At 39.9% G+C, this 144,179-nt stretch overlaps 2 long non-coding RNA genes and 1 pseudogene across 2 annotated transcripts; all 3 read left to right on the forward strand.

Moving 5' to 3' along the window:
- Positions 1 to 13,538: 13,538 nt before the first annotated feature.
- LOC148778747 (uncharacterized) lies at positions 13,539 to 56,247 on the forward strand. Its single transcript, XR_016037518.1, has 3 exons — positions 13,539 to 13,619; positions 24,141 to 24,238; positions 55,915 to 56,247. It is a non-coding gene; the product is annotated as an uncharacterized LOC148778747 (long non-coding RNA).
- A 19,907-nt stretch (positions 56,248 to 76,154) lies between these two features.
- Positions 76,155 to 76,892, forward strand: LOC129551415 (phosphatidylinositol N-acetylglucosaminyltransferase subunit P pseudogene; annotated as a pseudogene).
- A 6,181-nt stretch (positions 76,893 to 83,073) lies between these two features.
- LOC148778748 (uncharacterized) lies at positions 83,074 to 88,412 on the forward strand. Its single transcript, XR_016037519.1, has 2 exons — positions 83,074 to 83,492; positions 87,418 to 88,412. It is a non-coding gene; the product is annotated as an uncharacterized LOC148778748 (long non-coding RNA).
- Positions 88,413 to 144,179: the final 55,767 nt, after the last annotated feature.

Genomic DNA, 144,179 nt, shown 5'->3' on the forward strand with positions numbered 1-144,179 from the left:
GTCCATCACCAACTCTCGGAGTTCACTCAAACTCATGTCCATTGAGTCGGTGATGCCATCCAGCCATCTCATTCTCTGTCATCCCCTTCTCCTCCCGCCCCCAATCCTTCCTAGCATCAGACTCTTTTCCAGTGAGTCAACTCGTCGCATGAGGTGGCCAAAGTATTGGAGTTTCAGCTTTAGCATCAGACCTTCCAATGAACACCCAGGACTGATCTCCTCCAGAATGGACTGGTTGGAAGATGGTATAGCAGGCTTTTAAAGGGAAGCGCTCTCGGGCGGGGTTCCCGGACCCAAGTTAAGTGAGGTCGAGGAAATCCGAGCCAACAAAGGCAAGAGGCAACTTATATAGCTTTAGGCAAGATCTGGAGTGGTGGTCTCTCATAGGTCAGTTAGCCGGGGGGGGGGAAGACTGGGTTGGTTGCCCGATCTGCTCAAGGTTGTGCTGACGCAGCTGAATAGTTCTTGCTGTTTCTAGGCAGAATGCTGTTTCTGGACAGCAGGTTAGAAGGGGGAGGTTAGGAGAGAGTTGATTTCTACCAGGAACCGATATGTCAAGGACACTCCAGCAGTGGGGGAGGGAATGAAAGAATAGAGCACAATAGTCAGAGTCTGGCAGGGCTTTTTCCCATCGGCGGGAAAGGGAAGAGGAGAAGGAGAAGACAAGATGGCCATCGGGGTCTTTCCTTACACAGAGTTCTATTGAAAACAATGGGAGACAAAAAACTCTTTAAAATTAAAAAGAAGACAGCTAAAATTTAGAACAAATTAATAAAAAGAAAAGAGAAAGATTATCTTCTGTGTTTCAAATACTATGCCTTTTGTTGGTTTTGTTCAGCAACTAACAAATCGAGTATCTGTAACAGAAAATATATATATCGGGCTCTGCCCCCAGATCCTGCATGGAACTCCTAAAACACCTTTGTAACTTCCTAACTAATAAGAGCACTATCTTGCTTTAAGTTTTGGTTCTGTGACTCTATTTCCTGATATGGGCACCTGAAGCTTATAATTTCCTAGCTGAAAGGAGTGTCTTTTGTTCTAATGAGGAGACTCTGGATGGGCTCCTGAATGGCTCCTGTATGTGGACCAGGGTAGACCAAGAAAGTTTAGCAACTTGGAATATTCACTTCCCACCCCTCTTACTCTGTAAGAGGGGAGAAGGACTGGAAATGAAATTAATAGTTGATCATGCTTACATGAGGAAGACTCCATAAAATCCAGTAGTATAGGGTTCAGAGGGCTTCCAGACTAGTGAAAACAGACCTGGAGGGTGATGCACCCCAGCTCCATGGGAAAAGAAGCTTCTGTGCTTAGGATCCTCCCAGATCTTTGCACTCTTCATCTGGCTGTTCATCTGGCTGTATCTTTGATCATATTCTTTAATAAACTGGTAGCAGCTCAGATGGTAAAGATTCTCTCTACAACGCAGGAGATCCAGGTTCAATCCCTGGGTCGGGAGGAGAAAATGGCAACCCACTCCAGTATTCTCGCCTGGAGCCTTCCATGGATAGAGGAGCCTGGTGGGCTACAGACCATGGGGGTCACAAAGAGTTGGTCACTACTGAGCAACTAACAAGCATAAGAAACTGTTTTCCTAAGTTCTGAGAACTGCTCAGTTAAAATTAATCAAATGCAAAAAGAAAGTCGTGAGAGCCTTCAATTTATAGCCTATGGGTCAGAAGCATAGGTGACAACACGGACTTGGGATTGTACCTGAAGTAAGGTGGGAATGGTCTTATGGGCTAAGAATTCTTAACATGTGGGATCTGATGTTATCTTCATATGGACAGTGCCAGAAATAGTGAAATGTAGGCCACCTAGGTTGTGTCACATTAAACTACCTGGTGAGGGAAAGACCCACACATTTTGTGACCAGTGTGTCATGAGAGTCACAATAGGGTGGGAATACAGGAGAAATTCAGAAGATAGACAGGGTGTTTTTTTCCTAAGCAATATCTTCTCCCTAACTATCTCTACCAATTGTACACTTTATACGTTATAGGAAGAGATCTTCAGTTATACATAATAGGAAGAGATCGTCAGGTCATTAGACTCCAGTTCAGTTCAGTTCATTCGCTCAGTCGTGTCTGACTCTTAGCGACCCCATGAACCACAGCATGCCAGGCCTCCCTGTCCATCACCAACTCCCGGAGTTCACTCAAACTCATGTCCATTGAGTCGGTGATGCCATCCAGCCACCTCATTCTCTGTCGTCCCCGTCTCCTCCCGCCCCCAATCGCTCCCAGCATCAGAGTCTTTTCCAGTGTGTCAACTCGTCTCATGACGTGGCCAAAGTATTGCAGTTTCAGCTTTAGCATCAGACCTTCCAATGAACACCCAGGATTGATCTCCTCTAGAATGGACTGGTTGGATCTCCTTGCAGTCCAAGGGACTCTCAAGAGTCTTCTCCAGCACCACAGTTCAAAAGCATCAATTCTTCAGCGATCAGCTTTCTTCACAGTCCAACTCTCACATCCATACATGACCACGGGAAAAACCATAGCCTTGACTAGACGGACCTTAGTTGGCAAAGTAATGTCTCTGCTTTTTAATATGCTATCTAGGCTGGTCATAACTTTCCTTCCAAGGAGTAAGCGTCTTTTAATTTCATGGCTGCAATCAGCATCTGCAGTGATTTTGGAGCCCCCCAAAATAAAGTCTGACACTGTTTCCACTGTTTCCCCATCTATTTCCCATGAAGTGATGGGACCAGATGCCATGATCTTCGTTTTCTGAATGTTGAGCTTCAAGCCAACCTTTTCACTCTCCTCTTTCACTTTCATCAATAGGCCTTTGAGTTCCTCTTCACTTTCTGCCATAAGGGTGGTGTCATCTGCATATCTGAGGTTTTATTGATACTTCTCCCAGCAATCTTGATTCCAGCTTGTGCTTCTTCGAGCCCAGCGTTCCTCATGATGTACTCTGCATATAAGTTAAATAAGCAGGGTGACAATATACAACCTTGACATACTCCTTTTCCTATTTGGAACCAGTCTGTTGTTCCATGTCCAGTTCTAACTGTTGCTTCCTGACCTGCATACAGGTTTCTCAAGAGGCAAGTCAGGTGGTCTGGGATTCCCATCTCTTTCAGAATTTTCCACAGTTTATTGTGATCCACAAAGTCAAAGGCCTTGGCATAGTCAATGAAGCAGAAATAGATGTTTTTCTGGAACTCTCTTGCTTTCTCCATGATCCAGCAGATGTTGGCAATTTGATCTCTAGTGCCTCTGCCTTTTCTAAAACCTGCTTGAACATCTGGAAGTTCACGATTCACATATTGCTGAAGCCTAGCTTGGAGAATTTTGAGCATGACTTTACTAGCGTGTGAGATGAGTGCAATTGTGCGGTAGTTTGAGCATTCTTTGGCATTGCCTTTCTTTGGGATTGGAATGAAGACTGATCTTTTCCAGTCCTGTGGCCATTGCTGAGTTTTCCAAATTTGCTGGCATATTGAGTGCAGCACTTTCACAGCATCATCTTTCAGGATTTGAAAGAGCTCAATTGGAATTCCATCACCTCCACTAGCTTTGTTTGTAGTGATGCTCTCTAAGGCCCACTTGACTTCACATTCCAAGATGTCTGGTTCCAGGTGAGTGATCACGCCATCGTTATTATCTTCATCGTGAAGATCTTTTTTGTACAGTTCTTCTGTGTATTCTTGCCACCTCTTTTTAATATCTTCTGCTTCTGTTAGGTCCATACCATTTCTGTCCTTTATCGAGCCCATCTTTGCATGAAATGTTCCCTTGATATCTCTAATTTTCTTGAAAAGATCTCTTGTTTTTCCTATTCTGTTGTTTTCCCCTATTTCTTTGCATTGATCACTGAGGAAGGCTTTCTTATCTCTCCTTGCTATTCTTTGAAACTCTGCATTCAGATGCTTATATCTTTCCTTTCCTCCTTTACTTTTCACTTCTCTTCTTTTCACAGCTATTTGTAAGGCCTCCTCAGACAGCCATTTTGCTTTTTTGCATTTCTTTTCCATGGGGATGGTCTTGGTCCCTGTCTCCTGTACAATGTCACGAACCTCCGTCCAGAGTTCATCAGGCACTCTATCTATCAGATCTAGACCCTTAAATCTATTTCTTACTTCCACTGTATAATCATAAGGGATTTGATTTAGGTCATATCTGAATGGTCTAGTGGTTTTCCCTACTTTCTTCAATTTAAGTCTGAATTTGGCAATAAGGCATTCATGATCTGAGCCACAGTCAGCTCCGGTCTTGTTTTTGCTAACTGTATAGAGCTTCTCCATCTTTGGCTGCAAAGAATATAATCAATCTGATTTCGGTATTGACCATCTGGTGATGTCCATGTCACTAGACTACATATCTGTAATTTGGAACTCTAGTTCTCAAACCCATGTGACAAGTGAAATATTCAAGAAAATATTCTGTACTCAATTCTACATGCTTGCTTCACCACCTGGATTGTAAACTTCTAGAAAGCAAAAGTCAAGCTTCCATGGTTTATACCTAACATTTCACAGCACTTGGCAAATGTTTGGACATAGCTGCGTGATGAAAGAAATTCTTTTTGAAAATAATCTTTAAGTATTCCAAACATTTGTAAATCTTCTAGGACAGAAGAAACAGTTGGGAGATACTCAAATATGAGTTAAACATGTGGCAAGGGATTTACTATAAGAATAAGAAAATAATCACTACTTTTGAGTTAAATAATGATGGTAAATTCCGTTCCGTTCCGTCGCTCAGTCATGTCCGACTCTTTGCGACCCCGTGGACGGTAGCCTACCAGGCTTCTCCGTCCATGGGATTCTCCAGGCAAGAATACTGGAGTGGGTTACCGTTTCCTTCTCCAGGGGATCTTCCCGACCCAGGGATCGAACCTGGGTCTTCCGCTTTGGAGGCAGACGCCTTAACCTCTGAGCCACCAGATGGTAAATTAGATAAGTAAAAATAAAGCATTTTATTTCAAGATAAAAACAATGGAGACAGTTGGAAATACTAGACTAATTTAAACAGCAAAGTATTTATGATACTTGTTGAACAGCGTTAAGATAGAAGAGGGTCAGGGGATGAGATGGCTGGATGGCATCACTGATGCAATGGACATGAACTTGGACAAGCTTCAGGAGATGGTGAGGGACAGATAGGACTGGTGTGCTGCAGTCCATGGAGTTGCAAAATCAGCTATGACAGGGCAACTGAACAACAAGATAGAAGCCCTGGGTTTTCCTAATAATGTACAACTAAGAGAAATCTGTATGTAGGTCAGGAAGCAACAGTTAAAACTGGACATGGAACAACAGACTGGTTCCAAATAGGGAAAGGAGTACATCAAGGCTGTTTATTGTCACCCTGCTTATTTAACTTATATGCAGAGTACATCATGAGAAACACTGGGCTAGATGAAGCACAAGCTGGAATCAAGAAATAGCAATAACCTCAGATATGCAGATGATACCACCCTTATGGCAGAAAGTGAAGCAGAACTAAAGAGCCTCTTGATCAAAATGAAAGAGGAAAGTGAAAAAGTTGGCTTGAAGCTCAACATTCAAAAAACTAAGATCATGGCATCTGGTCCCATCACTTCATGGCAAATAGATGGGGAAACAGTGGCAGACTTTATTATTTTGGGCTCCAAAATCACTGTAGATGGTGACTGCAGCCATGAAATTAAAAGACACTTACTCCTTGGAAGAAAAGTTTTGACCAACCTAGATAGCATATTAAAAAGCAGAGACATTACTTTGCCAACAAAGGTCTGTCTAGTCAAGGCTGTGGTTTTCCCAGTAGTCATGAGAGAGTTGGACTATAAAGAAAGCTGATCGCCGAAGAATTGATGCTTTTGAACTGTGGTGTTGGAGAAGACTCTTGAGAGTCCCTTGGACTGCAAGGAGATCCAACCAGTCCATCCTAAAGGAAATCAGTCCTGAATGTTCATTGGAAGGACTGATGTTGAAGCTGAAACTCCAATACTTTGGCCACCTGATGCAAAGAACTGATTTATTAGAAAAGACATTCATGCTGGGAAAGACTGAAGGTGGGAGGAGAAGGGGATGACAGAGAATGAGATGGTTGGATGGCATCACCAACTCGATGGACATGAGTTTGACTCTGGGAGTCAATGGTTGACAGGGAGGGCTGGTGTGCCGCAGTCCATGGGGTCACAGAGTTGGACACAAATGAGCGACTGAACTGAACTGAACTCAATACTTGTCAGCAGCCTTCCATGTGTTGAACACATGAATGTGTATGACATGAAGAAATGTATCAATGAACAAAATAGAGTGTCTCTCTAGTCATTCAGTCATGTCTGACTCTTTGTGACTCCATGGGCTGTAAGCCACAAGGCTCCTCTGTCTGTGGAGTTCTCCAGGCAAGAATACTGGAGTGGGTAGCCATTCCTTTCTCCAGGAGATCTTTCTGATCCAGGGATGGAATGCGGGTCTCCTGCAGTGCAGGCAGATTCTTTACCATCTGAGTCACCAGGGAAGCCCAAAGTGTAGCAGGACCAGATTAAAGTAGACTATGGTAATTCCTTTCCTTTTGGCATAAGCAGATATATTTCAGCCTGGAGGGAAAAAATGGGATTAGAATAGGATTTAAGCAGACTCTTGAATAACAAGGCAGGAAAACTAAAGGGAAAAAGACAATTCTTAGCTAGAGTGATAAACCAACCCTGTTCACCTGGGAATGAGGAATTGCATGGAATGGGGAGACTTTCAGGGCTAAAACCAGGTAAATTTCAGGCACATTAGACAACTGGTCATTTTATCAGTATTTATCAATACTTTAAACAGAAGGAACAAACCTATTGAAAAGTAAAAGAAGATATAGATATTTGGAGACTTAAAAATTCCAGAGTTCTGGAGCACATATAAAGAAGACAAGCAATAAATAAAAATTCAAGAAGATAATCATTTTAAGGGTCACTGTGTGCTGTACAAAAGAGCTTAGAGTATAATTTTAAATCAATGGAGAGCCACTAATGGGTTTTGCTCAAAAGGAATGAAATGATCTGATTTGTCTTCAGAAAGATTATTCTGACATCTCTCTGGAAGATAAATTAGAAAGCTTAGACAAGAGGAAAGTGAACTGATTAAGAAGCTTCTATATTAATTCATAAAAAAAGACAAAGAGAAATATGACAGTTTTAACAATATACAGAAAAAGATGAATTCAAGAAATACGTAGGCTAGTTGAAACAATGGGATTTAAACATATATATGAAGGATCCATAATGACTTCCATGTTCCTGATTTAATAGCTCAACTGATGGAAGTTTCATTCATCAAGAATGAAAACACAGGGACTTTCCTGGCAGTCTAATAATTAAGACTTCACCTTCCAATACTGGGAGTCCTGGTTCTGTCCTTGATTGGGGAACTAAGATCTCACATGCCATGTGCCCCAAAACCCAAAACATAAAATACAAACAATATTGTAACAAATTCAATAAAGACTTTTTTAAAAAAGAATGAAAACACAAAAGAAAGAACAGACTTTGAGCTGGAAAGGGAAAGACCATGAATTCTGTTTGATTTGCTAAAGGTAGGAGCTAGCTACGTGGAGGATCTTAATCAAAGCAGCAGCAGGTGAATATTTTCAATATAGTTCTTGTGCCCAAAATGGAATTTTAAGATGGAGACAAACAGAACCTCCAAGCTAGAGTGGAGTCAAGGAAGGAAGGGAAGGAAGAGTTTCAAGAAGAGACTGGTCAGTTTAGAAGACTGTATAGAGATCAAAACAGTAAGTCTGCAATGTGTACAAAGATCTTGATGATTTGAACAAATCTTTTCAAGAGCAGGCTTACTGTGGACATGGTGACTAAAACTTTATGACAGTGAGTAACAATGTCAGAAAACAGGGGAAGAAACTATAGGTTAATCTTTCAAGAAGCTTGGCTAAAACAATACAGCATTTGGCTCCTGCCTCAAAAAAAGTAACATTCTGTTGGAAATTAAGATTCACCTAGATTCTGCCTACAAACACAGCATTTTTAGACATCTCCCAACACTCTCTATAATACTTTTGGCTATAAAACTCTGCAATCAATAAAATGTGCTTAATGAAAGATTCCCCCACCCAATCCCCGCCCCATCAAAACTATCAGTTATTGCATTGTATTAATGCATATTATAAATCAAGATTATGGTTACTTGAAGCTCCATCTTTGCGAAGAAAAACTAGCAATGCTTCTGGGACAGTGGAAACTGGTCTCTACTATTGAAAGCAGTCGATGAACAGCTCTAGAGGCAAAAATGGATTTTTCCAAGTGATTTATTTAGCTTTAAATATCTAAAAAAATTGTAGAGACTAACAAACTATTTGGCATGCGTGCGTGCTTAGTCAGTCATGTCCAACTCTTTGCAACCCCATGGACTGTAGCTCGCCAGGCTCCTCTGTCCATGGGATTTCCCAGGCAAGAATACTGGAGCAGGTTGCCATTTCCTAATAAAAGGGATCTTCCCTACCCAGGGACTGAACTGGCGTCTCTTGGGTCTCCTGCATTGGCAGGCAGATTCTTTTACTAGTACTACCTGGGAAGCCCAAACAAACTCTTTGGAGTCCTAGTCAAAAAACAAACTGGATCTGTAAAAACTGATGTAACTGCCCTATGTTTCTAGAGATGGAAGCTCCAGGTATCAAATGAGACTTGTTTTCTCCAACTTGAGTCACCAAAACAATACTTTGGGTAAACTGTCCCCAAGTGTGCCCTACTGTCAGCCTACAGAAGTCTGAATAGTAAAGTGTATGCTGTAATATTAGATAATCCCAAGTTCTGATGAGGTAAACAGGAAAGTTTTCTTTCTTACTCATGTAATATGTCCATAATAGAACAACCAAGGGTGCTGCTAATTTTCAGTTCAGTTCAGTCACTCAGTCATGTCCAACTCTATGCGACCCCATAGAATGCACACTCCAGGCCTCCCTGTCCATCACTAAATCCCAGAGTTTGCTCAAACTCATATCCACCGAGTCAGTGATGCCATCCAACCATCTCATCCTCTGACATCCCCTTCTCCTCCTGCCTTCAAACTTTCCCAGCATCAGGGTCTTTTCAAATGAGTCAGTTCTTCGCATCAGGTGGCCAAAGTATTGGAGTTTCATCTTCAACATCAGTCCTTCCAATAAATATTCAGGACTGATTTCTTGTAGGATTGACTCATTTGATCTCCATGCAGTCCAAGGGATTCTCAAAAGTCTTCTCCAATACCACAGTTCAAAGCATCAATTCTTTAGCACTCAGCTTTCTTTATAGTCCAACTCTCACATCCATACATGACTACTGGAAAAACCACAGCTTTGACTCAATGGACCTTTGTTGGCAAAGTAATCTTTCTGCTTTTTAACATGCTATCTAGGTTGGTCATAGCTTTTCTTCCAAGGAGCAAGCGTCTTTTAATTTCATGACTGCAATCACCATCTGCGGTGATTTGGAAGCCCCCAAAATAAAGTCTGACAGTTTCCACTATTTCCCCATCTATTTGCCATGAAGTGATAGGACCAGATGCCATGATCTTTGTTTTCTGAATGTTGAGTTTTAACTCAACTTTTTCACTCTCCTCTTTCACATTCATCAAGAGGCTTTTTAGTTCCTCTTCACTTTCTGCCATAAGGGTGGTGTCACCTGTGTATCTGAGGTTATTGATATTTCTCCGGGCAATCTTGATTCCAGCTTGTGCTTCATCCAGCCCAGTGTTTCTCATGATGTACTCTGTATATAAGTTGAATAAGCAGGGTGACAATATACAGCCTTGACGTACTCTTTTCCCTATTTGCAACCAGTCTATTGTTCCATGTCCAGTTCTAACTGTTGCTTCCTGACCTGCATACAGGTTTCTCAAGAGGCAGGTCAGGTGGTCTGGTATTCCCATCTCTTGAAGAATTTTCCACAGTTTGTTGTCATCCACACAGTCAAAGGCTTTGGCATAGTCAATAAAGCAGATGTTTTTCTGGAACTCTCTTGCTATTTTGATGATCCAACAGATGTTGGATATTGGATCTCCGGTTCCTCTGCCTTTTCTAAATCCAACTTGAACATCTGGAAATTCACGGTTCACGTACTCTTGAAGTCTGGCTTGGAGAATTTTGAGCATTACTTTGCTAGCATGTGAGATGAGTACAATTGTGTGGTAGTGTGAACATTCTTTGGCATTACCTTTCTTTGGGATTGGCATGAAAACTGATCTTTTCCAGTCCTGTGGCCACTGCTGAGTTTTCCAAATTTGCTGGCATATTGAGTGCAGCACTTTCACAGCATCATCTTTTAGGATTTGAAATAGCTCAACTAGAATTCCATCACCTCCACTAGCTTTGTTCACAGTCACGCTTCCTAAGGCCCATGCGACTTTGCATTCCAGGATGTCTGGCTCTAGGTGAGTGATCAAACCATCGTGATTATCTGGCTCGTGAAGATCTTTTTTGTATAGTTCTTCTGTGTATTCTTGCCACCTCTTTTTAATATCTTCTGCTTCTGTTAGGTCCATACCATTTCTGTCCTTTTCTGTGCCCATCTTTGCATGAAAATTTCCCTTGGTATCTCTGATTTTCTTGAGGAGACCTCTTGTCTTTCCATTCTATTGTTTTCCTCTATTTCTTTGCACTGATCACTGAGGATGGCTTTATCTCTCCTTGCTATTCTTTGGAACTCTGCATTCAAATGGGTATATCTTTCCTTTTCTCCTTTGCCTTTAGTTGCTGATCTTAGTCATTCAAAAACCCAGACTCTTAGAACAGCCATTATTTCAAACATCACAGTGCAAAACAGAGATCCAGTAAGACTTGCAATCAGCCGGAGTAACAAATGTAACCTTTGCACATACATATTTGGCTAGAACTGGTCACATAATCCAAACCCAGGGGTAAGAGAATCATGGAATCATGGAGTTCAATCCTACTGTGAGCCCAGGACATGTAGAGACAGATACTGAGAGATTTTTGTTAAAGACTGTGACAGAAATTATACTTATTAAGCCTTATTATGCCTACATCTTCCCATAAGACATATAAACATACACACATGTATGCTTGCATTCATAGCAATGAAAATGTATAATACATTTTAAGTTTTATAATGACTCCTGGGCGAGGACCACCTTTGAGAATTATTCTATTAACATCCTACTTTAATTATTTACTCAAGGTCCTAATCAAAGCATAAGGCCTCAAGAAATCCATGGTAGAGTTTTAAATATTATTCTAAATAGGGCTATTTGCACACACAAAAATAATAATCACACCGAAGGAAGACATTATATCTTTTTAAAGTATGTAACAGAAAAAATTATTTTCTATAAGGATAATTGGATACTATGCTGTTTGAGAGATGCAATTTCCACGTTTCACTGGCAATTGAATACGCTTCTTTGATAAAGGGATAATCAAAGTTTATTTTTCACTTGGGAAGAGAGAAAGAGAAAGTAAATGTTTCCATGGACTGCTACTGACATAAGCTTTCTCCCTGAACAGTTCCCTCTAGCTGTATTTTTAATTGATTGGCTGCTTTCCAGCCATCTTTAGATTATGCAGTGCAACTATAGAGGAAATGTAATGTTTTCACCTTGACCTTATAGTAAGAATTCCTGTACATTTTTTTCTCCTAAGCTTGTTGCTTCTCAAAGCCAGGCAAGTTTTATTTTTTCTTCTGCAATCAGATATTTCTTCAATAAATTCAGAATCTTTAGCAGCCTACAATTTAATGATAAAATGAAATATTAATGGCACATTTGAAAATTTTGTTTGCATGCCCACATCAACATTTGCTTTTATAAAATTTTATTTTTATGGAGCCCATTCCAATCTCTCTCATTCACACATTTTCTTTCTCATCCCATTCACAATTATTTCTGAAACAAATAAATCCCACTGATAGTTTCATGACAGCATTGTTTTTCTCCTTACTAATTTACTCAAAGCCAAGGAGTGTGAAGCAACTAACCTCCTAAAGATAGAGTTGACTTTTAGAACAAAGCTTCCTTTCTGTATTTTTTTTTTTCTAAACCAGGACACTTCTCTGAGGATTTCAAAGAAACAAGTTGTTTTGAACTCGTAAATTGAACCAACTCTCCGGTGAACTGCCCATTTACTACAGTGTTTATGGTTCTTGAATTCTTGTGGATTTCAGGCATAGCCTAAATTTGTATAAATTCCTCAAGTTAACATTAAATAAATGATTTGGTCAGTTAGCTCTTCTTAAGGGTGGAGTTAAAATTAAACAAATTGGTCAAAGTTAACCCTTGACCCTAACATTAAAAAGTTAAACAGGTTTGTTTCTAACGGGCATGCATTCGCATAAGGTGATGCTAACGGTACCCTGTTAGTCGCTCAGTTGCATTCGGCCCTTTGCAACTGCATGGACTATAACCCGCCAGGCTCCTCTGTCCATGGGTCAGGCAAGAATAGTGGAGTGACTAGCCATTCCCTTCTCCAGGGGATCTTCCTGACCCAGGGATTGAACCCAGGTCTCCTGCATTGCATGCATATTCTTTACCATCTGAGCCACCATGGAACCCCCAATGGCCCTAGGTGACATCCAACATTCATGACTCCTCACCTGCCCAAGGCCCAGAGAAAGTCCCTAGCATTGATGCATGCATAATAGGTATTCTTTTCCTTAAAGAAGGGCCCAGAACTGTATAAACTTGAAGTCCCACAAATCTGGATCTATTCTACATATACACAAAAATAGATGCAACTCCCTCTTGGTAATTGCAGCACAGGGAAAAAAAAAAAAGTTCACGAGAAAGAGAGGCTTTCCTCAATTTTGGAAGAATATTATCTAAAATGAGCAAAATTATCAGTATGCCATTTCTTGGTATAAGGTATTGAATGAACAAACCTAAATTCCAAAGGATTAGAATAAAGAACTAGTTGCCATGGAAACTGATGCAATAAAAAATTATTATATATACAGATAAACTGAATTTATTTATACTACGTTTAATGTCAATAGATAGCAAATTCCCTCTCCTTTTCTTTCCCTTTGATGCTGATTCTAAGGATTGCAAAGTTTCTATAACAGCAACCCAGTGAAGGTAAAGCCCAGGGAGAACCAGCACTAGCCAAAGCAGCAGGAGCAGCTTCAGTGAAGCCACTAATACAGAAGTCCCACAAGGAACTCAGCATCTGTAGGGGAGGTAGTCTCTAAAACAGTGGTTCATAACCTTGGGAGGTCAGGGTCTCCATTCAAGACTTCAATGCACACTGTGGATGCTCCATCCAGAAAAATGCATTTTCATATTTCTGAATATGACTTCAAGGGATTCTTGGATCTTAGTTCATGGCACTTAGCTAATAAACTTTTAACTTACCATCTAGAGATGATTATATATGTTGCAGAAGCCAATACTCAAGAAACCAAGTACCACACTTAGAGAGTTGGAGAACTCAGGTTTATTATGCCAGCAGACCCAGAGGAGTTAACACTCCAAGCTCTGAGCCCCAAACAAAGGGGTTACAGAGTTTTTTATACACAGACAGGCATGATTAAGCAGGTTTGTGGGTTTTCAGGGGCTAGGGAGATTGCAAAGAGCAGGAAAAGGATGAGTGAGATAAGCTCCAGTTCCTAGTATTGTGAGTCCCCACTTTCTGAGACCTACGTGATCTAGACTTTGCAAGGAGCAAGCTGAGTTACAAAGGCAGAACGAGGTAAAATTTTAACTTTTCCTCTTCATATATTATATTCTTTCGCTCCAATGGAAACATTATCTAACAACCATATCAATATTTTGGTTATTTATTGAATAGGAAAGACACATCCTTCTTCTAAATAACCTTTTCATAACTTACTGCAAGCAATCCTGACATGTAGGTATAATTCAGACTTTCAATTTAATCTCTTTATTTATTTATCTAAGGGCAATAATCACTCTTTCAGTTTCAATTGGAAGAAATTAGTTCTGTAACATAAGTGAGCATAAAAGAAAGTGAACGGGGCTGGGGTGGCATAGAACATAACAGGATGTACCTGCTCAGAGATGGAAAAAAGACAAGACTGCCAAGACTAGCCTGCCTCTTTAAACCTCTTTGATGTGTGTGTTGGGATCTCTGTGATGAATACAATTTTTCAAATATGGGTGGATACTGGAGTTGAGAAGAGATAAAACTAAAATCTCAATTAATTAAATGTAATTATTTTGTCACAGCTTTATATCGTCCCTTACTGGGCCTTAAGTCATCTACCTGGTCCCCACAATGAGCTCTGAGAAGTCTACACCCTAGAATGGTCACATGGACCAATCTGATCACATGGATCAGAGCCTTGTCTAACTCAATGAAACTATAAGCCATGCCTTGTAGGGCCACCCAAGATGGACTGCTCGTGGTGGAGAGTTCTGACAAAACGTGGTCCACTGGAGAAGGGAATGGCAAACCACTTCAGTATTCTTGCCTTCAGAACCCCATGAACAGTATGAAAGGGCAAAAAGATAGGAAATTGAAAGATGAACTTCCCAGGTCATTAGGTGCCCAATATGCTACTGGAGATCAGTGGAGAAATAACTCCAAAAAGAATAAAGAGATGGAGCCAAAGCAAAAACAACACCCAGCTGTGTATGTGATTGGTAATGTAATTAAGTCCAATGCTGTAAAGAGCAATATTGCATAGGAATCTGGAATGTTAGGTCCATGGATCAAGGAAAATTGGAAGTGGTCAAACAGGAGATGGCAAGAGTGAACGTCAACGTTTTAGAAATCAGTGAACTAAAATGGACTGGAATGGGTGAATTTTATTCGGATGACCATTATATCTACGACTGTGGACAAGAATCCCTTGGAAGAAATGGAGTAGCCACCACAGTCAAAAAAAGAGTACGAAACGCAGTACTTGGATGCAATCTCAAAAACGACAGAATGATCTCTGTTCATTTCCAAGACAAACCATTCAGTATCACAGTAATCCAAGTCTATGCCCTAACCAATAATGTTGAAGAAGATGAAGTTGAACGGTTCTATGAAGACCCAAAAAAGATGTTCTTTTCATACAGGGGACTGGAATGCAAAAGTAGGAAGTCAGGTAAACACCCTTTTCCAACATCACAAGACAAGGTTCTACATATGGACATCACCAGACGGTCAATACTAAAAATCAGATTGATTATATTCTTTGCAACCAAAGATGGAGAAGCTCTATAGAGTCAGCAAAAACAAGACCAAGAACGGTAGCTGACTGTGGCTCAGATCATAAACTCCTTATTGCCAAAATCAGACTTAAATTGAAGAAAGTAGGGGAAATCAGTAGACCATTTAAGTATGACCTAAATCAAATCCCTTACAACTATACAGTGGAAATGACAAATAGATTCAAGGGATTAGATCTGATAGAGTGCCTAAAGAACTATGGACAGAGGTTCATGACATTGTACAGAAGGCAGTGATCAAGACTGTCTTCAAGGAAAAGAAATGCAAAAAGGCAAAATGGTTGTCTAAGGAGGCTTACAAACAGCTATGAAAAGAAGAGAAAGCAAAAGGCAAAGGAGAAAAGCAAGATATACCCATTTGAATACAGAGTTCCAAGAATAGCAGGGAGAGACAAGAAAGCCTCCCTCAATGATCAATGCAAAGGAATAGAGGAAAACAATAGAATGGAAAAACTAGAGATCTCCTCAAGAAAATTAGAGATACCAAGGGAAATTTTCATGCAAAGATGGGCACAGAAAAGGACAGAAATGGTATGGACCTAACAGAAGCAGAAGATATTAAAAAGAGGTGGCAAGAATACACAGAAGAACTATACAAAAAAGAACTTCATGAGCCAGATAATCACGATGGTTTGATCACTCACCTAGAGCCAGACATCCTGGAATGCAAAGTCATGTGGGCCTTAGGAAGCATGACTATGAACAAAGCTAGTGGAGGTGATGGAATTCTAGTTGAGCTATTTCAAATCCTAAAAGATGATGCTGTGAAAGTGCTGCACTCAATATGCCAGCAAATTTGGAAAACTCAGCAGAGGCCACAGGACTGGAAAAGATCAGTTTTCATGCCAATCCCAAAGACAGGTAATGCCAAAGAATGTTCAAACTACCACACAATTGTACTCATCTCACATGCTAGCAACGTAATGCTCAAAATTCTCCAAGCCAGACTTCAAGAGTACGTGAACCATGAATTTCCAGATGTTCAAGTTGGATTTAGAAAAGGCAGAGGAACCGGAGATCCAATATCCAACGTCTGTTGGATCATCAAAAAAGCAAGAGAGTTCCAGAAAAACATCTGCTTTATTGACTATGCCAAAGCCTTTGACTGTGTGGATGACAACAAACTGTGGAAAATTCTTCAAGAGATGGGAATACCAGACCACCTGACCTGCCTCTTGAGAAACCTGTATGCAGATCAGGAAACAATGGTTAGAACTGGACATGAAACAATAGACTGGTTCCAAAGGGAAAGGAGTACATCAAGGCTGTATATTGTCACCCTATTTATTCAACTTATATGCAGAGTACATCATGAGAAATGCTGGATTGGATGAAGCACAAGCTGGAATCAAGATTGCCCGGAGATATATCAATAACCTCAGATACACAGGTGACACCACCCTTATGGCAGAGAGTGAAGCAGAACTAAAGAGCCTCTTGATGAAAGTGAAAAAAGAGAGTGAAAAAGTTGACTTAAAACTCAATATTCAGAAAACTAAGATCATGACATCTGGTCCCATCACTTCATGGCAAATAGATGGGGAAACAGTGGAAACAGTGACAGACTTAATTTTGGGGGGCTTCAAAATCACTCCAGACAGTGATTGCAGCCATGAAATTAAAAGACGCTTGCTACGTGGAAAAAATGCTATGACCAACCTAGACAGCTTACTAAAAAGCAGAAAGATATTTTGCCAACAAAGGTCCATCTAGTCAAGGCTATGGTTTTTCCAGTGGTCATGTATGGATGTGAGAGTTGGACTATAAAGAAAGCTGAGCACTGAAGAATTGATGCTTTTGAACTGTGGTGTTGGAGAAGACTCTTGAGAGTCCCTTGGACAGCAAGGCGATCCATCCAGTCCATCCTAAAGGAGATCAGTCCTAAATATTCATTGGAAGGACTGATGCTGAAGCTGGAACTCCAATACTTTGGCCACCTGATGAGAGGAACTGACTTATTTGAAAAGACCCTGATGCTGGGAAAGATTGAAGGCGGGAGAAGAAGGGAATGACAGAGGATGAGATGGTTGAATGGCATCACTGGTTGAGTAAACTCCGGGCATTGGTGATGGACAGGGAGGACTGGCGTGCTGCAGTCTATGGGGTCACAAAGAGCGGACACAACTGAGCGACTGACCTGAACTGAACTGAACACCCTGGAATTAGCCCATGCTCTATCAGAAGTATCTAAGAAGGTCTCTCCCTATATACTGCAGGTCATATCTGCCCCCCAGGAATCTGGTTTCTAGGCTGATGGAGCCCACATGCTTATGCTGCGGAGTACAGGCTGACTGATCCTCATTCTCTCACCCTGTCCTCCTGTTCTCATTATTCTCTTATAATTCCTCTCCTCGAGTTACTCTACAATAAGTATATTGTCACACAGCACTCATACAGACCTTCCCCATTTGTATGTAAGATGTCTTATTCTGTTCAGACTCCTATGCAAAAATACCATAAACTAGGTGACAATAACTACAAACATTTCTGTCTTGCAGTTCTGCAGGCTCAAAGTCCAAGATCAAGAGGCCAGCAGATCTGGTGAGGGCCTCTTTCTGGTTCATAGACGGTGTATTTTTGCTATGTCCTCACATGGTGAAACGACAAGGGAGCTCTCTGTGGTCTCTTTTATAAGGGCTCTAATCTCATTCATGAGATTATAAGGTCACTAATGTTATTTATCAGGACACTAATCTCATTCATCTCATGGAAGATAAGCACATCCCAAAGGTCCTACTTTCTAATACTGTCATACTAGGGGTTAGGTTTCAACACATGAATTTTGGGAGGACAAAAACACAAGTATACTTACACTCAATCCCATGCTCTCCTTAACAGAAATATCCAACTTTGGTCACATGCACTCACCCACACTTACAGTCCTATGCACGCGGGCATACACGCCCAGTCACATACGCACACGCACGCACACACACTGCCAAGTCCTACCTCCACACACTCACACACTGAGTCCTACTCACATGCAGACACCCAGTCCTGCTCCTTCACACAGATCCCATCTACTCAGTTCTACCCGCTGCCTCTCTCATACTCAGTCCCAGCTTCACTCACCTAACTTCCCTCTCCCCACTCCAGCTGACATCCACACCCAAAGTCAAGGCCTCCTCTAGTGGTCTGTTCAACCATAGAAGTGCTTCACCTAACAGCTGTTTTCTCATCCACAACTGTCACTTCTTTTTTAATTTTATTGCAATATGGTTGATTACAGTGCTGTACTAGTTTCAGGTGTAAGCAAAGTGAATCAGTCACATGTATATACATACGCACTCTTTTTCAGATTCTTTTCCAGTATAGGCTGTTACAGAGTATCGAGTAGTGTTCCCTGTGCTACACAGTACATCCTTGTTAGTTATTTTATTTATGGTGGTGTGTATATGTCAAACACGATCTCTCCATTTATCCGTTCTTCACTTCCTGCCCGCCCCCCACGCCTGCCTGGTAACCATATGTTTGTTATCTACATCTGTGACTCTATTTCTGTTTTGTAAAGAAGTTCATTTGTAACATTTTTTGACTTCCACATATCAGCAATATCAAATGGTGTTTGTCTTTCTCTGACTTACTTCACTCAAAATGACAATCTCCAGGTCCATCTATGTTACTGCAAATGGCATTATTTCATTCTCTTGCAATTGTTAATTCTAAACTAGACAGGAAGAGAGAACAGCACAGTAATATAGGCTCTCCTTTTTTAAAAAGTTTCTTTGAGTGCTACCCCTTTATATTTAAATGGTAAGGGACCAGGCCTCCTATCTGTCCTAAGAGAAGAGCAGATTAGATTTTGAATGACTTAAAAATCTTCCTTGGGATAAAGCTGGATTCAGTTAGGAAGACAATACCCATATTATAGTTCAATAGCAAGAACTGAATGCAGAGAATTGGTTCACAAAGGAGTTGGAAGTAATTCCAGAGATAAACAATTACACGAAGTCACTGTTCCCCTCAAGGCTGGAAAGACAATGGAAAGAAGGGGCATATGAGGGTTCTCTGGAGAACCAATGGGGGCAGGAAAGCAAGGGGAAGGAAAGCGAGAGAGGAGTGAGAGAGAAGAAAGAAAGAGAGCGGAATAGGATAGGTTCATGTGATTGCAGGGGCTGGCAAGTTAGAAATCTGTGAAGCTGGCTGGAAGCTAGAAATTCAGGTAAAATGTGATGTTGCAACCTTGAACCAGCACTGCTTCTTCTTTGGGAAACTTCAGTCCTTGCTCTTAAGACCCTGAACTGAGTGGATGAGGCCCACTCACATTTTGGAGGGTAATCTGCTTTACTTAAAGTCAACTGATGGTAAATGTTAATCACAACCACAAAAACCTTCACTGCAACATTTAGCATTCGAAACTACAGCTTAGGTAAGTGGACATAAAGCTGACCGTTGCTGATGGTGCTATTGAGCTCAGGGTGGAGGTCATCGGTAAGAGCCAGAACTGCCGAGGCGACACAGACAGGGATGGGCACCGAGGCAGGAAGGAGGGGAAACACTCCAGCTGCTCCCCTTTCTCGCCCTCCAGTTCTGCTCCAGTGCCTCTCACTCCTAACCGAACTGAAGCTAGATGGCAAGAGAGCTGGGAAATGTCATTTGCAAGAAGTCAACCCTTTGGTACAAAAAAGGATAAGGAAGGGTGGGGTGGATCTAAAAGTATCTGGATGGATTAGCATAGTATGGATATAAGTTTTAGGACCGTGAAGTGTTAGATCTCTAAAACAAGGTCCAATTTGACCCAGAAAGGGGATATGAACTGAAAACAGTGAACAAATGTAAAGCAACCTCAGCCATGATCTTCTCAGAAGCCCCTCAAAGAACTCCTGGGGTCTGGGGGGCCACTTTATCCAACTGTCATTGAAATCAAATATGACCCCAGAGGAGGCTTATTTGGTTCAAAACATTTTAGTCCTCCTATAAACTAAGTGTAGAGGGCTGTGTGATACGTGGAAACAAGGGTATTAGTGAACCAACCAGACTCCAGTTCCTTCTACACTTAATTTAAAAGAGGACTAAAATGTTTTGAACCAAATAAGCCTCCTCTGGGGCCATTCTTGATTTCAGTGACAGCTGGATGAAGTGACTCCTCAAATTATCATCCCCCTTGTGGCTCAGATGGTAAAGCGTCTGCCCGCAACGCAGGAGACCTGGGTTCGATCCCTGGGTCAGGAAGATCCCCTGGAGAAGGAAATGGCAATCCACTTCAGTACTCTTGCCTAGAAAATTCCATGGATGGAGGAGCCTGGTGGGCTACAGTCCATGGGGTCACAAAGAGTCGGACACTTAGCGACTTCACTTCACTTCTCTTCACTAGTGTGCATCAGATCACCAGGAATCCAAGGGATAATGCAACAAAAATGGATGACTGGCTTCTTAACTTTTTTAAATTTATTTATTTTAATTGGAGGCTAGTTACTTTACATTACTGTATTGGTTTTGCCATACATTGACATGAATCTGCCCTGGGTGTACATGTGTTCCCCATCTTGAACCCCCCTCCCACCTCCCTCCCCATCCCATCCCTCTGGTTCATCCCAGTGCATCAGCCCCGAGCATCCTGTATCATGCATTGAACCTGGACTGACAATTTGTTTCACATATGATAATATACATGTTTCAATGCTATTCTCCAAATCATCCCACCCTCGCCCTCTCCCACAGAGTCCAAAAGACTGTTCTATACCTCTGTGTCTCTTTTGCTGTCTTGTACACAGGGTTATCATTATCATCTTTCTAAATTCCATATATGTGCATTAGTATACTGTATTGGTGTTTTTCTTTCTGGCTTACTTCACTCTGTATAATAGGTTCCAGTTTCATCCACCTCATTAGAACTGATTCAAATGTATTCTTTTTAATTGCTGAGTAATACTTCATTGTGTATATGTACCACAGCTTTCTTATCCATTCATCTGCAGATGGACATCTAGGTTGCTTTTATATCAAGAAGCTTGCTCAAGGCTCTCCACTAATTCCATGATCTTCCCAGTCATCCTGGTGAGACTAGGTTATGTTCAATATTGTGAGGTCATATTTGTAAATCTATGTCCTGCAGCTTTGTCTTAATGAGGTGAAGACCTAGTTTATCATTAAAATGTATTTTCTAAGAGGGGAGTTTAATTATGCTGTTAACTGTAGAGTCAAATTTATCTTTAGGTAAATAATGCAAACAGGACATTAGAAGCTCACCAAGAAGAATTTCTCCTGCTTCGAATACTCCAGAAGCTATAGAAAAGAATGCAATAGAATCTTACTGTTGATAAAAACCCAACTTCCTATGCAATGTAGAAATCTCTTATACCGGATATTGGAAAGCAATCATCTTCCCCTTTATTAATAACACTCAAAATTAATTTTTAATTCATAAAATTAAAAAACACTTGAGGAATTTATTATGGACCAGGCACTCTCCTGCGAATCAATGTGCATGGTGAAAGTGAAGTACAAGATCCCCTTCTCAGAAAGGTTTCACACCAAGGAGAGCAAGAGGAAAGAGAAAGAAAAGAAAGTAATATCACTGTAAATGCTCAGAATGGGGGTTAGGAAATGCTCTTGGAGAAAGTGAGATGGAGACTGAAAAATGAAAAGTAATATGAAACATCATGGGAGGAAGATCCAAGGCAAACATGACAGTCCTGAGACGGGAACAAGCTTGGCATATTAAAGTAAGGACATGCCAGAAAACCACAGAGCCAGTCTTCACTGGAGGGTCAGAAATGTGTGGGAGCACTTCTGATTGTCATATGATAGCCTGGAGGTGTTGCTGCTATTTCATGAACAGAGGCCAAGGACATTAAATATTAAATATCTAGAACTATGGGCAAAATCTGCTCCAGAAAGAAAATTTCCACCCAAAATATCAGCATTTCCCTTGAGCAATCCTGACAGAGAACAGTGAGTGAAAGAAACTGTTAAGGAGGAGGTCGGAGAACCAGACAGGGACACATTACAGAGGTCCTTGGGGCCACAGTTAAGGGTGAATAAGTGCCACCGGAAACCACTGAATGCCCCACAAGTAGGGGGATGCTTGCAAAAGTCCTAGCAATAGAAAGCATAACACCTTCCACAGTATTCTGTTTCAACATAGAATCCTTGAGTTTCTATGATTTCCACTGAAATTTCTACTACTTCAAAGGGAAGCCCCAGAAAATGTTCCCTCTTTGCCTGAATCCCCACCTTCAGATTCCACTGCATCCTGGTCTAGAACCAGTTCTGTACTCATTAGAGGGAATCCCACAATTCACAGGTCTAAATTTCCACTGAAAATGAAACACAATTTTCTCATTTCCTTGTTGTTCCCACTTTATCCTTGTTCCTAGTTCTTTTCAGTAACTGGCTGTGAGGACTCAGCCCCCATATTCTGTTCCAGATAATTACTTCTGTTGCAGAAACCAGCATTCGCGAAACTAAGCACCACACTCAGAGAGTTGGAGAACTCAGATTTATTACACCGGTGGGCCCAGAGGAGTTAACACTCCAAACTCTGAGCACTGAACAGAGGGATTACAGAGTTTTTACAAACAGACTGTAGTGGGCAACACTAGCTGTTAATGTGCCTACGGGAACAGCAGTCAAGATGGGGAGGGGATGCCTGGCCTGGACAGGCGTGAGTAAGCAGGTTTGCAGGGGCTGGGCGATTGCAAAGAGCAGGTCAAGGGTAAGTGAGATAAACTCCAGTTCCTAGTATTGCAAGTCCCCACTTTCTGAGACTACGTGACCTACGTGATCTAGACTTTGCAAGGTGCAAGCTGTTACAGAAGCAGAATGAGAAGGAGGTTATGTAAAATTTTAACTTTTCCTCTTCACTTCTGCTCAGATAGAGAGCCTACAATTGATAATTGCCAAGAACCTTCATTCTCCTAAGACTAGACCCTACTTGGCTTTTAACCACACTTTTAGTATTCAAATTCTGCCCATGAACCCTAGGCCCACAGCAGATGTTCTATTACTTCCAACCAGACTTTCCTAATGCCCACCATATGGCTACCTGGCTGCATATCCATGTATCGTCTTGTTGCCAGACATGTCTGTGTTCATGCTATGCCCATCTGCTAAGACACCCATAAGGGAAGCAGGCCATTGTAGCAAGAGCAGTGACTTGGGAATCAAAGCTGGGTATGAATCCTGATACCACAGTTTACTAACTGTTGATTTCTTTTTCATTTCTTAGAGCCTTAGTTCCCTAAAGCAGTGATGATAGTGATAATAATAATGATATCTGCCTCAAAACTCTGTAACAAGTAAACAAACATGACATGGGTGTTCAAAGGCAGCCATTGTTATCATCTTTATTTATAATCATCACTGAACCTTCCTAATAAAAGCCAATAGCTTACACCCATCACCAGGCACACTGGATTCTGTGTGCCCTCACTGCCCTCTTTCTTCCTTAAACTCTGCTTGATGCCACTGGATGTGCCTGTTTATGGGTTCTAGTGCCCTATCATCAAAGAAGGGAGATATAGGCATGACTCTACATCAGTCTATCTGCTGAGTTACCCAAGCCACAAAAGACTATTGAGCAGGAAGGGGTGGGTGTACACAGGAAGAGGTAGATGCTTAGAGGTATTCTTGGAATGCTAAAAAGGTAGGGCAATTGTTGAGGATAAAGTTAAATGGAGGAATGAGCCAGGAGAAAATAGCAGGGAGTGGGAAGGGAGAACAAAGGAACTCTTATCCTCAATTATCCTGACACTTCTGGGTTTGGCCTGTATTAACAGTATCTTTGTTTAGATCTTCATTTTTCTTTGGCTGTAGAGGCCTTTCCGGGAGGGATTGGGGGAGCGGGGGAATTTTGTGACCCATCCTCCCACTCCTCTCTCTCCTGTGGTTTTAGGATGGGGAGGAAGGGAACTACTCAGGAAAATTAGGTCCCTTCCATATAACACAGCTGCTTTTCTTCATAGAGATTTACTTTTGACAAGTAATTTATGTTGCTTTCGATTACTGTGGGCTCTTATTGGGGAATGGAGGAGGAAAGAACTACACACAGGATTTCCTGGGAGTGTTCTAATGTCGATTGTTGTAACAGGTGGCTTGAAGAACTGCTGACAAAGCTGGGCCACAACTGCTCTCAGCTGGCTTGACTGATGCAGAAACCTAACAGAGCCCGGAACAGGCATAACCCAGGTACGCCAAGTGAACAGCTGCCTCTATTTCAATTGTTGGAAAACAGGGGGCACGGATTTGAAAAAAAAGTAATACTCTGTGATCCAGAGTGCAAAGGGGATGGTTTGATTCCACTTTATTATTTGCTGTAAATGGTTTATAAAAACACTGAGTGAATTATAATGTCTCTTTAGAGGGTTTTCACCAGAGTCGCTAACCAGGGCGTCTCAGATGGTAATGTGCATACAAGACCACTGGGAACTTTGCTGAACTTCAGATTCAGTAGGTCTGGGGTGTGCCCGCACTCTGCATTTCTAACAAACTCCAGGTGATGCTGGGTCTGCTGGTCCACGGATGACACCGGGTACCAAAACTGTCAACTACACAACACTTCAGAATATGAGATTAGTAAAAACACTGCTAAGCTGTCAAATGTTAGAAATGGTCTGTCAGTAGGGAATGAAAGTAAACTACATACTGATGAGATTTTTAAAGGAAATGGAATGACTAAAGAAGTCTTTAATATTAATGATTTAAAATTGCTCTTTTGACCTCTTAGACTTCTGATCATATTCTGTAGGCTTAAAAGTACCCATTACAATTACATAACAAATGGCTTAGTGTATGAATATTTCAATTTCTGAGAAATTTAGCTACAGTTTTTTTTTTTTTTGACCGTACGATCAAGCAACCAGGGGATCCTTTAAATTATTGAATTCAGTAATTAACTGTATAAAAAGTTTTAGAAAGTCTTTTTCCTCCACTTTGGCAAAATGTTTAATTCTGAGGCACTCTAAGTCTGCAGAAATTAAGGCAGATATCAGTGGGGATGTATTGCATAGACAATCGGGTGCTAAAAAAGAGTGCAAAGACGATTCACTGCATGTGGCATAACTCATAGAAAGACTATTTGGTAATATTAAACCCTTTCAGTCAATGCAGGAGGCATGGGAAAGAGACTGAGGGTCAAGCCAAAAGTCAGCATGCTTCAACCCCATTTCTGTCTGTGATGGTGAGGTAGTGATTTAACCAGCCATCCTCAGATAAGCAACAGGATGGCCATTCTAATGTAAAGAGGTCAGGTGTCACCTCTTCCTGTTGGTCAGAGATAGAAGGCCTGCACCTAGCTGTCTAAAGATTTCCTAATCCTGAGGGCATGATCAGTAAGTAGAGGTTCCCACATGCATCATGGAGGGATGCTGAAGGTACTATATGCTGGCTGGCAAGAAAGATCTGATGACCCAGAGGCTGGGAGCGGCAGGAAGAACCAGAGTTGGGAATCAAATCAGTTGCAAGCAGATTTCAGGCAGGCCCACAGGGCTGTCAGAGGCAAGGGAAGGCTGAGTCTTCAGTGAAGTCCTTAGGGATGTGACTGAGCCAGAGGGAAGAGACCTCAGCTTGACCTGAGCTGACCTCAATGGCAGGTAAGGGGAACTGTGGCCAGGAGAGGAAGCAGCACCAGTACCTGTTCATGGCCCCTGGCTCCCACCGTTTCTCCCTGGCACCATCAGGCCAAGTCATGTCCACCTCCATACACATCTATATTGTTCTGGAAAGAAAGCATGGGAAGGGGGGAATCTGAAAGATTAGGACCTGATATAAAAGACTCTGAATCATCTTAAAAGCCTATATAAATTATTGGACTAGAATGAGTAGATTTGGATCTTTTACTTTCATCCCCCTCACTAACTAGATAAAAGGAGATTCTTAGAGAAGATCAGATCTAAAGAAAATAGAGCTATATTTTTAATAGTCTACAAATCAGTGTAGTGTGAGCTTAATTTGAAAGCCTGTTTCACCTGTTAATAAACCACCACATTTCAGTCAGCAAACTCCTTCATTTTGAGGTGGAAACATTGAGTTTTGGGTCTCTGATCTGTCATCACTCTCCCCTAGCTCTGTTCATTGTGAGCTAAGCTCCAACCAAGGCCTCTGTCACTAATTGTTAGGAACCTTCCTGCCCTAAGCCTGGCACTCGGGAGTGATGCCCTAGCCTGTATTGATCCAGTCTGAGGTCAGTCCAGAAAATCTGTGTGACAAGTTCCTGAGTGTGTTCAAGAAACAGAATCAAAAGAGCAGTAGCTTTGGAAAGAAGCTGTGCTGGGTTCTGCTTTAGGTACTTATCATCCATCTGGCTGTGGGCAGACTACCTCTTCCTATGCATGTCCTTCTGTAAAGTGGAGTTTTAATAACTACTTTTAGGCTATTATAAGATTTAACAATAAATCAAAAAATCAGTATCGTATTATAGTATTCCAGTTCCTCTCACTGTGCCCAGAGTCCTATAATAGCCTATTCAACTGGGACCACGGACCTCTGCCCAGACCCCCCTTCAGGACCAAAGGAAGCATTTCCCCTGATGATGACACTGTCAGCCCTCTCTGGGAATTTCCCGAGCCAAAGTCACACCCTCTTTTTGGAGAAGCAGCTTGTATCCAAAGACTGGTGGATGCAAGAGGACAGAGTCTGTCCCATTGACCCAAGCCAGGGAAATTCTGAAAGGTCATGCTACCCACAGAGCAGGGTTGGCCAAGGGAGGCTGTGTGGTGACTGCACCAGAGCCCCACTTTCCCCTTAGTCCAGCCCTGCTTCCCTACATTTCTCCTATAAGAAATGTGATAAAGATAAAATCTGATCTTAAGAGCCACCCTCTTAAACATCCTGAATGGCTGATCTCCGGGTCAGAACTGGCCTCTTAGAGAACCATAATCCCTTGTTCAAGACCACTCACAAGCTACTGTTGACATCATGCAATCATCTTAATGCAAAATCTGGTAAAATAAACATGAAACACTATCTTGGCCACTATTTTTGGACATATGCTATGTGTCAAAGCCAATGTAAGTGTTCAGTCCTGGTTCTTCATTTCTCATGGTCCTCCTCAGCCTGACCACCAGCCAAACATGTGCAGAATGGCCACGAGTGACACAATACTTTAGGATACTTGCCACACTGGAGAGCTGGCTAACACAGATATGGTCTTTAGCTTATCTCTGATCCAGAACAAAAATTTGCAACTACCACAATAAGGTTTTTATATCATTGTCTCCACTCTATGTGAAAAAACAGTGTCTAGCTATAGGAGATTGTCAGTTTCTCTATACAGACTAAGCACCTGTTCATATTATTGCCCTGTTATATACAAATTAACCATTTGGGGAAATGAGTAGAACAAATATGCTCCACAAACTGCAATGCAAGCAGTGCCCAGTTTGAAGATAAGTTGTATTCTGTAAGTTGATTCTCAAACTGGCTATTTGGAACTCAGAATCAGTGTTATAAATGATGGCCAGCTTCACAGTATTGTCCACAAACCCTGGTAAACTCACAACATAATTAAAAGGCCACTGTCTTTAATAATGAGCTGTTCTTTATGGGGAAAATATTCTTCACAGGTTATGAGATAAAGCCATGTGGCACCAGGAACACACACCTCTCTCACTCATAGCTGTACTCTTCTGTATGCCACATATTTGGTGTAGTCACCCATTTTCAAGATGCCCACAATGTTGGGCAATGAACCTGGCCCTTCTCTCTCCTCTAGAATTTAAACACAAATACAATGAAGACTTGGTGACCTCTGGCTTCTAGCAGATGATAAGAAAAATACAGAGGCTCCAAGAATGTTTCTTGATCCCTGGGCCACAAGGATCTATAGTTTGAGAGTTCTGATTTATTTGCAAGAAAGTAAATCCCCAAAGAACATTGTTATTTCCTATGCAAACGCCCCACAAGGAAAGGGTGAGATTAGAAAGCCTAATCTCTAACTTTAATGCACTCACAATAATTCTGTCTTGCTGCACATATGCAGAAAAAGTCCTTCTAAAAGGATATATGTTGGAGAAGGAAATGGCAAGCTGGAGAAGGAAATGGCAACCCATTTCAGTTTTCTTGCCTGGAGACTCCCATGGACAGAAGAGCCTGGCAGGCTACAGTCCATGGGGTCACAAGAGTTGGACATGACTTAGCAACTAAACCATCACCACCACCAAAATGATATATTTTTATAAGAACTCCTGAAGCAGAAAAAAAGTGTATCTGTAGCCTAAAGCACATTTTTTCAAAAGGTAATCTCTTGATCAACAGATCACAAGCAGATTTGTTAGAAGTGGTAATTTTGAATACTACCCCATACCTATTAAGTCAAAAGTTCTGGGATTGGAGCCTAGCAATCTGTGTTTCAACAAGCCTTTGAGGTTATTCTATGTACACTAAAGCTAGATAACCACTGACCTAATGATTTTGAAAAAAAGAAAAAATTATGTAAGAAAATCGAGATTAATTTCTTTTTAAAGAGAAATGACTATAAACACTGTCAAATGTAATTGTTCTAACGATAACATAAAATACCCTCTTATTAGAGATCCAACAATTAAGATCAAAAGAATATTTTGTTTCATGTCTTACCTGTGTAGGCTACACATTGTATGCTAAATAAGATTGAAAAGATGGTGTATTAAACAGTGAGTGGAGTGCAAGTCAAAGAGTTTTCAACCTTATGAGATTGAAGAAAGGAAAAGTATCAAGAATTAACTAGTACCAGATAGATTATTTGTGGTTTTACAGAAAATGGAAAATAAAATGTCATGGGGAAAACTAACAAAAAATAGTTTTAGAAGAAATAAAAAATAAAAAGTTTTGAGGCAACATCAGAATGAGGTCTTGAAAGACAGGTATACATTCTGACAACAGAAACTATGTTGGGAGGAGGGGATGCAGAACCAGGGAGTTAGTAAAGGACAAAGTTTCCCAGGAAAGGAGATGATATGAGCAAAAGTTAAAGTGTACAGAAGCATGGTACAAAGCTTGCTCCAAGGTCTGTCTTAAATGGTCTATGTGCTATGTGCTAAGTCAGTTTAATTGTGTCTGACTCTTTGTGACCCTATGGACCATATCCCACCATGCTCCACTCTCCATGGGATTCTCCAGGCAAGAATACTGGAGTGGGTTGCCGTGTCCTCCTCCAGGGGATCTTCCCAACCCAAGGACTGAACCTGCATCTCTTATGTCTCCTGCAATGTCAGGCAGGTTCTTTATCCCTAGTGCCACCTGAGAAGCCCTAAATGAGTCTGCTGCTGCTGCTGCTAAGTCACTTCAGTCGTGTCCGACTCTGTGTGACCCCATAGACGGCAGCCCACCAGGCTCCCCCATCCCTGGGATTCTCCAGGCAAGAACACTGGAGTGGGTTGCCATTTCCTTCTCCACTAAATGAGTCTAGCAGTGATTAAATAAATTATCCTCAACTCTCAAGACAGCTGAGGGAAACACTGGGGTAGCCAGAGACCACAAGCCAATTACCACTGTCAGAAGGAGTTGTGTGCAGCTATCCCAGTGTGACTTACTAATGTTATTCCTATGTATACCATGATACCAAAGATGTTGTTTAAGGAATCAAAATAAATGCATAGTTTAGGCAGTGAGAAGCCAAGGAGACGAAGCAGGAGGTGCCATATTCAGTAGACTGGATCTTATTTAGAAGGCCATAGTGTGTTTGGAGAAAAAATTTGCCCTGGCTTGAAAAATTATCATCACACAATATATTAGATTGATTTAGACTGAAAACAGATGGAGTCAGACAAATCGGTTAGGATTTTATCAAATTAGGACAGACAGGAAATATTAAGGGCCCAAACTACTGTGAAACAGAAAAGAAAAGAGGGTTGCAAAATAATCAGTCCAATTTACTAATATCTGATTTTCTATAATACATAAAATATCTATTGTACTTTAGAGAAAACCAAAATCTTAAAGACCACCCTTTGTTTTAATTAAATTAAAATCTGTTATGCAGAGGTATAATACAACTATTGAATTAAGATAAATAGTAAAATAATTATAATAAAGGAAACTTAAAGTGCTATGTGGTTTAAACAATCACAAGGTCACTTTTATATGGAGTAACTATTTCATGAATAAAGTATTGGTTTAACCATGAGTATTCGATGATAAGTATTAGTGTTGACAAAAGAAGTAGAGAAAAGGGCATTCTAGGTACAGGAAATAAAAGAGATTTTAAGACAAAGATAATAGTGTACTGTATTAGACAATGATGTGAGATAAGCTTGAAGTCATTAGAGAAATGCAAATCAAAATGACAATAAGATACCTATCAGAATGGCTAACATTTAAAATAGTGAATAGTGAAGTCACTCAGTCGTGTCCGACTCTTTGTGACCCCATAGACTGTAGCCTACCAGGCTTCACCGTCCATGGGATTTTCCAGGCAAGAGTACTAGAGTTGGTTGCCATTTCCTTCTTCAACATTTAAAAACTAGGACTCAAATACAGGCAAGGATATAGAGAAACTAGATCACTCATACACTGCCGGTATGAAACTCTAAAAAATAGTTTGGCAATTTCTTCAAAAACTACTTATGCAATTACCACATGATAGCAATTTCACTAGTGGAGAAGACAATGGCAACCCACTCCTGTACTCTTGCCTGGAAAATCCCATGGACGGAGGAGCCTGGTAGGCTGCAGTCCATGGGGTCGCGAACAGCCGGACACGACTGAAGTGACTTAGCAGCAGCAGCAGCAATTTCACTATTGGGCATTCATCTCAGAGAAAATGCATGCTCACACACACACATGCCACACAAAAACTATACACAATTGTTCATGTTCTAACAGCCTAAAACAAAATAATCCAAATGTCTTTTAACAGGTTAATGGCTAAACGAATACATCCATACCATATAGTACTCCTCAGCAGTAAAAAAGATCAATTCCTTGACATATAAAATAATTTGAATGCTTATCCAGATAATTTTACAAGGTTTGAAAAAAAAAAAGCCAGTCCCCAAAAGTTTGCATACTATAATGATTACATCTATGCAACATTCATTAAATGACAAAATTATAGAAATGGAAGACAGATTAGTGGTTGCCAGGAGTTAAGGATGGGATTGGGGAGGGGAAGCAGGAAGGAAAGGGGATGTGTTTCCATGAGGGCAACACAAGAGATATTTCAGGTGATGGATGTTCCATCTCTGGACTGTGGTGCACTTATGCCACTGATATAATTGTGCAGAACTCAATATATAAACTCAAAGGATAAATAAAACAGGGGAAATCTGATAAGGTAGATTAATCTCATCAATGTCAGCTCTCTGGTTATGATAACATACTATAATGTTGGAAGATATTACCATTGGGAAAAACTGAGTAAAGGATACATGACATCTCTGTGCATCATTTTTTACAACTGTTTGTGATAAACTCTGTAATTACCTTAAAATAAAATGTTTAACTTTTAAAATACATAATGCATATAAACTACTTAGTACAATGTCTACTTTAGGGAAAAAACAGGGTTAGCTATTACAGTTTTTCACCAGCATGTGCAATTCTTACAATACAAACTTATGACAACTGAGGATATCAGGAGAAAATATTGATGAGCGTGAACTATAAAACCTCTGAAAACCATGTCACTGTTTTGGAATTGAAGAAATTAGAAATATTTACCCAGAATATGGAAGACTAAAGAACATATCAGTCATTAAATGTGTCAAGACAGTAGAAGCAGCATATTCTGTTAGTTCCTGGGGCCAGGTTAAGGTCATTGCAGTTTTACCTCGACATAAAAATAAAACTGTAATCACTTCAGTTGTCTCTTAACTGAAAAGTTGACCTTGAAAAATTTGCAATAACTCCACCAAGTCCATTAGGTAAAAACTCAAATCAGGGTTTTCTTGTTATAAACTTCAGGGAATACACTTATGATCCTGGTCTAACACCCACTTTCAGGGTTGCCAAGACAGGCTTCAGGCTTAGAGTCAGAACTTTAAAGGTCAGTTCCAATCACAATTCTGTGATTCTTCATTGTGGAATCCAGAAAGCCTTGACAAAGCTACAGAGTTAAATGTAATTGCAGCACTATTTATAATAGTCAGGACATGGAAGCAACCAAGATTTCTGTCAACAGATGAGTGGATAAAGAAGTTGTGGCACATATATACAATGGAATATTACTTGGCCATTAAGAGGAATGAATATGAGGCAGTTCTAGTGAGGTGGATGAACTTAGTACCTGTTATACAGAGTGAAGTCAGAAAGAGAAAAATAAATATCATATATTAATGTATATGTAAGACTTCCCTGGTGGCTCAGATGGTAAAGTGTCTGCCTACAATGAGGGAGACCTGGGTTCGATCCCTGGGTGGAGAAGATTCTCTGGAGAAGGAAATGGCACCCCACTCCAGTACTCCTGGCAACCCACTCCAGTATTCTTGCCTGGAGAATCCCAGGGACGGGGGAGCCTAGTGGGTTGCCCATCTATGGGGTCGCACAGAGTCGGACACGACTGAGCGACTTCACTTTCACTTTCCTGCATTGGAGAAGGAAATGGAAACCCACTCCAGTGTTCTTGCCTGGAGAATCCCAGGGACAGGGGAGCCTGGTGGGCTGCCCGTCTATGGTGTCACACAGAGTCAGACACGACTGAAGTGACTTAGCAACAGCAGCAGCAGCAGCAGCCAGTACTCTTGCCTGGAAAATCCCATGGATGGAGGAGCCTGGTAGGCTACAGTCCACGGAGTCACAAAGAGTTGGACATGACTGAGCGACTTCACTTAAATGTATATATATAGAATCTAGTATTGTTTCCTGGAGAATCCCCATGGATAGAGGTGCCTGGCAGGCTACAGTCCATTGGATCGCAAAGAGTTGGACATGACTGAGAGACTAAGCACAGCACAGCACACATGGAATCTAGAAAGATGGTATTGATGAACCTATCCATAGGGCTGGAATAGAGACAAAGAGGTAGAGAACAGATGTAGACACAGTGAGGGGAAGGAGAGGGTGGGACGAAATAAGAAAGCAGAATTGAAGCATATACCTTCAGTTCAGTTCAGTTCAGTCGCTCAGTCATGTCCAACTCTCCGAGACCCCATGAATCACAGCACGCCAGGCCTCCTGTCCATCACCAACTCCCATAGGTAAAACAGATAGTTAATGGGAAGCTGCTGTATAACACAGGGAGCCCAATCCGGTACTCTGTGACAGCCTAGAGGGGTTTTGGGAGTAGGTTCAAGAGAGAGGGAATGTGTGTATGCTTATGTGTATCACACTGTTGTATGGCAGAGGCCAGCACAGCATTATGAAGCAATTATCCTACAATTTAAAATATATTTTATTTTTTTTATTTAATAAATAGTACAAAGCACAGTGCCAAAAACAATTTAAAATATATTTAAAAAAATAAAATTTTGATAAAATGAGCCATCTTTTAAAGTGAAACATAAATGAGTTTCTAAATATTATAATTCAGTTCAGTATCATATATTCGAATTATGAAGTTACTAGAACCAAAAGAGATTGATTAAAATGTTAGCCTCTTCAAAAGTGACCAAATACTGAAGGAACAATAAATAAATACCAGTCATTGCACTCATAAAGGGATTGTGGTGATCAGTTAGTGAATGACCACATAGCCTTTCATGATCTTGTAATAAAAGGCATAAATCAACATTATGATCAGGTCTTAAAGCCACAATATCTCATAAGACTATCTAATGGGCATATTTATTAGCTGCCTAAAGGAGTTGATAGCATTTGTGAATGTTTTAGTCATGTTTCAGCATGCAGGCCTACATAATCATATCCCAACAACTCACCACAATTAAGCAAATGGATAGTCTCTCACTTTAAAAACTGGTCTATCAATAGCTCCTAATATTTATTACACAAGTATATGCATTATCAGATCCTACACCTAATAAATATGGTTTTAATGTTTTAATGTTTCCAACTACATTTTCAATATTCACCAAGGTAATCAATTTGTCCAATTTTAAGCAGCACAGCTCTATAAATGAGATACTTGGCATACAACCTGATTTAAAATGCATTCTTTTCTCAAGTGATTGAACAGTTGTAATGAAAATTTATAATTTGTAGTATATTATAGAAGGAAGTGAATTGAATTTCTCTATCAAAATTACTCACAGATCAAAATCTTTTGTGCTCTAACACATATAAACTGGCAGACAAATGCAATTACATTAGATATGCTGTCATCCAGAACGCCTGAAGAATGCTATTTATCCAATTTTATCAATTTAAACTTAGTCTACTGCCATAGCTGAGTACAAATATCAGGCCATGACCATCACATTAATTCCAGGAGGCTATCCCAAATGCCATTTCTGGAAATCAATGAAGAGATTTTTATTGGGTCCAGGCTATTTCACTTGAAGGTAATTGTCAGAATCAATCTGTGTCTAACTTAGATTTCTAACTTAATTTGTAACCTGATTTATACCTACAAGGCTTGCAGATTAGACAACTGATTAAGAAGCATTGATTTATCCTTAGTAAAACAGACTTTCCAAATAAATCACATTATTACTTTTCATAAAAATTAATACAAACTATTTCCAAAACATAAAAATTATTCAGTAGAACTAATAAAGGAGAGCTTTTGTGAAAAGCAATTTTGACGATGATATTCTTATGACAATTTTGTGACATTTACAAAATCTTCACCTTATCAGAATACACAGGTTGTAAATTTAAATTAAAAGACTTCGCTATTATATGTAGGGTTCAGATTATACAAAGAAAGACATTACTCATGGAATTACATGCTAGTTTATCTTTGAAATTCTCTCTAATGTAAATAAAGTTAATTGTCTTCTAAAAGACAAATTTATGGCTCATTTCACCTACCAAGACTGTGTATAGTCGTTATAAACTTGATTATAAGCAGATCTTTCTTGAACTAAAGACTCTCATGTGTTCTACCCCAGAATATGGGAACCAATTTCTGTACTCAAAAACTAGGAGCCTGGACTTGGAAACTATGGAATAAAAAAATCTTGAAGACCTCAGATCATAGGTTTCTTATTAACTTTGATTTAGCACTGTACATATGAAATTGAATATAATTTTGTAATTAGCCACAAGTTGATTTTATTTGCTTTTATCATGCAAAGGTATCACTAAAATTAATACAATTTTTAAAAAAATTATAGTAAAAGTGGCATTAGTATGAAATTATAAACAAGGAATAGCTACAACTCTTTAAAAATACTATTTGAAGTCTCTCAGTTCAGTGAGGTGACCTCTGTCCCTTCCCCACCTCTAATACTCACAGCCGCAGATTAGCGGCAGGCAGCCCTCCAGCCCTCTGCCCGCTAACTGTGTGCTTTAAGACTCACATTATTCATCATTTGTGGTGTTTATCCCACCCCTTGCTTAACGACACCTCTCCTATGGTTTCTGTTTCTTCCCTAGAACCAGAATACAGAGTGCTTCATCTCACCCTTCTCCCCCGTTATTCTCACTGCCATGGTTCCTTTTCCCATACTTATATTCTACATATGTATCAACCCAACCATCCAGCAGTCCTAGAATAAATCAAACACACTGTCTCTGAATGATGGGCTTAGACCCACTGCTGTCATGTGACAGTGGTTAAGTCACCGCGGCAGACATTTCAAACATCTCTTGAAGACCCCATCTCACTGTAACCCACCCTGCTCTCAAGATAAAACTTTGGCTGCCATTGCACAGAGACACTGAGGCTAGCAAACATGAGATCCCTCAGGTGCTGGCCCACCTTATCTGCTTTCTACAAATATCTGAGAGAAAGCTGGCCTTGGAACTGTTTAAGGTTATTGCACTGTACACACTCTTGAGCTGATCCCTTCCTCTACTGTATAGGTTATTCTACCCCTTATGTACCCTCCCTGATTCTTGCTCTGTCTCCACAAACACAATCAAGTAGAAACATCCCGTTTAAACCCTTTCCCACCTACCATGAACCACCCACATCTCTTGACAACTATATTCTTTGAAAGGACACAGTTACGTACAGCCACCATTTGCTATACATCCACATTTTCATCTACAATTGTTTTCAATTCATTTAAGCCATTTTTTTGCTTTGGCAAGGGTGAAAAATGACTATAATCTCTTCATCAAATACATGGAATCTTTCATTGTGCATCCTACTTGTCCTTTTTATGAATATTAACATTGTAGAAGACTCCTTTCCACTTGGGAGTATTTCTTGCACCTTGAAACATCACTGTCTCCTGGCTCTTCATTTCCCTTTTTGATAATTCTCTTCTCTAGGCTGCTGTTATTTTCCTCAGCCCTAAGTGCTAGTGGGGCATCAGAGGTTTATCCCTGGTTCTCTTTTTGTCCTTTTTGGGTAATATCATTAATTTCTATGCCTTCATTTACCATATACATGGCTCCTAGATTTACTCTCTCATTTATTCACCAAATATTTACTGAGAATCTTCTATGCCTCAGGCTTTCTGTTGGAGGTTATATGTTAGGTTATACTGCTGTCATCTGGTTCTTTCAAAGCATCTCAAACCCAACATCTCAAAAATAATATTTTGTACTAACCAACACTTACCTCAATATTTCTTTTCTTGGGTATTGATACTACCCAGTCATCCTGGCCAAAAACAGAATTATCCTAGTTCTTTATTTCTCATGTCTGACAATCAATAACTAGTTGATTTAGCCCCCTTTATGTCTGTAATCTGTCATTTCTTCTTCATTCCTGCAGCCCCTTGTTATTTTTTATATTGTTCCTGAAACTTGCTGTGTCTACTTTCACAAGCTTCTAATGCATCCTCCACAATACTATTTTTTTTAAGTCAACCTAATATGTTGCTTACTGATCATATTACTTAATGAAGGCCTCAGAGAAACATTAACACCCTTGGCATAATATAGAACACATTTCATCGCTAAACCTAGGAAATGACAGCTATGCTTCATCACTGCTTACTGTGTGCCTGACAGTGTACTAAGCACTAAAAGAATCTTATATTATTTATTGCCAAAAATCTTCAGGGAAGAAGATAGAACTGCTGTGATGGTAAATTCTATGTGTCAACTTGACTGGGCCACAGGATGCCCACATACCTGGTTAGACATTTTTTCTGGATTCTGTCTGCAGAGGTGTTCTAGAAGAGAATAGCATCTGAATCTATAGCCTGAGTAAAGCAGATTTCCTTCCCCACTGTGGGTAAGAATTACCCAATCCAATATGGACCTGAATAGTACAAAAAGACTGAGTAGAAAAAATTCTTCCTCTCTCACTGATGGCTGAGACGCTGGTCTTCTCTGGCCCTCAGACCAGGACTCACATCATCACACTCAGTGCAGATAAGCACTCCTGGTTTTCAGGCCTTTGGACTGGGAGTGCCCATATACCACTGGCTTCCCTAGGTCTCCAGCTTTCAGATGGCAGAGGATGGGTCTTCTCAGCTTCCAAAACTGCATGAGCCAATTCTTCATAATCAGTCAATCCCCTATTGGTTCATTATCTCAAGAGCCCTGGTCAATACAACTGTCATCCCCATCTTAAAGATAATGAAACTTGAAACAACCAGAGGAATCAAATAACTGCCTCAAGTTACAGCTACTAAGCGACAGGGATGGAGTCACTCAAATCTACTGTCTCCCAGGCCCATGTTCTTCACTACAGTGCTCGACTACATCCCTCCTTGTTCCAGGGTCCATCCCTTTCTAGTAGTCTCCACTCTAGCAGTGCCAACCCTTTTACAAGAACCCAACATGCTTGTCCAGGGCTGCACACGAAACATCTTTTCTTACTTTGACACTAAGTCAGCTTGAACATTTGGCACAAATATCATGGCCTTTGTGGTTTTAAAATGTTCTCTGAAAGCAAGTCCCAAAGAGAGATTGCTAAAATGCCACTAACCAGGACAAGCATTGGTATAATTTTATAACCTCCTGAGATATGTGATATTTGGGGACCACTCTTGTTTGGTACAAATAGAGAAAGGACTATTTGAATGAGCCTCAGTAATTTGTATTTACATCTCATAAAGTAGGTAATAATTGTGGCAGGCAGTCTTAGAGTTGGTAAGATGACAGGTAAACAGCCTTCCAAATCAACACATATACATTTATACACTCACCAAGCTAAGAGAGAAGTAACCTTGGGTTCAGGGTATTCAAGTAAAAGAACAATGACTTTGGCATTAGACCGATCAGGATTTGAAACTATTTCTACCACTTCCTAGATGTGTATATACCCTAGAATATGATATGTAACCCTCTGAGTCTTTCTACCACTTACCAGATATGTATGTGCCCTAGAATATATTTAACCCTCTGAGCCTTAGCTTCCCTATTTTTAAAATAGAAGTGAAATAACTAGATGAAAGGGCTTTTGTCAGGATTAAATGAGAAAATGCTTCCGTTTCCGTTCCGTCGCTCAGTCGTGTCCGACTCTTTGCGACCCCGTGGACTGTAGCCTACCAGGCTTCTCCGTCCATGGGATTCTCCAGGCAAGAATACTGGAGTGGGTTACCGTTTCCTTCTCCAGGGGATCTTCCCGACCCAGGGATCGAACCCGGGTCTCCCGCATTGGAGGCAGACGCTTTAACCTCTGAGCCACCAAAATGCTTATAAACATCTAAACATGGCTTCTCCGGGAGATAAACGTTAGCCGCCTTCGGGTCCACATTTCTTCCCTTTCCTTCAGTGCTGCCACTCAAAAACGTCAGACTCAGCTACATCATACACTCTAATAAGGTTTCACTTGGACCAACTGAAATATGTGACACACTCATTACTTACAAAAGTAAATAGCAGCTGACCAATCTAGACCACTACTTTAAGGTACCAGAGACAGCAGGAAATTGAGGGGATCATTTGAATAAACAGGGTAGATCTTCTATGAAAAGTTGCCAGAATTAAATATCACAACTGGTCTACTCATGATCAATCAATAACTCCATTGATACAGAGGAAAGACCTCCTGCTTAACAGAAACATTTACATTAACCCAGATACACTTTTAGCAAGAAACAACAGAGGGGACTAGAAAGACATAGGTGAGTGATATTTAAGCCATTCATAAAGTATTCTGCACAGAGCCCTGTGGAGGCTGCCTCCAAGCAAAGGTAACAGAGCTGTCCTCCATGAAGGTACAGCATGTGAGTAAATAAGAAAAACCCAGAGAAGTCCTTGGTGGTCCAGTAGTTAGGACTCCACACTTTCACTGCTGAGGGCCTGGATTCAAACCCTGATCGGGCAACTAAGATCCCACAAGCCAGGTGGCTCAACTAAATAAATAAATAAGAAAAAAGCCAGTGCCTGACCTAGAGCACAAGACAGAGTCAGAGAAGGACAGAGAGGGAGACAGGAAGAGACTGACTTCACAGCGCCGCCTCCGAACTGGATGGCAATCAGTGTGCTAACAACTGGCAGGACTTCTGGCAGAAGCGGTGGAATCTTCAGGAGCTGGGAAACACTAAGTTGAGGCTAGTATGACTGTGGCAGCTGCAAGCCCCACACAATTAGAATGTTGGCAAGTCGAACGCAAAACAGAGCCAGGAATAATACCAAGTGGCAGCGGGGCCTCCAAATCTGACCGTTCCTCCACATGCTTTAAACATGTGTTTAGTCCAGCAGGGGTCATGGTGACAGCTGAAAAGCCCCTTCAGAAACTATCAGAGACAGCGTCTGTGAAAACCTTTTGGCACCTTCATGTGCCAATAAGGGTGTTTTCCTCTCGTATGAGCATGAAATGTGCCCGAGAACACAGCATATAAAACCAGAGGGTGAGAGTCGTGACCAAGAGTACAGAGTATCTCCCTTGGGCCAGGCCACCGTTCTGATCCCGTGGTCTCTGGAAACCATCACCTTATCACTGCACTATCCCACTTCAACACAAGCCACCTAGGAATGCCCTAACTGCACTGGAACATCTCAGCTTTCAGGTCTCCAAACGAAACACCACACCATTTGTCTCACACAGAGAATGGACAATAAATAATTTTTTCCTTCTGAATCATGTGATCAAAAAACCCTCAATTCTTAAAAACACCATTTGCATTAACATGGATGGACCTAGAAATAGTCATGCTGAGTGAAGTAAGTCAGACAGAGAAGGAGAAATATCGTATGACATCCCTTATATTCAGAATCTAAAAAGAAATGATACAAATGATCATATCTACAAAAGGGACTCACAGACTTTGAGAACAAACTTATGGTTGCCAGGGGGGAGGATAGGGACAAGCCATAAATGGGGAGTTTGAGATCAACATGCACACACTGCTATATTTCAAATGGATAGCCAACAAAATCCTACTGTATGGCACAGGAACTCTGCTCAAAGTTATGTGGCAACCTGGATGGGAAGGGAGTTTGGGAGAGAATCGATACATGTAAATGTATGACTGAGTTTTGCTGTCCACCCGAAACTATCACAACATGGTTAATCAGCTATACCCCAATACAAAAAGTTTTTAAAAATCGGGTAGTAATAACAAGCTCAATGTATTGCTGCAAGGATTTTAAACAGTTAAAAGATGCATTCACAACATATTAGCCATTATTATTTATGAATGTTAACCTCTTTTAGTTGGTCTTAAATGGGTGGCATTTTCTGAGGAATCAGTCCCTTATACTTACTCAGTTTTACTTGTTATTACTATAGTTTAAACTGGATAGATCTTAAAAGCTTTAGATCCAACCAAATGAAAGACAGAGCTAAGTCCAATGAGTAGAACTTGCTCCATCCAGACTACAGACAGGCAGCGGGAGGAAGAACATGAACAGAAACAGCTGATTGGTTAAAGGAAGTGCCACACAAGTCTGAAGATAAATATCAGAGGGCAAGAAATCCTCACTTCCTGAGAGTTTTCCAAATAAACAATGGAAGCTTTTATTTTCCTTTTAAGGATCTAAGAATGACTTAGAGAAATGTCACATTTCATCGTATTACAGAATTGGTTACTAAGCAAAACATTTTCTGATGATTGACAATATAACTCTAGAAGTTACCAAGCAAGGTCTCTCCTACATTTTTGAACATTTACATGCTACAACATTTTTCAGTCTTCTCCTTATCTTATGATTCACGAATGTTTCAATTATATTGAAGAGAAGCTGTTTTTTTTTTTAATTCTTGGGTTTAATCTCCCATGGAAAGCATTTTCTCCATCTCTTTTAAGGATAGTGGGGACAGCAGTCACTGGAAATTCTGCCCACAAAAATTCCTAAACATAGCACCTTTCAGATACACACCACTCATAGTTGTCAAAGCACTTTTACTTATATTATCTCACTATCTTCACAACAACCAAACAGAAAGAAGGGAAGTCTATATTCCCAGTGAATGAAGAAACTGAAACCCAGACAGATGGTTTTTCTGATTTCTGATGCAAGTGTGTCTTCTGGGTCTTACTTGTAGGCTTCATCCATGACCACTCCACACATGGCAGAGCTATTAATGTTGTCCACGCGTGTTCTATCTCCATATCTCATCTAGATGACAAAATTGTCTGGCCTAGGGTTCATTAAATCGTAGCCCAATGCCAGAGTTCCCAAATAAGACTGTCAGGGGTTATTTTACCTCAGTCTTTCTATCAGCTCATGGCTATGTTCATGAGCTTTCTCAACCAATTAGATTAGAAACCAACATAACAATAATAATAATGGCAACTGCAAAGCGACACTATGATAGAACTTTTATTTACTATTTACTTTATCCTCACAACACTGCTATAAGTTATCAATATTTTTACTTTACAGAAGAGTTAACACTCTCAGGTAAGCTAAGAACTCCACAGGGCCACAGAGATGATGATGGCAATGATGTTCTATTTGAAAGCCAACTGTGGCTAGCTTCAAAATCCATCCTCTTCATGATGACACACTGTTTTAAATCTCCGAATTCCCAGCATCCAGCATGATGTCTACCACATTGTTGTAAGCCATTGCATGTGTCTAAGTCACTTCAGTCCTGTCCATCTCTTTGCAACCCTTTGGACTGTAACCCACCAGGCTCCAATGTCCATGGGATTCTCCAGGCAAGAATACTGGAGTGGGTTACCATGTCTTCCTCCAAGGGATCTTCCAAACCCAGGGATCAAACCCATGGCTCTTATGTCTCCTGCATTGACTGGCAGGTTCTCTACCACCAGCACCACCTGGGAAGCCCTATAACTCATTAGGAGTTGCTAATAATTAAAGCCAAAGCCAAAAAGAAATGCACTTTCTCCTAATCTGATTGGAAATCTCTGTTCCTGTCTGATGCTCTCAAACAGATGCTGCTCTCTTCTGCTCCTCTGAATTCAGTGGGCTGGAGGAGCTGTCATCCCATAATCTCCACTGCAGCTTCCCAATAACTGCCCATCACCAGCTCTCAGTGCACTTTTGGAGGTACACTTGAGCATTTGTATACTTTCCTACATCTTTATCACTATCATCTGGTGACTAGTGTGACTCTCAAGTTATTTAAAAACAGAAGCATCCAAGAGAACATCTTCTACAGCCCACCATCTGCCATCTCATCTTTCATGACCTCCTCAATATCAAACAACTACAGCTGTGATCCACCTCAGCCACTCTGCAGCCTGTCATCCCTCAGAACCACCCTCTTCAAGGTTATGATCTTTGTGTTTCCTTTCCTGGGCTGCTGCTGCTGCTAAGTCGCTTCAGTCGTGTCCAGTGCTGTGCGGCCCCATAGACGTCAGCCCACCAGGCTCCGCCATCCCTGGGATTCTCTAGGAAAGAACACGGGAGTGGGTTGCCATTTCCTTCTCCAATGCATGAAAGTGAAAAGTGAAAGTGAAGTCGCTCAGTCGTGTCTGACTCTTTGCAACCCCATGGACCGCAGCCTACCAGGCTCCTCCGTCCATGGGATTTTCCAGGCAAGGGTACTGGAGTGGGGTGCCATTGTCTTCTCCGTTTCCTGGGCTATGTTACCCTTATTTCCACTGCCAGTCTCTCCATTACTGAACCTGCTCTTTCTCCTTCCACTCTTTTGTTACCAGTCACCATGAACAATCTCCTGTCTCTCTCACACCTTCACTCCTTCCTGCCCTCTCCTCTCTCTTCCCTCTAATACATATACACTCAGCTTCCACAACCTGCAAACTCTTTCCCACAAGCCTACTTAAATCCAAATTATCCCTCTATGTCTGCATGTATTATTTGTCCATTTATTTGAAGTTTGTAACTTGAGTAAATCCACAGCTAGTAGTTAGCCTTTAGGAGTAACAGAGTGATCTATACAAGAAGACTTATGCATAAGAATGCAATTACAAGTATGAGTTCCACAGTTTTCTGTGATGATGATTCAAGCACCAGGAATAAAATGATGATATAACAGAAAATATCCTTGCTTTAGCAACTGGTTATCGAAATACAAAGAAATCACATTTAAATTCACTCTATTCTGCCTTCTTACTATCATGACAAAAATTTGCTTTTGATGTTTCCCAAGGAGCAATCCCATGTTTTCATCATTTTTGATAAAAGAAGGTAGATCCTCTCCCTTAGACACAACTTAATCATAAAAACAAAATATATACATTTATGCCAATAAAAATTTCTACTGCTATTTTCCTACTAATAATTAGGGAAGAATTCTTTTCAAAAGCAGAAAACTGTGATTTTAGTTCATTTTCTAAAGCTTGTACTTCTAAAGATGAGAAAAAATATTCAAAATTTTAAAATTTTATGGTAAAATATGGCTTTGGTTAACTACATAAAGAAAACAAAGCTTTTGATATGACATACAAAATTTTTAAATTCTGACTTGACTAATCTACATTTATGTGGGTTTATTTATACTTATTTTATTTGCTTATATTATGAGGTAAACACAGAGCTAAGAATGCCATAAATAGGGAACAATTCATTAGTCAAGTTATCATGAAATACAAGTTTATTTAGGATAATGCCAAACTCAAAAAAAAGATCTCATTTATATCAGTAAACATACAACTCTCTTGCCTGGCTTGTCTACCTTCAAATAAATGCATCCATCCTAGGTGAACATCTGAGAACAGAAAATATTTGGATCCATTTCCTCTTCTCTCTGATTTACCTCCAGGGGGCAGTACAGTTCTGACAAAGTTGGATTGCCCTGAATCTGAAATCCCTGCTGTCAGTTTCAGTTACATAAACTAGGTCAAGTTAGTTAACCTGACCCTTGGTCTCTCATACGTAAAATAAATAAAAGAATAGAACCTATTTTATAGGACTGTCATAAGGATGAAATGAGAAAATGGTAAGTATATTACAAGTGCTCTTTCAATACGTCTGCTGTTATTATTTCATGTTTTCATTGTATTAGCTTTCCCTGTGATATAACTAAACATAATTTAATTAATATGCTTTAAGTACCCAATATTTATTAGGTCCTATAGGTGATGAGGCTAAAAACCTAACTCCAATCTTTCTCCATAAATTCAGTCTAGTAGGGGAAAACAGATGTGTTGATTATAAACAAAACAATGCAGTAAAGACGATATACAAAGTACCTAGATAGCATATTAAAAAACAGAGACATTACTTTGCCAAACAAGGTCCATCTAGTCAAGGCTATGGTTTTTCCAGTGGTCACGTATGGATGTGAGAGTTGGACTGTGAAGAAAGCTGAGTGCCAAAGAATTGATGCTTTTGAACTGTGGTGTTGGAGAAGACTCTTGAGAGTCCCTTGGACTGCAAGGAGATCCAACCAGTCCATTCTAAAGGAAATCAGTTGTGGGTGATCATTGGAAGGACTGATTCTAAAGCTAAAACTCCAATACTTTGGCCACCTCAAGCGAAGAGTTGACTCACTGGAAAAGACTCTGATGCTGGGAAGGATTGTGGGCGGGAGGAGAAGGGGACGACAGAGAATGAGATGGCTGGATGGCATCACCAACTCAATGGACATGAGTTTGAGTGAACTCTGGGAGTTGGTGATGGACAGGGAGGCCTGGCGTGCTGTGCTTCATGGGGTCACAAAGAGTCAGACATGACTGAGCGACTGAACTGAACTGACAAGAATACAAGGTGGATATCTTCACCTCCAACCAGGCAAGTAAGGGAAGGAAGCTTCCTTCTTGTCACTGCTGGGAGATGAATAGATAGATAAAATTGAGTTGAAAATGAAAAATCCCCCTCCTAATCTCATGCTCACCCCACCCCCATGCCACACCCCCTCATCAGGCACAAACCCCAGATGTTTGGACAAACACACATGACCTAGACTCAGCCAATGAGGTGCTCTTGACTGGCCCTTTGATTCTCGAGAAAGAGATATCAAGTTGCTCAAGTAGCCAGAAAATATTCTGACCCCCATAGCAGAGGTGGTAAATGCTCAGGGGCATCGTTGTCAATGGCAACAAGAATAGTGACCAGTTCTGAGTAGTGGAGGGAGCTCTACTATATTCTCAGCTGTTCATCCTCCCTTGGTCCCCAGGCTCTTTCTGAGTTCGATCTCTAGCTCTCCAGATAATTTGTAAGGAACCCAACGTCCTTCCAACAAATTATTTCTCTGCCTGTGGTAGCCAGAGGTTCTCTATTCTTTGAAACCAAGAACGCCAACTGGTACCTTTCATCACCAAGTAAACTTTCCAGCCTCACTGAGACTGTGGCTCTGGCTTCCCAACTGGCCTCTCATTATTACTTTCTTCTGTGTTAACTAAGATACTATTCTGTTGCCCTTTTCAGTATAAACAGAGCTTATCGTGAAACTTTATCTTGGCAAAATGCATATTAAGAAAAGTATTATATGAGTTTTCATTTAGCAAAAGAACCAATTGTTTCTACTTGCCACGAAGAAAAAATCTTCCATGATTCATCTCTTCCAAACAGGATTCTCTTATTCTTTTCATTTTATGATAAACAAGAAGAAAGCAAAAGGGAAGGACAATGTAAGGCAACAAAGACATAAGAAATCATTTAACTGGTTTCCTGTAGGAGTCAACAACCCACTCCTATCTTTATTTTCTTCTTAACATTGCTACTGCTGCTGCTTAGGTTGATCAAACTGGCAGGGTTTTTTAAATCAAATATCAGCAATTATTGAAGTAGAATCTTCAATCACAGGAACATCTTAGCCTGTGGACCACTGTCATTGTCCAAGGATAAAAGGTGAAAAAGATTGAGTTGAAAATGCCCACCCCGCCAGAAGGCCCTTGAGGATGACCAGATCAGAAACTACACTTTGAGAATCACTTCTGTGAACATAGTAAAAAGAAATATCTTGGTAACCTGAACTACTGAAAAAAAAAAGAAAGATTAGCTTTGATTCACCATTTGGAGTGGAAGGTATACAGGCAACCAAACCTAATGAGAATATTTAATAGGACCTTTTCACTTTCATAATCCCAAATTTCTTCTCCCCCGCTCCCAACACCCCACCCCTTATCACTTCCCAGCTGTCTCCAGATTTTAGCTATAAGGTCAGAGTTAAGCCTTCAGGAATGTGTCTCTCTATAGGCAGAAACCTGATTCCATCTGAAAAAAAACTCTTGGTAGACCTTGGGAAAACTGCAGTTGCTATCCCATGTACAGAGAGAGCTTTTGCAGTCATTGGACTTTAAATGCCTGTTTGTTGGACTGCCAAAAGGTTACAGCTCCCTGGAGAACTGAGCCAGTTCCTCTAAACCCCTCCCACTGACTCATATGTTTGTCTGGCTGCAGCTGCTAAAAAAGATGGGAATTTAAAAGCTGCTACACAAGTGCAAAAGCAATAACCAGAACAGTGGCAATATCCTCAGGTCTCGAAAAGAAAATATTTACTGAGAAAGGCAAAAGGTGAGGGAAGGGACATTAGTAAGAAAACAGTGGAAAACAGAACAGATAAAGATGAGAAGAACAGGAAGGAAATCACGGGTTCTCAGGGCTGGAATTTATTCTGCTCTGTGACCTTGCTAAAGGCAGTCTCATGGATTTATTTTCTTTCCCCTGTGGTTAAATTTTCTTTGACCCAGATTTACATGGAAATTGATAACTTGTCCACTATCACAACATTATAATCATTTTCTTCAGCAATGCTCAGAGAACTTTAAAAGTTGTTTATTATTATTATTTCTATCCTAGCAATATTGCAGTGAGATAGGACAGAAGGTCATTTCCTACATAAAGTAAAGATTCCTTAACTCTCAAGTCATTGTAACAAATCCATGTTTTATTCAGTAGAGCCCAGGGAAATATTGGTAAACCAGCACCTCTGTCTTCTAGGACTCTGACTCCATTCGGCAGTCCCTGCTCTCCCCACCCACTTCCATATTCACCTCCTTTCATTCTCAAGTTTTCCCATCTCTCTCATCAAACAGGAAAGTGATCTAACAAGCATTGATCTAAAGTGTGGAGGAAAGAAAGTGCTGCCATTCTCAGCAATTCTTCCACCTTCAAAAAGAGACAAAAGAAAAGGATGATGTTCATCACAGAGAAACTGATAATAACGGAACTTTTTAGTCCTAAGTGTGAGAGTTAATTGGAGATAGGAAGAATTTCCTGAAAGCCCTTAAATCACACTGTGGAGACATGTTAAAGATACGGTCCTTTTAAAAAAATCTAAACCTTTTTCCTGATGCCTATTATGTCACAAACCCTGCGCAACACATTTGATCCAATAGTAGTAACACTGCAAATAAACCCCATGCCCACAGATTAGAAATGTCATCTTTACTGTGTTTGGTACAGAAATCTCTGCCTTACCAGAATGTGTCTCCTCCATAGCCTTTCTTCATCTATTATCACAAGTGGGGTTTTTCTTTCTCAAGGCAGAATCAGCCTAAGAGAGTACTTGAGAATTTCACTAACTGTATCTCACTTTCTAGATGTGGTTGTAATCCTGTCACCACCTAACCTAAAGTTTTGCATAAATGTCTCCGATAATAGGTACATAATCCATGAACAACTTCTTTGATTTTATTTTAGATCTTACGGAGGGTCCTGATGAGGCGTCAAATCTCCATGGATTCATTTTCTATCAGTTTTTCAGTATATTTCCACAAAGATCTGAAGCTATTTATAAACTGCTTCACTTCCTGGAAAGTTTTTGCTACTCCAAAGAAACTTTTAAAGTTTAAGAACAGCACTTTGGAACTGACCACTCTGGCACTGATCCTATTTTTTTTTTTTTTCCTATTTTGGGGGAAAACATTTCAAAAATTCATATTTAAATAATCCTAACTAAATTGTTTATTTTGTGAAATTGTGCCTCCCCAGCAAAACTGTTAACTCATAGAGGGCAAGAAATGCACCTACCACTTTGTTTCCTAGTTAGTGAGTCAACTTACTGTCACACTCCTCCCAGAGCCTAACACAGCTCCCATGCACACAGGTGGGTATACAACCGCATTTTGGTAAATGAACTGAAGCTAGGTAATTCAATATTTAAGGCTGTGTTTTTAGCAGCCAACTTTTTAAAATTTTTATTTATTTATTTTAATTGGAGGATAATTACTTTACAACATTGTGATGGTTTTTTGCCATGTATCAGTATGAATTGGCCCTAGGCATATATGTGCCCCCTCCGTCCTAAACCTCCTTCCCACGTTCATCTCCACCCTATCCCTCCAAGTTGTCACAAAGCAATGGCTTTGGGTCCCCTGCATCATACATCAAACTCCCACTGGCAATCAGTTTTACATATGGTAATGTACATATTTCAAAGCTATTCTCATAAATCATTCCACCCTCTCCTTCTTCCACTGAGTCCAAAAGTCTGTTCTTTATGTCTGTGTCTCCTTTGCTTTGGCAGCCAACATTTTTGTCTATACAGAAAAATGAATATGGGGACAGTTTAAATAGCTTTGGCTATGACATACACATTGACACTTGTCTCTTAGCTAAGAAATGCATAAATGTAGAGCTGAGGGGAGGAATTATATTAATTAATGTCCTGAACACAGGATAATAACACTGATTTATTGAATAGTTACGCATCTCAAGGAGCTGGGCCCCCTTGCCCTTAAAATTATCAGTGAACATGTATAACGTGCTTGAGTTTTCAGGGTTTTGTTTTTTTTTTTCCAGATTCATTATGATATCAGGCTATTTTACATGCACTGATTTTTTCTTTAGGCCATTACTTCCCACAGTAGTTTTTTTAAATATAGGCATACCACATAAATTTTCCCTGGTAGCTCAGATGGTAAAGAGTCTCACCCTCAAAGAGGGAGACCTGGGTTCAATCCTTGGGTGGCGAAGATCCCCTGGACAAGGAAATGGCAACCCATTCCAGTATTCTTGCCTGGAGAATTCCATGGACAGAGGAGCCTGGCAGGCTACAGTCCATGGGGTCACAAAGAGTTGGACACGACGGAGCGACTAACGAATAGCAGGTATAGATGTATCACTTATTAGTCATCATTTATGGTATACATTTAGGAATTTTGACTTTAAATACTTTTTATAAATTTAAAATTATCCTTGTGAGAGTAACCTATGCACTGGCATTCAATAAAGTATTGACCGTAAAAGTGTAGCTTTTTTTAACTATTAAAATACAAATAATTAAACTTAGTGGATACTGAACAAGTCAAATCACTGCATTACAATAATTTCAACAGTTAAATAAGACTCTGTGGCCTAAGTTGGATCCTAATTTTCAGTAGTAACATTAAGGAAATGCTTTGATTTTTTGGGCAACATTAATGGAAAATATATATTTAAATATGCATACATATGTATTTATATTTATTGGGTTGGTCAAAAATTCTAATGGGTTTTTCCACAAGATGTTACTGAAAAATCTGAACAAGCTTTTTAGCCAACCCAATATAAACACATCTATATATATAAGTATAAATACATACATATTCATATGTATACACATATGTATATATATATATTCAAGTTTTTTTAGGATAAGCTCCTTAAAAAGCATCTTTCTCAGATGCTTATTTTTGTCCTAATTTAGATCCAGTTCCCATTCATTCAAAAACACTAAAAAGCAAAAACTGTTTAGGATAACAAAGCAAACATCTGTTGAGCATTTACTACTTACTAAAAAACTCTGTGAAGCTCCTAACAATCTTGCTAGGTAGCTATTATTATTCATATATAAAAAATGAAGAAACTACATCACAAAGGAGTTTTAGTAAAACTTGCCTGGCTACAAACCTAGTGCTGTTTGCATTCACAGGCCGTTAGAGTAACCAGCTGAGAATTACAACCAAGGCAGCTGCTTGCAAGAAACTTTGACTCTACAGAGTGTTTGCAGACCCTTATTTGTGAGGTATTTTCTTCGAAGAATAAAACCCATTTTATAAATATAATAAAACCCATTTTGCCATAAAGTGAAAGTGAAGTCGCTCAGTCATGTCCGACTCTTTGTGATCCCATGGACTGTAGCCTACCAGGCCCCTCCGTCCATGGGATTTTCCAGGCTAGAGTACTGGAGTGGGTTGCCACTTCCTTCTCTAGGAGATCTTCCCGACCCAGGGATTGAACCTGGGTCTCCCACATTGTAGGCAGACACTTTACCATCTGAGCCACCAGGGAAGTCCCATTTTTCCCCCCATAAACAACAGCATTATTAATGTATATACAGTACTTTAATCTAACCATCTTATCACATAGTCATATCATAAACCTTGCCAAATATTCTTTCTCAATATACAATCTGTTAAAATCAAGACAGTAGTCCAATATGGAGTCGCCTATGTTAAACCCCAAGTCATAAAACCAGGACTTAACTACAGCTTTGGCTCTTCCAGAAATGGGGTGCTAAACCAATCAATCAGGAATCACATGATCAGCACTATTAGGACATCTGCCTGAGAGACCCCTGGCATCACCAAAAGCAAAGAATCCTTGTGATAACCAATCTGCTTTATCGCCTAATAAAACTTCCTTGTTCCTGCTCTCCTCTGTCTATAAAAGTCTGTCATTTTGTACAGCTCCTTAGAGCTCCTTACTATGTACTAGATGGGATACTGCCCAATTCATGAATCACTGAATAAAACCAATGAGATCTTTACAATTTACTCAATTGAATTTCATTAACAAATCAATGATTATGAAAATTAGAAGGAACCCTATACTGACAGACTCTCTGTTTCCCCAGGACTATGAGTAAATCTCAGTTTTAAAACTGGGACTAAGGAGTTCCTGAGACCTGGGACTTGCAGTGCTGAAATTTGTACTTTTATTTATACAGAGTCATTGAGTCTCAGCTATATTATAATTTCTCAGGCTTAATCAATTCATTTATTTGTTCATCATTTGTGCTCCTTATTAGGATCTGTGTGTCAGGAACCAAATCTCTGTTCCCTTTGTATTTTCAGCACTGTATTTCCTGACTTGGTCTACACAATTTGATATATATTTGTTGACTGTTATTGATGAGCAAGATTATGTTGCATGGGGGAACTGAGGTCTTTATGTTGCATGGGGGAACTGAGGTCTTTATTCAAGTTGTGTTGGACCAGAAGAACAATGATATATTAAAGATGGAAAGCTGACAGCTTCATGAGAACATCTTCACCAATTTTTCCTTTACTTCCTATATTTTATGTACTGAGTGTATACAACTTCATAATGAAAAATAAAAAGCATTTTTAAAAGAAGAATTATCAGTGCCTTGTGTTCCCCTGATTAACCAAAGGGCTGCTGATTCAGGAGGTGAAGATCAGGTCATAGGATAAATTACTATCTCAGCTGTCCTGATTGCCAGGCTTCCTGCCAGTCGAGCAACAACAAGCATCTTATCACCCCCCTTCACTGCCCCTCACCTAGTGCCCTCACAAATTATTTGCAGAGACAGAGGAGGGCAACAGGTGAATAGACTCTGATGCTTCCTTGACTATATCAATAAACATCCCCCAGTTCCTGTTCACATTAAAATCCAAACTGGCAGTGGAACGAGTTTAAAAACTGATGTAGCACTTGAGATATGCGATTTCAAAGAAGGGGATTTTTCTCCAGCTGTGCTGCATCTCCACATCTGCCAAACCACTCATGGCTTGACTGTGCATTCCGAGTTCCATTCCTCCCTCTTAAAACGATGAGAACCATGAGCCAGAACTCATTAAGAAATTACCCAGTAAACACTCTGACTCCCAAGTTGCTTTCTGACACCAAGCAACTTCCTTTGATCAGTAGAAATAGTACATTATATTCACTATAAACCTTTAAGTGGGAGTCACTGCCAAGAAATTCCAACAGAGATGAAAATACCAGAATTTTGAAGTTGAAAAACAACCGCTCCTTGATACCACAGTACACTATGTTTAAAGAGTTTAATTCATTACTATTTAATTTTGCAAATATTTCTACATCCACTTAAAAATATCCTTTTTCATTTGGTTCCCCTCCTTGAAACTCAGAGTATTATTGCCCTATAACTTGAAACTATACCCTGGGATTGTTTCATTATAGTGCAGAAGTAGATTTCCAGAGATCCATAGACTGCCGCTTGTTGTGTAATGGCGCACAACACACAAACCTTGCGGCGTGTATGGCTTGCCCTCTCCCATCCTGCTCTCATTCCTATAGGTTAAAATAAGTAGTAAGCATAGACTGGAAGAGAAAAATGTCCATCAGTAAAGGACAATCTGGACTGAATATCTGATGGGAACAAGGCTAAATCTTTTGAAGACAGGCTACAAGGAGTTAATGCAATTTCTCTACGTAGACCAGAGATATTTTCAGCATCAGTGTGTAGGGTCACTTTCTTCTGCTCAAACCCCAAAACCATGATAATGGTTAGGACAGTCCTGTTGGCTCAGGACCGAAAACAACTTGCACAGCAGCATTCAAACTTTGGGTAGAAAACACAGAAACAAACTCTAGTACTGTGATGCCCACATCAGAATAACATGGAGAGTTTGATTAGATCACTCAAGCTCAAACCCACCTCTGGGATACTTTGAAATGCCCTCCTCCTCACCTATCTGCATCCCCATTAAGACCACTGTGCACAGCTACTGCGTACCCATGATACCATGAATAGGATGTGGTCAGCAAGTCACTAGTCACCCTGCCATTTGAAATGTGCATAGCTCATAAGTCAGTGAGTCCACTCATAGAACTTTATTCAACTGATACCTAAAAAGAAATATGCAAATCACGTGACATTTATCAATGCTTATAATAATAAAATGAACTGATTGAATTAAGCATGATATCAAAGCACTAAAATTTTGTTAAAAAGGTAAATCTGTATCTGACGTGATAAAGAAAAATAACTCAATTTCTCACTGATTTTGACTGTCTATTAATTGGCTATGAATCATCATTATTACATAGGAATAGGGCAAAGGAATGAGGCTGAGAAAGAATATCTTGAGGCTGGGTCCACATAGCACATCCATAGGAATACTTGGAAGTTTTTGTTACATCAAATCTGTAAGACCTGCAGGAGAACTTCCTGACCCACCTGACCCACACTGGGATGGTCTACATTTGATACAACTATGACAAGATTTTCTTCCCCTCAAAGTGGCCAGGCAAGGACCTGCTGCCACCAGCAGAGAGCAGCTTCTTCCATTCACTCCAGTTCACTTCAGTTCAGTTCAGTCGCTCAGTCATGTCCGACTCTCTGCGACCCCATGAATCACAGCACGCCAGGCCTCCCTGTCCATCACGAACTCCCGGAGTTCACTCAAACTCATGTCCACAGAGTCGGTGATGCCATCCAGCCATCTCATTCTCTGTCGTCCCCTTCTCCTCCCGCCCCCAACCTTTCCCAGCATCAGAGTCTTTTCCAGTGAGTCAACTCGTCGCATGAGGTGGCCAAAGTATTGCAGTTTCAGCTTTAGCATCAGTCCTTCCAATGAACACCCAGGATTGATCTCCTTTAGAATGGACTGGTTGGATCTCCTTGCAGTCCAAGGGACTCTCAAGAGTCTTCTCCAACACCACAGTTCAAAAGCATCAATTCTTCAGCTCTCAGCTTTCTTCACAGTCCAAATCTCACATCCATACATGACCACGGGAAAAACCATAGCCTTGACTAGACGGACCTTGGTTGGCAAAGTAATGTCTCTGCTTTTTAATACACTATCTAGGTTGGTCATAACTTTCCTTCCAAGGAGTAAGCGTCTTTTAATTTCATGGCTGCAATCAGCATCTGCAGTGATTTTGGAGCCCAAAAAAATAAAGTCTGACACTGTTTCCACTGTTTTTCCATCTATTTCCCATGAAGTGATGGGACCAGATGCCGTGATCTTTGATTTCTGAATGTTGAGCTTCAAGCCAACACTTGATATCATCAAGAGGCTTTTGAGTTCCTCTTCACTTTCTGCCATAAGGGTGGTGTCATCTGCATATCTGAGGTTATTGATATTTCTCCCAGCAATCTTGATTCCAGCTTGTGCTTCGTTCAGCCCAGCGTTCCTCATGACGTACTCTGCATAGAAGTTAAATAAGCAAGGTGACAATATACAGCCTTGACGTACTCCTTTTCCTATTTGGAACCAGTCTGTTGTTCCATGTACAGTTCTGACTGTTGCTTCCTGACCTGCATACAGGTTTCTCAAGAGGTAGGTCAGGTAGTCTGGTATTCCCATCTCTTTCAGAATGTTCCACAGTTTATTGTGATCCACACAGTCAAAGGCTTTGGCATAGTCAATGAAGCAGAAATAGATGTTTTTCTGGAACTCTCTTGCTTTCTCCATGATCCAGCGGATGTTGACAATTTGATCTCTGGTGCCTCTGCCTTTTCTAAAACCTGCTTGAACATCTGGGAGTTCACGGTTCACATATTGCTGAAGCCTGGCTTGGAGAATTTTGAGAATGACTTTACTAGCGTTCACTCCAGACTGCTGTACAAACAGCCACTCTTCCATGTGTGCACAGAAGTTTGGGAAATTGTGAATTTTGGGAACTGCAGAAGTTACCTGGTACTTGTATCACGGCATGTCTCAAAGCCTAATTTCCAAAGAAAAGGAAAGAAAATGTTGACTGCAACTAGAGCATCCTACGTAAAAGAATGAAGATTCCTGGGGCTATTTGAACCCTTCCTTCATCTTTTACCTTAAAGTCACTTTGAAATGCTAAGTGAAAGAAGTCAGACACAAAAGATCATATAATATATGATTCCATTTATGTGAAATGTCCAGAAAAGACAAATCTATACAAACAGAAAGTAGATTAGTGGTTGCCTAGGGCTGGGGGTAGGAACAGACTGACTGCAAATGGGCATCAGGAATCTTTGGGGGATGATGAAATGTTCTAAAATTGGACTGTGCTGATGGCTGAGGGCTGAACATTTCTGCAAATTTACTAAAAATCATTGAATGGTACACTTAAAATGAGTGAATTTCAAAATATTTAAACTATATTTCAATAAAGCTCTTAAACACTCTGAAGTAATATTAAACAATTTATAATTTTATCCATATTACTTAGATTTCTCAACAGAAATATATATGTTATAAAAAGAGGTTGCAACATTGATATCTTTTTTCATTAAAAAAAGAAGTTATATTTTAAAGGAGATAAAAAGTATTTAATCTTGAATATGCACAGAAAATGACTCAGAGGAAATACAAGGAATGTGGTTTTTAGTGGATGAGATTAAAGTTTCCTCGCAGGGAAATTTTTACTTCTAACTTTATGTATTTTTGTATCATTGTATATTTTTATAAGAAAATATTCCCTTTATTTAAAAATATACAAATTACCCTCAACGTCTATGTCTTTCTTTGAGTCAAACAGATTTGTCACCAAAGTTCTTGGAACATGAGTTATTTATAATTAAATACATCAGTTCCAGAATAAAATGGTAAAGTATTTGCTGGTTCTGGAAAAAATGTGATTAAAGATTTAATGTATACTTTTTATTCAAAACCACCCTGTAATGTTTACAGAGTGTGCTATGTGTTGTATTGATGATATGGAGACAATTTTAGGTCAGAGTTTGGCAAGTTTTTCTAAAAGAGTCAAATAATAAATATGCTAGTCATTGTGGGCCAATCTTTGTCTCAACTGCTCTGCTGTTACAGGTAAAAGCAGTCATGCTGCTGCTGCTGCTGCTACTAAGTCGCTTCAGTTGTGTCCAACTCTGTGCAACCCCATAGACAGCAGCCCACCAGGCTCCCCCATCCCTGGGATCTCCAGGCAAGAACACTAGACTGAGTTGCCATTTCCTTCTCCAATGCATGGAAGTGAAAAGTGAAAGTGAAGTCTCCCAGTTGTGTCCGACTCTTAGTGACGCCATGGACTGCAGCCCACCAGGCTCCTCCGTTCATGGGATTTTCCAGGCAAGAGTACTGGAGTTGGGTGCCATTGCCTTTTCCAAAAGCAGCCACAGACAATTAATAAATGAATACACTTGACTGTGTCTGTTGATTCCTGTATTAGCTGGCAGCTTGGATCATTTTTAATTTTAACACTTCTCTGAATATGTATTAGCAACTTATAACTAGCTTCAAGTCCATGAATTCATAAATATTATTGCTTAGAATGAGGCTAAATTCATGTAGGTTTTTTTAAAGGTTGGAAATTTTTTAAAAATATTGAATAAATAACAGCACAGAAGATATCTGAGTATGACAAAAATCCATGAAAGATGTTTGCAAATGACAAACATTTGGGAAAACTACATTTGAGTATAAACATCAATTTCTTATTAATAATAAATGGTAAAATGAATAAAATCTCTCCAGATGAAATAACTCTTGTCAGAACCCAACCCAATAATTGAGGCAAAGCTCCCTGAAAGAAATATCAAATGTAAACCAAAAATCCTCAAAAGCAGTGATCCTTACCCAGAAAAAAAAAACGAAAAAAAAACTCATAGGTAAAGGAAGTTCCCTGTAATACGTCCAAATTCAGAGACTTCAAAATGGTGAAAGAAATGAGAATATACACAGCAGTGTCGTTCCCATGTTTTTTCCAAGTGCCCCAGTGCACATGACCTGTGCTCAGTGATGAACTCAGCAAATCAAACAAACAGACCAAGAATACAGTGCTCTTTGGGAACTAGTGCCCTCCTCGCATACCAATTGTGATGACACAGGAAACTGCAGTGTCAGAATAAAGTATTGTTGCTGCCAGCGACTGTCCCCATTCAATTCGACAGGCTGCAATCCAGGTCAGAAAAAGAACAGAGTTCTAAACCCCTTGACTCTTCCACCACTTTCCTAAACATAGCCATAATTTCCAAACTGATAACCATCCTTAGGGCTTTTTTTCCACTTAGGAAAATCAGAAGTGTGAAAAGGCAGGGGCGGCCTGTGGTGGAGGAAGAAAGGAGAGAAGTTTTTAACATCAACATGCTGCGTTCTCTACATATCCTATTTTACTGAGTACTTACAACAAATCCACATGATAGATATAATTATTTTCATTTTGGAGAAAAGGAAATGGAAACATTAGTCTAGATTTATCTTCTTTTTCTCCTCAAAATGACACTTTCATATCAATAATACTGAACAGTAAATACTGATCTGTTCAGTTCAGTTCAGTCGCTCAGTCGTGTCCGACTCTCCGCGACCCCATGAATATATACCTTATTATTGTAGTTCATGTTTTCCTGTTAGCTTTGCTCAGGTCACTGGAATGTTCTTTCTATATCTATATTCAACTAAATTGCACATGGCTTTAAGACTCAGTTTAAGCAAGACTTTCCCTAAGAAACCTTCCTGAACACCCTCCTCCACTCCCAGTTCACACCTGCCTTGGGTTTAATTCCACACGGCAGTACCATTCTACATAGCTCCATGGTATACTCATGAAATCTCAGATTTACCTGCCAACCTCTCCCAGTAGCTAAAATCTCTGAAAACACAGAGATTATTTCTATGTGACTTCTCAAGTTTTTCTCTGAGCTTTAACACTGTGTCTGGTACAAAGCAAGAACTCCAGAATTTGCTGAAGGAAGGAATTGCATTGCCCAATGTCCTACAGTATGTACATTGTAGAACCAGAATTTGAAACTAATCTCTCTTTCCATTATACCACAATGTGACTACAAAAAAAAAAATCAATTAATTATTTATTACTTTAGCCTTAGGATATTAAAGAAGAATTCATCAGTGACTCAATTGCTCTAAATTACCTTGGGAAATCTTCAGGAAGTACTGTAAACTTCTAAGAGGAAAAAAGCTTATAAGGGGGGAAAATTTTAATACCTGAAATCCAGTGAAAATTAAAATTCTGTTATGTAGAAAAGCTGAGATTTTCTCAGAATTAAAGTGCCAAAAGTGGGAAATGGCAGTGTGGTGCTCAAATATCCATCAAAGTCGGATGACTCTATCTTTGCTGTGAGGTCCCTCTAAATTCACAACAGGACAAAGTATTTCTGTCATCCTATTAAAAAAAAAAAAAAACCCTCAGTAAGGTCCCAAGGTGGAAGCTGTTTCATATCAAACTGCTTCTTTGAGATGTCCCGAGAGTAGTTCACAATACCTGAGCACCCAGGAATCTATATATACACACTATCTGACTAGGAAACAAGCTGAGCTCACACTGAATACCAAGTTGTTATTTCTACTTGTCTTCAGTACTTTTCAGACAGTCCTGTGGTATGGAATGTGGTTGGGGGCTAGAGGCCTTTACCAAAGTGAATCTGCGTCCTTTAGGGGCACAAGAACGCAGATTCTGCTGACACTGCCACCATGCTGAGCCTCGAGTCCCAACAAGTTGAGGGACTGACACTAGGCAACAAGAAGCTATTGCAGGGTTATAAACGAAGCAGTGATCAGACTGACGTTTGAAGTATTCTAGTTGCATCACCATCGTTACTGTTACTGTTACTATAACCTCTACATGACTGCATTCTCATACACACTCCATAATTCAGGAGAAAGGGCAGCTGCAGCTAGTACACATGAAACTACTTTCAATAGACACGGAGAGATGCATTAGAAGGTAGAAGCAACATCAATCATGTACGTCATGAAGGGAAAATGATAGACAAATGTTTCTCGAGACTAATGTATTCTACTGAACTGACAAAATTAAAAAGTATTTGTTGCAGGTGTACTGTGTGCAAAGCATTGTACCAGGTGCTGCTGTGTGATCTGTGGAGTGAGATGAAGAGCTTTGATGGCTTCTCAGGCAAGATCTCTGGGGAAATTTTTTTTTAGTAACAGCACCATTGTCTAAGTCAGGTTCTATGCTTTTCCACTTCAATTTTTTAAAGACACAGCTGACTCATAAATAATTAAATATAAAGAATCATTTGCTATTTTGTGGGCAAAATATTTTTTCCAGTGACCAAAATATTAATGTCTACTCTCTATGGCATTGGTTTTTGAGTATCACCGTATTTGAGAAATTCCATTATTAATCAGAAAGTTGTGTGTACAGCACACATCCAGAAATAAAATAGAACTTGCTAATTTTAAAGAACATTTTATGAAACACTGAATCATGTCTGCTCCCAAATTACCTAGGGACCAAAATACACCCATGCCTTTAAAACTCAGGATCATTCTTCTGTGAATAAAGATGTTAACTCCTTACCATCAAAGAGCCTTTGTTAAAAGTAACCATAAATACCATTATACCATGTAATGAAAGTTACAGTACAATTAAGTAAATAACAGTTTTAATTTATATTACCATTATGCTTCCTTGAGGATATACCCTTTTCAACTGTATTGGACTTAGGTATTACTCAACTCTGTAACAGCAACACATTTAGAAACCAACTCTTCAGAAGATTACTAGCCACATATGCAGTTAATTCATTTAATAAGCATTTACTGTGCATATGTGCTGGATATTGTTCTAGATACTAGGAATTCAAGCAAAGATGTTGTGGAGGAAATAAGCAGGTAACAGTTAAATACAGTCAGTGTGGCATGTGCTCCGTTGGAATTTCCTCAGGAGGGTACCTGATCAGATGTGAGCAGTCAGGAAGCCTTCCTGGTCTTGAAGAAACAGCAGAAACTAAACGGTTTGAAAAATCATGCTAAGCTAATCCACAGTGAGCTAATTATAAAGAAAAAAATTCCATTCAACAAGCAGTCTTTTTTTCACTTTGACCCCCACAGGCAGTCCCTATGGAAGATACCATTAACAGCATATACCCTATTCATCTACAGGCCTATAATCTAATTAAGATAGTAAACACACATTTTGGATAATGCTTTATCAGCAGAAAACTTGTGATCAAGCCCTCGATTGCCATTTGCTAACTGCATGATTTGGGACATTAGTGTCTCATCATCTGTATAATGTACATTAATAGCGTATATGTCACATGTTACTGCAAAGATGAAATAATGCTACTAAAGCACTTAGGCCAATCCAGAGAACTCAGAAAAAATGAGCTATCACAAACGCCTCATTAGCATGATTAATCTTACAGTTGAGTGTGCAAATATTCAAAAGAGCAAGCAACCATTTTCAAAATTGGTTATTTTTTCAAAAGATTTAGCAGAGACAGTGAGGTTTGAGTTCACACTTGAAGGCAAAATGAAAAAGGTTTTACATGGTAGAATGAAGAGCAAAAGTCAAAATAACAGTGATTTGTACAGAGGATAATGAAAAGACTCAATTTTGACTCTGAGTAAAGTTTGTTTAAGGAAATAGAAGCAGAACTTGAAAGGTAAGCTGGTGCCAGGTTACAAAACTCCTTCAAACAAGCTTGAGCTTTGTCCTATACATGATGGGGACTGAAAGTTTTTGTTCAGTAAAGTCTCCTGCATTGGCAGGTGGTTCTTTACCACTAGGGCTACCTGGAAAGCCCAGAAACCTGGCACTCCTCTTTAAACCTCAGTGCCCCTCAATGCCCAAGATACATGGATTCCACTGTGGAAATACCTTTCAGGGGTTCATTACCCTACTCACACTAGTCTGATTTGGCTGCTAGTATCTCCCTCCCCTGTAACAGTCTTCTTCTTTTTAGTATTCTTATTTATTTACTTATTTGGCTGCACCAGGCCCTAGTTGTGGCACACGAGATCTTTTAGTGGCGGGATGTGGGATCCTTAGCCTGGTAAGAGAACTCCTAGTTGTAACAGACTTCTAATTAATTTCTCTTCATCTACCCTGGACTCCTCAGAGCCATTCTTTAAAAAAAACATCCTCTTAATGGCTTACAGCCTTTTAATGGCTTCCCGCTGGCCTTAGGATAAATCAAAATAAATAGTAAAAATTATTGAGCAACCATATTGCTCCCTCACTATCTGTGGGGATTTGTTTCCACGATGCTCAAGTCTCTTGAAGCTCAACATTCAGAAAACAAAGATCATGGCATCTGGTCCCATCACTTCATGGGAAATAGATGGAAAAACAGTGGAAACAGTGTCAGACTTTGTTTTTTTGGGCTCCAAAATCACTGCAGATGCTGATTGCAGCCATGAAATTAAAAGACGCTTGCTCCTTGGAAGGAAAGTTATGACCAACCTTGATAGTATATTAAAAAGCAGAGACATTACTTTGCCGACCAAGGTCCGTCTAGTCAAGGCAATGGTTTTTCCCGTGGTCATGTATGGATGTGAGAGTTGGACTGTGAAGAAAGCTGATCGCCGAAGAATCGATGCTTTTGAACTGTGGTGTTGGAGAAGACTCTTGAGAGTCCCTTATACTGCAAGGAGATCCAACCAGTCCATTCTAAAGGAGATCAATCCTGGATGTTCATTGGAGGGACTGATGCTAAAGCTGAAACTCCAATACTTTGGCCACCTCATGAGACGAGTTGACTCACTGGAAAGGACTCTGATGCTGGGAAAGGTTGGGGGCGGGAGGAGAAGGGGACGACGGAGAATGAGATGGCTGGATGGCATCACCGACTCTGTGGACATGAGTTTGAGTGTACTCCGGGAGTTGGTGATGGACAGGGAGGCCTGGCGTGCTGTGATTCATGGGGTCGCGGAGAGTCGGACACGACTGAGCGACTGAACTGAACTGAACTGAACTGAAAGTCTGATGACCAAAAGCAGTAATTTATTAGAAAACCTGGAAAGGGGGAAGCAAGTTAGACAAACTAGTTAGAACGTGACTACAGTCCTGCTGCATGGCAATGAGTCGATTAAAACACACATTGGAACAGTGACAAGCAGAAAGATGGAGACAAGAAGCATTCTGAGGAATAAATAAACAAGGCATAGTCACTGAATGCAAATACGGGTCATAGTCTTAATCTAAAAAAATGTTGTCAGGCCACATTTTCCTAAGAGTACTTAAGTCTCTGAATTCAACCTGTCAAATTCCAGAGACATGTTGATTCTTCCAGATAGTTTAACAGCAGATAAGGGTATTTTGCTCACCATAAGCATCAAATCAGTGTTGGTGATCATAACACTGTGATCTGTACTTGTACACTCATGCTCATGCCAGCATTATTCACACTAGCCAAAAGGTGGAAGCTACCCAGATGTTTACCAATGGATTAATGGATAAACAAATGTGATATATACATAAATTATAATACTGCTGCTGCTGCTAAGTCGCTACAGTCGTATCCGACTCTGTGCAACCCCATAGACAGCAGCCCACTAGGCTCCCCCGCCCCTGGGATTCTCCAGGCAAGAATACTGGAGTAGGTTGCCATTTCCTTCTCCAAAATTATAATACTATTCATTCCTAAAAGAAATAGAATTCTGATTCATGCTACAATATGGATGAAACTTAAAGATATCATGGTAAGTGAAGTAAGCTAAGCACAAATGAACAAATAACACTGTGATTCCACTTATAAGAGGTCCTTGCGTGTGTGCATGGTAAGCTGCTTTAGTCGTGTTTGACTTTTTGCAATGCTATTGACCGTAGCCCACCAGCATCCTCTGTCCATGGGATTCTCCAGGAAAGAATACTGGGTTGCTGTGCCCTCCTCCATGGGATCTTCCCGATCCAGGGATCAAACCCACATCTCCTGTGGCTCCTGCACTGCGGGCAGATTCTTTACTGCTGAGCCAAGAGGTCCCTAGAGTTATCAAATTGATAGAGACAGAAATTATAATAGTTGGTACTAGGGGCTTAGGGAAAGGGAAATGGGGTATTATTGTTCAATGGGTACAGAGTTTCAATTTTACATGATGAAAAAGACCTAGAGATAGATATTGGTGATAGTTGTACAACAATGTGAATACACTTAATACCACTTAACTGTATATTCAAGAATGTTTAAAATGAGTATTACTCAGTCATGAAAAACAATGAAACAATGCCATCTGCAGCAATGTTGATGGACCTAGAAAAATAATCATATTAAGTGAAGTAAGCTAAAATGAGAAAACACATATCATATGATATTGAAATCTAAAACATGATATAAATGAATTTATTTACAAAATAGAAGTCGACACACAGACTTAGAAAACAAATTTATGGTTACCAAAGGGGAAGAGGGGAGGGATAAAAAAGGAATTTGGATTAAAATATACACAGTACTACACATAAAATAGATAACCAACCATGACTTATCTTATAGCACAGGAAACTATAGTCAGTATCCTGCAATAACCTATAATGGAAAAGAATATCTCTCTTGCTCTTTGTCTCTCTCTCTATATATATATATATATACACACACACATACATATATAGAAAGTGATTCGTGATTCATACATATATGAAAGAGAAAGTAAAAGCATTAGTCACCCAGTCGTGTATGACTCTTTGTGACCCCATAGACTGTAGCCTGCCAGACTCCTCTGTCCATGGATTTCTCCAGGCAAGAATACTGGAGTGGGTTGCCATTCCCTTCTCCAGGGGATCTTCCTGGCCCAGGGATCAAACTCAAGTCTCCTGCATTGCAGGCAGATTCTTTACTATCTGAGTCACCAGGGAAGCCTACATAAATAATAAACATATATGGCAGAAAGTGAAGAAGAACCACAGAGCCTCTTGATGAAAGTGAAAGAAGAGGGTGAAAAAGTTGGCTGAAACTTCAGAAAACTAAGATCATGGCATCCAGTCTCATCACTTCACGGCAAATAGATGGGGAAACAGTGGAAACAGTGGCTGACTTGATTTTGGGGGACTCCAAAATCACTGCAGATGCTGATTGCAGCCATGAAATTAAAGGACGCTTACTCCTTGGAAAGAAAGGTATGACCAACCTAGACAGCTTATTGAAAAGCAGAGACATTACTTTGCCAACAAAGTTCGTCTAGTCAAGGTTATGGTTTTTCCAGTGGTCATGTATGGAGTTGATCTGTAAAGAAGAAAACTGAGCACCAAAGAATTGATGCTTTTGAACTGTGGTGTTGGAGAAGACTCTTGAGAATCCCTTGGACTGCAAGGAGATCCAACCAGTCCATCCTAAAGGAGATCAGTCCTGGGTGTTCACTGGAAGGACTGATGTTGAAGCTGAAACTCCAATACTTTGGCCACCTGATGCGAAGAGCTGACTCATTGGAAAAGACCCTGATGATGGGAAAGATTGAGGGCAGGAGGAGAAGGGGACAACAGAGGATGAGATGGTTGGATGGCATCACTGACTAAATGGACATGGGTTTGGGTGGACTCTGAGAGTTGGTGATGGACAGGGAGGCCTGGCATGCTGTGGTTCATGGGGTCGCAAAGAGTCGGACACGACTGAGCAACTGAACTGAACTGAATATATATATATAAACTGAATAACTTTGTTATACACCTGAAACTAATGCAACATTGTAAATCAATTATATTTCGATTAAAAAAATTTTTAAGGAATGATTAAAATAGGAAATTTTGCATTATTTACATTTTACTACAATAAAAAATAATAATGTAGATCTAATGCCCTGAGAAACAGCATGCTCGCTCAAAACAAGAGAAAAGTAAAGGCTGCTAACCCACTTAGCCTAGCTACTCAGCCAAAAGAGACACCCATCTTTCTCCAGGTCAGACACCATTAGTTGGCTTGTCCAACTGAAGAAATGAAGGGGACAAAATGTCAACCATCATTTGTATCAAAATGATAATGGTAGTACAATGGCACATGCCTCTCTGCTTCTCAACTGCCCTGGTCTGACACTAAAGGAAAAAAGAATAAGTGACTTCATCAGTCAAAGCAATCCTTCACCTTGGTACTTTCACTTAGTGACAAATTCCCTAGGGAAAGGAAAAGTAACTTGCCTATCTCTGTGCCCTTAACTCCAGAGCTATAACAAATGCTCCATAGACACATTCACGAATTCTGAGAGACTAGAATTACTTAATATACTTCTATCAATTAAAATTTTCCCAAGTGAATACCACGCCCAGCACTATACTAAATGGAATGCAAACACGGAAGTATAAGATATGGTCTCTGCCTTTTAAGATCATGTAATCTACTTGTGGAAAGAAGAATCATACAATGATATAATAATGAACAATACAAGACAGTATATAATTAGGTGCTAAATTGTGTAGTCCAATTATAACTACTTTAGGAGGTCATTAACATGCCTAACACCTTGTTGAAATGAACAATGGGTCAGGAAATCTTTACTCACTGCCCACTTGTAGGAGTAAGCAGAGACATCTATAAAATGAACTGAAGGCTTATAAAAATATCATATTTAATTTTGTATGCAATACCCTCCTCTACCAAATAATTCCTTTCTTGACTTTTTTCTTCCAAAATTTCCTTTTTCTCAGCCTTGTTTACAAGTAATTATAAAGTACTCAAAGGAAAATAAATAAATATGCCAACAACCATTTGAAAGAATGTGTAAATTACTGTGAAACACAAGTACTCAATAAAAAATTAGTAAATGCAGCCTTTGTAAAAATAAACTTTTCATTCAATGCTTAATTTGTTCAGACAAAGCCAAGAAGAAATAACTATACAGACTTCCCTCCATCTCATATGAGGGTTAATGAGATCCAAGGACAATTGTATTTATTTTGCATCAGAATTCAGACCATCTGCTTTAAAAATAAGAATTTCACAACACTTTACATGTCATAGACCAAAACAGACTTTGTTTCTATAAAGACTCAAACTGTGAATGTATATATCTTCTTTTCTGGCCAACTTCAAACATTAAAAGTTGCATGGCTATGTAATTTAAGCAGTGAGTTGAAGAAGTAAGGCTTTAAATTCTATTTCCTAGGCTGCCAGTGACTATAATCTCTCTCCATCACTTTCTTCATCCCTCTCCCTAAGTAGCAATCAGACATATTCTGCTCCATCAGAATTGCATAAATACAAAGCTACCTGGTATTTCTCAGTCAACTATCAACCCTACATAAATCTAGCAAGACTTGAGGGTACTTTGCTGTATAACAAATTCACTCTTGATTTTGTGGGTCAGGAATTAACAATGGCTCAACTAAGTGGTTCATCTCATCTACCTGGTACAAACTAGTAATTGAGGCCAGAGGATCAATATTCAAGACAGCACCTCTCTGGTACTTCATTCTCTCTCTTTCTTCTGCTCAATCTCACTACCCACTCCTTCTCTCCTCCCCCCTGCCCTTCTCCCTCTCTGTCTTTCTCTCCACTTGGTATGTCATCCTCCAGGAAGGGCAAGGACTAGGGTAAGGCAACAAGAGGTGCCTTGGGCACAAAATTTAAGGAGGCACTAATTCCCAAGTGCTGCCACCGTACTTACTGAACCTTGTGAATGAGTGCCTTCTTAAGAGTGACTCTCCCACTGTGCAAAATTTAAGGAGGTGCTCACTCTCAGTATTGTGCAAGTACACCTGAGAGACAGCATTTCCTTAAATTCTGCACCCGAGAAAACCCACTTGCCTCAACTCACGGTCCTGCTCTAGGGCCTCTCCATATGGATCAGAAATACCAAATTGAGACACACCAAGCATGGTGATCTCAGGGAAGACCACCTATGTCACAGCTACGGGGATTAAAGCTGCTGGGCCAAGGAAAGTCTTTGCATATAACTGGGTGGTATCACTTTCCTCTATTCTATTGGTCAAAGCAGTCAGTGACTCTGCCCATGTTCATGGGTAAAGAAACAGACACCAACTACTGATAAGGTTTAAGGCGGTCTCGTTACAGAAGAGCAAGTGGTGTGAGGACAATTTTGGAGCTACCTTTGTAAAATACACTCTTCTCCATCTTTCTTGATAAACTTCCCTTCATGTTATTCCTGGAACATTGCAACTAATTAATATCCTAGCCGCTAAACTTCATTTTCAATTCAGTATACTGAAGCATATTGCTTGCTACCAGACCTTCCTTTACTAGCTATACTCTTGCTTAAAATTTACAGCAATTCCACTGGCTTATAAATAAAACCTATTTATTCTTCTTCTATCGGAGAAGGCAATGGCAAGCCACTCCAGTACTATTGCCTAGAAAATCCCATGGATGGAGGAGCCTGGTAGGCTGCAGTCCGTGGGGTCGCTAAGGGTCGGACACGACTGAGCGACTTCACTTTCACTTTTCACTTTCCACTTTCACACATTGGAGAAGGCAATGGCAACCCACTCCAGTGTTCTTGCCTGGAGAATCCCAGGGACGGGGGAGCCTGGTGGGCTTCCATCTATGGGGTCACACAGAGTCGGACACGACTGAAGTGACTTAGCAGCAGCAGCAGCATTCTTCTTCTATCTATCATTTAAAGTGTTCCCTGATTTAGTGCTGTCTCACCTGTTGTAGGTTAAACTGTGTTCCCAAAAAGATACATTCAAATACTAACCCCTAGTACCAGTAAATATGACTTACTTGGGGAAAAAAAATGTCTTAACATGTAATCGAGTTAAAATGAGATTATGCTGGATTAGTTCAGTTCAGTCACTCAGTTGTGTCTGACTCTTTGCGACTCCATGGACTATAGCATGCCAGGCCTCCCTGTCCATCACCAACTCCCAGCGTTTACTCAAACTCATGTCCATTGAGTCGGTGATGCCATCCAACCATTTCATCCTCTGTTGTCCCCTTCTCATCCCTTTCTCCTCCTGCATTCAATCTTTCCCAGCATCAGGGTCTCTTCCAATGAGTCAGTTCTTCGCATCAGGTGGCCAAAGTATTGGAGTTTCAGCTTCAGCATCAGTCCTTCCAATGAATGCTCAGGACTGATTTCCTTTAGGATGGACTGGTTAGATCTCCTTGCAGTCCAAGGGACTCTCAAGAGTCTTCTCCAATACCACAGTTCAAAAGCATCAATTCTTCGGCAACCAGCTTTCTTTATGGTCCGACTCTCACATCCATACATGATTACAGGAAAAACCATAGCCTTGACTAGACAGACCTTAGTTGGCAAAGTAATGACTGTGCTTTTTAATATGTTGTCTAGGTTGGTCATAGCTTTTCTTCCAAAGAGCAAGCGTCTTTTAATTTCATGGCTGCGGTCACCATCTGCAGTGATTTTGGAGCCCAAAAAAATAAAGTCTATCACTGTTTCCATTGTTTCCCCATCTATTTGCCATGAAGTGATGAGACGAGATGCCATGATCTTAGTTTTCTGTATGTTGAGTTTTAAGCCAGTTTTTTCACTCTCATCTCACTTCTTCTTAGATTGGGTCCTAATCCAATGACTGGTGCCTTTATAAGAAAAGGAGAGACAGATCTGGACAGACACAAGGAGACACAGGAAAGAAAGCCACATTAAAACACAGACAGGTACAATGCACCTATAAGCCAAGGAATGCCTGCTGCTGCTGCTAAGTCACTTCAGTCATGTCCAACTCTGTGCAACCCCATAGATGGCAGCTCACCAGGCTCCCCTGTCCCTGGGATTCTCCAGGCAAGAATGCTGGAGTGGGTTGCCATAGGAGCCATCAAAGCTAGGAGGAAGCAAGGAAGGATTCTTCCATGGAGTCTCCAGAGGGAGCATGGCCTTACCAACGACCTTGATTTTGAACTTCTGGCCTCCTGACTAGGAGAGAACAAATCTCTGTTGTTTTAAGCCAAAGTTTGTGGTAATTTGTTATGGCAGTCCTAGGAAACTAACACACTGCACCTCCAATTCTAATCCACATTGCTTCCAAACATTCCCCCCTTTTTTAAGTAGAGTTTTTTTCCCTCTCCCCACCTTCCAAATAATTATTGCATCTCTCTCTGTCCTTTCCTTTCACTAAAAGGACTTCCCTGTAGCTCAAACAGTAAAGAATCTGCCTCCAATGAGGGAGACTTGGGGTTTGATCCCAGGGTTGGGAAAATCCTCTGGAGAAGGGAATGGCAACCCACTCCAGTATTCTTGCCTGGAGAATCCCATGGACAGAGGAACCTGGCAGGCTACAGCTCATAGGGTCACAAAGAGTTGGACATGACTGAGCAACTAACATTTCACTTCCACTTAAATGACTAAAGCAGTGTACGCACCTATAAATTGTCACTGAGTTGTAACTGGCATCTTCTGGCATTCTGCTCAGCAAGGCTACTTGTCCCAAACACTGAGTCAGAGTATACCTGGTATAAAGAGAGTTTCACTTAAATAAAAATGTTGAGAAGATACTAAGTTTTTTTTAGTAAAGTGCTTAGAGTTATAAGTAGATCAGTTCTTTCCCTGTCATGTTCTTTGTTCACCAAAAAATAAATACAAAGTTTCAGTGAGACAGTAATTTATAGAAACAGACCATGCAAAACTATAGAAATCCTTCCTTGGCTGGTCAGAAATCTCTTAGCTGTCAGAAAATGTATGAACAACAGTGGCTTTAATCAACTGGACCAAAAATGCCTTCCAAATAATTCAATAACCCAGAATTCAGGTTGCCTCATTATAACTCCCATTTGGAATGTCACATATAGTATATGAGAAGAGCTTCAAGAAATTAAAAAGGTCATTTATCCTTTTCCCCAAAATACCTTAATAGCAACTTGTGCAAAATAAATACAGTACTTTTGAATAGTTACACACTGATCACTCAGGGAGATTTCAGGGACAGAATCTGGAATGCAGGAAGTAATCATACTGCTATATCCTGCAATGGTCAGACTACATCTGGAGCCCTGAATACCCAGTGGCTACCACAACTTTGGGCTTCCCAGGTGGTGCTAGTGGTAAAGAACCTGCCTGCCAATGCAAGAGACATAAGAGATGCAGGTTTGATCCCTGGGTTGGAAGGATCCCCTGGAGATGGAAATGGCAACCCACTCCAGTATTCTTGCCTGGAGAACTCTATGGACATAAAAGCCTGGCAGGCTACAGGCCATAGGGCCCCAAAGACTTGGAGATGACTGAAGCAACTTAGCACACACGGACACACCACACCTTTAGAGGTAAGTAGATGACCTGGAAGGCATTCATGGGAGTAAGAAAGATGATGAAGTAGAGGCTTGAGAAACAGCAGTATACAGTGATGTTTAATTTGAAGAACAGAAGCTCCTTGAGAAAAAAAAAAAAGTTAATTATCTTAATAAGAAAGATATTTCTATTAAAGAATCTGACATTTTTTGTGACCCAAAGAGTAAAACTAACACCAATAAATGAAATTTCCGTTCCGTTCCGTCGCTCAGTCGTGTCCGACTCTATGCAACCCCGTGGACCTACCAGGCTTCTCCGTCCATGGGATTCTCCAGGCAAGAATACTGGAGTGGGTTACCGTTTCCTTCTCCAGGGGATCTTCCCAACCCAAATTTTGAATGGTCATAAGAGAGATTCCTAAAAATCAAGCTAGTAATTGTGAATTGTCCCTGGAAATGTTCATGCAAAGAACTATAACTACTTGACAATAGTAACTCACTTATCGTTAGAGCGCTAGGGCCCAGAATATATACTTTCATGTAACAACTGACTAATATACACTTGATAAAGGGAAATTCAAACAGTCCCTTCTTAAACCTAGGATTCCAGGATTTTAGGATTACAAAAGAAACATAACTGTGAGACACTATTTTCCTTTCAATAGGTCAAATTATCATAATTTTCTTTATGCTGGATGTGTACAACTCCAGAAAATAAAAAAGGACACCAAGCATGTCATTACATCCTAGGTAATACCTTACAGTAGTAAGTATAAAATGTGAAACACTTAACAAGCTCAAAGATTCAAATATACATATTTACACATACATTTAATCCCTCTAAAATTCCTCTTAATCAAAGCAAAAGTGAGCAGCAACTTATCAAAGCTTTATCACATACATTAAACTCAGAGCTCTGGTATTCATTCAAAAACATTTATTGAATGATAACAATATGCCAGGCATGTCTAGTACTGTCAACCAATTTAGTGAGGTAGGTATTAATATCTTCACTTGAAGGCCAAAGGAGTTATGTAACTTGTCCAAGTTCAGGCAGGCCACAACTACCCTATACAGAGGATTTAAACAACAACAAAAAAGTACCTCTTCCTCAAGACATTTTACTTCCATTTGTCAGAAAATATATCCTAATATACTAATTCTATTAGAACAAGAAAACATATTACTTTCTGCCATAAAATTGTCTTAATAAATATTCAAATTGATAAGTCCATGCCCTGGTGGCTCAGCAGTAAAGAATCTGCCTGCAATGCAGAAGATGTAGGTTCAATCCCTGGGTCAAGAAGAGCCCCTGGAGAAGGAAATGGCAACCCACTACAGTATTCTTGCCTGGGAAAACCCATGGACAAACAAGCCAGGCAGGCTATAGGCCATAGTGTCACAAAGAGTCGAACACAACTTAAGCAACTTAGCAGCATGATATAAAGTTTGCACCTTTCGTGGCTTTCTTTGTGCAGTGGACAATTTACTTAATAGTCAGTCCCATACGATATCTAATAAATGAAGTACCAGGGACTTTACTCCAGGGTACTACTATTAATTCCCACCCTAAATGGGAATCATCAAGAATCTCATCTGAATTACATAATCCTCTGGCTGCATATGATCGCTCTCTCCTTTCAGCATTGTTTAATACTCAAAGCACTTATAAATTTGTATTTATGGACATAAACCCACTGAATACACAGAAAGCAACAAATGCTGGATGAATGAGAAAAGTTTTTCAGAAAGCCCATCATTCAGTTCAGTTCAGTCGCTCAGCCGTGTCCGACTCTCCGCAACCCCATGAATCACAGCACGCCAGGCCTCCCTGTCCATCACCAACTCCCGGAGTTCACTCAAACTCATGTCCACAGAGTCAGTGATGCCATCCAGCCATCTCATTCTCGGTCGTCCCCTTCTCCTCCTGCCCACAACCTTTCCCAGCATCAGAGCCTTTTCCAGTGAGTCAACTCGTCACATGAGGTGGCCAAAGTATTGCAGTTTAAGCTTTAGCATCAGTCCTTCCAAAGAGCACCCAGGATTGATCTCCCTTAGAATGGACTCGTTGGATCTCCTTGCAGTACAAGGGACTCTCAAGAGTCTTCTCCAACAACACAGTTCAAAAGCATCAATTCCTCGGCAATCAGCTTTCTTCACAGTCCAACTCTCACATCCATACATGACCACGGGAAAAACCATAGCCTTGACTAGACGGACCTTGGTTGGCAAAGTAATGTCTCTGCTTTTTAATATGCTATCTAGGTTGGTCATAACTTTCCTTCCAAGGAGTAAGCGTCTTTTAATTTCATGGCTGCAATCAGCATCTGCAGTGATTTTGGAGCCCAAAAAAATAAAGTCTGACATTGTTTCTACTGTTTCCCCGTCTATTTCCCATGAAGTGATGGGACCAGATGCCATGATCTTAGTTTTCTGAATGTTGAGCTTCAAGCCAAACTTTTCACTCTCCTCTTTCACTTTCATCAAGAGGCCTTTGAGTTCCTCTTCACTTTCTGCCATAAGGGTGGTGTCATCTGCATATCTGAGGTTATTGATATTTCTCCCAGCAATCTTGATTCCAGCTTGTGCTTCTTCCAGCCCAGCGTTCCTCATGATGTACTCTGCATATAAGTTAAATAAGCAGGGTGACAATATACAACCTTGACGTACTCCTTTTCCTATTTGGAACCAGTCTGTTCCATGTCCAGTTCTAACTGTTGCTTCCTGACCTGCATACAGGTTTCTCAAGAGGCAGATCAGGTGGTCTGGTATTCCCATCTCTTTCAGAATGTTCCACAGTTTATTGTGATCCACACAGTCAAAGGCTTTGGCATAGTCAATGAAGCAGAAATAGACGTTTTTCTGGAACTCTCTTGCTTTCTTCCTGATCCAACAGATGTTGGCAATTTGATCTCTTGTGCCTCTGCCTTTTCTAAAACCTGCTTGAACATCTGGGAGTTCACGGTTCACATATTGCTGAAGCCTGGCTTGGAGAATTTTGAGCATAACTTTACTAGCGTGTGAGATGAGTGCAATTGTGCGGTAGTTTGAGCATTCTTTGGCATTGCCTTTCTTTGGGATTGGAATGAAGACTGACCTTTTCCAGTCCTGTGGCCACTGCTGAGTTTTCCAAATTTGCTGGCATAGTGAGTGCAACACTTTCACAGCATCATCTTTCAGGATTTGAAATAGCTCAACTGGAATTCCATCACCTCCACTAGCTTTGTTTGTAGTGATGCTTTCTAAGGCCCACTTGACTTCACATTCCAAGATGTCTGGCTCTAGGTCAGTGATCACGTTATCATGACTATCTTGGTCGTGAAGATCTTTTTTGTACAGTTCTTCTGTGTATTCTTGCCACCTCTTCTTAATATCTTCTGCTTCTGTTAGGTCCATACCATTTCTGTCCTTTATCGAGCCCAGCTTTGCATGAAATGTTCCCTTGGAATCTCTAATTTTCTTGAAGAGATCTCTTGTTTTTCCTATTCTGTTGCTTTCCTCTATTTCTTTGCATTGATCACTGAGGAAGGCTTTCTTATCATCACCATCTCCCAAACAAGAACTGCATCTCCAAAGCCTGGTTTTACCCACCAGGCAAATTGGAAAATATTAAGATTAATATAAAATATTTATTCTCATAAATATCAAGCAAATACTCAGCTGAAACCTGAAGATCTTAATTATCACAAAAATGATTTTCATCAGATTCCACTAAGAAAGAATGTTAGTTCTTCAGTCAAGTCAAAGTGCTTCAGATCAATATTCCGTCAAATTCTGGAAAATTTTTAGGAAACAAGGGATTTAACAAAAAGATTTTGCTTTTTCCTAGAGGAAGATATCTCAGAGTGTAAAACAGTCTTAATATCCAACAAAAATAAACATGTCTTTAGAAAGAACAATGTATGTTTATGCGGTGCTTTAATTCATCCAAATCTCCCTTGTTGGGTCTCTATCAGGTTTCAAGTTTTGTGTCAGATGCTGAGAACATGCTGATGACCAAATTCAGACCATGCACTACTCTCATTCCATTAGGCAAAATTAATGTAAAAATGGAAAGTGTGGTAAGTGCTATAATAGAGATCTAGACAAAATGTACTAGGACCACTTGCTCTTGCCTTGATTTGTTCTCCATACATGATTTCTTGGAATTTAGGTAAATAAACCTCACAAAATTTTAAGTATGCTCTAAAATGAACATGAAGTCCAATCATTGTCATTGTATCTGACACACAGTAAATATATAATAGATGTGGAATGAATAAATAAATGAACTTTCCAGATTACAAATTAGAGTTGGGCCACAAGCAAACATTCCCATCAATAATAAAACAAGTGTTCATGGATATAAAATATTTTTAAATAACCAAAGCCTAAGGCAATTTGAATTGAGAGAAGAGACTATTTAAATATGAACCTCATACTACCCAGCCTAAAACATAATATAAATTATTTCCTATGTCTCTTAGTCTATTTAACGATATATTTTCAACATCTCAGCAGCACATTCATTTTTATTTTCAAAGTTATGTCAGCTATTTTTTCCCTAAATCCCAACCGTATCTGTCAATCTGGCTTTGGTAAAAGTGATCAATTATGAGGAAGTCTAATAATTTCCATTGTTTTCAGTCATCCAAACAGAGAAGACATGGGATTAAAGGCAAAAGAGAGAGAGATACACAGGCAGATTTCTTGCTGTATAGAAGGGATCTATATTCATGAATTCCAACTTTTCAGGTGGATAATTTGAGGTTTGTATCTTCAACGGTTTTAACCACTCCATCCAGTACTAACCAAACGTCCCCAAAGACATTTCACTGAAATAGAAACAAAACGCTACCTTTTTCTTCTAACTCTATGCTTTAGGACTTCTTTTTATTCGTCTCACATTCTCTTAAAAATAACATGAGGATGGGAACACAGTCTATGCTCTCTCCTTCATCAGCAGCTAGCCCGGCACCGTATGCAATGAAGCACTTACAAAATGCCTTGGGACAATATTACTAGACACGAAGCCACCGCACGTATGAAACTCCGATGTTAGCACTTTCTAAATTAAAAGACGCTTACTCCTTGGAAGGAAAGTTATGACCAACCTAGACAGCATATTAAAAAGCAGAGACATTACTTCACCAACAAAGGTCTGTCTAGTCAAGGCTATGGTTTTTCCAGTGGTCATGTATGGATGTGAGACTTGGACTGTGAAGAAAGCTGATCGCTGAAGAATTGATGCTTTTGAACTGTGGTGCTGGAGAAGACTCTTGAGAGTCCCTTGTACGGCGGGGAGATCCAACCAGTCCATTCTAAAGGAGATCAATCCTGGGTGTTCATTGGAAGGACTGATGCTGAAGCTGAAACTCCAATACTTTGGCCTCCTCATGCGACGAGGTGACTCACTGGAAAAGACTCTGATGCTGGGAAGGATTGGGGGCGGGAGGAGAAGGGGACGACAGAGAATGAGATGGCTGGATGCCATCACCGACTCGATGGAGATGAGTTTGAGTGAACTCCGGGAGTTGGTGATGGACAGGGAGGCCTGGCGTGCTGTGATTCATGGGGTCGCAAAGAGTCGGACACGACTGAACGACTGAACTGAACTGAACTGAACATGCTTTCAGGCAATGCCTGATGTGAAGAAGAATCACAAAATACTAAAATTAAAAGACGCCTTTACGCTGTTTAAAATACAGTTCTTACCACCACCACCACCGCCACGAGAAAATAGTTCCAAAGTTTCCACACATAGTTACGCTCCTCCGCTCGCCCGCTCCAGCCGATGACTGTGCGCCTGCGCCCTCGGGGGCGGCGCCTTTGCACCTGCTGCTGCTGCTAAGTTTCTTCAGTCGTGTCCGACTCCATGAGAACCCATAGATGGGAGCCCACCAGGCTCCGCCGTCCCTGGGATTCTCCAGGCAAGAACACTGGAGTGGGTTGCCATTTCCTTCTCCAATGCGTGAAAGTGAAGTAGCTCAGTCGTGTCTGACTCTTCACGACCCCATGGACGGCAGCTTACCTGGCTCCTCCGTCCATGAGATTTTCCAGGCAAAAGTACTGGAGTGGGATGCCATTGCCTTCTCCATTGCACCTGGCCTTACCCTCAATTTTTCTTCCCCCGCCACCTCATCCGCGCTTGCGCAGGGGTCTCAGATGGCCAAGCTGTCAAGAGAAGGGCCCGAGTGGGCGCTTGAAGGACCCAAGATTGTCCATCGCTACAGAGGGGGGAAAAAAATGGTGGAAAATTCACCACTGCCATTTCCAGAAAGAGCGTTCTATGGTTTTCTCCGTTAAGGTCCCAATTTTGGTGCACACTCTGTCTCAGATGGGCTTTTATTCCTGAATCTTGGCTAAGAGCCTTCAGTTCAGTTCAGTTCAGTCGCTCAGTCGTGTCCGACTCTTTGCGACCCCATGAATCACAGCAGGCCAGGCCTCCCTGTCCATCACCAACTCCCGGAGTTCACCCAAACTCATGTCCATCGAGTCGGTGATGCCATCCAGCCATCTCATTGTCTGTCGTCCCCATCTCCTCCCACCCCCCAATCCTTCCTAGCATCAGACTCTTTTCCAGTGAGTCACCTCGTCGCATGAGGAGGCCAAAGTATTGGAGTTTCAGCTTCAGCATCAGTCCTTCCAATGAACACCCAGGATTGATCTCCTTTAGAATGAACTGGTTGGATCTCCTTGCAGTCCAAGGGACTCTCAAGAGCCTTAGGCTTAATCTATTGGTCTCGAAATTATTTGGCAGTTCCATTACTTGTCTACTTTCTTGTCACCATAGTAATCCATTATATACTCTTTTTTGGAATAAACATGACGAGTCAACTCCATTTATGTAATCACAGATAACAGTGCTAAAAATCAACAGCAGAAGAAATGCCAAGAGGCCATCCAGTATTAGAAGATATACCTATTAGTGAAGTAAACTAAATATTCCTTCTTGTAACCAAAGAACTTTACACCAAAAACTGAATTGTAGGTAGACTAACACCAAGCATTTATTATTTTTGACATAGTAATAATAGTGATCATAATTATTTGACTATCTCTCTTATTAACAGCTAATATTAAAATGTAAAAGGGCTTCCCAGGTGACTCAGTGCAGGTGACCCAGGAGACTTGGGTTCTATCCCTGAGTTGAGAAGATCCCCTGGAGGAGGACCTAGCAACCTGCTCCACTCTTCTTGCCTGGGAAACCCCATGGATGGAGGAGCCTGGCGGGCTACATTCCGTGGGGTCACAGAGGAGGACACGACTGAGCGACTAAGCACAGCACATAATGAAGAATATAAATTTAAGTGAGTAAATAAATATTAAAATGTCACATAAGAGAAAGAAACAAAATGCTATAAGCACGAAAATCAACACTGTGAATGCAACTACCTCAAGTATTAAGGAAACAGCTTATTGTTATCTGAAATAAATGATGTAAATATTCTCTCAAGTTTTTATCTCAAAATCCACCATTTGTGATTTGAGGTGGGGACTTCAGAAGTTAGAAACAGCATTCTTAGCTATATCTAGAGCCAAATCTAAATCTTTGAAGAGTAGTTCAAGCTGGATTTCTAGGTTTATCCTAACAGGATGTAATCTTGTATATAAATATGCGTGTGATTTTTCTAAATATTAAAAGATTCTTCTCTAGTCATGTTCCTCATGGAGAAAGAGTCTGAGCAAAAACCAAACGCTGAAACAAGGCCCCTACTTTTTAAATTGCTTTTACTGAATGGGAGGGGATCCTGGCAGGACGCTATTACCTAATCCCATGGAAGAGCTGGAATACAGATAATTCTAGCAGCCCACAGTTGCTACAGTTCTGAAACAACATGAACTCCCATGTTCAAACACACACATCTGCACAGGGACTGACTTCCATCTAGGAGATAGACCTGACCCCTTTAGAAATGGCAGAATAAAACAGGAAATCAGCTCCAAGGATTCTGTCTTTCTGCTCTGCTTCAGGGACCCAAATTCACATCCTAATGGTTTTAAGTTTCCATAACCAAGAGCAAGGGGCTGAAGACCTGAAGGCTCACAAATAGCCCATCCACACTCTTCTGTGGAGACAAAACAGTTTTATCCAACATCCTTGGAAAAATGTGAACGATCTGCTCGGGACTGAACTGCTTCATCCCTGTTGTATGTAAATTATTCATTACTCTTTCCTTTGGCACATTTTGCCCTCCATTTTCTCTGCTCACTTCATCAGCTTTTCTCCAAGCTATCTCAATTGACTTGTGCTCTGTTCTCTTCAGAAACTTAAAGAGGAAACTGCACTCATTAGCCAAATAACTAAATCATACATTTCTTTTCGATATATTGGGGAGTAGGGAAGGTGCTTTGGGATTTCTTTAATAGCTTTTTAGAAAACAACTCCTTAAATTATTCTATTTTAAATCTTTGAAATGCTTTGTCTAACTTTCTCTGATAGCATGATAACATTGCACTAAAACATTGGAGTGTTAGGAAAACCTATTTCTGCTGTCAGTACTTCACTGTGAACAGCAGGGGGCAATAGCATATCAAAAATTGTGGAAACTGTCTCAGGCTCTCAGAGACTGTTGAATTGCTGCACTGGGTCTGTGTTTCCCAGCCCGATGATCTCAGCTCTTAGATGAAGTCTTTTGTTTTGTGTCCTATTTTACAATGCACTGTTCAGTTTTCTGTGAGTTGTGACTTATTCAGACAGCATTTCACTGTCAGTTTAGCTTAAGAAAAAAAAAAAGGTGAGAAAAAAAAAGAGGAAGGAGAAAATTAAAGTGCAGCCAAATGAAATACAAAAAGACAAATAATCCTGCCTGTAGTTAAAGTTTGTCCCTTCTCTGTTCCCATCCACTGCAATCTTGAACATAGTTTTTCTGGATTACAGACTTAATTTACCCTTAAGCCTTCCCACATAGATGCACGCATTTCATTTTACCTTCTCTGCCATACAGTTTTCCGTTAAAACAACAGATATCTTTACAAAAAGGAAAAACTGTTTTAAGCTGAATACTTTTTAAAAGAATTCAAAAAACCTTCTGTATTGTGTGCTAGCCTTTGGTCAAGCATCTCTGTATAGAATTTTTATATTTTTCTTCCTTTTAAACATTTATTAGTCAAGATACATTTCATTGTTATGTTTCAATAAAGTTATTCCCCTGTGAATTCACACCTTCAGCTAAACGGCAAAAAAGCTGAAGTTGCGAAGCTACAGCTGATGAATTTGGGGATGGAATATAACATAGAAACTAGAACATCAAAGATTTGAGAATATAGTCCATATATATCATTTCCACTGCATTGGAAGGTGTTTCATAACCCAACCTTCCAAATCAGCAGAAATTAAACTATGTCATGCATAATTTGAGTTACACCTTAAAATATAAAACCGCTAAGACTGGCTTCTTCTCCCACCTAGGCTGAAATTCCAAGAGTTATTAATTTATTACTGTGGGATGGCAGAAGTAATATTATTTCAACATCTAGCAACAAAATTCCTCTTCAAGGGCTATTCCTTCCCTCCTTGAGACTGAGGCCGTATCTGATACTCTTGACTTTATCCCTTCTGGCCTGTCCCCACAGCACTCCAGTCACACCAGCCTTGTTGCTGGTCTTTGAAAACACATCAAGTAATCATGTGTCTCTAGGCCTTGCTGTTCTGTCAGTCAGGATAAATCTTACTCCACTTATCTAAATGACTCATTCCTTCACCTACTTCAAGAGTATGTCCAGGGACTTCCCTGGTGGTCCAATGGCTAACACTCTGTGCTCCCAATGTAGAGGCCTCGGGTTCAGTCCCTGACCAGGGAACTAGATCTTCTATGCCTCAACTAAGAGTTTGCATGCCACAGCTGAGACCCAGAGTAGCCAAATAAATAACAGATTTTTTTTTTAAGAGTATGTCCAAAAGTCAGTTTCTCCATGAGGCTTTCCCTGATCACCTACTTAAAATAGAAAATTTCCCACGGCATTTCCTATACTCCTTGTCCTCCTTTATCTTCCTCATTAGTACTTATCACCAAATATGCCATATATTACATGTAAATATAATAAAGATGAGTTATCTGAGATCAAATATATCAACTAATAGGCACTCAACCACCCATATTACAAGGACAAACAAATCAGTTGATTCTAAATCAAAATCCAACTTTTCGCTGCACATAAAAGACAAACACATACCGAAAACAAAATAATTCAGAAATGTTAATAATGAAAAGAAGCAAAAAGGTATACCAAGAAAATACAAAGAAAGAACTAATATTTTGAAATCCAATTAAACAGAATTTAGACTAAAGCCTATTACCAAGTCAAAGAGCACTTTACAACTTTAAAGGCTACAATCACAGTGAAAATAAAATATTTATGAAAGATATGCAGGAAATAACACAGTAGCTTCTTTCACTCAGCAGAAACTACAAGAGAGTCAAAGAGACTAAAAATACATAATAATAGCAAACTTTAGTATACTTCTCTTAGTCCAAGACCAAAAATGGTACCCAAAACACTTATAATAGTTGAGTCTATAGTTACATACAGAGACATCTATACCTCAATAAATTACAGTAAGAAAAATACAAATAATATTCTCCATCAACGACATGATAAAAGTATGAATCCATAACAAGCAAAGCACAAGAAAATCTTCCTATCTTGAAATTTTAAGTTTTCTATTAAACTTAGCTTGACTCAAAGAAAAACAACAACTGATAATGAAATTTTCTAGAAAAAAAAAAATGAAAACATGATATCAGGGTTTACAGGATACTGCTAAAAAGTGTTCAGAAAAAGATTCATTAATTTAAAAATTTATACCAATAAAAATGAGAGATGAGTTAGATATGATAATCAAAAAATTATAAATATTTAAGGCTTGCTTTTTTTCCATTTTGGACTTAATTTTCTTTTTAATTAAGCAACCTATACTTGAAAATAACCTGAAGCAAATCTAGCTATATCAAACTGCATTTAGCACTTTTATAATTCATTATCACATTGGTACTGTTATTTTGAAACTACTATATATATTAAGGGAAAAAGTAAATATGCAATCATTTAACTTTCGGAATCATGCTTTTCAGCAGAAAAGAGATGCAACATAAAATCAAATAAGTAGAAAATTACATAATCTTTCATTAAAATTGGAATATCAGCACAAATTTATTATTTTTCTTTGAAAAGCCACATAATTCCTACATCTTGTATTTAAAAGTCTGAGAAGTAACAATAAGCCTTTTAGTCTGAAGATCCTATATGCACAGAGTGTGGTCACCAAATACCATTTTCAGTGAAAGCAATGAAGACTCTTTTGAGAAATGTCTCATTCTAGGTGTGGAACAGTAAATGAGACTGTTCCAATATGAAACTGGGACTCAGGGTCTTCATATATTTAAGCAATAAACAATTATAGAGGAAAACAGGAGATGACTCTATTTACATTACCAACAAATTGAAAAATTATCCTAGGAGTAAATGTCATAAGAACTGTGCAAAATCTATATGAGAAAAACTTTGAAGCTTTTCTGAAAGATAGAAAACTGTGACTTGAATAAAAGGAAAAATAAACCTTGCTCCTCAATTGAATAACAAAAACTTATAAATTAATGCCACTTTTCAAAGTATGTTTCATGTAGCTAATTTCCGTACTGTACATGGAAGAAATAAATAAGCAACGTTATTTCCCCAAAAACCAGGAAATCAAAATAAGAAAACAGCAATAAGCTATTTTGCCAATAACTAGCTCTACCAGATATTGAAACATGCAGTTTCTATAATTTAAAGAGTATATTATTAGCACTTGAGTAGACAATCAGATCAATGGAAAAAATAGAAAATATAGATGTGGAGCCAAGAATGATGTGAAAATTTATGTATATGATAAAAGTGGTATCTCAAATCACTGGGAGATAAGTGGACTTTTGAAAATTAAATGCTGTTAGAACAGCTAAGTAGGTCTTTGAACTAGGAAAAAAGTGAATATAACATATCCAAGTGGAATTTCAGCCAATAAAAGCCAAAAAATTTAACATGAATCTTACAATGAAGACCAATTTGATTATCCAGATAGAAAGACATTCTGGAAAACCACTGGTCTGAACTTTCCAAAAAAGCCAATGCCAGAAAAAAAACAATAAACAAAAAAGGCTGAAGAAGTAGTCTAAATTGAAGGAAGCTAGAGACTTGATAACTAAAATCAATATGTGATCCTTGTTAAATCATGAATTTATATTTTACAAACAAGTATAGGGGAAGCAAGGATTGAGGGTGGGGGAAACAATCAAGGAAATTCTAATATGTATTATATACTAAATTACAGAAATGTACCAATGTTTAGTGCATTCCGACTCCCTATGTTGGAAAAATCTAGTGATATACATGCTAATGACATACCACTGTGATCCTATTGGACAGTAGTCCTCAGTCGGGACGATTTTGACCTCCCCTTCCCTGCCACACAATGTCTGAAAACATTTTTGGTGTTCACAAGTTGGGGAGGGGAGGGGAGGGTTGCTACTGGTATCTAGCAGCCTCTAAAGCCAGGAGCGGTACTAAACATTGCACAATGCACAAGACAGCGGCCCCACTCCCCTCACAACAAAGAAACATCATGCTAAAAATCAATAGCGCCACAGTTGACAAACCCTGATGTAGGAGAATCCCTTATTCTTAAGGGATAGTAGTGAGATATTGGGCTTTCCTGGTGGCTCAGCCGGTAAAGAATCTGGTTGCAATGCAGGAAACCCAGGTTTGATCCTTGGGTCCAGAAGATTCTCTGGAGAAGGGAAGGGCTACCCACTCCTGTATTCTTGCCAGCAGAATTCCATGGACAGAGGAGCCTGGCGGGCTTGCAAAGAATTTGTCACGTCTGAGCGAATAAGGAACTCACACTCACACACACACACACACACACGAGAAATTAGGCTGAATTAAATGAAACTGTCTTCTGTTCAGTTCAAATATTCGTAATATTGAAAGGTGAAGGGATATGGTGTTCACAACTGTCAAACTGTTCAGCAAAAAGCACTGTACACGTCCTCCCGCCCTGCTTCCCCCCCCCCCAACGGGCTACCGAAGCAGGCGCGCGCTCGTCCGGGGCGCGCTGACCCGCCGAACCTGCGCGATGGGCGGAGCCTGCGAGCAGCCACTGCGCAGGCGCCGGGCGGCAGCCGCACCCGCGCGGCGCTCGTCCAAAAGTTACAGATGTGCGCGGGGACCGCGCATTCCGCGCGGCTGCCTGCAGCGGAGGAGAGAAGGGCAGCTCCGCAGGGCGCGCCGCTGGCGTCTGCGCGAGTGACAGCGCTGCTCTCCCAGTTCGACCCCGTCTCTGCGCTGCGCCGAGGGCTGCAGTGAGCATCGTTTATCTTTTGGAGCGTTTATCCTTCGCCAGGAAGAGCCAGTTGTGCTCGGTCCCTCGTGCCTGGCCATTCCCAGGCTGGATTCTTCGGAGGTGGGCTTTCAAACTCTCCTCAGTGGATTCTGACTTCCTGTGTCTGACGAGCCCGGGCAGTACTACATCTCCTGACCAGGGACCGAAAGTGCCCTGGTAGGCTTATTCCACACCCGGCTTCTCGTCAGGAAGAGCTTACCCAGGTAACATTTTTAAATACCTTAAAGTTTTCAGCCTAGAGTTTCTTAAGGAGTCGACCGACTTTTTCTGTATAAAAGCCAGAGAGCAGACGTTTTAGGATTTGCAGGCCAGGAACAGTCATTTTTGTCGCTTGTCTTTTCTTTTAACAATCTCATAAAAATGTAAATAAATAAGTAAAACGCTCTTAGCTTCGGACTTCACAGAAACATGAGGATTACAGTGTTTAGACTACAGTCTTTCAATTTACCCCAGAGCTTTAGCCCCCAGTTCAACCACAGTTTTGCAGTAGACGCGGGTTCCTGAAGGACTACGACCCACCGAGTGTACTGGGCCCCGCCTCCCGAGGCTGAGCTTACTGTCTTTGGGGTCCCTACACCTGCACTTCTGCTTTTCCCTGATGAGTGTGGCCAGTGGCGAGTTCCCGGCAGTCAGCAGACCTGCCAGGAAATCCCCAGACCCACAGCAACACCCTCCTTCACTCTAAAAGGGCAATATCTTCCTATCTGGGAGCAAAAGCCAAAGTCCTTACACTGGAGACTAGATGAGTATAAAGAATACAAGATCTCACAATGCAGTATCAACTGTATTTGTAATTTGTAGAGCATTTTTTCTATTGATAAATGTAATATATTTATGCCCACTATGGTAATTTGGGAAATGCTGAAAAGTAAATAGAATAAAAATTCAGCATACTCCCAAGCCACAAGAATGAACTATCAAAATGTTTATGTATTTGTTTAGTTGGTCTTTTAAGTGTATATGAATAGGATAACTTACTGAACTGGATTTCTAAAAAATGTTTCTTAATCAACTTTTGTTGAAGTACAAAATCCAGGAAAGTGGTCAAATTGTAAATGAACAGTTCAATAAACTTTCGAAGGCTAACACAAACATATCCTTACATCCACTACCCAGATTAAGAGATAGGGCGTACCTAGCTCCTCCAGCCCCATATTCAGTCAAGGGCGGCTTCTCCCCAAGTATAACCATTGTCTTATCCTCAAATTCATAGATTAGTTTAATTTCTTTAATTTCATGTGAAATGAATTAATCAGTAAATATCCTGTAATATTTCTTTCCCTCCATATTACATTTGAGATTCATTCAGTGTTGCCTGTAATGTCTGTGTATTTTGTCTTATGCTGTACAGCATTTAATTGTGTGAATATACTGCAATTTATCATTTATACTGTTGTTTTTTAAATTTAAGCTATATTGAGATATAGTTCCCATACCCTACAATTTTCATCCATTTAAAATGGACAGTTTAATATTTCTGTAGTATATTTACAGATAAGTGAAACCACTGGCAGGCACAATCAATTTCAGAACATTTGCATCACCTCAAAACAGCTCCATACTCTTTAGCTATCACTCCCCTACCCTGCATCCTCTCCAGCCCGAAGAGACTACTTTTTGCCTCTATAGATTTGCCTATTCTAGACAGTTCATAAAACTGGTCCCTTATACTGATACTAAATATTGTGATTGGTTCCTTATCCTGATAGTGAATATTCATGTTATTTCCAGGTTTGGAGCTGGAAATACAAATAATACTTCTGTGAACATTATTGTACTTAATCAGCATATTATATGTATCTAAAGCTATATATGTATCGAATATATTTCTATGGGATATATATCTAAAAGTAGAATAGCTCCAACATAGGTTATATACATGGTTAGCTATAGTTGATGGTGCCAAACAATTTTCAAATTTACACTCCCACCAGCAGCAGATGAGACTCTTCATTGTTCCACACCCTCACCAACATTTGGTGGTTGTGTGGTTTCAGTTTACACTCTTCAGATGACTAATGGGAAAAGAGTGTCTTTTCATGTAATTATTAGTTGTTTGAAGATCCTCTTTAGTAAATGCCTTTAAGGTCTTCATTACATTTTTGGCGGGGTTGTCTTTTTCTGTTTGATTTATATATTCTAGATGTGAGTCCATTTTCATTTATGAGTACTGCAATCAAACAGATACTTTTTCTTATCTGACTTGCATTTTAACCATCTCGTTAAATTTTAATGACTGTAAATTTTAAACTTTTACTGAAGTCTTAATTTCTCAGTCTTCTTCTATGGTTAGTACCTTTGCTATCCTAAGAAACCATCGCCTACAAGAACCTTCTATTTTACCATCTAAAAACATGTTTTTCTTTGCATCTTTAAATCCACTAACCACGAATCGATTTTGGAGTATGGTGTGCAGTAAGTGTTCATTTTTTTTTTTCATATAGCTGTCCAGCTGATCGAGATGCTTTTCTTGAGACTTCTTTTCTCATTGCCCTGCAGTGTTAGCTTTCTCATAAATCAATAGAAACATAAATCAGTACAGATATTGGAATTAATAGGCAAGGTCTTTAACCATGACAAATATATTAAGGAATTTTACTAAAATAAGATGTAATATATGAAGAAGTAGAGAATTTCAAGAGAGAAACAAATCTTTTTGTGTGAGATGGAAGTCCTACAACTGAAAAATACAATATCTGAAATTATTTGATAGGTTAGCAGTAGGCTGGACACAATCATGAAAGCATCATTAAACTTGAAGTCAGGTTGCTAGAAATCATCCAAATATAAGTGCACTGAGACAAAAATATTGTAAATAAACAAAGCAGCAGTGACTGATAAGAATAGTATCAAGTGGCCTAACATATATGAAATTTAACTCCTAAAAAAGCAAAGGGAGAAAATCTGGGACAGAAATATATTTGAAAAAATACTGGCAAAAGCTTTCCAAAATTGATCAGCTCTATATTACCCAGGACATTTACTTGTTTCCAAGGAAGAGAGTGAACCCCAATACCCTAGCTTGCCATGAATGGAATTTGGAAGTGAGCATAAATAACCTTCTACATCTACATGAATGAGCAGTAGAACATTTTAAAGGCACACAGAATTGGGGGAAATACCTTGTTTGGTGGAACTGTCCCAAACATTACTATACTTTTAACATAAATTTTGCTTACCCACTAAAGCCCAGAGTACCACCCCGATCATAGTAATACCAAAATGTCCTTCCAGGTTTTCAAAACATCCCCTCAGTGCATAGTATGGCCCTACATCCGTTGAGAGCCTCTCTCCTGTGATCTGCCACTACCTTCTTTTCCACCTCATCTCCTAATGTTCACCTCTCTTAAACCACTCTGGCATCTTTCCATCTAAGGGCTTTGGGGATGGCTTTTCTTGCTTCCTGAATGGTCCTCTCCCAAGCATCCATATGACTGACGCTTTTCTCCTCCTCAGGTCTTTGTTCAAACATCATTTTCTCAGTAAGACCTAGAAATTAAACAAAACAAAACAGAAAACTTGCATGTTCATTCCAGCATCCCCAGTTTATTTTTGTTTGTAGCCTTTATTTGAAATGCTATGTATTTTAATTATTTAATTTCCTTACTGTCTCGCCTTCCCCACTCATAAAATATAAGTTTCAGTGAGGAGGGAGAGGAATTTACCCATTTTGTTCTCTGCAGTGTCTTCTGTACCGTAAATGAGTAAAAAATTTTAATGATAACATTTTTCTCAGAGATGGCATGTGGGCAACCTTAGTGTATTCCTAATAACCCCTAAATCTTTCAAGATATTCTTTCAGTGTTTCATGAATAGGAAAGTCCTGACAGTACTCCAGTAATTTTTACATTTTTAAAGTACGTTTGAGTGTCTTAGAAAAAAGGATTACAGCGCTAAAAGCTCCAGCTTTTTACCAAAGAGAATAAGAAATGTGATCTGGTTGTTTCCAAAGCAACAAAAAGCTTTACCTCATTAAGTAGACTGAGGGCTTCTCCTTATTAGATTGAAAAATCCAATCAAATAGCTGAGGGCTGCCTCACAAAGAAAAAATACTTAGAGCTGTCATCACAAAGAAATTTGCCTATTCAATTATAAGCTAATTTGTACCATCTTTTTTTTTTTCTTCAGGCATTCAGGCATCAGGATCAATGATGAACTTTCAAAAAGGAAAAAGATGGAAAATCATAGAAATTATCATAATCTGTGCTCCCAACTAAATAAGTGTTTCCTCGTAGCATGTGCAGAGTCAAGGGAAATTATATTCCTGTATTATTTAGTCTACCAACAACCTATCTGCATACTGTCTTCATCTAGACCATTCTTGAAAGCAGAGCCTGAGACAAAGGTAGAGACATATTCTATTTGCAAATGTGGTCCCAGGGAACAAGGATGAGACAGGGGAGAAAACAGGTGGAAAAGGAAAGAATGTCCAAGCAGAAAAGGTAGTGTTATTGAGTGGTCCACTAGAGTTCTTGGCTACTTAGTGCAGAACCTTCCCAGTATCCTAATTAAACTGTGTCTCAGAATTGTCTGCTCGAGGGATGAAAAGAAGAAGCATTTACCTCTCAGTTGATATCACCGGTGTGCTGAGGGCTGCTCCCATGGGCAGCATCACCCCCACGAGGAGAGCCTCACTGGGCTACAGCATCACTCGTGCTGCTGCAGAGAAGCTTCAGGACAAGAAGCTAGATTCTTGATACAAGCCTGAGCTGAGACTGTCAGCGCAGAGCAGGGTGAAACCTACCCAGAGCTGTCCACCAAAGCCACTGCTGGAGTTGGAGGTGGAAGAGATGGGAGACAGTGCACAGGAGGCATCTCTGAAGCCTAGAGAATGTGCTGTTAGCCTTGTCTAAATCTATATTCTCTCTCCTTTCTATCATCACAATTTCATTGTCCAGAACAGAGGTTGGCAGAGGGCTAAATAGGAAGGCTAAATGTATTTCCTAGAAGCTGTATGTTAGTAACAGTTTTAACCTTGAGTAATGCTCATAAGAAATAGAAAGTGACATTAGAACTTGAAAAAACTTAAGTTACTCTATCGGGTAGCAGTATTAGATATCGTCTAAATTCATGTAATCTGAGAAGTAATCATAAATTGGAGAAATAAAATCAACCATTTCTTATATTTCTATGAGCTTTATAAATCAGTGTCATTAGTTTTTCCTAAGATATTGTCTTCTATTGTCACATACCTCTAGTGATGTAGAAATTACAACCAATGAAGGGAACACTGGTAGAAACACAGGAATGAAAAACGTTGGAATAATTTCCATCACATAAAGGGTTGGTATTAATATAGATTGGAATCAAGGCAGGGGATGGGGGATAACTGCACGTTTTGATTTGGGGTTCCTCTTTGAAGTTCCATTTTACCAGAAATAATTTTCTTTCTGCCTATATCCATATGATAGCATAATCATCCTCTCTTATCTGGTCTGGAATTACCATCAATAGGAATAAACTTTTGAGTTACTTAGTATGACTTGAGTTCCTACTGTTTGCTGCTTATTAGCACAGTGCATGCATGTTAGACATGAAACATTACACCCAAACATTTCAGAATGCATGCTCTTTTAAGGTATGAAAGTTTTAGTCGCTCAGTCTTGTCTGACTCTTTGCGGCCCCATGGACTGGAGCCCGCCAGGCTACTCTGTCTATGGGATTCTCCAGGCAAGAATACTGGAGTGAGTTGCGATTTTCTCCTCCAGGGGATCTTCCCAACCCAGGGATTGAGCCCGGGTCTCCCACATTGCAGGCAGACGCTTTACCATCTCAGCCACCAGGGAAGGTATACCCAGGACACTTACCAAAACTAACCATATGATTGATCACAAATCATCTGAACAAGTCTCAAAAGACTGACATCCTATAAGAGTATGAAATCAGAAATCAATTATATAAATGTAAAAAAATGTCCCAAATGGTAGTGTAAGGAACATACCACTAATGATCACTGAGCCAAACTATAAATCAGAGTGGTATTTAGAAAATATTTTGAAGTGAATTCTAATGAAAATACAACATATCAAAACTTGGATGCTGTGAAAGCACATGCTTATTAGAAATTTTAATATCTAAGTATCTTAGAAACTTTACAAAATGGTTAGCTGTCAAAGTTTCAAGAAGCTGGAAAAATTGTGTGAAACAGCTTTTTAGACACTGGACAACCAGAAGCAAAGGACTTGTCACTGAGCAGGTGAAACAGGGTGACCCTACCACTGTCCTGCTTTCTAGGGTTAAGCACTCTGGATCACATTGCAGGAGGAGCTTGAGCAGAGCAGAGGAGTCCTGCTGAGTTGAGGAGACAAAGATTGGTATGGAATGGGACAGGTGTCTTGAGTTTTCAAGGCAGAGTATCAGCAAGAAAGAAGGTATGCAGAGAAAATATTCCCAGAAATTTGCTTACACATCCCTCTGTGCCCACTTTTAAATACTAAACAATTCCCCAAACTAGCATGAGAGCAGTAAACATTTAACTTCCATCCAGCCATAGTGGAGAGTCCTCACAGAGAACCCCAAAATTTTACTCGGATCTCAGGAGGTTACACATGACATGGTATCTCTAAACTAGCCTGACGATAAAATCTATGCTAGACTTGCTCATGGAGAAGGCAATGGCAAGCCACTCCAGTACTATTGCCTAGAAAATCCCATGGATGGAGGAGCCTGGTAGGCTGCAGTCCATGGGGTCGCTAAGGGTCGGACACGACTGAGCGACTTCACTTTCACTTTTCACTTTCACACATTGGAGAAGGAAATGGCAACCCACTCCAGTGTTCTTGCCTGGAGAATCCCAGGGACGGGGGAGCCTGGTGGGCTTCCGTCTATGGGGTCACACAGAGTCGGACACGACTGAAGTGACTTAGCAGCAGCAGCAGCAGCAGACTTGCTCAAAAAACAAACCCCAGTAACATGAAGCTGATCCTCAGGTAATTACCTGCAAGAACCTCCAAGAAGCACATGCAAATATGGGATTCAATTTATAAGAGATGTACTTGGGGAAATGCCTGTAAGGGTTGAAAAGAGAGGAAGCCAGAGGAGCAGAGTCTTCAGACTACCTAACATGTCTACCCCTTTGAAAGAAAGGAAGGCTGAGAAGCAAGAGTCCAAGATTGCAGCACAATTCCAGGAGGAGTCTCATCAGATGTCAGCAGAGAGGGCAATGTCAGTGGAGAAGCGCCACTAAGAAGGACAGCTTTAAAAATGAGTTAGGAACAGTTGTGGAAAGGGAACCACTTTTTCCACACACCTGACTGACTTGCAAGCCCATACTTGGTATAACAGCACCAAAGTTTTCAAGCAGGACCTATAGGCAGGGGAGGGTTGAGAAAACCATCTGTACTTAGTTCTTTTAACATAGCCTGCAAGGCACTGTAAGACTAGTGAGAAATTTATGATACTATGTTCTGTGATACATTAGTTCCATACGATATGAATTAATGGTAGGAGAAAAATAAAGCTGGAAGGTTCTTCAGTGCCAGATTCTCAAAGCCATTCATATGTGGAAATTTAGCACAACTCTCCAAGAGAGATGATTTGGCTCCTGTGGCAGCTTGTGTTCTAGCACTCAGGTCCCCCTTCAAGGAAGCACCTGCTCCTCATTTGCTGGGACTACTATCAGCAGGCAGCCAAAGCTCTCTGCTGTCTTTGGGAACTGCCTCAGCTTCAGGGAACTGCTCAACTGAGGTCGCACCCCTTGGTGGTGGTGCCCATATCCAATGACCTACCAGTGCAAGATGACGAAGTTGTCCTTTTGCCCGTCTCAGGACAACTCTGAAGGTCATTCCAACCCCAGAGCACTCAGGTTGTTGGCCAAGAGAGATTTGGATTTATTGTTGGATTTGGATTACAACACAGCTTTTCCTTCTATCAGTTCCTGCTTCTTTCCCTCTTTTCTACAAATACTGGTTTCTATAAGCACTCTGCTTAATAAATATCCTGCAGGTTACACTTCATCTCAGAGTCTGCATCCTAGAGAACCCAGGCTGAGATGCCCCACTTCCCAATTCTGTTTGCCCACCAAAGCCTTTCTTCACACATTTCTAAGGAGCACAGGGATAGGAAATATTTTGATGTTGGTAAGCATGAGTGTGAGAACTAAGTGCTTGTGTGGGACGTGAGGGAGGGGTGCCTGAGCCTGAACACCAGCCCATGAGTCCTTTGCAATTTGAAATCAGGTCAATATTGAGAAGATATTGTTTAGTCACTAAGTCATGTCCAGTTCTTTGCGACCACATTAACTGCAGCCTGCCAGGCTCCTCTGTCCATGGGATTTCTCAGGCAAGAGTACTGGAATGTGTTGCCATTTCCTCCTCCAGGGGATCTTCTCGACCCAAGGAATGAACTAGTGTCTCCTGCATTGGCAGGCAGATTCTTTACCACCAAGCCACCAGGGAAGACCCTTGTCTGATTCTGAAAGTGCGACAGAATCCATTAGCTATTGAGGCAGATGGAGAAGATCTAAATATTATATGACCTATACAAATAAATTTTCATTTATCCTGTAAAAATGCTAAAGGTGATCAGTTAGGTTGGATGAAATACAGTCATTTTTGTCTGACAAATACAAATATTTTGTCTTCGCTGCTGCCTTGGGATATTCAGTGGGAGAAGAAAAAGGAAAAGTATAATGAAAGCCTTTGAAAATCATTTTCTAAGAAATGAAAACTAGGCAATAGGACTTCCAAAAAACTAAAAAAATAGATCTTCAGAACTAGAAAGTCTATCCTAAAAAAGTCCAGTGAATTATAAAACACTTATTTAAATATTTGCATTTGGCAAGCCACTGACTAATACTATCTCAAGATGTATTACTAAAAACAAAACTGGAATAAATATTTGTTACAAATCTTTGAAATAATCATTTTTGTATTTTAATAATGCTCTGAAACAAGGAGCTGGCTTGAAACACTTGCACTTAAAACGATCAGAGACGGTGAGTTATCAGACTGCATAGCCAGCATAGAGCAATTTCCAAATAGGATGAGATGTACACAGCCTCTACAAACATGGCTTGGGAGGAGTTTGCCTTTAGCTCACTTGAATAAGCTACTGTCTATAGCTCACAAGGGTCCCGTTCTTAATGAGGTGGTGCATAGCAGCAGCACACTGTGAGTCCAAATAGCAGATGGCAACACTGTTGAGTAGGCTGGCGGTCTGATGTCTAGCAACCAACTGGCAGCAGTCATTATTAAACTGATTCATATGCCCAGGGAAAATCTTTATAAGACTCTCAGCAAATGTGAGCAGTGAGAAGCAAATGATCTGTCTGCTATTCCTCTCTTCTATGAATACCTATATTTTATAAAATATTATTCCCCAAGGCAATCTCCAGAAAGAAGTGTCATGATGTGTGAGCTGGAGGCCCTATTCCTTTCCTATATACTCATGTACCTTTAAATATGATGGCTATGATTTCTGTCCTCAGTGAATCACTTTAACTCAAAGGAAACAGCTTCATAGTATTCACCCTATGGACTTAATGGCAAATATTCAATGATTTGTAAGGGCTTACAAATTTTCTAAATAAGCTTCCATGTAAATGGTATTGCAAATGTAATAACATATTCTGTCTCACATAATGAAGCAATGGCCTTTGTTCATGATCCATTTACCTGCAGCAGATAACACATCCCTGGGTGAAGAGCTTGTTATTATCACAATTGGTTAGGAATGCTGACTAAGAAAGCCACTGACTTTATTTTATTTGTTTAGTTTGGTCGCCCTAGCTTCACTCTCTTTGCACCAAGGTCAAAGCAGCTCCAGGCCTGAGGGCTGTTAGAGGCCAAAGTGCATAGTAGCCGGGGGTGGGGTGGAGAAATCCACTAGCTTTAGAAAACTTATCATCTAAGGATTTTGCACACACACACATTAAAAAGAAAATCTTGAAACTATTTGTTTTAAAAATTCTGTCTTTACAAATCAAAATGTTAAGTAAATGCCATTTTTTCTTTTCAAATGTTAAAGGATCTGCTCTTTGTTATCATAAAGCCTATTTCTATACCTCTATATATTAATAAATAAGACTTAAAGGTGAATAGGTATGATGATATTAATAGCAGCACTACAAAAGCTCAATTTGAATGTCAGCCACCTTACCAAAAGATAAATATGGTATTCTCTTTTAGAACAGAAGAGTTCTAGTGATCATGAGCTAGATGGAAACTCATTGTGTAAATTTGTATGTACCAAGTAGTTGTCTTCTAATTTTCCAGGCAAGAATACTGGAGTAGATTGCCATTTCCATCCCCATTCTAATCTCCCACCTTTCGTTAAAGCTGCTCTTATCAAAGACATCAATGATATCCATCTTGCCAAAATCAATTTCATTCTCACACTCGAACTTACTCTACCTTCCAGAGGCATTTAATGCATTCAATCACTACCACCATCTGGTAAGACTTTCTTGGCTTGCTTTCTAGAATAGCGGTGCACCTGCCTCATTTTCCTCCTCTGGCTTCCATTCATGGTCAGTTTTCCTCGTGAAAATCCAGACCTTGTGACATCTGAATAGCCTTAGATATTCTCTGCATGCATTCTGACATTTGAATGAACTCAGACATTCTGTTATGTATACTTTAATGAGGGCAGGCACTGTGTCTGATTTACAGCATACAGTGAACACTCAAATACTTGTTGAGGGAATAAAAGAACACAGGAGCAACATACTGTTCAAATAGATGAGTGTTAAGTACGATGATGATGACCTGGAATTAAATGTTTCCCAATGTTATTGAGTTGGGCATAAATTTCATAATCCTTATTTTTTATCTTTTTAGAATACAAAATTGAGGTTTAGGTAGGTCAAATAACTTGCTCAGTAACAAGCAGCTTCAAATTTTTAGAGCTGAGACTTGTACTCCTTTGTCTTAGTCCAAAGGCTGTGCTCTTAACTCAGTGTTCCAAGTACTGATAAGTATAAGAGAAAACAAGGAAAAGTTCACCTTGCTTATCTCCTCTGCTGCAACAGTGTAGTCTTAAGGTTGGTGGTTCTGATGACAGCAGAACTAAAAATGCTATTTTTTCTCACATTCAAGATTAAAAACAGAGATGAAAATACTATCAATTGACCTTCCATAGATTGTTACTTTTAGGGTGAAATTAGATAATGGATATGCAAAATATAAATCACCACACAAAAATATGGATGGTTTCCATTCAATAATTATTACTACTGCTGCTCAGTCACTTCAGTCGTGTCCGACTCTGTGTGACCCCATAGATGGCAGCCCACCAGGCTCCCCCATCCCTGGGATCGGGATATACTAAATGAAGTGCTGAAGTACGAAGGCAGAAAATCTTACTCACGGGAACAGACTAAAGGAAGAAGACAATCAGAGCTATGTTTAGTCAATAATATTGCATTAACTTTGTAAAGTGACAGAAAAAAATTTGTAAAAAAAAGACCTAGAACATTCTTCACCTACTTAACACTTATCAGTTAGGGAAAAAAAGAGTTAATGTTCTCTAGTTCCCATGTAAAAGAGAATGAACGCCCACTACAAAATTACAGAATTAAGGTTCATTGACTTAGCCATACTATAATTTTTCTTAACAACCAAAAAAAGAAAATCATACGGATATAAGCCTGATGCTGTGAAATAAAACTAGCATTTCTGTAGTTTATTCATTTTGTGCTTGTGTGGTTTCTACCTTCCATTGACTCCAGAGGCATTACAGTTAGCATCTCCCAGGGATGACTGGAGATGGAGGAGGCTGGGGAAATTAGGTTAATGAGGCAGTACAGAGGAAGGCAATCCTGTGAACTCCTGGTCCTCAGAATATACAGGTCTTTGAACTGTAATCAAGTAGCCACAGTTAGGAGCACTCCCAAAATTTCCCTTCACTACTGGATTCCAGGTTGTAATATTAAGTTATTATAGAAAATGGTGACCAAGATAACTTAAATTCTGGTACTTTAGTTTACTATGAGGGCTTCCCTCATAGCTCAGTTGGTAAACAATCTGCCTGCAATGGAGGAGATCCTGGTTCAATTTCTGGGTCAGGAAGATCCTTTGGAGAAGGGATAGGCTACCCACTCACTCCAGTATTCTTGGGCTTCCCTTGTGGTTCAGCTGGTAAAGAATCCGTCTGCAATGTGGGAGACCTGGGTTCTATCCCTGGGTTGGGAAGATCCCGTGGAGAAGGGATAGGCTACCCACTCCAGTATTCTTGGGCTTCCCTTGTGGTTCAGCTGGTAAAGAATCCGTCTGCAATGTGGGAGACCTGGGTTCTATCCCTGGGTTGGGAAGATCCCGTGGAGAAGGGAAAGGCTACCCACTCCAGTATTCTGGCCTGGAGAAGTCCATGGACTATACAGTTCATGGGGTCACAAAGAATCAGACACGACTGAGCGACTTTCACTTTCACTTTAGTTTACTAATGATACCTCCATCCTCTGTTAGCAATGTAGTCATCAGTTCTCTATTTAGGAGACTAAGGATGTGTGTGCGTGTGTGTGTGTGTGTGTGTGTGTATGTCGCCCAGTCGTGTCTGACTCTATGACCCCGTGGACTGTAGCCAAACAGTCTCCTCTGTCCATGGAATTCTCCAGGCAAGAATACTGGAGTGGGTTGCCATGCTCTTCTCCAGAGGATCCTCCCAAAATAGCCAGATCTCCTGGTCACATTTGTGTCTCCACTGTGGACATCACACAGGACATTTAACTTAGTTAACTAAAAGTATTTCTTAACCCACAAAGTGCAGAGGTATGACCAAATGGATAGAGCTTTGGAATCAGTCAGGTTAATATTTAAATCTTAGTTCATATGCTTAGCAAATATAATGCTCAGGCTCAAGATGTTCATTATTTAAATGGATATAATCCCTCACAAGTTAGTTTTGAAGTCTCATGATGATAAAGTGATTAGATTGCCTGGCACAGAGTCAGTTTTCAATTAATCATGGCTGTTACAATTACCAAAGTTGTTAATTATTGGAATGGTGATACCAAAATTGTTGTGATTTTATTTTCACTAATTGTTTCTTTTTTTTTTAAAGAGAAATCCATATGTGTGTTTACATGGAACTTATTCTAGAGATTTAGTCATTCGTGCCATAATAGTTCTCTTCTAATAATTAATGTATTCAAAGAACAGTAACTAAGTGCCTACTATGTGCCAAGTACCATGACTCTAGGGTCTAGGGAAGATACAAAATAAATGTAATGTAGACTCCATTATAGAGAATATGTAAAGAATAATTTCAAAAAGAAAATAAGCATCATAAATGAGGCATAAACAAAATATTGTGGAATTCAGAAGTACATGGTTCTTCTCTGTAAAGGATCTAGGAAACTATCATGGAAGAGGAGGTATTTAATCTAAGCCTTACAGTAAACATACAATTTAGATACACAGAAATTGAGGAGGAGGAAGACAAATGAATGGATGATTCATGAGTGATTCATTTCAAAATCTTCTCATTGCTCAAATTCCTGGAGATCAGCCTTTGTGGTGCCTACACTCTAGCGATGGCCAGCAAAGTCATATGAAAGTGAGATGACATGAGAAAGACACATGTAGAGGTTTGGGATGGCCTAAGGGAAGAGTGACTGTTAATAAATTTGCAATAAAATTTTGGGAAGTTTCAGATGCCGAGGTTAAGTATTTTAACTTTATTCAAGCCTTTTGGAAAGAAATTTCAAAAACAGTAACCCCATGTTGAAGTTAAAAACGAAAGCTAGAGGTCTGGTCAAAAGTACACGCTGACTGAAAGAACATTGTTAAAAGATAAACTGAGGCATACTGAAAATTATAAGAGTTTATTTAAGCAAAAATCATTGTCCATTATGCAACCCCAAATTGGAAGTGGTTGGGAGTGACCCAACAACAGAAGCCAGGAAAAAAGATATATAGAGAAAGCGTGGAAGCAAAGAAAGGAAATCACTGATTGGTTAAAGTTTAACGCCTAGTTGGCTATTTGTGACTGGTTGTCCTCTGTTTTGATTTCCGAACCTTGACACATTGACAGGCTTAGAGGCAGGTTTCCTTACAGGTTGCCAGGGCATTAGAGCCATAGTGTAATGGCCTCCTTGCTTAATTAATTTAGTAACATGCACATTGTTAAGACTTGTTGAATGGCACCTAAAATTCTTTCTAGAAGTTTCTGAAATGCATTAGAAACCAGCAAGTTTGGAAGTAGGAACAGAGCAGAGAGAAACCTCTTTCAGTAGGTCAGGAGTGAGGTAATGAGCACCTAAACTGAGGCAGAAAGACAAGTGGGAGACATTGTGATGGTGCTTCATGACTCTGCAGCTCTGTCCTACCTCCAACCAAGATGGGGAATCTGGTCAAATTTAAAAAAATCAAATGGCCTCTCTCTCTCAATCTTTTCTCTTACAGATATATAAAGATTTCAATTTTTAAATCACACATGAAATAAATAACAACGTGATTGAAAATTCAGTTAATCTGGCAGATTCCAAGGCAAGCCAAAAGTGTATCAAAGAGATACCTCCCAAGCTATGCTTTCTTTTTTTACTGCGTTATAGTCACTTTACAACATTATGTTAGTTTCCACTGTCCAATGAAGTCAATCAGTCAATCAGCTATGTGTACACATATATCCCCTCTGTCTTAGACCTCCCTCTCACTCCCATCCCTCATCCCATTCTTCTAGGACACCACAGAGCACTGAGCTGAGCTTCTTCTGTTTTACAGCAAGTTCCCACTAGATATCTATTTTACAGACGGTAGGTACATATGTCAATCCTAATCTCCCAATTTGTCCCACTCTCCTCTTCCCCCACTGGATCCTCATGCCTGTTCTCTATGTCTGCATTTCCATTCCTGCCCTGAAAACAGATTTGTGCTGTACTTAGTTGTTCCATCATGTCCGACTCTGCGATCCCATGGACTGTAGCCCATCAGGCTCTCTGTCCATGGGGATTCTCCAAGGAAGAATACTGGAGTGGGTTTCCATTTCCTTGTCCAGGCAATCTTCCCAACCCAGGGACTGAACTCAGGTCTCCTGCACTGCAGGCAGATTCTTTACCATCTGAGCCATCAGCGAAGCCCCAAAACAGATTTATCTGTGCCATTTTTCTAGATTCCACATATTTCTGTTAATAAACAATATTTGTGTTTCTCTTTCTGACTTACTTCACTCTATATGACAGACCCTATGTCCATCCACATCTCTACAAAATGCATTCTTTTCCATTCCAACGCTGTCTTGTCTGTCTGCCTCAATGTCTTCAAAAATGTTCAGTTAATTCCTCCCTTAAAGTTTAAATGAATTGACAACAGCTGAACCCCCTTCATGACTGCAACCAGCAAGGCATATCTAGCTAACTTTCAATCTGGCCCATTTTTGTGTGATGACACTTTCTTGAAGTGACTAATATTATCTCTATGTGTGACAGAGCCCTATGTGTGACTTTTCATTATAAAAATATCCACTGAGTACATAACATTATTCATGAAAACATGAGAGCTTGCAGAAGAAGTAAACAACTGAAAGGGCAGCAAGACAAGATAAATGTTTCCTAATAAAAACATGAGAGTGTATTTCATTATCTGTGAGGAGCAGAGAGGTTAGCCTAAGAGATATATAAGGTTAAAAAATATACCATGAGAGGTATACTCACACACAACTATAGATAAATATATTAATAGAAATATAAAATTTATCATAGTCCTATTCCCCCAATGACAGCTTATTCCCACCCATCCCCTCTCTATTATTATCCAATTATAAAATCAGAGATGTGGGAAGTCCACTTAATCTTTCCTTTTCCCTAATTATTAAAAATGTTCTGGGTATATTTTACTAACTAAATTTCTCCTGCTGATCTAATTTCAGCTAATGGCTATTTTTCCCTTCTCGTATAGGATAAAATGCAAACTTTTTATGATGGAATAAAGGCCCATTGATTTAGCTACATTATAGCCTTATCTCCAATCCTACTTCCTTAGACACCCTTGCACAAGCTATTCTCTCTGTTTTGGATGGCTCCTCCCACTGTTGGTGAACTCCAACAAAAAGGCTCAAAGATCATCTCCTGGGTGAAAGCTTTGCTGTTCCCTATAGCCAAGCATAAAGCACTTATTATTAATCTACATCCCTGATGCCCTAAATATTTTCTATAGCTTACCTGTCCCCATAACTTGTCTAAATGAAATTCTTGAAATCAGAGAGGCCTCATTAATCACAGTGAAAAATCAAAACCATATACCACACACACACACACAAACATACACAGTCTATAGAGTCAACATTAACAGAAATTAATATTAAACTGTCTTCATTAGCATAACTATTAAGACAATTTCAAGAGACTCCTACCCAGAAAAATAACATTGCAATTTACTATACTGTTCCTTCCAGGAATTTCTCTTAAATCCATAAACTGAATAGAAAATATCAACCAACAGTTTATGCACTAAGACTCTTTAAATAATATATTTAGATGAAATAAATATTTTTAAATGTATTATAATAATAGCAACATAATAATGAATGGAGGAGAGTTATTACTGAGTAAAATGTACAAATAAATTCCAGTTCTTCTACTCATTCCTTCTCTACAGTGTCCAGTTATCCCACTTCTCACCACTTTTCTAAGCTAATGAAAGGGAGGGAATATTTGCATTTTCTGAGCTCTGTACAGAGATATTTTCCAGATAAATTTTTAAATAAATAAAGGCATGGCCAAAAGATTTCCTCAGTCAAGTATACATGTATGCTAAGCCGTTTCAGTCAAGTACGACTCTGTGCAACCATATGGACTGCAGCCTTCCAGGCTTCCCTGTCCATGGGATTCTCCTGGAGTGGGTTGCCATGCCCTCCTCCAGGGCATCTTCCCAACCCAGGGATCGAACCCTAGTCTCTTACTGTCTCCTGCACTGTCATGTTCTTCACCACTAGCACCACCTGGGAAGCCCTGAAGTACAACAAATATGTCTACATCCATGAACTCATAATTGCACTAAAAATGATAATACTTGGTCAACATTGGAGGATGTGAAGGAATTATCTATTTTATATACTGATAAAAACCACAACCATTCATTTACATGAACTGTCCACTGGTGTACTAAATACTACCTGAGGAGAAATTTCTGTTTATAAAAATATTCTAAAGGACTTCCAGTCTCAGGCATGCATGATAAAGTAGCTGGTATTGAACAAAGCCTTCTGCCAAGAACAACTATAAAAGCTGATGACATACATAAATCAACTGTTTGAAGGAGCTGGCACAAAACCAGAATAGGCAGGACGCTCTCGGTCTCTGAGAGAAGGAAAGCACGCATAGTGAGGTCTATATTCATGCTATGGCTTTTCTCTGAGGGCATTTTCCTAATTGTAATGTATGAAATATAACTCAAACAAAGTGACAGTCTTATTGGATTGAGGGGAAAGAGGTCAGAGTTCAGAACTGCCAGTGTGTCTTGGAATTGAGCATCACACCCAAGATGGGAAAGGAATTGAGAGAAGGATCCAAAAATTTGCATTCAAATTCCCTTCTACTCATGTTAATGACTCACAGTGCCAGCAACACTAGCACAAATCATGGCCAGTGAGTAGATGGAATTAAGCTTTGGCGTGTTCTCATATTGGTCAGTAACTGGTAAAGTTACTAATTTAAGGTAGATCACAATAAGATATGGATGCATGTTGTAGTTACATGGAAAATATCAAAAAGAATAATTTTTATAGTACATAATTTAAAAAATCCATTAGAGGGAAAATAGAGTAATGAACAATATCTGAACAGTCTAAAGTAATTCAAGAAAAGATAAATAAAGGATCAAAGAACATATGAGATAAATACAAAATAAATAATAGGTTCCGTTCCGTTCCGTTCCGTCGCTCAGTCGTGTCCGACTCTTTGCGACCCCATGGACTGAGCCTACCAAGCTTCTCTGTCCATGGGATTCTCCAGGCAAGAATACTGGAGTGGGTTACCGTTTCCTTCTCCAGGGGATCTTCCCGACCCAGGGATCGAACCCGGGTCTCCCGCATTGGAGGCAGACGCTTTAACCTCTGAGCCACCAGGGAAGCCCAAAATAATAGGTTAGTAGACATAAACCAAACTATTTTAGTCAGTTTGGGCTGCTATAAGAAAACACCATGGGCTCCCAGGAGGCACAGTGGTAAAGAATCCACCTGCCAAGCAGGAGATGAAGGTTTAATCCCTGGGTCGGGAAGATCCCCTGGAGGAGGAAATAGCAACCCACTTCAGTATTCTTGCCTAGGAAATCCCGTGGACAGAGGAGCCCGGCAGTCTACAGTCCATAGGGTCCCAAAGAGTCGGACACGACTGAGCACACACACATACAAGAAAATGCCATAGGCTGAATGGCTTATAAACAACAGAAACATTCTTCACAGTTCTAAAGCCTGATCGTCCAAGATTAGGATGAGTGCTGGTGAAAGCCTTCTTTCAGGTTGAAGATTTCTTGTATCCTCACACAGCAGAGAGAAGAAAGGAGAAGCAAGTCCCCCTTTCCCGTCTAAAGGCACTAATCCCACCCATGAGGGCTCCACTATCAGGACCTCATCTAATCCTAATTAGCTCCCAAAGGTTCCACCTCTTAATATGGTCACAATAAGAGGTAGGGATTCAACAGATGATTTTGGGGAGGGAAGCAGTCACTCCATAACACCAGCCATATCAGTAGTTATACAAGATATAACTAGCAAAAAGACTTCAATTAAAGTTCAGACTATTGGACTGAACTTCAAACAAACAAATAAGATCCAGTTATATGATGTTTGCGCTTCCCAGATGGCTCAGTATTAAAGAATCTGCATGCCAATGCAGGAGCCAGAGGAGACTTGGGTTCAATCCCTGGGGAGAGGAGATCCCCTGGAGAAGGAAATGGCAATGCACTCCAGTATTTTTGCCTGGGAAATCCCACATACATAGGAGCCAGGTGGATTATAGTTGATGAGGTTGCAAAGATTCGGACATGACTGAGCATGAACGCACAATATGATGTTAATAAAAGACAGACTCGCTGGGCTGGAAGAAGCACAAGCTGGAATCAAGATTGCCCGGAGAAATATCAATAACCTCAGATATCCAGATAACACCACCCTTATGGCAGAAAGTGAAGAGGAACTCAAAGGCCTCTTGATGAAAGTGAAAGAGGAGAGTGAAAAGTTTGGCCTGAAGCTCAACATTCAGAAAACGAAGATCATGGCATCTGGTCCCATCACTTCATGGGAAATAGATGGAAAAACAGTGGAAACAGTGTCAGACTTTATTTTTTTGGGCTCCAAAATCACTGCGGATGCTGATTGCGGGCAGGAAATTAAAAGATGCTTACTCCTTGGAAGGAAAGTTATGACCAACCTAGATAGCATATTAAAAACCAGAGACATTACTTTGCCAACCAAGGTCCGTCTAGTCAAGGCTATGGTTTTTCCCGTGGTCATGTATGGATGTGAGAGTTGGACTGTGAAGAAAGCTGATTGCCGAAGAATTGATGCTTTTGAACTGTGGTGTTGGAGAAGACTCTTGAGAGTCCCTTGGACTGCAAGGAGATTCAACCAGTCCATTCTAAAGGAGATGAGTCCTGGGGGTTCATTGGAAGGACTGATGCTAAAGCTGAAACTCCAATACTTTGGCCACCTCATGCAAAGAGTTGACTCACTGGAAAAGTGTCTGATGCTGGGAGGGATTGGGGGTGGGAGGCGACAGGGACGACAGAGAATGAGATGGCTGGATGGCATCACCGACTCGATGGACGTGAGTGTGAGTGAACTCCGGGAGTTGGGAATGGACAGGGAGGCCTGGTGTGCTGTGATTCATGGGGTCGCAAAGAGTCGAACATGACTGAGTGACTGAACTAAACTGAACTGAAAGATAAGAACACAGAAACTTCAAAAATAGAAAGAGTGGAAATATATACAGTATGCAGAAACTAAACAAAAGAAAGCTGGTACAGCTTTAATAATACTAACAAAATAGACTTTTAGTATTAATAGAAATAAAATGATATTTCAAAATGATAAAGAGTCCATTAAATAGGAAGATAATACAATTTTTTGTTTGTTTTTCAAATGCACTTAGACATTTGCCAAAATAGACCAAAGCAAATGTTAACAAATTTTAAAGAACTTAAATCACAGAGTATATTTTCTCACTGGAGTGGAATTAAACTAAATAGCTAGTAACTATATCGGAGAAGGCAATGGCAAGCCACTCCAGTACTCTTGCCTAGAAAATCCCATGGATGGAGGAGCCTGGTAGGCTGCAGTCCGTGGGGTCGCTAAGGGTCGGACACGACTGAGCGACTTCACTTTCACTTTTCACTTTCACACATTGGAGAAGGAAATGGCAACCCACTCCAGTGTTCTTGCCTGGAGAATCCCAGGGACGGGGGACCCTGGTGGGCTTCTGTCTATGGGGTAACACAGAGTCGGACACGACTGAAGTGACGCAGTAGCAGTGACATAAAGATAACTAGCAAAATTCCTAAATGCTTGAAAATTCAGCAATGCACTTCTAAATAATGTATGAATAGGAGGAAAAATTGTGATGGAAATAACACAAGTTCTTACAAAGTCACTTTCATAAGTTTATCTGTTTTTAATTACTTATTTCATAAAACAATTTTTGGAAAACATTGAAGGAAGCTTACAGGCTCCCTCCACTTCTCCAATCTAAAATAGACATTTTCCCAATTACAATTTCAGCCATTACTGGACTTAAATTTGTAAAGAACTGTGAAGGGTCTATGATTTTATTGTACTTGCTACCTATTAGGCCAGCACAGTTTTAAGGATGCTAGCCCAAGATATGGGTCAGAGCCAAGGACTTTATTACTCACAGCACAGGGACAGCAGGAGCTTCAAGCTTACATAGGTTTCCTGCCTCACAAACCCAACCAGGGGTGATACGAAGTATCTCTATCTAGTGTGAATGCAGCTCACTAGAGTGACCCAGCCCGTGTTGTACTCCAAACTGAAGGGTTCCTGATATGCAGGCCATTATGCTATAATCAGGAAAATCTCAGGCAAACTAAGACAAGTTTGTCACCTGGTGCACAACGAGTTTGTATCACAGCCCAGATGCCTTGACTTTTGGAAACACCAAACTTTTAAAGGAAACAGCCAGCAAATTTGCCCAAACTTTGCTCCAGAAAGTGAAAGTGAAGTCAGTAGTGTCCAGACTCTTTGCGACCCCATGGACTGTAGCCTATGAGGCTCTTCCATCCATGGGATTTTCCAGGCAAGAGTACTGGAGTGGGTTGCCATTTCCTTCTCCAGGAGATCTTCCCGACCCAGGGATTGAACCCGGGTCTCCCTCATTGTAGACAGATGCTTTACCATCTGAGCCACCAGGGAAGTCCCTATGAAATGAAGCCATGAAATTAAATGACGCTTACTCCTTGGAAGGAAAGTTATGACCAACCTAGATAGCATATTAAAAAGCAGAGACATTACCTTGCCAACCAAGGTCCATCTAGTCAAGGCTATGGTTTTTCCCGTGGTCATGTATGGATGTGAGAGTTGGACTGTGATGAAAGCTGAGCGCCGAAGAATTGATGCTTTTGAACTGTGGTGCTGGAGAAGACTCTTGAGAGTCCCTTGGACTGCAAGGAGATCCAACCAGTCCATTCTAAAGGAGATCAGTCCTGGGTGTTCATTGGAAGGACTGATGCTAAAGCTGAAACTCCAATACTTTGGCCACCTCATGGGAAGAGTTGACTCACTGGAAAAGACTGATGCTGGGAGGGATTGGGGGCGGGAGGAGAAAGGGACAACAGAGAATGAGATGGCTGGATGGCATCACCGACTCGATGGACATGAGTTTAAGTGAACTCCAGGAGTTGGTGATGGACAGGGAGGCCTGGCGTGCTGTGATTCATGGGGTCGCAAAGAGTCAGACACGACTGAGTGACTGAATTGAACTGAACTTGCTCCAGAAAGAGACATTATCTTTATTATCCTGGATGGCAAACAAATCTGCCCTTTGCCTCAGAGAGAAACTCTATCTTTATCTTTTCAAGCTGTTTGCCATACAAACATACTTAAGAAGATATTCCAGAATAGAAGCTGCCAACATATCTGCTCAGAAGATGTGCAGAAAAGCAAGAGATCTGAAGGGAATTGTCTCCTGCTACTATCCCCATAAAATTACAGTACAATTATACTGTAATCATCTCTTTACTAATCTATATCTTGGCTTCAGAAATGAAAAGCCCATGCTCTTCCATACTTTGGTTAAGTTTCCTTTGTTAAGAACCCAATACAAAATGTTTGCTCACTATGTTTTTTTTCTTTTTGATTGGAAGTTTGTGATAAAGGCACCTAAGTATATTGAAAATGACCTATGTCTTAAGTTGCTATTTTATCTCAGCAAAAATTTAATAATAAAGATAAAAGAGATACTTATTTCTACTGCTTCCACTATCTAAGGATACTTACTTATTAAATCTACTTTTGGGCATCTACCAAAAGCGATTCCAAGGGCCAAGAAAAAGACAACAGAATTTAGGAATGGGGACAAGTAAATCAGATAAAAACAAAGAAAAAAGCAAAATAAAACTGTGTCCCTTTTGGTGAATGACATTATATTAATACTAGGAGATTTAACTAACCTGGACTTTATTGAGATGTATACACGCAATTTCCATGAACTTCATCAGCCCACAGGTTCCAGCAGTTTATATTAACTGTAACAGTCTAAATTTCTGGTTGCTTCCCCGGGAGAATTTCTGGGAGTGGCTAGGGGATGTTTCACAAGCCCTCACCAAGCCCTTTCTCACCATGCCCACCATTCACCACTGGCACCCACTGTATACCACCATGTTTGTGGGAGTCTGGGGCTTCTCACTAGCAATGAGACTTGAGTCCCACAAGGTACAGGCTCCATTGATTCCATTACTGCTTTAGTCTTCTCTCGCTGCATAGAAAAATCACCATATATGTAGGGACTTAAAAGAACACAAATCCTCTCACACTTCTGTGTCAGAAGTCTGGACAGGCTCAACTGGATTATTTTCTTAGGGTCTCACAAGGCTGAAATAAAGATGTTCCCTGGGCTGGACTTTTATCTGGCAACCCTAGGAAAGAATTTGCTTCCAAACTCATTCAGGCCATTGGCTCAACATCGACTGAGATCCATATGTCCTTGCCGACTGTCAGAAATGGGCTACTTTTATGTTCCTTAAGGCCACCTGCATCCAAGTACTGCATTTTGGACTCTTTTGTTGACCATGATGGCTACTCCATTTCTTCTAAGGGATTCTTGCCCACAGTAGTAGATATAATGGTCAGCTGAGTTAAATTCACCCATTCCAGTCCATTTCAGTTCACTGATTCCTAGAATGTCTATATTCACTCTTGTCATCTCCTGTTTGACCACTTCCAATTTGCCTTGATTCATGGACGTAACATTCCAGGTTCCTATGCAATATTGCTCCTTACAGCATCGGACTTTGCTTCCATCACCAGTCACATCCACAACTGGGTATTTGTTTCGCTGTGGCTCCATCCCGTCATTCCTTCTGGAGTTATTTCTCCACTGATCTCCAGCAGCATACGGGGCACCTACCGACCTGGGGAATTCCTCATTCAGTATCCTATCAGCCTATGCCCCAACCAGTAATGCTGAAGAAGCCGAAGTTGAACGGTTCGATGAAGACCTACAAGACCTTTTAGAACTAACACCCAAAAAAGATGTCCTTTTCATTATCGGGGACTGGAATGCAAAAGTAGGAAGTCAAGAAACACCTGGAGTAACTGGCAAATTTGGCCTTGGAGCACAAAATGAAGCAGGGCAAAGGCTAATAGAGTTTTGCCAAGAGAACGCACTGGTCATAGCAAACACCCTCTTCCAACAACACAAGAGAAGACTCTACACATGGACATCACCAGATGGTCAACACCGAAATCAGATTGATTATATTCTTTGCAGCCAAAGATGGAGAAGCTCTATACAGTTAGCAAAAACAAGACCAGGAGCTGACTGTGGCTCAGATCATGAATTCCTTATTGCCAAATTCAGACTTAAATTGAAAAAGTAGGGGAAACCACTAGACCATTCAGATATGACCTAATTCAAATCCCTTATGATTATACAGTGGAAGTGAGAAATAGATTTAAGGGACTAGATCTGATAGATAGAGTGCCTGATGAATTCTGGATGGAGGTTCGTGACACTGTACAGGAGACAGGGACCAAGACCATCCCCATGCAAAAGAAATGCAAAAAAGCAAAATGTCTGTCTGAGGAGGCCTTGTGAAAACAAGAGAAGTGAAAAGCAAAGGAGGAAAGGAAAGATATAAGCATCTGAATGCAGAGTTTCAAAGAATAGCAAGGAGAGATAAGAAAGCCTTCCTCAGCGATCAATGCAAAGAAATAGAGGAAAACAACAGAATAGGAAAAACAAGAGATCTTTTCAAGAAAATTAGAGATATCAAGGGAACATTTCATGCAAAGATGGGCTCGATAAAGGACAGAAATGGTATGGACCTAACAGAAGCAGAAGAAGAGGTGGCAAGAATACACAGAAGAACTATACAAAAAAGATCTTCACGACGAAGATAATCACGATGGCGTGATCACTCACCTGGAGCCAGACATCTTGGAATGTGAAGTCAAGTGGGCCTTAGAGAGCATCACTACGAACAAAGCTAGTGGAGGTGATGGAATTCCAGTTGAGCTATTTCAAATCTTGAAAGATGATGCTGTGAAAGTGCTGCACTCAATATGCCAGCAAATTTGGAAAACTAAGCAATGGCCACAGGACTGGAAAAGGTCAGTCTTCATTCCAATCCCAAAGAAAGGGAATGCCAAAGAATGCACAAACTATGGCACAATTGCACTCATCTCACACGCTAGTAAAGTCATGCTCAAAATTCTCCAAGCCAGGCTTCAGCAATATGTGAACCGTGAAATCCAGATGTTCAAGCAGGTTTTAGAAAAGGAAGAGGAGACAGAGATCAAATTGCCAACATCCACTGGATCATGGAGAAAGCAAGAGAGTTCCAGAAAAACATCTATTTCTGCTTCATTGACTATGCCAAAGCCTTTGACTGTGTGGATCACAATAAACTGTGGAACATTCTAAAAGAGATGGGAATACCAGACCACCTGACCTGCCTCTTGAGAAACCTGTATGCAGGTCAGGAAGTAACAGTCAGAACTGTACATGGAACAACAGACTGGTTCCAAATAGGAAAAGGAGTATGTCAAGGCTGTATATTGTCACCTTGCTTATTTAACTTATATGCAGAGTACATCATGAGGAACTCTGGGCTGGAAGAAGCACAAGCTGGAATCAAGATTGCCGGGAGAAATATCAATAACCTCAGATATGCAGATGACACCACCCTTATGGCAGAAAGTGAAGAGGAACTCAAAAGCCTCTTGATGAAAGTGAAAGAGGAGAGTGAAAGGTTGGCTTGAAGCTCAACATTCAGAAAACGAAGATCATGGCATCTGGTCCCATCACTTCATGGGAAATAGACGGGGAAACAGTGGAAACAATGTCAGACTTTATTTTGGGGGGCTCCAAAATCACTGCAGATGCTGATTGCAGCCAGGAAATTAAAAGACGCTTACTCCTTGGAAGGAAAGTTATGACCAACCTAGATAGCATATTCAAAAGCAGAGACATTATTTTGCCAACCAAGGTCTGTCTAGTCAAGGCTATGGTTTTTCCCATGGTCATGTATGGATGTGAGAGTTGGACTGTGAAGAAAGCTGATCGCTGAAGAATTGATGCTTTTGAACTGTGGTGCTGGAGAAGACTCTTGAGAGTCCCTTGGACTGCAAGGAGATCCAACCAGTCCATTCTAGAGGAGATCAATCCTGGGTGTTCATTGGAAGGACTGATGCTAACGCTGAAACTCCAATTCTTTGGCTGCCTCTTGTGACTAGTTGACTCACTGGAAAAGAGTCTGATGCTTGGAGGGATTGGGGGTGGGAGGAGACGGGGACGACAGAGAATGAGATGGCTGGATGGCATCACCGACTCGATGGACATGAGTTTGAGTGAACTCCGGGAGTTGGGATGGACAGGGAGGCCTGGCGTGTTGTGATTCATGGGGTCGCAAAGAGTCAGACACGACTGAGCGACTGAACTGAACTGAAGGCCACCTGCATTCCTTGACACAAGGCTCCTTTCCTGTTCATTTCAGCAATAGTGCATCAAATCTACCCCTGTGCTTTGAATCTCTGACCTCCTTTTGTGCCCCTACCTACAGATGAGGGCTTATCTGATAGGATCAGGCCCAGCTGAGTAATCTTCATACTTTAAGGTCAACTGACTTGGGACTTCAGTTACAACTGCAAAATCCCTTCAAAGATGTACCTAGATAACTGTTGAATGGGTAGCTGTTGAATGTGAGTCAGACGCCCTGGGGTGGGGTGGGGGCAAAGCAACCTTAGACTTTTGTCCACCACACTTACAGCATGGAGAGAGCATTTGCCCCTCTGCATCTGTTTTATGGAGCTGCAGTAAGGCACTGTTTGTGCACCTATACTTGAGAGTTTTTAGAAAATCAGATTTTTCAGCGTTTAAGTACATTGCTCACCTCAGGATTTTAATCTCCATCCAATAGCATCTTGCCTACTAGCCAAATGAAAATGAAAATTCTTATGTTGTATTCAGAATCACTCATTCACCCAGACAACTAAGATTTATTACAAGGTGAAACTCTCCTCTTTTAGGACACATACTTTCTCAGAAATCTCCTTAGTTCATCAGAAAAACAAGTCTTGGGGAGATGGCCTTACCAGTACACCAGGCATGTCCGGACAAGTCTGAATTCCAGAGCCTGAAGCCTGTTCTCCTGCTACATTTACAAACTACTGATACGGGATCTCTGAGCTCTGTGTCAATAGGAACACTAAGTATGCTGAGCTGCTGCACTATGAGAAACAGAGCAAAAAAAGTTTTTTGATAAGCAGCTAAATGTATGACTTGTTGTTTGAGGCAAACAGGGATTTATGCTGCACTAGCTGACATGCTTCCTCAAAGGACAAGCCTCAGAGTTTTTCTTCTTGGAAAGGGTAAGGGCAAAGCAACAATAAACCAGACACAATTCCAGAAAGGATAGGTAGAAAATCCTGAGTGTTGTTTCAGCAAGATGATGTACTGGTCCAGAATCAAGCATTCTAAGTACAGATCAATATCAACAACCTCAGATACGCAGATGACACCACCCTTGTGGCAGAAAGTGAAGAGGAATTAAAGAGCCTCTTGATGAAAATGAAAGAGAGTGAAAAAGTTGTTTTAAAACTCAACATTCAAAAAACGAAGATCATGGCATCCGGTCTCATCACTTCACGGCAAATAGATGGGGAAACAATGGAAACAGTGACAGACTTTATTTTCTTTGGCTCCAAAATCACTGCAGATGGTGACTGCAGCCTTGGAAGAAAAGCTATGACAAACTTAGACAGCATATTAAAAAGCAGAGACATTACTTTACCAGCAAAGGTCTGTATAGTCAAAGATACTGTTTTCCCAGTAGTCATGTATGGATGTGAGAGTTGGACCAAAAAGAAAGCTGAGCACTGAAGAATTGATGCTTTTGAACTGTAGTGTTGGAGACAACTCTTTAGAGTTCCTTGGACTGCAATGAGATCAAATCAGTCAATCCTAAAGGAAATCAGTCCTAAATATTCATTGGAAGGACTGATGGTGAAGCTGAAGCTTCAATACTTTGGCCAACTGATACAAAGAACTCATTAGAAAAGAGCCTGGTGTTGGGAAAGACTGAAGGTAGGAGGAGAAGGGGATGACAGAGGATAAGATTGTTGGATGGCATCACTAACTCGATGGGACATGAGTGAGAGAGCTAATTCTTAGGTAGGTTGATAAGGAGTCTGGGACCCTCAAGGAGGAGAAAGGGGTCCAGTGTCTTCAAGGAGGAGAAAGGGATCCAGTGTTCTCAAGGAGGAGAAAAGGAAAAACATTTTTTTCTACAACAAAACAACTCATCTTAAGCTCTATACTAAAAACTAAAGTTGGCTTAAAACTCAACATTCAGAAAACTAAGATCATGGCATCCGGTTCCATCACTTCATGGCAAATAGATGGGGAAACAGTGGAAACAATGACAGACTTTATTTTGGGGGGCTCCAAAATCACTGCAGATGGTAACTGCAGCCATAAAATTAAAAGATGCTTACTCCTTGGAAGAAAAGCTATGACCAACCTAGACAGCATATTAAAAAGCAGAGACATTACTTGCCAACAAAGGTCCATCTAGTCAAGGTTATGGTTTTTCCAGTAGTCATGTATGGTTATGAGAGTTGAACTATAAAGAAAGCTGAGCACAGAAGAATTGATGCTTTTGAACTGTGGTGTTGGAGAAGACACTTGAGAGTCCCTTGGACTGCAAGGAGATGAAACCAGTCCATCCTAAAGAAAATCAGTCCTGGGTGTTCACTGGAAGGACTGATGTTGAAGCTGAAACTCCAATACTTCGTCCACCTGATGTGAACAACTGACTCATTTGAAAAGACCCTGATGCTGGGAAAGATTGAAGGCGGGAGGAGAAGGGAATGACAGAGGATGAGATGGTTGGATGGCATCACTGACTCAATGGACGTGAGTGAGAGAGTGAAAGTCACTCAATCGTGTCTGACTCTTTGTGACCCCAGGGACTACACAGTCCGTGGAATTCTCCAGGCTAGGATACTGGAGTGGGTAGCCTTTCCCTTCTCCAGGGGATCTTCCCAACCCAGGAATCGAACCCAGGTCTCCTGCATTGTGGGCAGCTTTTTTTTTTACCAGCTGAGCCACAAGGGACTAGTCCGTGGAATTCTCCAGGCTAGAATACTGGAGTGGGTAGCCTTTCCCTTCTCCAGGGGATCTTCCCAACCTAGGGATCAAATCTAGGTCTCCCACATTGCAGGCAGACTCTTTACCAGCTGAGCCACAAGGGAAGCCTTTAAGTAAACTCTGGGGGTTGGTAATGGACAGTGACGCCTGGTGTGCTGCAGTTCATGGGGTCGCAAAGAGTTGGACACACTGAGCAACTGAACTGAACTGAACTGAAGGATTATATAACAACAATGTATCTTGCTCAGGGCCATGTTTTTCCTTTTTAACAGAAGACTGATCTTAAATCCATTCTAAAGGAGATCAATCCTGGGTGTTCATTAGAAGGACTGATGCTAAAGCTGAAACTCCAATACTTGGGCCACCTCATGCGACAAGTTGACTCACTGGAAAAGACTCTGATGCTGGGAGGGATTGGGGGTGGGAGGAGACGGGGACGACAGAGAATGAGATGGCTGGATGGCATCACCGACTCAATGGACATGAGTTTGAGTGAACTCCGGGAGTTGGTGATGGACAGGGAGGCCTGGCGTGCTGTGATTCATGGAGTCGCAAAGAGTTGGACACAACTGAGCGACTGAACTGAACTGAACTGAATCTTGTTATCTTAAAATGTATGTTGTGGGAGTGGGTCTGGTAAGACCTTTCTATTGTTAGTTCTAATCTTGTTTTAAGATGAGACTTTAGTTGTGACACTTCCCTGGTGGCTCAGATGGTAAAGTGTCTGCCTACAATGAGGGAGACATGGGTTCAATCCCTGGGTTGGGAAGATCTCCTGGAGAAGGAAATGGCTACCTACTCCAGTACTCTTGCCTGAAAGATTCCATGGATGAAGGAACCTGGTGGGCTACAGTCCATGGGGTCGCAAACAGTCGGGAATGACTGAGTGACTTCACTTTATGTTGTGGGAGTAGGTCTGGTCAAAGTATATAAGGCCATGATAAGACTAGCCAGTGAGGCACTCTCTGTCCCCCTTCTGATGTCTACATCAGAGGCTTTCTCTGTCCTTTTTCACTGTAATAAACTTCTGCCACACAAAAGCTCTGAGTGACCAAGCCTGGTCCCTTGTCTTGAGGCTAAATCTTCTTCAGAGATCAAGAATCCAACTTCGTTCACTGTAAGCTATAATGAGCTTGAGCATGCTCCCGGAGTTCATGATGGATAGGGAAGCCTGGTGTGCTGCAGTCCATAACGTTGCAAAAGAGTTGGACATGACTGAGCTACTGAACTGAACTGATTGAAATACGAAACAGAGAATAGAATCAAAGCAAGACTGGAGTTGGCAGTACAGGAAGAAATGATCATGTCCTTTTCTTTCACTTTTTTTCTATCCACTTTGCTGCCAACACAGAGACAGCCCAGTTGTGAACTCTGACTGAATTGTGAAGGAAGCAGACAGAAACGTAAAGGGAGAAATTAAAGGCCACTAACCAATCTTTTTTTTCTACTTTGTTTAACAGGCGACAGGTAAAATCATTGTTGATAGAAAGTAATTCCAAAAAGCTAGACAGAGCAAAAGTGCCCAAGCTGTATATAACATCTGTCATTTTTTTCAAAGTCTAAGATTCGAATAATTCTGTTAATTATTGTTTAACAGCAACAAATCTTGTGAAAAGACTTTCTGAAAAAATATGGAAAAAGAGCAGAGTGGATTGGTCAATTTATTATGCGTTTTTAGGGAGTTGTTCTATTAAACCAACCACTAGAAAGACAGTTGTTAAACTGAACTAACAAAGGCAATGGGGAATTTAATTCCAGAACTGTATTTTCCTTTTATGAATCTCAAAATTATTTATGTGGGAGAAGATGCATATAAAGAGAGACACCTTCTGTGTTTATATTAAATTCACCCCTAAATCTAATTTAAAAAGCTCTGAGCAAGAACCAGGTTGTATATTTATATCCAATCCAGAAAAAAAATAAAAATAAAAATCTCCTGAGATTTTGTTATTAACTCTATGGCTTCAAATAATAAAAAATAAAATAGATGGATAGTTAAGAAAAATGAAAGACTATTTTCTGTGTATAATTAGGGTAATATACTCTAATACTTTGGCCACCTCATGCGACAAGTTGACTCACTGGAAAAGACTCTGATGCTGGGAGGGATTGGGGGCGGGAGGAAAAGGGAATGACAGAGAATGAGATGGCTGGATGGCATCACCGACTCTGTGGACATGAGTTTGAGTGAACTCCGGGAGTTGGTGATGGACAGGGAGGCCTGGCGTGCTGTGATTCATGGGGTCGCGGAGAGTCGGACACGTCTGAGCGACTGAACTGAACTGAACTGATGGATTTCCACAACAAGAAAGTTTAAATCAAATATACAGTATTGATAGACAAGTATACATAAATCCTTTCAATATTTATATGTAGTCATAGCTTCCAAAAATGTATGTAAGAATTATAATTCAGGTAAAACGAGAAATAATAACCCAGGTTATTAAACTTATTTAACTTCTATTAAACAAAAAGATACAAATGGTACTATAGAGTATAATTTCTGGAAACTACAAAGAGAATTTTGGAATGTGATGTTTTTGAATGTTGGGACTTGAAGTCAAGTAGACTCAAGTTTGATGCTTAAAACCACTTCAATATTCTTGCCCTGAGAATCCCATGAACAGTATGAAAAGGCAAAAAGATAGGATACTGAAAGATGAAATCCCCAGGTCGGAAGGTGCCCAATATGCTACTGGAGATCAGTGGAGAAATAACTCCAGAAAGAATGAAGGGATGGAGCCAAACCAAAAACAATACCCAGTTGTGGATGTGACTGGTGATAGAAGCAAGGTCTGATGCTGTAAAGTGCAATATTGCATAGGAACCTGGAATGTTAGGTCCATGAATCAAGGGAAATTGGAAGTGGTCAAACAGGATATGGCAAGAGTGAACGTAGACATTCTAGGAGTCAGTGAACTAAGACGGGCTGGAATGGGTGAATTTCACTCAGATGACCATTATATCTACTACTGTGGGCAAGAATCCCATAGAAGAAATGGAGTAGCCATCACAGTCAACAAAAGAATCTGAAACGCAGTACTTGGATGCAATCTCAAAAACAATAGAACAATCTCTGTTCGTTTCCAAGGCAAACCATCAATATCACGATAATCCAAGTCAATGCCCTGACCAGTAACACTAAAGAAGCTGAAGTTGAACGGTTCTATGAAGACCTACAAGACCTTTTAGAACTAATGCCGAAAAAGATGTCCTTTTCATTCTAGGGGACTAGGATGCAAAAGTAGGAAGTCAAGAAACACCTGGGGTAACAGGCAAATTTGGCCTTGGAATACAGAATGAAGCAAGCCAAAGGCTAATAGAGTTTTGCTTAGAGAATGCACTGGTCATAGCAAACAGCCTCTTCCAACAATACAAGAGAAGAGTCACATGGACATCACCAGATCAGTTCAGTTCAGTTCAATCACTCAGTCGTGTCTGACTCTTTGCGACCCCATGAATCACAGCACGCCAAGCCTCCCTGTCCATCACCAACTCCTGGAGTTCACTCAAACTCATGTCCATTGAGTCGGTGATGCCATCCAGCCATCTCATCCTCTGTCGTCCCCATCTCCTCCCACTCCCAATCACTCCTAGCATCAGAGTCTTTTCCAGTGAGTCAACTCGTCGCATGAGGTAGCCAAAGTACTGGAGTTTCAGCTTCAGCATCAGTCCTTCCAATGAACACCCAGGATTGATCTGCTTTAGAATGGACTGTTTGGATCTCCTTGCAGTCCAAGGGACTCTCAAGAGTCTTCTCCAGCACCACAGTTCAAAAGCATCAATTCTTCGGCGATCAGCTTTCTTCACAGTCCAACTCTCACATCCATACATGACCACGGGAAAAACCATAGCCTTGACTAAATGGACCTTGGTTGGCAAGGTAATGTCTCTGCTTTTTAATATGCTATCTAGGTTGGTCATAACTTTCCTTCCAAGGAGTAAGTGTCTTTTAATTTCCTGGCTGCAATCAGCATCTGCACTGATTTTGGAGCCCCAAAAAATAAAGTCTGACACTGTTTTCAGATGGTCAACACCAAAATCAGATTGATTATATCTTTTGCAGCCAAAGATGGAGAAGCTCTATACAGTTAGCAGAAACAAGACCAGGAGCTGACTGTGGCTCAGATCATGAGCTCCTTATTGCCAAATTCAGACTTAAATTGAAGAAAGTAGGGAAAACCAGTAGACCATTCAGATATGACCTAAATCAAATCCCTTATGATAATATAGTGGAAGTGAGAAATAGATTTAAGGGACTAGATCTGATAGACACAGTGCCTGATGAACTATGGACGGAGGTTCGTGACATTGTACAGGAGACAAGGAGCAAGACCATTCCCAAGAAAAAAATAGTGCAAAAAAGCAAAATGGCTGTTTGAGGAGAACTTACAAATAGCTGTGAAAAGAGAAATGAAAAGCGAAGGAGAAAAGGAAAGATATAAGCATCTGAATGCAGAGTTCCAAAGAATAGCAAGGAGAGATAAGAAAGCCTTCCTCAGCGATCAATGCAAAGAAATAGAGGAAAACAATAGAATGGGAAGGACAAGAGATCTTTTCAAGAAAATTAGAGATACCAATGGAACATTTCATGCAAAGATGGCTCAATAAAGGACAGAAATGGTAGGGACCTAACAGAAGCAGAAGATATTAAGAAGAGGTGGTAAGAATACACAGAAGAACTGTACAAAAAAGATTTTCATGACCAAGATAATCATGATGGTGTGATCACTCACCTAGAGCCAGACATCCTGGAATTTGAAGTCAAGTGGGCCTTAGGAAGCATCACTGTGAACAAAGCTAGGGGAGGTGATGGAATTCCAGTTAAGCTATTGCAAATCCTAAAAGATGATGCTGTGAAAGTGCTGCACTCACTATGTCAGCAAGTTTGGAAAACTCAGCAGTGGCCACAGGACTGGAAAAGGTCAGTTTTCATTCCAGTTCCAAAAAAAGACAATGCCAAAGAATTCTCAAATTACTGCACAGTTGTGCTCATCTCACATGCTAGTAAAGTCATGCCAAAATTCTCCAAGCCAGGCTTCAGCAATATGTGAACCGTGAAGTTCCAGATGTTCAAGCTGGTTTTAGAAAAGGCAGAGGAACCAGAGATCAAACTGCCAACATCCGCTGGATCATGGAAAAAGCAAAAGAGTTCCAGAAAAACATCTATTTCTGCTTCATTGACTATGTCAAAGCCTTTGACTGTGTGGATCACTATAAACTGTGGAAAATTTTGAAAGAGATGGGAATACCAGACCACCTGACCTGCCTCTTGAGACACCTGTATGCAGGTCAGGAAGCAACAGTTAGAACTGGACATGGAACAACAGACTGGTCCCAAATAGGAAAAGGAGTATGTCAAGGCTGTTTATTGTCACCCTGCTTATTTAACTTGTATGCAAAGTACATCATGAGAAACTCTGGACTGGAGGAAGCACAAGCTGGAATCAAGATTGCCGGGAGAAATATCAATAACCTCAGATACACAGATGACATCACCCTTATGGCAGAAAGTGAAGAAGAGCTAAAGAGCCTCTTGATGAAAGTGAAAGAGGAGAGTGAAAAAGTTGGCTTAAAGCTCAACTAAAAATTATGGCATCCAGAAAACTAAAATCATGGCATCCGGTCCCATCACTTCATGGGAAATAGATGTGGAAACAGTGACAGACTTTATTTTGGGGGGCTCCAAAATCACTGCAGATGGTGACTGCAGCCACGAAATTAAAAGACGTTTACTCCTTGGAAAGAAAGGTATGACCAACCTAGACAGCATATTAAAAAGCAGAGACATTACTTTGCCAGCAAAGGTTTATCTACTCAAGGCTATGGTTTTTCCAGTAGTCGTGTATGCCTGTGAGAGTTGGACTATAAAGAAAGCTGAGCACAGAAGAATTGATGCTTTTGAAGTGTGTTGTTAGAGATGACTCTTGAGAGTCCCTTGGACTGCAAGGAGATCTATCCTAAAGGAGATCAGTCCTGGGTGTTCATTGGAAGGACTGATGTTGAAGCTGAAACTCCAATCCTTTGGCCACCTGATGCGAAGAGCTGACTCATTTGAAAATACCCTGGTGCTGAGAAAGATTTAGGGCAGGAGGGGAAGGGGATGACAAAGGATGAGATGGTTGGATGGCAGCAGCGACTCAATGGACATGAGTTTGAGTGAACTCCGGGAGTTGGGATGGACAGGGAGGCCTGGCGTGCTGTGGTTCATGGGGTCGCAAAGAGTGAGACACGACTGAGCGACTGAACTGAACTGATCTCTGCTTCTACAGTATTTCACTAAATGGCCGTAAGCAATTTTCTTACTTATTCTGAGCCTCCGTTTCTTTACCTGTAGTGTAAAATAACACCTCTCTTGCTTGTGTACTACATATATCTTTCATGCCCTCTCTTCATTCATTTCTTCTTAAGTAATGTGGTAGAGACTGAGTATATGTTTCTCAAACCCATCTGTTATTTTTTGAGCTATCTCTTAAACTCCCTTTTCCAGCAGCTACGCATCTCAATGGCTCATGAGACGGGCTTCTCCAATAAAACCTAAGTTGAAGTGATATGCTTCATCCAGTCCAAGGCAGTTTCTTTTTCCCTCACAATTTATGTACTTTAATTTCTTTTCTTATAATATCATGGCATAGGTATTTTCTAATGAATGTATTTTTTTCAATGTAATAGTTAAATCTTAAAGTTAAAATTGCCTCCTGTGTTTTTAAAGTGGCATGTTTTGACTTATGAAATTGAAATTGTTAAATTTTTCACTGGAAAAAAATAAAAAAGCAAGAAAAAGGGGCAAACCCTTAGCTAAATGGTACACTGAGACAGCAGTATTAAACCAGGACTTTTCAGGGCAAACCAGAACAATTTGTATAACCTAACTAGAGAATCAGAAAGAAAGAGAGATCAAGAGATGAATGGATATTGATTTCCTACACAGATGTCAACCCTCCTCAGAAACAGAGGATATCATATTTCTAATAATGAAACATTAGAAGCCAAAAACAGAGGGCATCAATTATGAGAAAACAAATGATAACTTCACATCAACCACTGCTGACATTGGATATGTATTGTCTTCCAGCTGCAGTGCCATCCTTATTTTACCTAAGAAATTAGTAAATTTACTGTTTCCAAAGTTTCACAGCCAACCATCCCCTGAGAAAAACAAAGCTAAACAAGATTCCAAATAGAATAAAGGAAAAAACATACATCCGAGAAATACATTTATACTCACTCTATAAGATAACAAGTGGTGTATTTTAGAGGAGACAGTGTCCTAACACAAATGTATTCCTCTGAAATCAAAGCTTCCCCAAGGGCTAGAACAGGACCACATCGGGGAGCCAGTAGCAAGTTAAAGAAAGAAGAAACTGAGCAACAATTATTATTTAATGCTTCAAGAAAAAAAAATAAATCAAATGGAGGCAGTTTTTTTTTTTTTTTTTCCCTCCAGTTCAGGCTGAAGAGGTCTTTCCTCATGTTACATTCTCAGTTTCTCCCTGAGGTTAAGAGTACAAATTCATAAACACCCTCAAGAAGATCTACAGCCTAAAATGGCTACTCAGCCTTGCAGAACCAGGTCAGAAGGGAAAGGATAAATTCGAATTATCTATTGAAATTACGCTTGAATCCAAAATTTCTGTTTTCTCAATACACTCTTAGAGGACGGAATATTTTTCTCAAGGACCACAAGAGGGAGTATTCTTACTTCTTTGTCACAGTTCATCTCTGACATCAAATAGATACTATCCTCATACTTCTCTAAAAGTGATAAGACATATTATTAAACACTAGGAAAGCTTCTTTTTTACTCATCTAAAATCCAAGTGATTATCTGCTTGTCTTTCATTGTTCTGTATTTATTATATCCAGGATATCTTCTTGGACATTCGTTCACGAGGAGAAAGACAGCATCTTCTGTTGCTTCTTTCTCCTGTTTATTATATTGGTAACGTGAAGAAGGATTTCTCTCTCAAGTCGTCTTTAGCAAGTGCAAGCTAGCAATGGGCAATTCTCCCTAATTAGGAGGAAAGCAATCCGTGATCTAAAAATAATTATACTATTTCTTAAAGCTAAGCTCCTGTCTAGTCCCTAGGATGCTAAAAGTGAACCACAATCATGATTCTGTCATTTATCATGATTCTGTCACTTATGCCTGCCAATAAGATAAAGAGGTGATAACTACTACTTTCTTCAATGACTAAAGTGTGGTGAGAATCAAGAAACTAATAGTCTTATTTAAGATACTGGCACCACTTTTTAAAATATTTTGACTGTATTAGCCAAAGTAATTAAACCCAACTGCTAAAATAAAACAAACAAATTCAGAATATCTGTGGATTCACACACACAAACACACACACGCGCGGCTTATTTCTCATCCAAGTCACTCTCTCAAGTCTGATGAGAGTTGGGTGAATAGCCTGGGCCGCTCTCCTACAAGTTATAATTCAGGATTCAAGTTCCTCCCATCATGTGACTACATCATCTTTCCTACTAAATCCTCTCTTGGTTGATGAGCAAGTTCTAGGGGACAGAGCTGGAAACAGTATTCTTTACTTGTGTCCCCTACCCGTTGTCTCAGACTCAGGCATGATCAGACTAATTGTAAGGGAGGCTGGAGTGAGGCTTCCTGTGTGCCGGGAAAGAGGATGCGTACGAAATAACAACCTCGAGGCCAAGAGTTTTTAGCCTGGGGTTCACGGGCTGCCGAAGATCTCTTGGCTTCACGGAAAATGAATTCCATCCTGCCCTCTACATGAAATACTGCATATTCTTCAAATATATACGTAGGTGTGTTAGACATTTGTGAGGCCCCAAACCACATCCCACTCAGTTCATCTGACTTCAGTGCAGCTGAGCAAACCCCATGCATTTTATCAGTGTCTCTCCTCAGTGTCTCTCTTATCATGATTCTGTCACTTATGCCTGCCTGTCACTCATGACATCTCTTTGCTTTTCTGCCTCAGAGTTTCTATGGGGTCTTGGAAGTCACTCAGTAGAGACTCAGTAGACATAAAAGCATGTAGTGTGTCCTAAGTCACTTGAGTCACGTCCAATTCTTTCTGACCCTAGGGACTGCTACAGCAGCCCTCCAGGCTGCTCTGTCCATGGGATTCTCCAGGTATGAATACTAGAATGGGTTACCATGCCCTCCTCCAGAGGATCTTCCTGACCCAGGGATTGAACCCGTGTCTCCTGCCTTCACAGGCAGGTTATTTACCACTAGCACCCCCTGGGAAGCTCCAGACACAAAAGTACAGAAGTGTTATTAATGGTAGGGACAACATTTAAACCATGTTGAACATGAGTTTTCATGTAAACAGACTCACCTCCAGTTCTTTAGCAAGATATTGGAGGCACATTCTACAAGATTCTTCAGAGTTCACGGGTGAGATTGAGCCCCGATTGTTATCGGCAGCAACCTTCAAAATAATATACCATTTGTTGACGTTACTCCCTTTCCTGTTCTCTCCATTCTCTCATTTGTTTCCTGGGATTATGTTCCAAATAAAGCACCTTCACTGCACCATTGAATCAGACTCCGCTTTCAGGAAAACCCAGTTTAAGAGTTAGAATGGAAAATGGCTCCAGGAAACAGTCCCTTATGATAGGATTTTGAAACTGAATTACCCAACAGTTGATAGCAGCCATTGCACGGGGCAAGTGTGGGATGGAGGTTAACTCCTCACACAGTGTGGCATCACCATGCCTAAGGCTCTCATCTACTGTACAGAGTAGAGGAATGAGGTTCAAGTACAAGCAAAATTTCAGCTTATGCAATATCTCTAGTACTTGAATGGTATGGGGGCAGACGTAATTAAAAGAATGGAAAGCATTGGTAGACAGACTTTCCTAAAGGCTGTTTTCTATTAACAGTCTCTTCAAGGTGCAAGACTTTCATTAACACTCTCCTTGAGGTTCCAGAGCAATTCCTACTTGTTTTAGGCTTTCTGATATAGCTGCTGCTGCTGCTAAGTCGCTTCAGTCGTGTCCGACTCTGTGCGACCCCATAGACAGCAGCCCACCAGGCTCCCCCATCCCTGGGATTCGCCAGGCAAGAACACTGGAGTGGGTTGCCATTTCCTTCTCCAATGCATGAAAGTGAAAAGTGAAAGTGAAGTCACTCAGTCGTGTCTGACTCGTAGCAACCCCATGGACTGCAGCCCACCAGGCTCCTCTGTCCATGGGATTTTCTAGGCAAGAGTACTGGAGTGGGTGCCATCGCCTTCTCCGTCTGTTATAGCAGTACCCCTCAACAGCATTTCCAAGTACCAAATACTATATTCTATTTATCTATTGCGAGGTAACAAGTGACCCCAAATATAGAAACTTATAACAAGAACATGTATTTTGCTTAAAACCAATCATCTGAGCAGGGCTCAGCTGAGACAATTCATCTATGTTCCACTCAGTTTTGGCTGAGACCGAAGGCTGGCAACTGGAATCACCTGAAGTCTGGCTCACTCTGATGTCTGGTGGTTGATGCTGGTCTTGGCTGTGAGTATCAGTTGAAACACCTACGTGTGCTCTCTACACATGCCTTCACAGTATGGTGGCTGGTTTCCAAGGGTGAGTTTTTCAAGAAAGGAAGCGTATTGCCTTTCCTAGCTAGACCTTGGTAGTGACATAGCATCACTTCTCAAGGAATTCTCTTTTTTAGAGACAAGTCACTAATATAGCACTGAATACTATTCAAGGAGAGGGTAATTAAAGTGAATCTTCTGATAAAGAGTGTTAAAAGGTTTGAGGACATGTTTAAAAACCTAAACGTGCACATGTACTTTATGAATTATTAAGAAACTAATAATTTCTCCTGTGTCCCATGGATTAGACTGGCAACTTATATTAATGCAACTATAAATATTAACTGTTCATTTTGTTAAAAATATAAAATCTGGACAAATACAAGACTCAACAGCATGCAAGGGATTTTCTATGAACCTTCCAACAGCATATTGCTTTTCAAACTTTACATGTCTAACAAAAGCTTACCAGATAGGCTCAATAGTAGAATGGAGATGCCAGGAAAGAGGACTATGCAACAGTAACTAAAAGTTTAATGTTTGTATAACTGGGGTTCTAGAAGGGAAAAAAAGAATGGTGCAGAGAACATCTGAAGAAGTAATATCTGAAATGTCCTACTTTTGGTGAAAGTCAAGAATTTATAGATGTTAAAAGTTCAGTGAACTTCAAACGTGATAAATACAAAGAAGTTCATGCTGGACTTCTCTGGTGGTACAGTGGATAAGAATCTGCCTGCCAATGTAGGGGACACGGGTTCAATCCCTGGTCCAGAAGATTCTACATGTGGAGGAACAGCAAAGCCCATGCACCTGAGCTACTGAGCCTATGCCCTAGAGCCCAGGAGTTGCAACTACTGAGCCATGCATTCCAACTACTGAAGCCCGTGCACCTAGAGCTTATGCTCCAAAACAAGAGAAGTCACCACAATGAGAAGCCCATGTAAGACAGCACAGAGTATCCCCTGCTAGCTGCAACTAGAGAAAGCCACTGCACAACAATGAAGGCCCAGCACAACCAAAAATAAATTAATTAACTAATTAAAAACAAAAGAGTTCATGCCAAGACATTTTATAATCAAACTTCTAAAAATTGAAAACAAATTAAAAACATTAAAAAGTAGGACAAAAGAACAATATTTTAACTATAGGGGAACAACAGTTAAAATATTGTTTCTTATCTGAAATACCAGAGGCCAGAAAGAATTGGCCCAATATTTTCAAGAACATAAATTTCTTTCAGGAATAAAGATAAAGTAAATGCTTTCTCAAATGAAGACAACTTTTTGCTAGAAAACCTTCTCTAAAACAATTGCTAAAGGAAAAATTTCAAACTAAAGGCAAGTGATACTAAAGGAAAACTTGTATCAAAAGGAATGAAGGGAAAGCTACTGATATGGTAGATAATTGGGTAAATAGAACTTCTCTTGAGCTCTTTAAAATACATTTGATATATTAAAACAAAAATTGTTACATTGTCTGATAATTTTTCAATGCACATTAAAGTAATACATGAGACAGCTACAACATAAATGGAAGAGAATAAAAGGAGCTACACTGTGGTAAGTTTTCCACATTCTAACTGAAGTAGTAAATATTGATTTTATATAAGCTGTGAAAAATTAAGCATAACTCCTCAGCACCACATAAACTATGAAAAAGAGAGTCAAACACACAACAAATAAAGTGAAATAATAAAAAAAATCATATAGTCCAAAGAAAGGCAGTAAAGAAGAAACACAAAAACAAATAATAAAGGGGAGAAAATAGAAAATAAATAATGAAATTATAGACTTAAATCCAAATATGTCAGTAACTATATTAAATGTAAATAGTTTAAACATACAAATTAAAAAGCAGATTGTCAGAAACAATTTAAAAATAAAAATTAGGTAGCTTAAAGGAAAAATGATGGAAAAAAGATTTATCATACAAACACTAATCAAAAGAAAGTGAAAGTGATAAAAAGGGATTTTACATAATAATAAAAGGGTCAAAAATACATAAATCAAAAATTAAACAAATGAAAAGAAAAATCTATAACTATATCTGATAACCTCAACATCTCTCGGTATTTGATAGAACAAGCCAACAAATATCAGGAAAGGTATAGAAGAATTGAACAACACCATCAACTAATGGATTTAATTCACATTTATAGAACACCCGCTAACAGCCAAGTACACATTATTTTCAAGTGCATGGAACATTCACCAATGTAGACTATGTCTTGGATTACAAAATAAAACTTGACAATTTTTTAAAAATTATAATTATAAAAATACATCCTCCATAATGGATTTAAACTAAAAATAATAATATAAAGATAACAGAAACATTTCTAAACACTTAGATATTAAGTTGTTGTTGTTTAGTTGCTAAGTTGTATCTGACTCTTTCTCGACCCCACGGACTGTTGCTAGCCAGGCTCCTCTGTCCATGGAATTTCCCAGACAAGAATACTGGAGTGGGTGGCTATTTCTTCCTCCAGGGGATCTTCCTGACCCAGGGATTAAACCCATGTCTCCTGCATTGCCAGCAGAATCCTTACCACTGTGCTACCAGGGAAACTCCCTTAGATATTAAACAACATATTAATAAATAAGCAACAGGTGAAGAAAAAAAATCTCATGAAAAGTTAAAAAATACACTGGAAAAAAATAAAGTCCAACATATTTAAATTTGAGGGATGACTCTAAAGCCATCCACTGAGATAAATTTATAGTATTAAATACTTAGATTAGAAAAAATAAAGGTCTCAAGTCAATAATCCAAGTGAAAGTGAAGGTCCCTCAGTCATGTCTGACTCTTTGCGACCCCATGGAGCCTGCCAGGCTCCTCTGTTCATGGACCTCTGTCCATGGAATTCTCCAGGCAAAAATATTGGAGTGTGTAGCTGTTCCCTTCTTCAGGGGCTCTTCCCAACCCAGGGATCAAATCTAGGTCTCCCATATTGCGGGCAGATTTTTTACCCTCTGAGCCACCAGGGAAGCCCAAGAATACTGGAGTGGGTAGCCTATCCCTTCTGCAGGGGATCTTTCTGACCCAGGAATCCAACCAGGGTCTCCTGCATCGCAGGCAGATTCTTTACCAGCTGAGCTACCAGGGAAGCTTCATCAGTAATCCAAACTTTTACATTAAGAAACAAGGGGGGGAAAAACTGAACTCAAAAGCAAGAGTAAGGGGAAAATGACACGATCAAGATAAGAGCAGAAATTGAACAGAGAAAAAAATAGAGAAGAGAAAACTGGACTTTATTAACCTCATATGTGTGTGGGTGTGTGTGTTAGTCGCTCAGTCGTGTCCGACTCTTCGCAACCCCATGGACTGTAGCCCACCAGGCTCCTCAGTCCATGGGATTCTCCAGGCAAGAATATTGGAATGGGTTGCCAGTCCCTTCTCATTATTAACCTTAGGAAGGCTAACACAGTTGACAAATTTTATCAAAAACTGAAAAAGAAGGAGAGAGAAGTCATTAATATCAAGACTAAAATGGAATATCATCACAGGTCCTACAGGTGTTGAAAGAAAAATAAAGTAATACTATGTACAATTAATTTTACATTATCCAATAACTTTACAAAGTGGACCAGCCAACACCTCAAAAATCATAAACTATCAACACTCAACCAAGATGACATTGACATTCCAAATAGACTTATAACTGTTAAAAATTAAAATTGTCTAGTTAAGGTAAAACCTTTCCAAAAATCTCCTGGCTCAGATGGTTTCACTGGTACACTTAAAGAAGAAGAAACAGCAGCTCTACAGTCTCTTCCTGAAAATAAAAGAACAGGGATCACTTCTCAAACCTGTTTATGAAGCCAGCATTCTTCTTCAGACAAAGAGGACAAGAAAGTAAAGAAAGCCACAGATTGGACAAAAAGCACAAGAAAATAAAATAAAATTACATACTAATATCACTCCTGAACATTACACAAAAATCCTCTACAAAATAGCAGCAGATAGAAGGCAGTAATATATAAAATAATGACCATGAGACACTGTGATCAATCAAGATATCTATGATATTAACCATCTAAAGAAGAGAAATCAATAGATATCACAAAAAGTTTTTTGCTCAAGTTTGAAATCACATTATGACAAAAAAAAATACTCAACAAACTTGGAACAGACTAACTCATTAAAGAGCAATATCATCTACTTAGGGAAACAAAAAAAAATTCACTAACACTCTTGTTTATGAAAAGTTGAAAGCTTCCCCCCTTAAATGAGGATCAAAGCAAAAACATCTTCTTTCACCATTTCTATTCAACATCAAGAAGACTGGAAAAGGAGAAATCAAATCACTCCTATTGGCAAGAGAGAAAATTGTCTTTGTAGAAAATCCAAAGTGGTTTACAAAGAACAATAACAACAATAACAAAAACCTAAAATCACTGTGGATGCTGATTGCAGCCATGAAATTAAAAGACGCTTACTCCTTGGAAGGAAAGTTATGACCAACCTAGATAGTATATTAAAAAGCAGAGACATTACTTTGCCAACCAAGGTCCATCTAGTCAAGGCTATGGTTTTTCTCATGGTCATGTATGTGGATGGAGAAGGAAATGGCAACCCACTCCAGTGTTCTTGCCTGGAGAATCCCAGGGATGGGGGAGCCTGGTGGGCTTCCGTCTGTGGGGTCACACAGAGTCGGACACGACTGAAGTGACTTAGCAGCAGCAGCATGTATGTGGATGTGAGAGTTGGACTGTGAAGAAAGCTGATCACCGAAGAATTGATGCTTTTGAACTGTGGTGTTGGAGAAGACTCTTGAGAGTCCCTTGTACTGCAAGGAAATCCAACCAGTCTATTCTAAAGGTGATCAGTCCTGGGTGTTCATTGGAAGGACTTATGCTAAAGCTGAAACTCCAATACTTTGGCCACATCATGCGACGAGTTGACTCACTGGAAAAGACTCTGATGCTGGGAAGGATTAGGGGCAGGAGGAGAAGGGGACGACAGAGAATGAGATGGCTGAATGTCATCACCGACTCGATGGACATGAGTTTGAGTGAACTCCAGGAGTTGGTGATGGACAGGGAGGCCTGGCGTGCTGTGATTCATGGGGTCTCAAAGAGTTGGGCACGACTGAGCAACTGAACTGAACTGAACTGAAAAACTAAAAAATGAGTTTTGCAAGGTCTCAGGATTTTCACACAAAAGTCAATCATTTCTAGTTGCTAATGATGAGCAGTAGGAAACTAAAAATAATTTTTTAAAACATAATAGCTCCCAAATAATGAAATGCTTAGGTATAAATCTAACAAAACATGTGCAAGATCTGTATGCAGAAAATTACCTAATTCTGAAGAAAGAAGTCAATGCAGTTCGAAATAAATGGAGAGACATACTGTGTTAGTGGATTAAAGATTTAATGTAATAAAACTGTCAATTCTCCTCAGATTGACCTATAGATATAATGTAATTCCAATAAAAATCCAATAGGATTTTGTAAGTATATATAAGCTGATTCTAAAATTCATATAGAAAAGACAAAAAAAAAGAGAGATAGAGAGAGAAAGAATATCCAAAACAATTTCGAGAGAGCAGAATAAGATCACAAGTAATTTAAAAATTACTATAAATTATAATAATAGTGTTCTATTGTCAAAGAGATACACACAAAGACAAATGTAATAAAAGAGAAAATCCAGAGAGACCCACACAACTGTGACCAACTGATTTTTTACAAACAAACAAAAATCCTGACACTTTATATAAAATTAACTCAACCAATCCTAGATCTAAATGTGAAACATAAAATTGTAAAACTTTTGAATAAAATGTAGGCTAAATTAAATATATATATATATATATATATAATAATGGGCTTCCCTGGTGGCGCAGCGGTAAAGAATCCACCTGCAATTCCGGAGACATAAAGAGACTAGAGTTCGATCCCTTGGTCAGAAAGATCCCCTGGAGGAGGGCAAACAATGCCCTTGAGTACTCTTGCCTAGAGAATCCCCTGGACAGAGAAGCCTGGCGGGCTACAGTCCACGGGGTCACAAAGAGTGGGACATGACTGAAGCCACTGACCATGCACACATATAACAATATCAGTGAGGATGCACAGCAACCAGAACTCCCGGATTCCTGAAATCCAAAATGATACAATCTGCCAAACAATTTGACAGTTTCTTATAAAGTTAAATACATCTTGCCATATGACCCCAAAACCCCACTCCTAAAAATTTACATAAGAGAAATGAAAACATGTCACACAACATAGGTTCATACAGTAGCTCTATTCAAAATTGAAAAAAACCTGGAACGAAGCCAAATATCCTTAAGCGAGTGAATGGATAAACACACTGATATATCCATACAATGGAAGGCTATTCAGCAATAAAAGGAACAAACTACTGACACACAGAAGAACTTGATTGAATCCCAAATGCTTCCTGCTGGATGAAGAAGACAGTCTCAAAAGGTTACATTGTATGACTCCATTTATATCACAGTCTAGAAAAGGAAAAAATATAGTGACAAAAATTGGATCAGTGTCACAGGTTAGGGCTTGGGGAAAAACTATGCCTTCAAAGCAACAGCATGAGGGACTTTCGGGGTGACAGACCTGCTCTACATCCCAAGTGCAATGATGGTTACACGAGTGTATACACACATGGAACTGTTCATCCCCAAAATGAAATCTATTGGATGTTAATTTTTAAAATAAAAGAGCAAATAATTTTTAATAACCTGAACTATGAGGAAAATAGTTACCATTTTCAGAACTCTAAATATGTGCCAGAAACTTGCTAACTACAGACTTTATGTTCATTAACTTATTAATCCCTACCATAACCCCGTTAAGTTTCCTTATTTCACAGATAAGGAAATTAAAACATGGAGTAAATAAGTTGTCCAGGATCACACAAATAATAAATGGCTGGATCAGGATTTACACTCATCCCTCTCTCTATAGGTCCATAACGGTCATCACTTTCGGCACTGAGACAGAAAACCAATTTTGGAAGGCTGATAGCAGAATGTTTGCTTCTGCTGTTTAAGGTGGGTACAAACTAATATTTATTACTGACATCAAAAGTGAAAGGAAAAGGATTGTAGAACTCTGCCAATTCTCACGGTATTTAAAAACTGTAAACTTTTCCTTTGTCTACAATGTAAATAGCCTAGAAACTCAAATCACTGAAGAGTTGTTTTTGTTTTTTTAACCACAATTGACTTTTATGAAAAAATATAAATGACAAGTAAACAAGCTGATAACAGGAATTTTTGAAGCAATTTTCAAAATATATACCAGAGGGTCAGCATATTTTCAGCCCAATTTCTTGGATTATCTACTTTGAAGGTAGAATGCAAATCAATAAGTATTTGACTACCTACTATTTACGTTCATTATAATGTGTTACTTCAAAATCCTGAAGAGCATTTCGAAACAAGTTTAAAATCAAAGCAAGTTAGAATCAGTCTAGATGGCTTTATGTTTATTTCATCATTTTCCCCCTAAAAATTGAAAACATAAAACTGTATAGTAACTAGCCAGATTATTAGACTAACTATAAAATCCCATTTCCTCATCATTTCAATGAATAGAAATCCATAGTATTTATTTTTAAAGACAAATTAAAATCAAAAGCAAAAACTAAATCTTCATCTTTGTTAAACACACTTCCTGGTTACTGATTTTGAGCTGTATGACCAAGACGTATCGGAGGCTTACAATTCCTATTATTCTATATAATCCTATGGTTAGAGTCCATGTTATTTTAAATTTAAAATGCTCTGAGGGTGAATGCATTCTTAACTTCTTTGCACTCATCATAAAATGCTTCTGCTTTGGGTTGCTCGGAAATTCTGTCCAATTTAATTCAACTCCTTAAAATTTTTAGTATTATACCAAGTATTGTTAGATTTTGAGAATAGAAAATTAAGTCAAGCGTGAGCCTTACTCTCAAGTTCAGTTCAGTTCAGTCGCTCAGTCGTGTCTGACTCTTTGCGATCCCATGAATCACAGCATGCCAGTCCTCCCTGTCCATCACCAACTCCTGGAGTTCACTCAAATTCATGTCCATTGAGTCGGTGATGCCATCCAGCCATCTCATTCTCTGTCGTCCCTGTCTCCTCCCACCCCCAATCCCTCCCAGCATCAGACACTTTTCCAGTGAGTCAACTCGTCGCATGAGGTGGCCAAAGTATTGGAGTTTCAGCTTTAGCATCAGTCCTTCCAATGAACACCCAGGATTGATCTCCTTTAGAATGGACTGGTTGGATCTCCTTGCAGTATAAGGGACTCTCAAGAGTCTTCTCCAGCACCACAGTTTAAAAGCACCAATTCTACAGTGATCAGCTTTCTTCACAGTCCAACTCTCACATCCATACATGACCACGGGAAAAACCATTGCCTTGACTAGACGGACCTTCGTTGGCAAAGTAATGTCTCTGCCTTTTAGTATACTATCTAGGTTGGTCATAACTTTCCTTCCAAGGAGTAAGCGTCTTTTAATTTCATGACTGCAATCAGCATCTGCAGTGATTTTGGAGCCCAAAAAATAAAGTCTGACACTGTTTCCACTGTTTCCCCGTCTATTTCCCATGAAGTGATGGGACCAGATGCCATGATCTTTGTTTTCTGAATGTTGAGCTTCAAGCCAACCTTTTCACTCTCCTCTTTCACTTTCATCAAGAGGCTTTTGAGTTCCTCTTCACTTTCTGCCATAAGGGTGGTGTCATCTGCATATCTGAGGTTATTGATATTTCTCCCGGCAATCTTGATTCCAGCTTGTGCTTCCTCCAGCCCAGCGTTTCTCATGATGTGCTCTGCATATAAGTTAAATAAGCAGGGTTACAGTATACAGCCTTGACGTACTCCTTTTCCTATTTGGAACCAGTCTGTTGTTCCAAGTCCAATTCTAACTGTTGCTTCCTGACCTGCATATAGGTTTCTCAAGAGGCAGGTCAGGTGGTCTGGGATTCCCATCTCTTGAAGAATTTTCCACAGTCTATTGTGATCCACACAGTCAAAGGCTTTGGTATAGTCAATGAAGCAGAAATAGATGTTTTTCTGGAACTCTCTTGCTTTCTCCATGATCCAGAGGATGTTGGCAATTTGATCTCTGGTGCCTCTGTCTTTTCTAAAACCTGCTTGAACATCTGGAAGTTCACGGTTCACATATTGCTGAAGCCTGGCTTGGAGAATTTTGAGCACGACTTTACTAGCGTGTGAGATAAGTGCAATTGTGTGGTAGTTTGAGCATTCTTTGGCATTGCCTTTCTTTGGGATTGGAATGAAGACTGACCTTCCAGTCCTGTGGCCACTGCTGAGTTTTCCAAATTTGCTGGCATATTGAGTGCAGCACTCTCACAGCATCATCTTTCAGGATTTGAAATAGCTCAACTGGAATTCCATCACCTCCACTAGCTTTGTTAGTAGCGATGTTGCTCGACATCAAATAAGAAAGTCAAGCATTTAAACCAATGACTGCAAAAACAGACCTATCTCTAGAGTCTAGAGAAACACAAAGGAAGTAAGAAGCAACTTTGCTTGGGTGGGTAAACAAAGGCAGCACAAAATATAAAACTATCGAATAGATCTTCCCTTAGTTGTACCTATATTGCTTTTCTTCTCTCCACCAGGATTCACTATGCAAGCAACCACAATGAAAACTCATGAGTGTTTTATGAAAATATGTACTATTTTCATAAAATAATATGAAAGAGAACAACAAACTTTTTCTGTGAAGGACCAGTAATTTCTGTGAAATTACTTTACACTTTGAACACAGTCTCCGAGTGAAAGCAGCTGTATACAATATCTAAATGAATGCGTGTGGCTGTGTTCCAACAAATATTTACAAAAATAGGTGAAAGCTAGATTGGGTCTGCATGCCATAGCTTGCCACCTTCTGCACTAAGCAAATCAATACACTGTATGCCTGAACTTCAAATATAAATTACTTATTTCTTCACTGATAAAACAACTAAGGATTTATGCCTATGAAAAAGTTGACTTCTTACTGCAAAATTTAATAAAGACTCAAATTCTTTTGCTGCAGATACTTGAAATCCAAGAGATTTTTCTTTATAGAAACAAAACCTGAACTTCTAAAAACTTTGTTCCTTGTTGAACAAATTGTTCTTTCTTTTGAGGTCATGGAGTATATTAAGAAGTCCTGAAATTTAGGAGGAAGAGTTTCACTGGTCATGTTCTTTTTAAGCTCAGACTTCTGTTTTGAAGGGTTTAGGAATTTGAGCAGATGGAAATGAGTGTGAGCTGTGTGTGGAAGTGCATCTCTGTTCTTGTGTAGCTAATCATGTCTTTATCCCTTAGCAACTAACTCCTTTATAACAGCGCCATGCAGAGAGCTTTTCAGCAAGTCTTTATTGAGACAAGTCCACTTCATCAGTAAACCCTTTGATTTTGAAGGAGACAGAAGCTACCTGTTTGACGCATAATCTGAAATTTCTTTTATCATCATGTCTGAAGAATAAGAACTGGAACTGAGACTGTCCTAACTAGGTGACACGGACAGGAGTGAGGTCAGAGAAGTCAGAACACCATGGCCAGACCACCCTAATTCATGGCTAATCCTGGGATGTTCTTGTCAAAAAAAAAAGTCAATCTGGCATCATCTAGAGTAGAGGTCCCCAACCTCCAGGATCTAATGCCTGATGATCTGAGGTGGCTGCTGCTGCTGCTAAGTCGCTTCAGTCCTGTCCGACTCTGTGCGACCCCATAGACGGCAGCCCACCAGGCTCCCCTCCCTGGGATTCTCCAGGCAAGAACACTGGAGTGGGTTGCCATTTCCTTCTCCAATGTGTGAAAGTGAAAAGTGAAAGTGAAGTCACTCAGTCGTGTCCAACTCTTAGTGACCCCATGGACTGTAGCCCACCAGGCTCCTCCATCCATGGGATTTTCCAGGGAAGAGTACTGGATCTGAGGTGGAGCTGTTATAATAATAACAGAAATGAAGAGCACAATAAATATAATGTGCTTGAATCATCCTGAAATCATCCCCCACCCCAGTCAGTGGAAAAACGGTGTTCCAAGAAACTGGCCCCTGGTGCCAAAAAGGCTGGAGACCACTGATCTACAGGCACTAAAATTCAGGTGAGTCAGAGGCCAGTAATAAGTAGTACAAGCTTTTTTTCAACTGTTGTTTTTAAAAACATAGTAATTACCACTGAATGCAAAGTGCATCTTGCTAAAAAGAAATATTATTCTGATGCTTTAGCAAAGGTAATGCTTTTATTTTATTATGAGCTGCCCACTTGTACTTCCTAGGCTATGATTCATCTGAACAGTTTTTCAGTTAAAGAACATTTTATTCTAGAATGAAAAAAAAAACAAAAACTAAATGCCCCACACTGGTATGGGGTTAACATAAACACAGAATGACAGGCAGTTAAATTTAAAACCAGAATAATGACATAATCTTACAGTATATCAATGTTGCTATATGATATCTTATGTACAGTGTTTTGGTTTCCATGACCATAATTTCAGAGGCCATATGATGATGAATCATGGTCCTGTTTACAGTGCTAACATTTTGTTCTCCCTTGTAGCTATGACAGGAGTCTGAAGAGATTTTCAGCTCATTCTAATTTTCTTCCATGAAGCTGCTACTTACTGTCCAAGACTGATGCTCTCTGCAGAAGGTATCCTGGGTAGCTGGGGGTTTCAGGATCTTAAAAGTGTCTCCTAACCAGAGTGCAAGGACCTAAAAGCCCTTAATTAAGTTTCTAATCACAAGCAAGATGGTCTTGCATTAAGGGCCCTTTGAGAGTAGCAGCAATCGTGTCATTGTGTCTCCGTCACCGTATCAAATAGGATTCTTATTTTAGCACTGAAAGCAATTCTTTCCTTGTAGAGAGTGAAGAGAAACTCTCAACAGTCAGTTTGAAGAACAGAACACAGTAGAACAAAACACATTTCCTTTTCTCTCCCACAAGGCTGTGGATTCGACTTTATTTGACAATTACATAGCGAATGCTAATTTACAAATGTTGGGCTGTTTAATCTTCGTAGCAACCTTGTGACATAGTTACTATTGTTATCTCCAATTTACAGAGGAGAAAAGGACACACTGAGTGCTTAAGGCCGGTAGATAGCAAGCCCAGATTCAAGTGCAGGTCCCTCAGCTCCATCACTCAGTAACAGCCAGCTACTTTCTTCTCTTCGTGGAGGTCGCCACTGGAGAGAAACTTTTGATGAATAATGTGCCAAACAAACAGCACTAGAGGCAGGACATTTTAGACATACTTAAAATACTCCATAAATTTTTATTTTTAATTCTTTCTGCCCGTACAGAATTTATGCTTAATAAAAGAGAAAACAGCTCTGCATGTCTGAGATCCTCACAGCTGGTTGCCAAGGATGGTCTCTTCTTATTCCATCATATTGTTGGTCTGTTCAGTTTAGCTTTTGCCCTGGGTTTTTCATTTTTAACCGAGTATTATTAGTAATAGTCTATTAACAATGCTGCGATGGGTCTTGTGGCATTCCACTTTTCCAGCTTCAGCTCTGACTCAGCTAGGACAAACTGAAATTTTGTGCAGGGAGTGGAGGTCCCACTCGAGTGGATGGTTAAATCCGATAGATATCCAAGCCTTTCTATGAAGAAAACAACAGTCTCCCAAGAAGATCATGCAGGACACTCGGTAATAAAAGGAAATGCATACAAATACCACCTTAGTGCTTGCCGCCCGGCTGGTTTAGCAATGGTCCAGCCGGTGGAGTGTGGCTGAGGCAACAGTTCTTGTTATAGTCCTCGTCCCAGCCCACAGGGCACCCAAAGCACTCAGCCGGCCACTCAGTGGATTCTTGGGGAAGCAAGGGAATTATGGAGCTGGTAAATGTGAAATATTCAGGGGAAGTAAATGCAAAGGTTTATAACTTCTAGGTTTATAAAGCTATGAATTACTGACTAACGTATTCAAATAATTCCAAAAATTTTTAAAAAAGAAAGTAATCAAATAAAACAAAAAACTCTGCTTATATAATTTGAATATAGATAATCCATACTAGGTTTCATATTTTGCTTTAATATACATAGATTTATCTTTATTAATAATTTTATTTTAAAGTTTTTGAATATACTTTCATCAAGTTCACCAATAAGAAATTGTTTTTCAATTTATCAATTTCATATTTTGTAATTATGAAACTATAATTATCAGTATATGATTTCACTCTCAAAATTTCATATGGTCATCCTATGTGAGGAGGAAATTCATTACACTATGAGGCAGTCCCTCCTCTTCATGGATGTTGTTCAATTGCCAAGTCATGTCTGATTCTTCACGACCCCATGGACTGCAGCACGCCAGGCTTCAGCCAGCACCAGGCTTCCCTGTCCCTCACCATCTCCCAGAGTTTGTCCAAGTTCATGTGCATAGAAGCTTCATATTCAGAAGCTCCAATTCCTAGAAAGTTCTTCCTACAAGTTTATTCAATATCTACTTCCTGGTAAACTTGTCTGAGTTTAGTTCTGCCTTCTGTACCTACACAAATTAAATTCCAAGACCTCTTCTCTAAGAGAAATATTTGAGAATATTATTTTCTGGTTCCTGTCCACCCAAGGAGGTTTTATAAAGTTTACAATTTCAGTACATCTACGTTTTCCTAGCTTTGTCTTGTAAGAGTTTTTAGAATGCTCATGCCAGTCATTTAACAAGTAAACATTTGCTCCTAAACAAAAAAGACAGCAAGAGGTATTTCTTTTTAAAAAACTATCTATCTTTTCTTTGGTGGTGCTGTTCTTGGCCTCATTTCTTCTCTCTAGTATTTATTTCTTATGGAGACACTGAAATACTTAAGCTAAACAAGAAAAAAAAAAGGTGGGTGGGGATAGAAATGTTCTTTTGAGAAAAAAAGAAATAATGACAAGATACAAAATCAGATTTCAATATGCCACATACAAAGTTGGCATAGGATCTTAAAATGGTATAAGCTTTCAGTTTAGGTCTACTTCATAGGGTTTTTTGAGGATTATATAAAATAATATAAGAAAAATAGAATGAATTGGAAGTACTATGTAAGCATTAGCAATTATTATAATAATGCATCATTTTTAGATCTTGTTTTATATATCACTGCCTGACCAGGAAATAAAAAGAAAAAAATAAACTATTAGAAATATAAGGGGAAATATACTCATATATTCTATGACAATAAATTAGAAAATCCAGATCAAACATATCATATACTAGAAAAACAAACACTGCCAAACTGCTTCAAGAGGAGGTAGGAAATTTGAATAGATTCTTAGACCCACACACGGATGCACTGCTCAACACAGTAAATACCCACACACAGACTAATTTACAGAGTTACTAGATAGAGACGTTTAGTACATTCTTGTGGAGGCACTGAATAAATCAAACAGGTATGAAAAAAGTGCTTTGGCCACCTGATACGAAGAGCTGACTCATTTGAAAAGACCCTGATGCTGGGAAAAATTGAAGACAGGAGAAGAAGGGGACGACATAAAATGAGATGGTTGGATGGCATCACCAACTCAATGGACATGAGTTTGAGTAGGCTGCAGGAGTTGGTGATGGACAAGGAAGCCTGGAGTGCTACAGTCCATGGGGTCACAAAGAGTCGGACACGACTGAGTGACTGAACTGAACTGAAGAAAAATGTGAGAAGATTTTCATCCCAAAAAGGCAATGGGACTAGATAATTTTGGAGAAAAACTCTATCAAACATTTCTGAAACAAGGAATTTCTGTTTGTGTTAAGCTAGCCTAGTGAAACTTGAAAGAGTGTCTATGAATACAGATGGCAAAATCCTAAATACAGTGTTAAAAAAACTATTCCAGAAGTGTAATAAAGAAGTACAAAAGCAAGTTTGTTTCATATCAGGAACAGCAGAGCAGTTCAATATTGTTGTTGTATGCTTGCTAATTCACGTGCGACTCTTTAGAGACCCCAAGGAGTATAGCCCACCACCCTCAGTCCACAGGATTTCCCAGGCAAGAATACTGGAGTGGGTTGCCATTTCCTTCTCCAGGGTATCTTCCCAACCCTGGGATCGAACCTACGTCTCCTGCATTGGCAGGCAGATTTTTTTTTACCAATGAGCCACCAGGGAAGCCCATTCAATATTAAGACATTTATTAAAGTAGAAAAATCATATCATATCCAGAGACGTAGAAAAGGCAACCATAGTCCCGATAAAAATCTCAGATAGGGCTTTCCTGGTGGCTCAGAGGTAAAGAATCCACCTGCCAATGCAGGAGACACCAATTCAATCCCTGGCCCAGGAGGATCTCACATGCCTCAGGCAACTAAGCCCATGTGCCACAAATATTGAGCCTATGCTGTAGAGCCAGGGATCCACAACTACTGAAGCCCGAGTGTCTTAAAGCCCCGGCTCAGCAACAAGAGAAGCCACTGCAAAGAAAAGCCCACATACTGCAGGGAGAGAGTAGTCCCCACTCACAGCAACCAGAGAAGGCCTGTGTAACAGTGGAGAGCCAGCACAGACAAATTAATTAATTAAATTTAAAAACCTCAGATAATTGGCAAAATCCAACCATATTCCTTATAAAAAGTCTCTTAGAAAATGGGAATTGAAGAACATTTTTGTAATATTATATTTTAAATATTTATCAGAAGCTATAGTAAATATAATTTGAACTGGAACTTCATTTTCTGAAGGACAAAAACAACACATGGATGCCCTCTTGTTATTTTAAATAGTTATCTATTTAGACTGAAAACCTCTCCAAGGTTGGGACAAGACTTAATTCATATTTATATCACCACAAGTTTATTATCACTTTTAAAGTATTTCATAGATGATATTCTTATACCCCAGAATCTTTTAGTGGATTCAAATCTCAAATTACTCAATCGGCAAAAAACTGAAATGAATAAGTAAAAATTATAATCTTCCTGTGACTTTATGAGCAAAAAATCCTTAGCAACCCCAGTCCCTGATAAAATGAGAACCATGTATTACATAATTTCTATTATCAGATGAGGGCTTCCCAGCTGGTGCTAGTGGTAAAGAATCCACCTACCAAGTAGGAGACATAAGAGACACAGGTTCCATCTCTGGGTCGGGAAGATCCCCTGGAGTAAGAAGTGGTACCTCAATCCATGGGCAGAGTAGCCTGGTGGGCTACAACCCACAGGGCTGCAAAGAATCAGACACAACCGAGCACATGGTCAGGGGAAACTTTTAGGCGGTCATTCATTCTACCTTCTATAAATAGCACTACCTGATCACTTATCAGAAAGTCTGAACAGCTCTCCAGATGCAATCACTGATTGGCCCATCCGCACTGAAATCTCTCACCCGTGGTGGAACCTGCTACTGTTTGTTTCTGTCTTCTCTTGTCACTTTCTGTTTGAATCTGTAGGACAAGTTAAGGAAGAGGAGGGTCATGAACTGGAGAGCAAGGCCTCAAGTCATCCCTAAGAACCGCCAAGTCCAGTAGTTCTTGACAGATCAAATTCCTTGGACAGTCTTTGACCTGTGGCACCTTTTCAACATCTTATTAGGATCTTCCTCAGTTTGCTCTTTGTATCCCTGAGAAGTGCTTCATTTGGTTTTGTCTACCTAGAGACGGAGGGGTCACTGGACCCCAGCTGGTGACAAATACTCTTGTCAGTTTCCAGAGGTTAGAGGTTTGCATAACCATCATTTTTGGTAATTATTGCAATTCTAATGGGACCTTCTCCATCAGTTTGCCTGCCTGGCTGAGTGCATCCTTGATTTCTATTTTCTTTCATATGCATTTTTCTGTACCTGGCATAATTCTATTACTAACACCCAGTGGCCACTTTGGGAAATTTTAACAAGAATAAGGTTATTCATTTGAAAAGTACATTCAAAAAAAGGGAACCAACACTTACAAGATTCTGTTTTGTCAACATAAAAGAGAGATCACTTTGATAACAAAGGAGAAATCCTCCTTTTTATTTTTGTGCTTCAGTGATCAAAATATATTGGAGCTTTAAATTGTACATTTGATAGAATTGTCAAAGGCTTGAGTTGCTGCTTTTTTTATTTTTATTGAAACATAGTTGATTTACAATGTTGTGTTATTTTCATGTATACAGCAGAGTGATTCAGTTTTGAGGTTATATTCTAGATACTGAGTATAGTTCTCTGTACTATACAGTAGGGCCTTGTTGGTAATCTATTTTATATATAGTAGTTTGTATCTGCTAATCCCAAACTCTGTTTATTCCTCCCTACCTCTTTCCTCTTTGGTAGCTGTAAATTTGCTTTCTATGTCTATGAATCTGTTTCTGTTTTATAAACAAGTTCATTTGTATCATTTTTTTATGATTCCACATGTAAGTGATATGGTATATTTGTCTTTCTCTGACTTATTTCACTTAGTATGATAATATTTACATTATCAAATAATACCCAGGCCTATCCATGTTGCTGCAAATGACATTATTTCATTCTTTTTATGGCTGTAATATTCCATTTTATATATATATATCTCTTTATCCATTCAATCTGTTGATGGACATTTAGTTTGTTTCCATGTCTTCGCTCTTGTAAATTGTGCTGCTATGAACACTGGGGTGCCAAGTATCTTTTGGATTTATAGCTTTCTCCAGATAAATGCTTAGGAATGAGATTCCTGGATCGCATGGTACTCTTTATACCGGCATAGTCGATCTGCCTCTCTCTCTCTCTCAGCCTGTCTCTGCCTCTCTCTCCTTATCCTGATCCTGTTTGTGTTGGGGGGCTGGGGAGGGGGCGGGTATATGCACACTCATGCTAGCCTGAGAGTGTTTAAGGGTGAAGATGGGTTTTCCCATATCTAAGCCTACTCCCTCCTTGTAGAGAGGAGGTAATTAGACTTTTTCAATGATAATTTTATATGTGATTCACTTTCACTTTTCACTTTCATGCACTGGAGAAGGAAATGGCAACCCACTCCAGTGTTCTTGCCTGGAGAATCCCAGGGATGGGGGAGCCTGGTGGGCTGCCATCTATGGGGTTGCACAGAGTTGGACACGACTGAAGCGAATTAGCAGCAGCAGCAGCAAAGTCAGCTATTTTTTCCTTTTTCCTTTTTTCTCCTTTCCCCTACTGTTGTGAAACCTTAGAGATTAATTGATCATTAAAATATTGTTTGATACTAATTTACTCACTCAAGAAGTATCTGCTCTAGGTAGTCAAGAATTTTTTAAAAAAGAGAGAGAAAATGTTAACTGTGTTTCTTTTGTATGTTTTCCAAGCTAAAACGGTAACTCAGAAGAAACGGCTTAACCATGAATTTGGTTAATCACCTTTGACCCTAGGTAGAAGAAAAGCTAGACACACAGAGCTTTTGAAATTAATTCAATGGTCTTAAAATATACTTGATAAATAGATAAGCTTTGAATAAATTAGTGATGCAATTAATTCTTTTTTTTAAAGCCACGCAGCTTGTAGGATCTTAGCTCCCCAACCAGGGGTGGAACCCATGCTCCCGTAGTGAAAGTGTGGAGTCCTAGTCATTGGACCAGCAAGGAATTCATTCTGTAGAGTGATGTAATTCTAACCTAAAAATAACTCCACATCTTTTCCCTGGTTTTATCCACATCTTTTTGCTATTTTTTATGTAAAAAAATAATGTTTGCACAATATTTAATTAGTATAAGATTTGGGTTTAATTTGTAGTGATTACTATTTAAAATTTTTTTCCCATTAGTTCTATGTGTCTTGGGACACATAATTTTTTTCAGAGGACTGGAAAAGATCCTGATGCTGGGAAAGATTGAGGCAGGAGGCGAAGGGGACGACAGAGGATGAGATGGTTGGATGGCATCACCGACTCAATGGACATGGGTTTGGGTGGACTCCGGGAGTTGGTGATGGACAGGGAGGCCTGGCGTGCTGTAGTTCATGGGGTCACAAAGAGTCGGACATGACTGAGTGACTGAACTGACTAAACTGAATAAAGAAATTGAACTGACAGATTTTTTTTAAGTGTTTAGCCTTATGAACTTTTCTAATGCTAATCTAAATCATAGGAGATTCTGATTTAAATTGTTTTTTCCAGAGCTTAAGCCTAAGATTTTAGACTAATGTTAAATTGTGCTATGTAATAAATAATCTTTGGATTCTTGGAGAATTTCTCAATAAGAAAAATATAACGCTTTGCATAGTTTTTAAATATTCATTTACTTATTTATTTATTTGGTTGGACTGGTTCTTAGTAGTGGCACAAGGATCTTTGTTGCTCCGTGCAGAATCTTTAGTTTCAGCTCTTGGGCTTAGCTGTCCAGGGCATGTGGGATCTTAGTTTCCCAACCAGGGATTGAATCCACATCCCCGACGTTACAAGGTAGATTCTTAACCAGGAGGCCACCAGGGAATTCTCCACACATGTACAGATTCTTGTAAGTGCCACACAAAAGGATATAGGGCAATTCCAAAACTCCCCCCAAATCCCTTCTTACTATTGAGGAGGTAGTCACTCCCGCCTCACATGTAAGCTTTGTTAATTGCTATTACTCTGTCCCAATAGTTTCGTCCTTTTCAGAATGTCATATAAATTTAAATTTAAAGATTGGCTCCTTTCAGTTCAGTTCAGTTCAGTCGCTCAGTCGTGTCCGACTCTCCGCGACCCCATGAATCACAGCACGCCAGGCCTCCCTGTCCATCACCAACTCCCGGAGTTCACTCAAACTCATGTCCATCGAGTCGGTGATGCCATCCAGCCATCTCATTCTCGGTCGTCCTTAGCTTAATATAAAACATACAACCACATTGTTATGTGTGTCAGTAGTCCATTTCTTTTTACAGTTGCAATGTATTCCAAGGTTTGTTTATCCTTTCACCCACTGAAGAAAATTTAGTTTGTTTCTCCTTTGGGGCAATTATGGATAATACTCTTATAAACATTCACATCCATGCTTTTGTGTGAACATAAGTTCATTTTCTTTAAAGTCAGTACTTAGGAATCAGAAGTGATAGGGATATGTTTAACTGCCAAACTTTTCCAGAAGAACCATTCCAGTCTTTATTACCACCAGATATGTTAGGCATGGGCTTCCCAGTTGGCACTGGTGGTAAAGAACCTACCCATCAATGCAGGAGACATAAGAGATGTGGGTATGATTCCTGACTCAGGAAGATCCCCTGAAGGAGGGTATGGCAACGAACTCCAGTATTCTTGCCTGGAGAATCATGGACAGAGGAGCCCGGAGGGCTACAGTCCACAGGGTCGCAAAGAGTCGGACATGACTGAAGCAACTTAGCATGCATGCATTTTAGTTTTAGGTCACTGCTAATTGTTTTTGCAGATGCCCATTGCTGTATTACAAAAGGTCCATCTTCCTTTTAGTTTATGAGGAGATTTTATCATGAATTGACATTAAATTTCTCAAGTAACTCCTCTGCATCAATTGATAGACATTAAATTTCTCAAGTAACTCCTCTGCATCAATTGATATGACCATGTGACTTTTCTTAAGTCTGTTAGTACGGTGAGTTAACATTGATTTTTAGATAGTGAACCAACCTTGCATTCCCAAGATAAACTCCATTTGATCATTATGTATTGTTCTTTTTTATGCTGAATTTAATTTACTGCATTTTGTTGAGGATTTTCTCATCTATGTTTATGAGAGATACTGATGTATAGTTTTATTTTCTTGTACTACTATTGATTGTCTGGGTATGGTATCAAAGTAATGCTAGGTACATAAAACAAGTTGGGAGGTGGTCCTTATTTTGTGGAAGGACTTATGCAAAATTGGTGTTATTTCTTTCAAAAACATTTGTATAATTTACTAATGAAATCATCTGGGCCTGGAGTTTTTCTCTTTTGGACTATCTTTAACAGCGAATTCAATTTCTCAAATAGATATGGGACTCTTCGGGCTCTCTATCTTTTTGCTGTGTTTTTCAAGAAATCAGTCTATTTCATCTAAGCTATCAAATTTATGTGCATAGAGTTGCTCATAGCAATCCCTTAATTTTCTTTTAATGCATGTTAGACCGCAGTGATACTTTTTTACTAATAGTATTTTGTGCCTTCTTTCTTTGGCTCTTCATCAGTCTTGCTAGAGTGTGTCAATTTATTAATCATGTCAAGGAAATATCTTTTAGCACTTATTGGTTTCCCTCAATTGTTTTTTATTTTTTTGCTTATTTCCAGTTTCTTGATCTGTGTTCCTCTCTTTATCATTTCCTTCTTTCTGCTTGTTTTTGGTATAGTTTGCACTAATCCTGTAGTTTATTAATGTGACTCTTATCTGTTTGAGACAATTTTCTTTTGTCACTATCAGCTCTGAGTGCTACAAATTTCCCTCTGAGGACTGCTTTAACTGTATCTCATAAATTTTAATAATTCCAATCTCTATTTGTTCAGAATATTTTCTGATTTCCCTTGAGACTTCCTTTTTGATCCATATTTTCTATAGGATTATGCTAATTTACAAATATTTACAAAATTTCCAAGTAATTTTCTGTTTTTCATTTTTATTTCCTTTATAATTAGATAATATCAGTTGCATTATTTCGTTTAATATAATAAGTTTCTTGTGATTCATAACATGAACCATCTTGGTGAGTTATCTATGGGTTTTCCTGGTGGCTCAACTGGTAAAGAATCTGCCTGCAATGCAGGAGACCTAGGTTCAATCCCTGGGTTGGGAAGATGCCCTGGAGAAGG

Source organism: Moschus berezovskii, chromosome 1 (assembly GCF_049115385.1).
Source record: "Moschus berezovskii isolate FMDL1 chromosome 1, NW_MosBer_1.0, whole genome shotgun sequence".
Lineage (NCBI taxonomy): Eukaryota > Metazoa > Chordata > Mammalia > Artiodactyla > Moschidae > Moschus > Moschus berezovskii.